Source organism: Canis aureus, chromosome 16 (assembly GCF_053574225.1).
Source record: "Canis aureus isolate CA01 chromosome 16, VMU_Caureus_v.1.0, whole genome shotgun sequence".
NCBI lineage: Eukaryota > Metazoa > Chordata > Mammalia > Carnivora > Canidae > Canis > Canis aureus.
The window spans coordinates 11,588,143-11,725,790 of NC_135626.1; the positions used below are offsets into that span (position 1 = coordinate 11,588,143).

The window sequence follows — 137,648 nt, forward strand, 5'->3', positions numbered from 1 at the left end:
CTGTAAGCAGCAGGCCGGGCTGGGCTGCGGGCCTAGGAAGACAGCTGCTGAATGCCGGATGGGACCTGTGGGGCAGGCCGCACACTGACATCTTGGTCCGGCGCTGGGTGGGGCTAGGGGAGCACCGCTGGCATCCCAGACCCCTGGGGCAGCACCCCCAATGAGGTCAGCAGGAGCTTGGGGACCCCCCCAAACATGGGGTCTCCATCCACTCCCGTTGCAGTCTCCTGTCCCAGGTGTGTGGGCATCTGCCAGACCCCCCTTGCAGCCCACCTTGGGGTCCTGGGGCGCCCACCCTCCGCCCAGAGCTCCAAGGTGGCCCCAGTGCCTCCTCAGGGCTGTGCTGAGCTCGTGGGACCCCAGGAAGTGAAGGTGGACAAGAGGCACCAGATCCAGGGCCGTCTTTTCCTTGTCCTTGACCCAGACCAGGATCAGCTCACTGAGCTTTGGGCAAAGTCTCTGGGGACTCGTGCTCAGGGCTGCAGTCCCTTTGCAGACCCACATGGGAGGACGGTGTCGATGACCGGCCACCGCCCCACCTCCAAGTGCCTTAAGCACCTGCAGGTTCCTTACTGGGCCTCTTTCCAACACACCAGCCTCGCTCCTCCTGACCCGTCTGCACAGTGCGTGTTCTGACACAGCTCGTTACGAGTGGGTCTCGAATCACTGGTCCACACGGAGGCTGTCAACCAGCCACCTCGCTGGACTCCAATACCTGCCGTCTCTCCATTTTTGCTTTTCTACGACGGCTTTCACATTTCTGCAAATAATGACTTGGGTTTTCCTTTTCCCTCCTTTTGTTGACCTTAAAAAAAGAAACACCGTTGTGGGGCAGGGGGGGAGCTATTTTAGTGGTAAAATGAGTTTATTTGGGAATAGCAGGGAATTGCAACTCAGGACGGGCAGGGTCAGGCCGCCTCGCCGAGTTGTTGGGGTCCCTCCTCCTCCTCCTGCAGGGCAGGCTCTTCCTGTTGCAACCAAGGGGAGTCCCACGTCACAGCTCGTTTCTCCTCCTCTCACGATGGAGGCTCGGGGCGGGGGGGGGTCCAGGGAAACCCTGGCCAGTCACAGCAGCCGGAGGCAACCAGGCCTCCCTCCTGACCCACATGGAGATCCTTCCTGTTCAACATGGGGTTTGCTGGGGGCCCCCGGCAGGTGGCATCAAATGACACAAGTTGTAACCGCACAATGACGACGTAGGAGCAGGTAGAGAGTGTCAGCGCCTGGTCAGCTTGCGGTGTCCTCTCTCACGCTGTCGCTGTGAGTTGCACCATGTCGGTCTCATTCCTGAGTGTGGCGTCCTAATCTTCCAAAAGTGTGACCTCAGCTCGGCTTCTGCAGGAAGTGGACACAACACCCAGGTCTCGAGCCTCCTCTGTCGGGCTCTGGTGCACAGCTGCGCTGGCTTCACCCACTGGCTCTGCTGGGTTCTGTTAGTTCGTCAACACACTGCATTTCTTCAACTTTTACTATTATTTTAGCCTCCTCGATGAAAGCTCATTTCGTTTTTTCTTCAGTCTTAATTTTTTTTTTTTTTTTTAATTTATGATAGTCACAGAGAGAGAGAGAGAGAGAGAGGCAGAGACATAGGCAGAGGGAGAAGCAGGCTCCATGCACCGGGAGCCAGACGTGGGATTCGATCCCGAGTCTCCAGGATCGCGCCCTGGGCCAAATGCAGGCGCCAAACCGCTGCGCCACCCAGGGATCCCCAGTCTTAATTTTTAACAAACGCATATAAGACTGCAAGTTTCTGATGGCTTTGTGAGCACGTAGACAGTGACACTCCAGAAGATTCAAGACATTCTTTTTTTTTTTTTTTTTTTTAAGATCTTCTTTATTTACGAGAGACACACAGAGAGAGAGAGAGGGAGGCAGAGGCACAGGCAGAGGGAGAAGCAGGCTCCCCACAGGAAGCCCAATGTGGGACTCGATCCCAGGACCCCGGGATCACGCCCTGAGCTGAAGGCAGATGCTCAACCGCTAAGCCACCCAGGGATCCCAGATTCAAGACATTCTTGGCGGGAGCACCTGCTTTCCCAAATATCACGACTTATGAGCAGACCCCAGGAAGTAAGACCTGGGTGAAGGGTGCAGAGATAGGCAGATGCCATATCCTCCGCTGCTGCAACCCCACGAATGTCCTGTCTCGCCAGGTCTGGAGCTCAGGATGGCAGCACAGACCTCACTGGTCAGATCCAGGTGCACAGGCTTCAGTCCTGTCGGGAAGTGCAAGGGCACCATCTGTTGTCTTGCCCTCTCCAGACCCTGGAGGGCAGCCACATTCCGTGGCACTCTATGCCCCCCCTTGTTGCCACATCTCCTCTGATCGCACATCGGAGGACATCCTGGGCTCCCCAGACAAGCGGGGTCACTTCCCGTCTCAAGGTCAGCTGACAGGCAAGCCCAGTCCCTTCCACAGCCTGACTCCCTTCGCCATCAACCGAGCACAGTCATGCACAGGTTCTGGGGATGAGGCCGTGGACGCCTGTGGGGCCATCCCTCTGTCTGACATGTCACAGCGGGAGGCTGGGGGCGGAGGAGGTGTCTAAAGGGCTCAGGGCCATCAGGCCTCTACAGACACACGGAACCAGCTGCTGCCTCACACTCGGCCACAGAGGCCCGTGCCAGGTACAAAGGCCCAAACACAGAAGCCCAGGGTCCAGGTGTGAGAAGTCACTTCCCAAACAGCTCCATAAACTCATGGTAGCTCCAGAAAGAACTATGATCATTGGGCCAAATAAGCCTGAATGACGTCTGTTTATCACGATGCCAATAGGACCATAGAAAGCCACAGAATGAGCCATTCATATTATCTTTTCTGTATTAACCTTCAAAACCTTTTCTGCTGTAAATAAATTAGAAAAAGACAGACAATCCAGCAGAAAAATAAGCAAAAAAACTTGGGACAGCTTACAAAAGAGGAAAACCGAAGTGACCAACATGGAGACACAGGGACAAGACATGGGGACATTGGGACACGGAGACATGGGGTCGTGGAGACACGGGGACACAGGGACACGGGGACACACTCTCCCCCACCGAGCAGGCAGATGCTCCATAGAAGCCCTGAGAGATGGGGGTGTGCTCCCAACGCCAACAGTTGCAGTAAAAAAGCCACGATTTGGCCTATGTTCAACTTGCATCATCAAAGATTCCTGTTTAGGTTATTTTAAAAATTTCTATGAATTAAGAAAAAAGCACCAAGCAATGAAACCAATCTCCTGGAACGGTGGGCGCAGGCTGGGAGGATGCCCCCAAGGAGCACGCACGTGTGACCGCACACACCCGGGACGAGGCTCCCACCCCGAAGCCGGATCACGGGCCCCCCACGAGCCCCTGAGCTGTACACAGGCTCTGGGCACCCAGAACAGGGTGAAGTCCTGCCCTCGACCTGCCCTGAGACACCAGAGCCCATGGGCACATCTCCCTCCCTGTCCCTGCACCGTCTGCCCAGAGCACCCCACCCTCCCCATGGGCCTCAAATGCATTCGCCGCGTCTCCCCCAACATTTGAGCATCTCCCAAGTCACGACTGTCTGAGGACCAGTGGGGCTTCTTTCCCGGAGACTTGAGGCCTCGGTGCATCTGGAGACCATGGACGTCCTCACCATCCCCGCCGCTCCGCCAGCACAGGACCCGGTGCCCCTTGTGTGACATCCAAGCCCGCAGACACCCGGGGCGCCGTGAGCCGTGCCCCTCGGCCCTCAGCGCCCAACTATTCACACATCTCATACTTTCCGTGAAACTCTTAGTTTCTAAATAAACAAAAATCACATTTAATTGTCTGAAAAGCAGGGATTGTTTTATTTAACGAATGCACTCCTAGTCCAGGTAAGAACAGAATTCCCAGTAGGCAGGAGCACCCAGCATCCCCTGCAGGGCGGCGTGGGCCCTGGGAGAGCTGCCCACCCTCGTGGGGAACCTGGCATCCCTGGCTTCACATTTCAGGGTGAGGCCCTCTGCCTGCCTTGACCCAAGTGACAGACGAGCAGCCTCCTCGCGGCCTCTGAACCAGCTCTGTGCTAACAGCTTTTGTTGGAGAGCGAACATGTCAGGATGGCAGCAAATGACTGCTAATAATCCCTCAGGCTGAAAAGGCAGATTCACATTTAAAGAACAGAACCTCCAGCACCAATTTCCAGATGCTCAACACAGGGCGCCCAGACATCTGCGAGGGGAGCAGGTGGGCGAGGCAGCGTCACCCTGATGGTGCAGGTGGGCGTCCACAGGCCTGCTCCGCGGCGTACAGGTGATGGGGCTGCCTTCACAACCACGTGCCACCCGTCCTGAGGAGCTGACATGCCCGGGCCCTGGCTGTTTACACCTTCAGCACCGCCCCCCACCGTCCATCCCGCCCTCCAGTCCCCTGAGGATGCTCATCACCAGAATTAAGGCCTGTTGTTCACCGGCTGCTGCCTGGGCCTGATGCCGTGCTGAGCCCTCAGTGGAGGTCAGCAGGGGTCAGCGGGGGTCAGCGGGGATCAGCAACCAGAACAGCCCACACTGTCGAGACGCCACCTGCCTGATCAGCACCTGAGGTCCCTGAGCCTGGCCTGTGTACTCCCTGGCCCTGTGCAGAGCCCATCTGGGAGCTTCTCCTGGGCATTCAGATCCCTGGTGGCCCAGCAGGGGCCTATTTGGCCGGGCAGCCCCATGCGCTCCCAAAGACTGTCCACCTCATCCTCCTGCCACCCTGATTATTCCCACCTTGAAGGCACCTGATACCCTCCCATGGGCCGGCCTCGTGTGGCCTACGTAAGGCTAGGGGTACTTAGGGCCCCGCAGAGCACATGCCCTTCCCTCCCCGGCCTGGGGGACCCCGGTCCACGTCTGATATCAGCCCCACAAGGACCAGGGCAGTGGTTCTGCTCAGCTGCTGTCCCAGGCTCCTGCGCGCCGGTCCCCACAGGGTTCGGTGTGGCCGTGTAGGCCTTGAGCCTCCCCACCCAGCAGTCTCAGGGTCGCAGGGGTCACTCACATGGCCTCCTGGACAACATCCATCTGGGGGCAGAAGGGCCAGCTCGAGCCACCTCTGCTGACTATGCCCATCCAGGGCTGGGGGCCCAACCCGGGCACCAACAGCCAGGGGAGCATGTCCTCCACGACCCCTCGCCCAGGTGCTCATTGCCCAGCCCTGGTCCCCAGCCTGGTCCCCGCTCTTGGCTCCTCGGACACCGCACTTCGCACCAGCCGAGGAACGGCCCGTGTGACCCCGAGGGAAAGACACATTGTGCCCCAACCCGCACGTGGCCTCCGTGATGCCCGCACATCCCTGTGATGTTCCTTGGGTCAGTGTGTGCCCAAGGAACGCACGCTCTCCTGGACAAGGAACAGACTGCCTGGTAAACTCAGGTGTTTTTCACTGCCCCAGGTCTGATCTGAATAAACACACACAATTATGAAAACAGCAGTCCCTCTCGACCTGGCCAGTGGTCTCTGACTGTGCTTCACCTTCATGTCACCCCAGCAGGGTGGCAGCAGGTACACAGCCAGGCCACTGGGCAGCCGGACGCCTACTCAAATGGACAAGATAACGATGGACAAACACAGCACATGAGGAAAATATTCTAGGGAGGATTTGCTGACAAATGTCGGGAACCATTCAATTAAAACTTGGACCAAATGCTTTGCAAAAACTTATGCGTCGTATACTTGAAATTCGTTTAGTTTTTTGTAGGGATGTTTCAGTTAAAAAAAAAAAAAACAAGGATTATAGGTAATGAAACCAACAAGAACTCACCATCTAGAATAAAAGGGCAGAAAGTAAATTCTGTCTCCTACAAAACTGAAGACGAGAGTTCCATCAGATTGACTAAATATATCCACACACAAACGAGCAAACCCCCCCTCCCCGCGCTGGACCCGCGATCCCTGATGCCTCCTGGCCGCCCTCACATGCAGTCCCCTAGCCCCGCTCGGCCCTGGGCTCCACCTGCCACCTAACCCGTCACACGAGGCAGCACCGCAAGCACCCATGGGTGTCCTCTTCCTAACAGTGAAGTCAGTGAGGGAGGTTTCTTCCTAGAATAAGAGACGGACGACATGGATGATGCCTCGTGCCTGGTACTGTGTGGGCTTTTCCCTCCCTGGATCTGCGGTGACAGCAATGTCACACCCTGAGAACATCATCACCCCTGCCATTGCTGCAGGACATGTGCAGGCCGCCAGCAGCATGTTCCGGCAACCCCGACACCAGACGGCCGTGCCAAGGTCAGAACCTTGCCTCACCCGGACTGGTGACGTGCTCCCGGCCAGGCCAACGCACCCGGAGCTCCCGCTGCGAAGGCCTGGCAGCTTCCCGTCCAAACAGCCAGGCTGCAGATGCCACGTCCACTGGCCTCTGCTTTCACGGAAAACAGATTTAATGTTGCTGCTGTTCTGCAGCAGGAACAACTCAATTTTTTCATTGCCAAGAAATCTTTTTCCCTCAAACCTTTCACAAGCCGCATGCCTGCGTGTAGAGTCTGCGCTGTGGTTTTCACTACGTTTCTGTGCTCGGTTACTCATTCCCACTGTCAGCGGCTTTGGCCAGACACTGCCCTTGCTATTTAGGAGAGAATTCAGAAACCATAACTTGTTCTTTGTAAAGAAGTGAGGACCACGCGAGGTAGAGGACATCACTCCCCTCTGCTCAGACACACGAGCACATGGATTTTCCCAGGAGGGAGAGAAGCAGAGAGCAGGACAGGAAGACTGAGACACCCCAAGATCTCAGGCCACGTCCATGGCTCAGGCCTTCGTGCGCGACGGTGAAGACAGAGTCTCCAGCACAGGTCCACTGGGGACACTGGACCCACCGGGCACCATCAAGGAGACTGCAGCCGGGTGCCCTGAGCTGCTGGGCACGTCCGGCTTCTCAGACGGTGCTGATGGGCTCGAGCAGAAGCGCAGCCGTGTCCCTTCCACGCATGACACACTGACAGACGTTCAAAGTCAAGGCCATTCTGCAAGTCAGTGCCAATCATCAAAGGCGACCCAAGTTAATCTCAACCCAAGCTCATTCCAAAAGGAAAGCTTATTTCTAGTCAATACTTTCCCTGCCAGGTGACAACCAGAGTCACAGGAGCAGGGGTACAACCAAGAAGTGACTCTAGAATTCTTCTCCTCCTCACCTCTGCCCTATTGAAGGGCAGGCTCGGGGCCTGAAGACCTGACCAGAGGCGGCTCCAGAGCAGCGCACGGAGGACATGGAGTTGAAGGACCCACGGGCAGGCCAGCCACCTGCGCCCACACACGTCAGTATCTATGGCACTCGTGCATGTGCGTGTACAGATGCAAGATAAATGTGAACACATGACTCACTTGTTCAAGTGTTACTCGTCTTAGAACACCAACCCTTCAGGCTCCTGGAGCTCCATGTTGACACCCAGGACTCACATGTCAACTTCAAGCAGTTGGTTGATGCTTTCTGTGCAAAGTCGAACCCAGTGGCTACTGGGCAAGCACAGCTTAATGCTGTCAGAATTCCGAGGCAATAAAAAGATGTGCCACTTTCTCATCATAGGAAATTTGCAGCATGGTGCCAATACTGTAGGGGCTTTGGAAGCCCTATCACCTGCTCCCACAGGACTCAAAGACGTTTGCCACGTCAAACCAGAGAGGACTAAAACCTCAATCACAAGATGCATCCTATGTGTGTAACTCTTCATGGTAAAAAAGTTTGCTCTGCCCATCAGTGCACAAAGAACCCAAAATGCTTCTGTCAGCCATTGAAACATCATGCACTGGCCTGGAGACAGGGTATCAGGAATGTCAGATGCAGGCACCTGGGGGGCAAGGTCGGTGAAGCATCTCCAGCTCAGGTTGTGATCCCAGGGTCCTGGGGTTGAGCCCCGCATCGGGCTCCCGCTTCCCTCTCCCTCTGCACCCTCCCACCCCTGGCTTGTGCTCACTCACTCTTTCAGGTAAGTAAAATCTTAAAAAAAAGTCAGCTGCTAAGTTTAGTGCCTGTCGATGTAACAGTGACAAGAGCGCATGTGTACAATGTTTGAGATACTCTGTATGCTGACTGATCACATCAAGAAAATCCGGAATTTACCCAGAATGTAATTTCCCAGCACTACACCAGAAGCACCCGAATCTTCCTTAAAAACAATCCCACTCCACTTCCTTCAATGGGACTCGGCTCTAAGTCGGCAGAGATGCCGTCACATGTTCCAACTTCACAGAGGGAGCAGTTAGGGAGCCTCCTGACTCCACAAGGTAGAAGGACGTGATTTTCTGGGAGAGGAGGGTTTGCTGACTAGGGGAACTCCTCTGAAGCAAAGAGCTCAGACACTGACCAACAGAAGGAGCCACAACCACCTCACACGTGTATGATTCATAAAAAGCCAATTGGTTCGTTACTTTATTACATTTTAGTGATTTCTTAAAATAAATATAATTAAAGAATATCAAACATACACTGAGAAATAAAGCACACAGGTGAACAGCATGGGAACAAGAACGTTAACTCAGGACCCTTCAGCACTGAGCTTGGGAATCACCTGGCCCCCACTATGTATTTACAAGACAGGGCTGCCACTGTTGCGGGACTGACAGACCGATGTGCCACCGGGGGACGGAGGGTGGAGACGGGGAGGAAGTGGGAAGATGGCCCACAGTTCCTTCCTGTGTTTCAGAGCCTGTTCCCTCCTTCCCAAGGTACAGAACTCACTTACCTTTCATCCTAATGTTAGGAAGCAGCCACATCTGCCTTTTTCTAACAATCTTAGTGTTTTCTGCGGTTCGAGATAAATTCAAGTAATACTCCCAAGGAACATGTGCAAAACTAATGTAAGTGACTCCAGGATCTTCGGCAGTTGAGCTGAAATCAAGGCTCAGAGCGGCTGGTCAGGCACACAGCGTTGGCAGGACTGCGGCCGTGAGAGGACCAGGAGGGGCAGGGCACGCCCACCTCCCGGGAGCATCTGGTCGGGAGAGGCGTTAATGACTATCTGGACCAACATGGACAGAACCCGAAGCTGTTCCACTCACTTGGAGTTCCAAAATAACTGCAAATAACCACTTAAATTGTTTTTAAATATGCAACAAAAGGATCGACCTAACTGGAGAACCGCACACTCCTCCTCTTAGGGCATGCTGCTCTTCAGAAGCAAGAATCGAGACAGATGAATCATGACATGATAAAGCCACTAAAACCACCATCAGCTTAAGTGCATCACCTCTTAAGAGAAACATCCTCAGAGTGAAAAATATTCTACTTTACCAAAATCTGCCTTTATTAAAGTGAATAAATCATTAGAGGACTATCCAAAACTCCATGAGCGATGGCTGTAATTTGCTCAGTCTGCCTACTTCCACTCGGGCAGACACTGGCTGACAGTACCACTTGCCACCCTCATGATCACGTGCCAGCAAGAAATCATCTCCACGTCTGTAATCGTCATCTTAGCAGAAGACAGACTTTGCAGATTTTCAGTGCTTTTAGTGAACTGGTATTTTCAGTAAACGTTTTCTGAGCAGCAAAGAACAAGAATTTGTTTTCAGAAATCTTAGAACTGGATATAAACATTGGCAGTAGACACAATCAATAAATATCATACAATTTCTCAAATGAACAAGATTTCCCCAATTTGAATTCTTTTCCTAAAGACATTCAACCACCCTGACCCGAGACCAAGCGTCGGCCCCACTGCCTCACAGGATTACAGTCGGCCAGCACAAGGGGCGTCGGGTCACGTGCAAGTGGGGAGGGGGCAGGAGGTAAGAAAGCGAAGGAGATCACTTTCCATTCACAATGAAGAGAACTTCAAGTATAGGGTCTACGGCCTGGAGACCCCACCATACGTACACCCCTTGTCTGACCCTCCATGGCTGGCAGCGGCAACGGCATCCATGAGCCACTCAACACAGTGCCTCCTCCTCCTCCTCCCAGCATCCTGTGTGTATGCCTGGAGCCAAGGGAGGCACCTCTGCTGTTCACCAGAAGCCTCTCCGGAAAAGGTCTGTGACTACGCACACTTCGTACCCCAATGGATGAAAATAATAAATACGAATCCTGTCCACACATCCTTCAGACTCGCCCGCCGGCACCGGTGTCATTTACGAGTCTGGGTCTTCTTTGGCACCGCGGGCCGCTTGGGCTGCCACAAGTGGTTGTGAATTGTGAGAGCGTCCACGCTGACGGACATAGTTTTGGCTGGGATCAGGTTAAACTGTTTTCGATCTGAGCTGTATTTATACAGCTTGTCAATCATTTTCTTGGTGATGCTCTTTGGCCCCGTGCCAGTTAATTTGTAGATCTCTTCAGTGTCAGGATAATAGCAATAAAGTGCTCTGAACTGGCAGCCGGCATCACGGAACAGTATGATGTAGTGGTTGGCGTCACACTTCTCTAGCTCCTGTATCGAGGGGGTAAAGGAAAAGAGAGGAGGGCTTGAGAGTTACACCAGCAGTTGGAGCAGCTAGGGCTCCCCGCTTTCAAGAAGGCCTGCCCACACCCTGGCCCCAGTCTTCCCATTCTGACCGCCAGCAGGGTGGCACCCACCGCTGAGACCTAACTTAGGCAGTCTAGGCTCGAGAGGAAAAAGTGCTTTTAAAATTGAGTGAAAAAAATCACAGAACACCATGAGCCACCAAAGAAACACAAGTCAAAACCCACTCTGTGGCAGCACAGCACGTCCACTAGGAGGGCCACAACTAACAAGAAGATGGCAGCCAATATGAGGGGGTTGTGCAGACCCCGGAGCCCCCCAAGCAGCTGGAGGAACAGAGATCAGCTGGACAGCCACTCCAAATGCTAAGCATAGAGTGACCCTGTGGTTCAGTGGTTCCTGTCTAAGGCAGAGACTGGAGAAGCTGAGCAGCTACATAAAACCTCGTATGTGAATGTTTACAGCAGCAGGATTCATCATCATCAAAAAAGTAGAAAGCCAGACGTCCTCCACCTGGAGAACAGATCAACTGTGGCCTTTCATCATGATGGAGGAGGATTTTGCCATGAGAGAGTATGAGGTGCTGGCATGCAAGGAACATGGATGAGATGAATTGTGAGGCCATGTGGAGAAGACGGCCCCGAAAGGCCACAGGGTATGGGGTCTTCTTCATGGGATGCATCCGGGAGAGGCCCACCCAAGGACAGTAGGTTGAGGGGAGCCAGGTAGGGTATGGCTACATGGACAGGGTTTCTCTCCATGCTGGAATCAGAGCTGATGGTCGTACTACTGTGCAAACAGGAGGCTGCTGAGCCCACAGGGTGGGCCTGTGGTGCGTGGACAACACGCCAGCAAACCTGAAGTAGCACTATGGGTACTCATGACAGTAACCACTGTGCTGGCTCTGAGCGGCAGAATGTTTTCGTGCTAAAGCCTAGTTTAACTGTCTACCCCACACCGCTCCCCACCGCGGGTCTCAGAGCCCAGCGTCCTCCCACGGCCATGGCCACGCACTGCCATCACCCGCTCTGCCCCACGTGCACCGGGCTTTTCCAGAGGTTACGTGACAGGCGTTCCCAGAACCAGCTACCAGCAGAAGTGAACAAGGACCCAATCATTTGCTATAAAGTCAGGATTTTAAAATATTTGTAAAAGTGTAAAACAAAGCCACTGTTCTATTTTTGCTTCTGGAAATACACTCATTTTTCATAAATACATTATTAGTTTTATCAGTATATAATGAGCTTATTATGGACTCCAATAAATCAACACACAAATATGTATTTTAAAAGATTAAGAGGGAAAACCAGAACCCAAAGTGTATACAATATTAATTTCGACTAAATAAAAACTATGTTTAAGCACAAACAGCAAGATGTGAATGAGCAGCACCTGTAGACCCTAAGCCCTCCTGCCCGCCCCGGCTGGCAGCCCGTCATCGCCTTCCCTGCCCTCCCTTCCTATTCCTGCCCCCACTCTCATCCCCCTCACTTCTGTCCTCAGCCCTCCCCTGTCCACCCCTGCACTCACTTCACTGAGAGCAAAGTCAGGGTCCCTCCACCGACAGAGGCCCTGTGGGGGCTGCCCTGTGCCCTCGGACCTCCCTGAGCTCCTCCAGCCCAGCGGCTCACTACCACCGTGGTGCCCGCGTGCATGCCCACAGCATCCTTTCCCAAACGCAGACAGCCACTTGCTGGGGAGATGGCCCCAGCCAGCCCACTGGCCTCTGCAGCCACCCACCCCCCCAGCTCTCCCTCTGCCCTCCGGTGACTCCTCCAGGTTACTTATCACTTCCCTGCACCTGGCATAGGCCAAACGCAGCCACCACTGCAGCTGTAAAGTTTTATGGGGACAGAGCTACGCCTCTGCATCCAGTCTGTGGTGGTTTTCACTACAACAGCAGAGCTGAGCCCTACCTGGCCTCTTCCAGAATGAGTCCATGACTCCTCTCCTCTATCAGGGACTGCCTCACACTCTAGACGGTCAGCTTCAGAGCTGGACTTTCGGTTTTGCTCGCTGACTGATGCAGTGCAGCGTGATAACAGCAAGGAAGAGGCATCCCCCACCTGCATGGTGCAGAGGGCATCACCCGCCCTGACGGTGCCAGTCAGGCTAAGGACATGCAAGTTCTAATCTTTTTTTTTTTTTTTTTTTTTTTATTCATGAGAGACATAGAGAGAGAGGCAGAGACACAGGCAGAGGGAAAAGCAGGCTCCATGCAGGGAGCCTGATGTGGGACTCGATCCCGGGTCTCCAGGATCATGCCCTGGGCTAAAGGCAGGCCCTTAACCGCTGAGCTACCTGGGCATCCCGCAAGTTCTAATCTTGACTCTGTTTCCAACTGCCTTGCAGATCATCTTCTTGCTGAGACCCTAATCATCCCTCCTTTAAAGTGACCAAGGCCTGACAGCATTTTCACAGCAGATGAAAGAAAGGCAGCGAGTGCTCAGCACAACAGAACCAAACAACAAACACTTTGCCCCCTACCTTCCATCTCTCCAATGATCTGAGAGCTGAAACTGGAGCCAGGCCTGCCACCTCGCCGCCCCTGCATCCCTCAGGACACTCCTGCCAATTCCTTCTATCTCCACCCAACACCACCTGCCACAGGCCTCAGAGCACAGGAACCCGGCCCCCTCCGGTACCTACAAGGCCCCCTGCCCTCCACTAACACAGATTGTACTAGCTCTCTCCACCTGCTTCACACCAGAGGGCCCCTTCCCTAGACTCCGGCTCTGTCCCCAGGGCAACACCTGGAGTGTGGTTCGTCCCAAGCCTGCTCTTCCTCAAGCCATCCCTCCTCCTGCACCATGGAGCACTGTACAGACAGCTCCTGTGCCATCACGCTCTCCCATATGCCAACCACAGGGCTACCTGGCAGGAGTTTGAAGCCAAACCAAGCAACACCCACATGTGTGAATAATGAGGTTCCATTTTAGGAAAGGCCCCTAATTTACAAATATCCTTCATTCCACATAAAAACTTGGTGGTTAATAATATTGTATGCCAACTAGACTTCAATTAAAATAAAGAAAAAAAATTTAGTGCTGATGTTTGATACTTGCCTCTAATATTGAATTCTTGTGAGGTTCGTTCACTTTTCCTGCTAAACAGCAGTGAGAAATGGCATTGTGTATAATCGGTTTGTTTGATTTGCTACTGGGCTCCTTAAAGAGCTTGGGACCTGTGAAAACAGGCAAGATTCCCAAATTATACTCTGCGCACACGCACTTGCACACGCACACACACACATATACACACATGAAAACCCCAGTTTCCCAGAACCAAGTGGCAGCCAGGCTGGGTCAGTGAGGTCAATGTTTTTAGAAAACAGAACGTTAAGAGCCCACTTCAAATCTGTCTGAAAGAATCCATTCCGAGTTGCAAACTTTAAATTAAGTAAAGGGTCAAGATAGTTATGACTTTGTCCCCTTTCTACTTCACTTACTTTGATATATAAAGGAAAACACCCAGGAACAGTAAATGTTGAACATCTAAGGCTCCCAGTGCTAAGGACGCTCCTGGGTGCGGCCACAAGGACTGGGAGGTTACAGAGGTGCCAGGGCGCCAAGCAGGGACCAGGCAGGGATGCACCCGTGACGTCTGTTACCTGTATACTCGGCCACAGAGGCGAGAGAGGATGCTGCCGACGCTGTTTCCCAGTCTCTATCCGTGCTCCTGCTGGGGTTGCGGCTCAGCGTGGGCAAGGCTTCCAAAGATTCCACTCTGCGGAAGGAAGGGTGGGGTATGGATGGTCGTTGGAGCCCTTCGCACCCCCACCCACCCTGACCTAAGCCAGGAAGGAGTGGCCATGTGGAGGAGACTTTGGCAACCAGGCAAGTGACCCCACCAGTCTGCTCTGCCTGCGCAGCCCAACTACAGCCCTGGGGCAAAGTGCAAAGTAGGACACCTCAGGTAGGACCAAGTGACAAAGCAGAGACGCTACAGGGACATCAACCTCCATCGGGGGTCCATCCAGGGCTCCACCCCCACAGAGATGGCAGCAGTGCTGTGTCCCTGCAGCTGGGAAAGCTGGAGGACAGAGTTTGGGACATCTGTGCTGCTGACACACAGGGGACAAGACCTCGAGAAGGAAGGAGATGGCACAGAGTGGACGGAGCCCCAAACCCCAGGTCTCGACGATGCTCTGATCCTTGACAGGCTTGAGCACAGCAGAAGCTGGTGGGTGCTGCATGCGGCTGCTCACAAGGAAGCAGGGCTGACGGTGAAGCCAGCCCAGGTGACTGGTCAGTAGGACAAAACCCCAAGCAGGATCCAGAGTCCCTGAGATGTGGCCTGTGCAAGGTCCCAGGGACAGCAAGCAACCAAACACATGAAGAGGGAGGATGGTGTGGCCATGGCCATAGGACGATACACAGAGTAAAGGACAGAGAACAAACGGAGGCCACACACATGGACGAAGAACAAGGCTATCAGCAGGGGTACTCAGGCACCTGAGCAAACAGTGGTCCCAACGAAGTCCCCAGCACATCTACCCAAATTACTGTTCGGTCACAAAGGGAGGTGTTCCCGGGCAGCAGAAACTATCACCTTCAACAGGCCGAGGAAGCACAACACGCCTGATGGGCTGCTTACCAGGGGCACATGGCACAAACCACACCCCAGGGAAGGCTAGTGGGGGGTGCCCATCACAGTGCCTGGCCTGCACTTATCAAAGGCATCAGGGTGGGGGTGCCTAGGGGGCTCAGCAGTTGAACGTCTGCCTTAGCTCAGGTCATGATCTCAGGGTCCTGGGATCGAGTCCCGCATCGGGCTCCCTGCCCAGCAGAGTTGCTTCTCCCTCTGCCTCTCCCTCTCCCCACCCTCCCCAGCTTGTGCTCACTCTCTCACTGGTCTCTCTCTCAAGTAAATAAAATCTTTAAAAATAAAAATAGAAAAAAAAAAAAAAAAAAGGAGTCCCCATGAAACCATCACAGAACCAGAGCACATAATCGCTCCCCATGTTCACCCCTTACCGCTGGGAAGGCGTGCCCCCAGAGTGCACACTCTCAGGCTCGGTGGTTGCTGCAGAGGCCAGGGACAGGCTGGATCCCGACTGGGCCCGGCTCAAGTGGTCGGCTGCGGGGACAAGAGAGCTGCCTCAAGGCCGCCGCAGGCCCCACCCCTGCCACGAGCCCCCTACCCCCCACCTTGGGCCCCCTACCCCGCACACCCCACATACCCAACATGTGCCCACTTACAAGTTGAGGAGCACTTGGTCCCGGAATCGCTGCATGACTCCTCCCGATGGACGGACTTGGGCCGCGGCTTCTTCGGCTTCCCTTTCGGCTTCCCCAATCCCTGCTCCTCTAAAATCTGCTGCTGCTTCCTGCGCAGGTACTCCTGTTTGATGAGTTCCCGCCGCGCCTTCTCCTCCTCCTTCCGAATCCGGTCTTCCTCCGCTTTCCGCCTGTAGACACAGCGCTCCGTTCAGAGGGCCGGCACCTGCCTGCATCACTGCACCCCCACACAGTGCTGCGACTCTCGAACAAGCACCCAGAGCCCTGGACCACCATGTGAATCAAGGGCGGTGAGCCCAGAAGCTAGTAAACCAGAGCTTGGCCTAGCCCCGAGAGGTGGTGGGATGGGGCCGAGGGACAGGAAGGGGAACCTGACCGTCAGGGGCGGGGGGCCGGGCAGGAGCCAGGTTACCGGGCCTCGTCTCTCTTGAGCTCCACCTCCGCCTCCAGCTGCTGCTTCCGCACACGCGCCTCCTCGGCCTTGCGCTGCTGCTTCAGGAGGAAGGCCGCCCGCTTCTTAGCAAGCTCATCTTCTGCCTTCTGCTCGTCCTACAAGCCGGCAGTAGCTGTCATCCACGGGACACGGCCCCCGACACCCCTGCACACTCCCCGGCAGCAGATGTGTGCGCTCAGAGAACAGGTTAATGCACGGTCCACTCATGTTCTCACCTTTTTCCCTGAGGATGGCCCATCTCACAGATGCTAAAACACTAAGGAATAACCCAGCCACCCAGAAAACAGCCCCATCCATCACCTATTTGTTCCCTACTGAGTCTGGTTTACCTCGGTTTCCACACACCAACTGACCCCTGAAGTGATACTTATTCAATTACATTTTTAAAGCATTAAGCAAAGGGGCCTGAGTGGTCGAGCATCTGCCGGTGGCTTGGGTCATGACCCCGGGGTCCTGGGATCGAGTCCCATATCAGGCTCCCTGCCTTCTCCTTATGTCTATGTCTCTGTCTCTCTCTCTGTGTCCCTCATGAATAAATAAATAAAATCTTAAAAAAAAAAAAAAAGCATTAAGCACTAAAGCCTGCTTGCTTGTGAGAGAAGACAAACCCTATGCCCTGAGGGGAAAAGACACGCAAACCAGAAGGGAAGCTCCCACAACCCACCTCCCCATTCTACCTAAGAAAACACTATAAGAGGAGATCCCCGGGTGGCTCAGTGGTTTAGCACCTGCCTTCGGCCCAGGGCGTGATCCTGGTGTCCCAGGATTGAGTCCCGCATCAGGCTTCCTGCATGGAGCCTACTTCTCCCTCTGTCTGTGTCTCTGCCTCTCTCTGTCTCTTAAGAATAAATAAATAAAACCTTAAGAAAGAAAAGAAAAAAAAAGAAAAGAAAAGAAAAGAAAAGAAAAGAAAAGAAAAGAAAAGAAAAGAAAAGAAAAGAAAAGAAAAGAAAAGGAAAGGAAAGGAAAGGAAAGAAAAGACAAGACTACAAGAAAGGCAGAGACCAACACACAGCCGCCCCAGAGCTATCCTACCTGCCCGGCTGCTCTCACACTCGCCGTGGAGGCCAGATTCAGCCCACCATCGGCTCCCGCGGAGCCCACGAGCTAAGAATGTTTACATTTCATTAAAGGATCAGAAAACCATCAAAAGAAAAAGAACACTCCGGCACATGAAAATTATGTGGGATTCCCATTCGGGGCCTATCCAGCACTACAGCCTCATAGGCACACAGCCACGTGTGCTCCAACAGGCACTGCCCATAGGTACTTCCAGTGGAGTCAGGTCCTGGTGACAGAGCACGCAGGGCTCGCCAAGTGACACTTTCCTCCCAGGCCCCACTCTGACCGTAAGCTTCTAAGGCACCCGCATGACCAAGGACAAGAGAGGACACCTGACACCACCTAACACAGACACCAGCAGCAGTTTACCTTGAAGAAGAAGCCGACCCCTGGCTTCTGATCACCTTCGCTGGTGAGATCCACTGAGCTCTGGGGGCCCTCTGTCTCTCCGTCCTCATCAGGGGCCTTTAGGTCTGAGAGGTCCACTTCAATGAGACTGGCCTTGCCCCTCGGGGGCTCATCTGCAGGGATATTCTCCTTCCCTGAGACAGCAGGGGAGCTGAGACCTGCCTCTTTCACGCTGCTGTCCAGAACTTCTTTGAGGCTCATTTGTTCAGACAGGATGTTTGCGTCTTTGGAAGAAGGCGAGACAAATGTCCGCTGGTTGCTTTCATCATGGAGCCTGTAGCTGTCAAAGAAGCACTTCTCATGAGGGTCGTTTCCAGGCTCGGCCACGCTGTCCCAGCCTGGGTCAGAGGGGATCCGAGGGGGGAAGGACCGCAAGTGAGGGAGGGTCTCTATACTGGGTGTCGGGGTCTTGCTTCGGGAGGAAGCCTGCTGTCTGTCTCTGGGTACTTTCAGCTCAGCCGGTCTCCCTGAGCGGGAATTTCGGCCCTGACCCTGACCAAGACGAGGTGGTTTGCGGTGACCTGTCGTCCCAGGGGGAGAGAGCGGCTCCACGAAGTGGATCGCCGTCCTGACCTTCTGGTCCTGGGTGTTCGGCTTTGTGCCCGGGGCGGGGGCTGCAGGGGGCTTCATGAGCAGCTGTTCCTGCTGCTGCGAGATCCTCAGGATGGCCTGCTGCAGCGTGCTGATGGTCTCGTTGAGCTTCTCGATGGACAGGTCACACTCACTCACATCCACCGCCTCACCAGCATCTTCCAGCAGGGCGGCGGAGAGCACTTTGGTCTTTTCCAGCTCGTGCAGGGTGGCAGGGGCTTTCACTTTATGCTGAAGGAGAACCAGGCTCTCTGTGTCCACGTCCGGAGACGGCAGGACGCCTTCCCTCCCCTCCTCCTTCAGGAGGAACTCTTCCGTCCTGGAAACTCCACCATCAAAGTCCTCTCCATTGTGCTGGGCATAGTCCCCCGTCAAGTGGTCGGGCTTCCGGGGCTGGGGGGCGCCGTCGGCCTTCCCCTTCTTGACCACGTGCAGGAAGGCGGCCTTCCCTAGCTTCAGTCGCTGCCGGGCAGACAAAGCCTCCATCTTCTTCTTCTGCGCCTCAATGGCCCTCCGCTTCTCCTCCAGCTGCATGTGGAGCTGCACCAGCTCGGAGGCCAGGAGGCTGGCATGCTCCCTGCTCTGTCTGTTCGGGCTCTGCTCCCTCCTCTGCTTCCACGTCGTCAGAGGGGCCGGGCAGCTCTCCGAGGCGTCAGGCGTGGTCTTCTGGGAGCTGCTGGTGCTGGACTTGGTCTCACAGCTGTTGAGCCTCTGGAGCTTCCGCTCCGCAAAGCTCGTCATTCGCACGCTGCCGCTGGCCATGGAGACGCTGCTGACCTGAGACACGGTGCTCAGACATGGGCTGGAGCGGCCACTAGCATCGTCCTTGTCTTCGTGCTCCTTCACCTTCATGTCCTCTTGCAGCTTTGCCGACTCCTCCTCACCGATATACCTGCCCATGAGCACGGGGTGGTCCTCGCCAATGAGATCCTGCTCAGCTTCGTCCAAGTCGGCCACATCAGAGTCAGAGTCCTGCCTCAGGACGGGCCACGGCTCTAGGTCGTGGGCGCCAGGGCTCCGGGCACAGCCAACACAGAACCTGCCCTCGCCATCTTCATCGGCTCTGGCTACGTGAAGAAAGAAGCCGTCAGTAGACTGTCCCTGAGGTAACAGATCGAAACCACCAGTGGCCAGAAGCCCACCGCGGCCGTCCCCTGCCGCCTGCGGTCCTGTCTCAGTGGGCACAGGATCCATGCCCACAGGCAGCTCTGGACAGGGGATCGGAGTGAAAGTCCTACTCAAGTCACGGCTGCCGTGACTGCTGGGCGCCCTTTTGCGCACCAGGGGCTGGTGGCCCTCACTGGGCCTCTTGGACGTGAAACTCCGTGGCCGCCCCTCTCCACACTCTTCCTCCTTGGCGATGGCCTGCTTCTCCTTGGCTGGCCTGAGCACAGCCGGCATCAATGGCTCCAGGAAGAAACTGTCAGGCTTACTTTCCAGCATGTCTGCAAGTCTGTGGGGAGACCTGGCACTTGTCGGCAGGCCCCGCTCACCGCCATGGGGGGCCACATCCGTTCTAATGATGGCCACAAGCTCTTCGTCCTCATCCTCGATATCAACATTGTTCAGCAGGCTTTGCCCATCAGCCTTCAGCGTTGTGGGCTGTGGCTGGTTCTGCGGAGTCAGGTTAATGACATTAGAGGCCAAACTATCCTTGCTGATGGAGCGGGCCAAGCTGACGCTGTCACCAGAGCCAGGGTCCATGTCACAGCTGGCAGCATGATGCAGGGCGAAGGGTGCTGGCTGAGACACAGGCCTGCAACGTGGGAAAAGCAGCCCATTGGACATGCCACTGTCTATATAAAGGGTGACTCAAACATACTGGGTGATGATGCTAGTTACGGAAAGAGAGTACAAATCTCAAGTCTAGGAGATTTAAGCAAACCCTTTCCCAAGGCGAGGGACAACCAGAGACCAGCTTAAGTGTGGCAATTCTCAACATTTAGGTCCCGGGACCCCTTTACACCCTTAAAAGTCTGGGCCTCAGAGAGCTTTTATTATATATTTATCAATATTAATATTTATCACACTAGAAATTAAAACTGAGACTTTTTTTAAAAAACGACTAAAGATTACAATAAACTAGTCTGAAAATTTTCATATTTTTGGGACACCTGGGTGGCTCAGCAGTTGAGCGTCTGCCTTTGGCTCGGTGTGATCCCAGGGTCCTGGGATCGAGTGCCACATCGGGCTTCCTGTGGGGAACCTGCTTCTCCCTCTGCCTGTTTCTGCCTCTCTTTGTGTGTCTCTCATGAATAAATAAAATCTTAAAAAAAAAAAAACATATTTTGTAAAATAAAAAAGTCTACAGCATGATACACTTTTATTTTTTATTTATTTTTTTAAAAGATTTTATTTATTTGTGACAGACACAGAGAGAGAGAAAGAAGCAGGGACACAGGCACAGGGAGAAGCAGGCTTCATGCAGAGAGCCCAATGTGGGACTCGATCCCGGGACTCCAGGCTCAGGCCCTGGGCTGAAGGCGGCGCTAAACCGCTGAGCCACCCGGGCTGCCCATGACACACTTTTATAATTGTCTCTCCTGTTGGCCCAGACGCCCACGTGTGACCCTGATTCAGCCCTGTCACAAGAGTGAGACCAGCAGCGAGCACCCCAGCACCACCAGGAACCGGTGGTGACCCGCGGACCCCTGGGTGGGTCTCCGCGAGCCCAGGGGCCTTGGACCCCACGTGCAAAATTGCTGTCAGCCTAACGAATGCACAGAAACTTATCTGAAACACAGAGGTCACCTGTTCTTTTTTTCTGGCCATGCTACTGCTGCCCCCCGTGGCTGCCCGTCAATTCGGGTTAAAGAATTGGACCGGTGTCGTTGATCTGCATGTAGAGGAAAGAAGGTGTTCGATATTAAGTGGCTGATTTCATAGCATCTGCAGTTCTTTCAACGTAATAACCATTTCTAAGGAAATGCACCCTAACCCAGTACCCCAGAACTGCCTGAGAAAAGCAGGTAAATCTCACACCAAAGGAAATTTCCAGTTTCAATAAGTAACACATAATTCAGGGATTAGTCCAAATCATGATATAACATAATCAGAACTTACGTAAACATCAATAGAGAAGTTCTTGCTTAGGCACAATGTAGCAACTTTATGTATACTTCATACAACTTACTAGATTTTAATGATATTCTCACTGTAAAGACTGTAATTTCTAAGGAATATCAGTATAAATTAAAATGTTTTCTACCATAATCTTTCTCACTAAAATGACTACATCACGGTAGGAAGGTTCAACTTGAGAACGCTTATTCCAATTAAGTTACAGGAGGAAGGACAGAGGAGGGTGGAGGGAAGCAGTGCTCTTACCAGGAGGGCCCTCCCCCTGCACGGCCTTCTGCTGTCTCTGTCTCAGGGGCAGTAAAGGGTGGGACGGGCTAAAGGCAGAGGCCCCTTTCCCCCTAAATGGAAAGAACAGGAGAGCATCACTGGCTGATCGGTCTGCAAGATCCACAGCAAATGTACAATAAACAGCAGCACGAATTCATAGCAATCAACCAGGAAACCAGAGTTTCTCTGGGAAAAATTAATTCTTAAACAAGCCAAAGGAGAACCAAGAACTTCAAACCTGGGATAAATATCCCCAAAAGTGGCACTCGGGGTCACGGTGACTTGTGATCACCACCTGCCTGCCTGGGGGGCCCTCCACTGCCAACCCCCCAGCACCTTCTCCATCACCCCTTCAGAAGGACACTGTGATTCAAACTACAAAGTGACAGGAAAAGGGCAGCGGGATGCTGACTCACAGGTGCTCAGGCTCTTCGGGGCGCAGGCGCTGCCTGGGGCCGCCCTCGGCTGGCGGCTGAGTGGGTGGCTGCGGGTCGGCCGGGCTTGCCACTGCAGGGCTGCCCAGGAAGCTGCGCTTGGTGGCGTTGGAGATTGGAATGGGAGGCCGACTGCTCTTGTGGTGTGACACTGTTTTAGCTGCACAAATGGCAATTTATAGTAATGTTCACATTATTACAGTTACTCAAAACAGAAGCACCTAAAAAAAAAAAAAAAAACCTGCAGCTTTTATAAGAACTAAAAATAATGTGGGACTCCTGGGTGGCTCAGTGGTGGAGCATCTGCCTTCGGCCCAAGGCATGATCCCAGGGTCCTGGGATCAAGTCCCACACTGGGCTCCCTGCAGGGAGCCTGCTTCTCCCTCTGCCTGTGTCTCTGCCTTTTTCTCTGTGCCTCTCATGAATAAATTAATAGAATCTTAAAAAAAAAAAAAAGAACTAAAAATAATGCAACTTTTACTTGAAACCAAACTTCTCAAAAAAACTGGTTTCAAATTCAACAAATGTATCTTGCAGTAATGAATACTTCAAATATTATACCAAAATTAAAAGCTACACCGCAGATTAGAGCAAGAAGTGGTGAAGCTGACTGGTGTCTCTGACCACCCCTCCACTGACCACTGCGGCTGTCCCGGGCTCAAGACAGTACCAGTCCACCTGTCCCGGGAGAAGAAACCAAGGATGGGCGGCTAGGGTACTGAGGGCAGTCCCCCTCCCCACAGGAGGTGCTCCCACATGCCCCACCTCTGGGCCTGAGGCAGGGTCTGTGCCTGGAACCAACCACCCAGACAAGAGTTGTCACCAGAGGTGAGCACCCACAACCCCGAGGTAAGACCACCCAGCACTGACCCCAGAATCTGACCCCTCAGGGACAGACACCATTTACTCAGGAGCCTCTGTGCTGGGGACAAGGGACACTGGAGATGTCCCAGACAGCTGGACGCAGGTGAGAGTCCACACCGACACCCTGAGGCCCAAAGCATCACTGCTGCCCTTCCAGGATAGGGAAGCAGAGGCTGACCAAAGTCCAGCTGCCAAAGGATTGCCTGCTTACATCCGGGGATGAACATACATGATAGCCAAAGCAACAGCCACACGGTGCTAGGAATGCTGCGGGGAGCCCGAGAAGCTGCGCCCCACTCCAGCCCCAGCAGTAAAACACAACTCCTCCTAATCCCATCGGGGGACAGTGACCACCAGCACCCCCTCAAAGACCCAAAGGACACAGAGCCATAGACTCTATCTCCAATTCCCAAGGCTGCCTTGGAAGCAACCAGCTGGGTCCTGGCCAAAGTCAGCCAGGAAGGAAGGCCCAAGTGTAGCTGCACTGGCAGAAACATGTACAGCATCCTCTGGCCTCAGGCTCTGAGCACAGGTGGCCCCCTAGACTGCCAGCAGGCAAGCAACACCTCAGAACCAAGACCGGGGGGCCCAGGGGTCAAGGGCACCCAGGTCATCCCATCCAAAGTAAAACACAAACTGTACCACCCAGGGCCTGCATCCAGCAGGAGGGTTCTAGAGGTGACACAGGGCGATCTGAATCCTGCTCCTGCCTAGTGACACAGATGCCGTAAAGGGGGCACAGAGCGCTCCTCCACAGGCCCAGGCACCGCACTCCAGGTACCAGAAGGAGAGCCACACGGTCTACAGGTTCCAGTGGCTTCAAACACCACACCCTGGGGCACCTGGGGGGGGGGGGGCTCTGTCGGTTGAGCATATGACTCTTGGTTCAGGCTCAGGTCACGATCTCAGGGTCCCAGGATTGAGTCCTGCATCAGGCTTTGCACTCAGCAGGGAGTCTGGGATTCTCTCTCTCCCTCTGCCCCTCCCCTCAACATGTGTGCCGTGTGCACACGCTCTCTCCCCCCCAAAAAAATAAATCTTAAAAAAAAAAAAAAAAGGCAAAATAAGCCCTGGCATGCACTGGGCATGGCAGAGACCATGTGCCGTGACCACAGGACACCTAGTGTCTATATCCAAAATGATTTGTCCCGAGCTGAGCACTGTCACAACACTCCCAGTAATGAGGGCGAACTGGCCATCAAACACGCACCCCAACTGTCGGCACCTCAGGCTGCCTGTGACCTCCACCACAGCCCCAGCAGCCCTGCAGCCCCGCAGCCCCTGCCTAGAGCCAGCCACGTGCTGGCCAGCTGATAAAACAAATGCCCAAGCTGGGTGAATAGGTGGGTCAATTCAGAATGTGGAAAGGTGCTGCTGGTCACTGCCAGCCAGCCAGCCTGTCATCAGATCCCAGCACACTGACACATGCATGAAGGGCCAGAGGTGGGGGGACCCATACGCAGGAGGCAAGAGGCAGGCATGCGGCCAGCACAGAGCCCCTCAGAGGGCACCAGTCCTCGAAAAGGCCAAATGACCACTTGGTAGCATGTCTACTCTACCAAGTTCAACTGTGGGAAGACCAGTGACTCACGTTGACAGACATACACACACATATATTGCTTGGAATCTGCCTCTCCTTTCTGCAGGGCTCAGCTGCACCTACAGCCAAAAGCTCATGGCATGACCTGGCTGCCCAGCACCCACACGGCCAGCATCAGACCAGGACACGCCTTACAGAGAAAGGGGCCGGGGGGGAGGGACCGTCGTGAGCCCCGCTGTGCAGACCACATCCCAGAGTGAGCCTCACACGCGCTCCCTCTCCCTGCACTGCTACCTCCAAGCCTCCTTCCCACTTGGTCTAACAACCCACCTCCCATCCTTCAGAGGCCAGCCCTTCCAGGTGAGAGCACACGTCACAACACCCTACGATCAACACCCTGCAGTTTCCCATCTGCAACTCCTGCGCTGGCTCTGCTCCAAAGGTGATTCTCAACCCTCGCTGCCGGGGGAACTCCCGTGGGGGTGGGGGCAGGGGTGGGGGATGCTGAGATGCCTGGGAGAGCACGGCAAGGTCCAAGGCACAGGGAAGGGTCACGGGCAGTGCGTGACTGCACAGGACATGGTGGGGAGGCAGGCAGGTGAGGTAGCCCTACTGGCAGAGGCAGAACGGGCTACCGGGCTCTCAAGGAAGACATGGTGCTAAGGGTCCTGAGCTGGGTGGCAGTGGCAAGGGGGGTACCACACCTGCCTTCTCCCCCCAAAACCCCCACACTGTTCCACTATCCCACAGCCAAGCTGCTGGGGTGTCTGCTCATCACTGCTGTTTTCACTAAGTAGGCTGAGCATGTTTCCACAAGTTTATCAGGCACTTGGAGTACGACTCTGCTGAGCTACTAGTCTTTTGCTCATTCTTCTATTCTTTTTTCTTACTGATATGCATGAGCTTTTTACATACTCTGGGTGCCAGGGATATGCTCTGGGTGCCAGGTATAGGTTCTGGGTGCCAGTTATACTGGGTACCAGGTATACACTCTGGATACCAGGGATACACTCTGGGTGCCAGGTATAAGTTCTGGGTGCCAGGGATACGCTCTTGGTGCCAGTTATACTGGGTACCAGGTATACACTCTGGACACCAGATCTATGCTCTGGGTGCTAGGAATATGCTCTGGGTACCAGGTATAAGTTCTGAGTAACAGTTATACTGGGTACCAGGGATATGCTCTGGGTGCCAGTTATACTGGGTACCAGGGGTATGCTCTGGGTGCCAGTTATACTGGGTACCAAGGATATGCCTGGGTACCAGGTATAAGTTCTGAGTACCAGTTATACCAAGTACCAGGGATATGCTCTAGGTACCAGGTACCTATGTAAATTTTGTAAGCATCTTCTCCCCCTTGTGACCAGTTGTTTTTTTTTTTTAACTCTTTATCTTCTTTCAATAAAAGGAAAACCTTAATTTTAATGTGGCTGTATTTCTCATTATTTCCTTTGCCACTTTTTTAGATTCTTTATAAGGACTCACAAAGACATAAAGATACTCTCTCATCCTATCTTCTTAAATCTTTATAGATTCTCAAATGCTGGCAGATTTATTTTACCCATGGTAAGATTATTTCTTTCTCGTGGACAAGAGTGGAGCTTCCCAACTAAGGAGGCTAATCAGAACCATCCAGAAGCTCTTCTCCAAATAAGCTGGGATTCTGATTTTACAGGATAAGCACAGGCCCAAAGCCACACTCCTGTGAAAAGCTCTTGGAGTAACTGCTATGGGCCACAGTGCAAAAGCAGCAGACAGGCAGTGAAGACAGCAACATAGCTCTCCGCATTCCCAGGAGAAAGCACTTCAACACCATGTCATATGGAAAGGCAGAGACCCACGAAGGGGACCTTCTCTATCTGGCATCTCTCGGACAAAACAGCTACCAATTCCCAGAAGGTTTGTCACTCACCATCTTTCGGTTCCTGAACATCCCTGGGCTGAACAAAATCCGGTTTGACGTTCTCAAACCACCAGAAGAGCTCAGCAATAAAAACCATAACGTTCGGCTAAAGGAAAACATACAAAAACAAGGATCCGTAAGTAGCTTATTCACTAATGGTTTTAAAAAATGTGTCTTTAATAATTCACGGCTACCTTCAACACTAAGGGAGCATACAGCATGTCTTCTAAGGTGAGATAGAAGCATTTGTTCAGATACTCATTTGAGAACTCTCTTAGAAGCCGGATGTTGTACAGGCTGTCAGCCATCGACGTTACCTCCTTCAAGCATATATCTGACGGATAAAGAGAAAAGTACGATTTATCACAAAGATGGTCTCCACCCTAAGTGTGCATACGTGTATGTATGTTTAGTTCTGCCCTGAACACATTTTAAATGGAGGGAATGGTAGTATTTAAAAGGGTAGCACTACAGACTTAAAGATCACAGAGAATACAAGTGACACTAAATACAGAAAGGGAACACTCAAGAAAAAGATCTGAGCATCTCCAGGATCTGAATTTAACTGTTAACATCTAAAAAGCCTAAGAGAAACTCTCCATGATCTAAGACTGGGGCTCTGGAATAGACGGCCCCCACCTTGCAGTTTATCAAAGGGCCTTGCTGCACGCTAGTTAATGTTCTACCAAGCTTCTTTCACCAACTGGAAATCCTCTGCCTGAAGTGATCTCCACTGGGGGGGTGAGGGGGGCGGAGCACAGAACAGGAAACACCAGGCTCTCCAAGGAATAATAGCAAATACTACTGATCACAAAAAAAATCAGGAGACAACACCCAGCAGAAGTCTCCCTCCGTTCAAAAGGTTGGGACTGCAGCTCCTGGCATCTGGGGTGGGACAGTCTATCATGTACATGGCTCTGCAGGGGGCCAGACCCTCCAATGAGTAATTCCTGCTTGGGTGTCAAGTACTGGGAGAGTGGGTGCTGGGGGACAGGGCGGAGAACAAACACCAGGACACAGCTCAGGACTAATGCAGAAGGAGCTGCGCTGAGCGCTTATGGTGGTTCTGCCACAAATACACCTAAATAAGAAAACAAGCTCAGAAGTATAACTACTAAAATAATAATTTCAATAATTATTTCTAGAAGCACGACCGTGGTGTGCCACAGTCTCTGATGGACAGGGCCTGACACCACACCCTGCACGGTCAACTCTCCAGAGAAACCTTGAGAAGCTGGGTAACTGAGCATGTTGATACTGCTCAGAAATGCTTCCTTACCTTAAATTCTGCTTATGAAATATTAGGGTCAGATACCCCAGTACCCTCCACACAGATGGAAAAAGTGCCTACCATACCTTATCTGATTCAGATATTTCCTCTCAATAATAAAATACTACCGACTATATTGAAGCCCACCCCTACCCCCCCTCCTGCTGCATGACCCCCTCCCACATGGGTGTCAACATTGCCACAAATGCTGTGTGTCCATCAACACGACACTGCTGACCTGGCTTTCTTGAGTTTTACATATAGGAGAACACACTCCGCCCATCATTTCATAGCCTGTTTTTCCCCCAAACTCAGTTTTAAGTTTCCAAGACATCTATGTTGACAGGAGCAGATTTCATCGTTCATGTGAATGGCTATACAGCATCCTACGATTTTCACTATTACGCTGGGAGAACCAAATTTGTGTGCACTCTCAGCACTTGCAACACTCCAAGAAGGGGCTGGCAGGACCAGGACCTTCGCTCTGCACACCTGGCCACCTGCCCACTGCCGCCTGCCAGCACCACCTGGGCAGGTGTGAAATCCTCCCTTCCAAAATGGCGCATCGCTGGCCACTAGTATGGGGTCATTCTTGACTTCCTCTTCTACCAGAAGCCTGTTCTTTCTCCCAAGGTTGTCCATCTTCTTCTTAATTTGTACAAATTCTTTACTCATTGTGGTTACCAGAGGATTTATATGATGATCCTTTAACGTATGTCTGTTCCAAATATTTTTTAAGGATATTATTTATTGCTTCATTTTGTTCATACTGTTCCTTTGTCGGCACATTGAACTGTATTATGATTAAATGTAATCTTTTCTATTGCTCGTGCTTTTTTGTAATTTCAATAATCCATCTCAACACCAATGTCCTAAAAATATTTTCCTGTATTATCCTCTCAAAATTCCAAAGTTTTGCTTTTCAGGTGTAGGTCTCTCACCCAAGGCAGGGGCGCCCACCTCAGGTGGACTGAGGCCACACAGCCTCCCCCACGGACGGCCATTCCTCCATGGCACTCTGCGCCTCACCAGCACCAGGCCCCTGGAATGCCACCAGTCTGGCTCCTCCAGGCCATGTGATTCTCCCAGGCCCAAGCCACCCAGTGTGGCCAATGTAAAGTTCAACAAAACTTGGTCTTTACAGGGACAAGTACCCACATTCTTATGCTTCAAAATCAACTTGCCTGAAACTTGCAATAACCCACAACAGAATAATGAACCCATGGATTATAATCCACTGGATACAACAAGAACCTGTGAGGCCTTCCTGATATAAATCAACACACGAGCAGTGGCGGGAAGACTACACCCCCTGCAGCACAGACTAACAGATACATGTGAGAGGACCACCAGCAGAGCAAAGCCTGATGAGAAACAGGCTTTCAATCTGAGCCCCTTCCCCAAACTACTAATGAAAGCAAAAACTAGTGGTCTTAGACTGGAGAAGCCCGGCAACACCACCTGACCCAAGGGCTCACTGACACTGGGCCCACCCTGGGAAGACACACCCCTTCTGGGGCATTCTTGCTGAGAACGCAGGCCCTGACACTAACCGGGAGGACATAACAGACCCAAACAAGGGACACTCAACAAGCTAAAGAAGCTGCTGTACTCCTGGAAAGGTAAAGACCAAGAAAGACAAGAAAGACTGGCAACCGGCTGCAGATGACAGGGCGCTGCAAAGAGGCTGGACACCTGCTCGGGCAGCGGGTTGGGCTTGAGGCTGCACGGGGAGCAGCGGCGGTGGGGAGAGCACCGGGACGCCTGACAGAATCTGAGGGGACCATGCCATAGTGCGTCAGCTTTCCCGGTACTGCCTCCAAGTCTTTCTCCAAAGGTTCAGATGAAAACCTAACAGCAAGAACATCTGGTAAAGTACAGCAAGCATTCCTTGCACCTCCTCCTGTAAACGTAAACCTATCCAAACAAAATGTTACAAAACACTAACCGTGCCCCTTTGGCCTCCACTTTTCCACGAGAATTTTTACGGTACTTTGTCCATTTCTGTAAAAATACATTTACTGGACTGGTAACAAACAATCCAAGGAAATCACAATCTGTACACCGATTCTCGGCATCTAAGAATATAGTTTAAATCTTCTTCCAAGGACCATAAACAGACCCTCCTTGTTCAGGACTCAGGGCCGGTGGCTTCCAGAGGCAGGACTGTGAGGGCAGGACCCCGAGGGCAGACTAGGTAGATGGAGCCTGTCTGCAGCAGGCTGTCCGGGCTGAGAACCTGCCAGCTCACATCCCATCTATCACAGGTGGCCAGCGGCTTCTAACAGACCGTTTCCTGCACATTCTGAACTTGTCCACGGTAAGTTCTCCCGCCCTCCTGTCCCCTCACTTTTCCACCTCTTCTCACCTGTTGTCCACTTTGCTTTTGAGATCTACTCTCGGGAAGAGCTCTCCAAAGCTGCCTCCGGCACTTGAACAAACTCTTAAATATCAGTAGCCACATCTTATCTCCAAGAGTCCATGTGTGCCCAGTTATGCTGCACACCTGTATCTGACCCTGTCTTCCCGACAGTCTCTTCCAGCACCCTGTCCCCGGCCACAGGTTCAGGGCCCTCCCTCACCTCCCGTGTTTTCTCCTGCCCTCCTGCACGGCCTCTGCTGACTTGGTCTCGCTTTCAGGCTGGTGCCCTTCTCAAATGTCTGGGGATTGGCAGCCACCCAGAGTCGAGGGTAAGAGGGCCGAAAGTAGGCTTTGTGGTGAGGCGGCAGGCAGGCCCTCTTGGGGGGCCGTCAAAGGGCAGCGGCTGTGAGACTTCTGCACAAGGCTGGTGTCTGCAGAGGCGAATCCTTCCCCGTTGTCTTTTCAGCACTGCATATGCATTTATTCATTCAATGATATAAAAACTGTCAATATGCCATGAATGATATAAAACACATGTTCACTTAAAAAATTGGTAATACAAAGAAATGCTGGTAAAAATCAAATGTCTTCAAGAGCTTTATTTTATCCCACTTGATATGATGAAAGTAAGGAAGATGAGAGGGAAATTACAATTTTTTAAAGTATAAGTGACATACAATATCTTATCGGTTTCAGATCTAGAGCAGTGACTCAACAATCACAGACATAAAACGCTCATGCGGGGAGTATAGTCACCAACTGACATGGCACTAGGCTGTTGCAGCATTACTGACTGCACGCCCTGTGCCCTACTGCTCACCCCGTGACTTACTTTCTAACTGGAGGTTTGCCCTCCTCACCCTTCACCTATGGCGCCCACCCCCCCTCAGCAACCACCACTTTGTTTCTCTGTATTTACCACTATTTCTGTTTTGTTTGGTTTTTCACATTCCCCACACAAGGGAAATTATATTTCTCTGTCTTATTTCACTTAGTTTGATACCCTCTAGGTCCACCCGTGTGGTCATGAATGGCAGGATTTCCTTTTTTTCTATGGCTGCATAACATTCCATGGTGTACAGGTACCGTATCCTCTTTATTCATCAATGAGTCCTTCCCCATTTTGAATGTAAGCCGACTGACACCACGGAGCTAATGAAGACAAGTGGCTTCCCGGGGCAAGCAAATGGAGAGGAGAACCAGCTCCACCTTCCAGTATGAAGAAGTCTACACAAGGCCTTGATTTCAGCATGCCACCTCAGGCCTGCCTGTACGTGAGACATCTGAGCCTAGAGCTGTGTGCTCAGCTACCCCCAGAGCATACACTCGTCTCCCAAGGTCTGTGGGGAGATCACCACTGCCTCATGGAGGCGACAGGACTAGTCCGTCATTGCAAGAACCTCCACCAAGTCACCGCTGTATCCCACGTCCTTCGCACGTCCATTCAGCTGCCCTTCCTGGATGTACAGGAGGGCTGGCCTGCTTCCCTGGCCTGAGCTCCTCTGCTGCTCCGTAATTAGGTGCTCGATGCTCCAGATGTGTCCTGCTTTTCTCCAAGATGGAATCTGCAATTCAGCTCCTTTGTGTCGGGGATTTCTGACCACCGAAGGGGAGAGAAAGCTACTACTCCTCATTCTCCTTCCTTCCACTTTCTCTGGGCTTCTTTCCTAATGCACTAGATCAACCTAGTTCATTCATTTTTGAGATTCCTCATTTTCCAGAATGTGCCCTGAGGCCATGCGTTTGCCTTTCCCGGTGGCCTGCAACTGCACACAAGCTCGGGTGTGTGTTGTTCACTCGTTATGCAACAAGCGTCTACTGAACATGGACCCATCCCAGGCACGAGTGACATGGGTGGGACGTGTCACTGAACAAAACAGATAAACACCCTGCCCTGTGGAGCGCACACAAGAGAACCCCACTATGACTATGGCTTTGGTCCACAAATATTTCAAAGTATCTTCTTTGGTTTTTAAGCATTAAAGATTTGGAGAAAGATTTCTCATTTTACTGCATTGTGGGAAAGGTATCCATTCTCTGCAATCTGTTGAGGTTTCTTTCGGGGGTTTAATCAAGTCCATTTTTTACAGACAGCCCCCACCCCCTGGGTTGCTTATTTTAAAAGAGCGTCTGCTGTGGCAGTGTGTGTACTGGACCAATCCTGTTCATCTTGTCTGAATCTTCCATGGTCTTCCTCCACTCATATCCGTGGCTCCATTAGTCAGTGTCTGTAACTGAACTCAGGACTGTGACATTTTTAAAACCTACACTAATGTGCTGTTGTTGGACGCCACAAGGCTCAATCAACACCGCCACATCCTCCCAGGCTCCCACCTCCTCCTTCATGAGAACTCCTTTTTTTTTTTTTTTTTAATTTTTATTTATTTATTATAGTCACAGAGAGAGAGAGAGGCAGAGACATACGCAGAGGGAGAAGTAGGCCCCATGCACCGGGAGCCCGACGTGGGATTCAATCCCGGGTCTCCAGGATCGCACCCTGGGCCAAAGGCAGGCGCCAAACCACCGCGCCACCCAGGGATCCCAGAACTCCCTCTTGCTAGACATTCATGGACAGGTCAGAGGAGCAGGCCAGACACAAGGGAAGCTAGGAGCTGTCTGCGCTGGTGAGCCAGAAGGCAGACCTGAGAAAGACCCAGAACACAGAAGGCGACACAGGGAAGTGCCAGTACACACTGAACCACCCCACTCCCCCATCTCTTAGGGTTCCACCCTTTATGTCCTTCGTCATCTTGAGCATCCTGTGTTCTTGTTCCAACACTCCTTTTCACCCACCCCTGGGTGCCAAACCTGCATGTTGTAACTGCTGGTTCTGCACAGGCTGTTTCTCCACATGGCCCTGCTCTCCCATGAGCTCATCTTCAGCAGGGGGTAGTTACTTTCTGTGGGTACGTGGTGGCCCTGGCTCCTGGAGGTGCCCCATAAGCACAATTCCACTCTCCCTCGTGCCCCACCTAAGACTTCCACTAGTGATGGGCTTAGTTCAGGAAGAACCTTCCCGTTGCCACACAGGCAGCATACGTATCAACCCCTTCGTGCCCCTGATGCACGCTGGCAGCTGTTTCCTCAAGAAAGACCTTCACGCCAGGCCTAGGGCCACAGTCCTCAGACAAGCCTCCTGTATCTTTCCATGGCCAGTACGTGGGCCTTTCCTAGTCCCTTTCCTGGTCTGGTCACAATGCTCACAAACACACATGGGCACGGGCCCGAGGCCAGATGAGCATGAGAGGCCTGACAGGGGTCAACTCAGGATTTTCACTCCACGACAGAGACCCTCTCTGGAACTAGAGACTCTCCCTTTCTTTCAAGTTCAACTATCGTTTTAGCTACAAAAACTATATAATCCAGCACTATTGTAGTTGAGGCAGGACCAACTTCTGCTCCATTCCCTGGATATTTCACAGGTAGGGTAGTTGGCTGCACAAGCTCTTGGCCTGTATCTCCCTCCCTCTGAGAGAGGATGCTTAGCAAACATAAATCAGAATTCCTGTGCCCAAGGCCCCGGCAGGCATCTGCTGTCATGGGGTTCCCTGCTCTGCCATCAGGCTGTGAGTGCCTAAGAGACGCACTGGCACTGTAATGTCACCAGCCTAACACAGGAGTCGTTCATGATCAGATTCTGCACTTTCCCAACCCCAGACAAGATTCTAGCTGGTTTTTGTTCAAGTAGGACATGGAGCCCAACACAGGGCTTGAGTTCACAACCCTAAGATCAAGACCTCGGCTGAAATGGAGAGTCAGATGCTTTACCACCTAAGCCACCCAGGCACCCTGCTGCTAGAGGTTTTAAACCAATTGTAGCAAGACAGACAAAATTCCAACCCTTCCAAAATGTAAGAAAAGTCACATACTTAACACTTTACCCAAATACTTTCAAAGTCCAATTTCTCCATGAGATAAAAGAATGCAAGTTAAGTATAAGCACATCATCCTCGTACTTTTTTTAATCTGTATGAGAATATCCCAGATGGTATCAAGACTGAGTGTGCTACTCCCCATCTTTTACATGTTTGGACCAGTGTGCGTGTGATGCTCCTGGAGGACCCAGGTCCACTCCAGGGGAAGCTCTGCACTCACCGTCCAACTTCATGTGCTCTGGGCAGTAGTAGTGGACCACAGCCAAGAGAGCAGCCCCGTCGCTGCCGTCCCTCATCAGGTCCTCCAACAATGGGAAGTAGGGTGGCTGCCTTGTGGACAGGTGCTCTCGGCGATAGCGCACCTGCAGTTGATAAAAGGAAAACAGTCTGCACATGATGTACCTTCACAACGACTGATGTTATTCTGAGAACTCATGTAATGCCTACTGGATGACGGTCAGAACAACGGCAATCACATGGGAAAAGCTCGAGAGTCTGGATGACATCCTTTGCCTTGAACACACATGCCAAGATCCAGGGAACCAAGCACCATGGCTAACCTGGGAGACAGCAACTGACTGCTGATGGCGCCAGGCCATCCGGGGCTAAGGGGCACACAAGAGCAGAGGCAGAATGCACGGCTATGCTATCAAAAGCCGCACACTCTGAACGAATGAGAAACAAGTTAAATGGTGAACAAGCTTAGGCTCAGAAGACCCGCCTTACTACTCCTTTTCTGAGTATTATCAGCATTAACCTCAGCCATCAAGAAAAGTACAAAACATCATTAATATACGGTTTGAGAAATTCTCCAAACCAGGTTAGACAAAATGTCATGTATACATCAACTGGACCCTCTGAGAACTACGGCACAGCATGAGGAGACTGAATGCATGCAAGGTGCTCTGGGAGACAGGGGGCTTTGCAAGGTTTCCATACTTCTGCCTTCGGAGGAGAGGGTGTGCACTGTGTTCTGAGCCACCCCCAGCCTCCCAGCGTGGCCCCCACAACTCAATGTCTGGTTACGTGTGTACAGACACACAAGCCGCCAAGGAAGGGGAGTCCACGCAGTCACCTGTCCCAAACGTCCTGCTGCGCGCTCGCTCAGGTTCTTCTGCGTTAACATTCACAATACAGCTGCATCTTCTTGAAGGGAAGAAAGTACACAATACCAACAAGAGAAAGAAAACCAGCAGTCCATACTAACGACTGTGGATTTCTGAGACTTAGGCAGAGGGGTTCAACCCAAAGAAAAACCATCTCTCTCGGCAATCGAGAATTTAAAGTTGTCTGAATAAATGTACAGGGGAGAATAATCAATACTAATATTTGGCGTAAGACACACCTAACATATTTTTTCAAAACAGGAATACGGTTTATTTCATGTCTGTGAAGTCTGTGTTGACGGAGACTTTAACTTGTTTCTCAGGGCCCGTAACACAGGCTACAACAGGCAGCCCGCCCGCACTGCCCATAGGGCTGGTCTGGGGCTGCAGCATGCAGGGCACAAGGGCATGCGCCAGGCCAGGCCTCCACAGACACATACACACACGAGACAGCACACATGGTGAGTGACCACAGCATGCAGTAAAGCAAATGGCTTCTCCAGTGAAGATGGATGGCGTGTGTTTAAAATAAGGGAAAACAACTGAACTGCAGGATCCAGAGAGCTTGTGTGATTACTACCTCCAAGCCAGCTCACTGAAACCTCCAGGCCGCAGCCACCAGGGCAATGCGTCTCAGCCTGCCGGCCTGACCACACCCTCCCATGCCCATCCTCACCAGCCCGTCTGCTGGACGCTGTGGGCACAGCCATGGCTACCATCATCCACAAGGGAACCTGCAGGCTCACTGCTCTTGGTCACCTTTTTCAGTTTCTGTAAGATCTTAGCTGAGACCTAGCTTCTCACAGGACAGTTCAATTTCTGACAATATCCTCACTAAATAACGTAACTTAGTATTTACCTCTCTGGCCTTCAGGATTCAGAAGTGAAGAGGTGTGTAAATACTAACAAGGCTGTCCTCTTCCTTGTTACTCAGTATCTCCAAGAGAAGCAAGGTCATCCCCAAAGTTGGCCACAAAGCAGAACAGACCACATGGATCCCGCTGACCAGCTTACAGCCATGGTATTTCCCTTGTGATAAAATTCAGGGGACCACCTGGTCCGAATAGTTAAACTAAAAGAATGGGCAATTAAGGTCTCCATAAAGACCTGTGTTCCAAAACTTCATTCTAAAATGCACCACCTGGAGTGCCAAATAGTTTTCCACAGGAATTGTGTAACAAACAGGCTCTGCTTCTAAAACACACAACAAAGTAGAGCACAGCTAAAACTGTAGATCCAAATCACGACTCTAACTTTCTCTGGGAAAATTCCTATTTAATGTTATGCTGGATTCCAGAAATCCTGTATCCCTGCTGATCCAATTCAGACCCTTGCCTGGCTGCCCTTTTGCCCTCCTCAGGCTGGCGGGCAGGCAGCAGGGTTGCTCCACACACCCCAGCAGACATCTCTGAAGAAGGAGGTCCCTCTCTGCCACACGAGCAGCCTTCCACGAGGCACGCTACCTGCATTCATCAGATGACCCATGTTACACTAAGAGATGTCACGTTAAATACCACCATTAGGGAAGATAAGTAACTTGGAAATTAGAGGATTCCTTCTGGTATCTGCTAGAATAGGGATGGATCCTCTTTTATGTCCATTGCATAAAAAAGTAAGTGTCCATAAGAAGAAACACAAAACTCTATCTGTAAAATTACCTAAGAAATTGGGCAAAACCAGAGTGAGTGTGGTCTACAAAAAGCCTATTGAGCCCAGAATCAGGTTATCACTCATACTGTAGAAAAGCAACAATACCAAAGAGGACATTAAACAAAAGAAACAGGTTCAGGTGTGAGTAGCTGTTTAATGGAAGCAAGTGATTGCAACAGGATGGCTGTCTGGATGCAGCTGGCGCGCACGGAGTTCACTTACGGGCACTAACTTCCAGTACCACTTGGAGGGGGACTGCTCAGGAAGCAGGGGAGGAAGCAGGAGAGAGTGTCACAGCAGGCAGGCCACGGATGGACCGCATCACACACACCATCACACATTCACAAGAGAGCTGGGATGTCCTCTGAGAGGTAAGTCCTGTCCGGGGCCCGTGACCTGAACACCCTCTATCATCACATGATGGAAGTGGAAGGGCACAGGCACCTCCACAACACTAGCCTCTGCAAGAGCAAAGGAAGCCCTGGAAACTCGGCATGGGCCAGGCATCACGAAGGATAGGTGCCAACTGCAACTCAGAGAGGCTCTCAGTGCGTCATCTGTGCCCATCTGAGCAACACAGGGGCTCACAAAAGTGTGGCCCAGGGTGTGGTGCCCCCAGCATCCCCAGAATCCAGGAGCAAGAGGAGGCGGCAAGGGGACGCTGAGACCAGAGATGCAATCAGGCCACATTACATGTTTACGATGGATTCAGTCACACACCTGCTTATTAGCAAAAAAAATACTATCATAGGGAAAGGATGGGACAGAAATGACCAGAATGTCTAAGGCACCATCTGTGTCATTTCATGAGACACGTAACATTATCTGCCTGAATTCCATGCAGGGTTTTAGAGACACACCACCAGCTACACTGGGCCTCAGAGGCAATATAAGGGATCTTCAAGGGCACCTTTGACAGCAGGCAATCTTCTCAACTGGTGAAATCTAGAAGCTAATTCCCAGGTAACCCTGTCCACTCCCCATTCTTGAGCTTCTAATACCTCCCAACGTCTCCGTCACCCTCCAAAGTTAAATACAAGACCACCCCCTGGCCAGGGAGAAACGAGGAGCACACTGCCATGCCCACCTCCAAGGCACTTGCAGAGCCAGTCTGCCAGGAGACCTCGGAGTCTCACTCCTCTCTGGGGCAGTGCAAATAGAGAATAAGCCAGGAGTCAACACCGACACAATTCTTTCAAACTGGGAGCAATGTTAACTAGAGGCATTCCAGAACAGTTAAATTCACCCTTTACCTTTTGATGAGCTGGACTTTCCAATAACTGCTGTTTTAACTTAACTTCTTTCTCTGTTATCTCTCTCATTTTAAGATTTACCTGAAATAGAAGAAAAAAGCATTAAAAGGGCAATGGCAAAAAACAAAAAATAAAATAAATAAAAGGGCAATGGCTTCCATATCTTCACATCTATTTCTTCACTCTGCCACCCGGAGACCCCCCCACCTCGCTTGTTTGTGTCCCCTTAGACACAGGGATCATTTAAGACAATTATACATATGCAGTAATATATGTATTCCACAGGATCTGGGCTCAATGTGGGGACCAAAGCTGGCCTGCCACTCCAGGAAACATTCCGTGCCTCTACACATCTTGTGACACTTGCCACCTCATGACAGAGCCACATCGCGAAAGCCTGGGACGCACAAATAGTACAAGCTGTCACCATCAGCAAATGCCACTGCTGAGACCATGTGGCTGGGACACCCTGCTGCTGAGCCTCGCAGGTAGCTCACATGTCCCCTACCCATTCACACGTGACACCAAATAAACATTAATAGTAAAATTTAATTGTACACCCCTTAAACAACGAATACAGCTTATTAGAAATTAAAGTATTCTCTCCTGAATGATTAACCCAAAGATAAAATCAAAATTGCAATTATAAAATAATACCATGGAGGGGCACCTGAGTGGCTCAGTCGGTTGAGCTTCCAACTCTCAGTTTTGGCTCAGGTCATGATCTTGGGGTCCGAGATTAAGCCCCAAGTCGGGCTCTTCACTCAGCATGGAATCTGCTTAAGGATTCTCTCTCCTTCTCCCTCTGTCCTTCCCCTACCCTGTCCCCCACGAAAATAAATACATCTTTAAAAAATAAATAAAATCATGGAGAAAAATACTCATCAATGCTTCAAGGGATGTGGTCAAAGCTACAATCAAATGAAAAAACAGAGAACTAATGTTTTATTAAACTAGAATACAGATAGGGCGCCTGGGTGGCTCAGTCAGTTAAGTGTCTGCCTTCAGCTCAGGTCATGATCCCAGGGTTCTGGGATAGAGCATCAGGTTTCTCCCTCTACCCCTCCCCACCACTAGTGTTTTCTTGCTCTCAAATAAATAAATCTTAACACAAATAAACAAGAATACAGATAAATGAACTCAAGCAAATCAATCAAGAAAGTAGAAAATCTGTCTTAAAAAGAAGAAAAATCAATATACATAAATTTTAAAGTAAGTGAATCAAAAGAGATGGACAGATGGATAAATAATAGAGCAAGTATCACAAAATGTAAAATTTAAGTGTAGGTACATGGGTGTTCTCTGTATATTTCTTCACATTTACAATTTTTCATAATAAAAAATACTTTGGAAAATGTGCTTCTGTCATTTGCTAGACAGCTTTCTACTGTGGAAAGGATTTTCCGATTAGACTGATGGTGACGTTAACGAATGTAATTTCTGATACCGTTCACGAGATCTGACAACGTTGAGAAGATCTCTACAGCCCTCCATGCACCATGCTCCAAATGACCGGTGTGTGAGTTCACAAAGTTGTGGTGAGTGGCAGGGCCAGGAAGAACACAGGAACCATAAGTGGACTTTTAATATGACCAGAGACAGAGGCACTCAGGTGGCTCAGTGGTTAAGCATCTGCCTTCGACTCAGAGTGTGATTCCAGGGTCCTGGGATCAAGTCCCACATAGGAAGCCTGCTTCTCCCTCTGCCTAGGTCTCTGCCTCTCCTGTGTCTCTCATGAAAAAATAAAATCAATTAAAAAAATAAATAAATAATAATAATAATATAACCAGAGACAAAAGTCACTGATCTAGTATCTGGAACAAATAAAGGAATTCTTATAACAATAAAATGACAAAGAATCTGATTTCAAAATGGACAAAGGATATAAAGAGAATTCTCTCCAGAGAAGACCTACAAATGTCCTACACGCACATGGAAATGAGAAGAAGCTCCCATCATTAGGGAGATTCAGACCTAAGCCACGAGACACCACTTCACATCCTCTAGAACGGTGCACATCAAATAATCAGAAACTGAGTGCCAGCAAGGACGTGGGACACTGGAAGCCTCAGACACTGCTGAAGAAATGTAAAATGGTGCACTCCTTCAAGAAGGTAAACACTGAGTTTCCGCCCAGGAATTCCATCCCTAAATACCCAAGAAACTTGGACACACATCCAAACAAAATCTCATACACAAACGACCACAGCAGCACTATCTATGACAGCCAGAAAGTGGACACAACCCCAACGTCCCATCTGCTGATGAGTACACAGAGACAGCATGGCTCATCTGCACAACGGAGGGACCATTCAGTCGTACAAAGGAATGAAGTACCGGTGCATGCTACGACCTGGGTGGCAGGAGAACACATGACACCGAAAGAAGCCAGACACAGAAGGCTGCAGTATATGGTCCTGCTGGTGTGTAATTCCCTCAGCTGGCAACTCCACAGAGACAGGAAGCAGGTCTGTGGTTGTCAGGGGCTGGGGTGGGGACAAGGAGTGAGTGGTGATGGGTAGTTTCCTTCTAGACATGATCAAAACGTTTGAAATTGGTGATGACAGCTGTACAACCTTGTGAATATATTAAAAATTACAAGGGGTGCCTGAGTGGCTCAGTCCATTAAGTGTCTGCCTTCGACTCAGGTCGTGATCCCAGGGTCCTGGGATTGAGCCCCACAATGGGCTCCCAACTCCATGGGGAGCCTGCTTCTTCCTACCTCTGCCTCCTCTCTCTCTCATGAATAAATAAAATCTTAAAAAAAAAATGGAACTGTAGACTTTAAAATAGCATATTTTATAATGTCAATTTTATCTAAAAAATTTTTAAGAATTGGTAATAGTTTCAAATCTCATATTGTGATTAATCTTTGAAAACTACTACTTGGGGGCAACCCCGGGTGGGTCAGCGGTTTAGCGCCGCCTTCAGCCCAAGGCGTGATCCTGGAGACCCAGGATCGAGTCCCACATCGGGCTCCCTCCATGGAGCCTGCTTCTCCCTCTGCCTGTGTCTCTGCCTCTCTCTCTCTGTGTGTCTCTCAGAGACAATAAATAAAATCTTAAATAAAATAAAATCTTTAAATAAATAAATAATAATAATAAATTAATAAAATCTTAATAAATAAATAAATAAATAAAATAATAAATAAATAAAATCTTAAAAAAAAAAAAAAGAAAAGAAAAGAAAACTACTACTTGGGCATCCCAGGTGGTTCAGTGGTTTAGCGTCACCTTCAGCCCCGGGCCCGATACTGGAGACCTGGGATCAAGTTCCACGTCGGGCTCTATCCCATGTCAGGGTCCCTGCATGGAGCCTGCTTCTGCCTCTGCCTGTGTCTTTGCGCCTCTCTCTCTCTCTGTCTCTCATGAATAAATAAATAAAATCTTAAAAAAAAGAAAACTACTGCTTTTTGGGTTTCGGTGTACAAACAAAAGAGAAGTGCATATGGACTTGCAGGGAAGACAGTGAAATAGGAGGACCCTAAGCTTCCCTTGTCCCACAGATACACCCAGACATCATCCACATCTGTGCAAATAATCCAGAAGATGGCACAAAGACTGGCAGCCCAGAGTCTGCACAGCTCATCATAAAGAAGAGGCCACATCGAGAGTAGAAGAGAGGATGGCATCCTGCGACACTATCATCTCAAACACATCCATCCGCACTCTCCTCTCTTCAAGCTATGTATCCACACAAAGATGCATCTTCATACACTTCAACAGAAACACACTGTAGCAAACTCCATGCAAAAGCAGATAAGAAAATCCAACTTATTTTCCAGGAGGACAGATACTAAAGAAATGTACAAAACTGTAAAATATTTTTTTCTTCTGGAAATAGTTATTCTTCATAAAAATACATTATTTATAATAATTACTAACATGAAATGAGTTTACTGTTACTATTAAGCAAATTATTAAATTTTTGTTTTTAATGTCTAAATGGTAAAATATTGATTAAATTTTTTTTAATTCTTTAAAATACATTTTTAAGTAATTTTTAAGAGTGTAAAGTGGGGGACACCTGGGTGGCTCAGTGGTTGAGTGTCTGCCTTTGGCTCAGGTCGTGATCCGGGAGTCCTGGGATCGAGTCCCGCATCGGGGTCCCTGCATGGAGCCTGCCTCTCCTTCTGCCTGGGCCTCTGCCTCTCTTTCTGTGTCTCTCATGAATAAAATCTTGACAGAAAGAGTGTAAAGGGGACCTGAGACCAAAAGTTTGAGAGCTCTTTATCTACACAAAGGAATGAGCAATAAAAATGGAAAGTCTGGGGATCCCTGGGTGGCGCAGCGGTTTGGCGCCTGCCTTTGGCCCAGGGCGTGATCCTGGAGACCCGGGATCGAATCCCACATCAGGCTCCCGAATCCAGAATCCAGAATCTAACTGTTGAAAGCAAAACTAGTATATGTGAGATAAAAGTAAAGTAAATGACAACAGCATCATGGAGGCCAGGAAGGGAAATGACATCATTTGTGAAATGGTTATCACTGTATCTAAAGTAAACTATAAAGAACTAAAGACACATATTGTAAACTCTTAACCAGCTCCCAAAAACTACTGTATAAAACAGAGTACTAAGAAATACCCAGTCCAGGGCAGCCCAGGTGGCTCAGCAGTTTAGTACCACCTTCAGCCCAGGGCGCGATCCTGGAGGCCCGGGATTGAATTCCTCATCAGGCTCCCTGCAGGGAACCTGCTTTTCCCTCTACTTGTGTCTCTGCCTGTGTGTGTGTGTGTGTGTGTGTGTGTGTGTGTGTGTGTCTCATGAAATAAATAAAATCTTAAAAAAAAAAAAAGTCAGAAATAACCAGCCCAAAAGAAGCCATAAAAGAAGAAAGAAAAGGAAAAAAATGAGATAAATAGAAAGCAGATAAGATATCAAACCTGGATTTCTCAATAATCACATTAGATGTAATTGGTCTAAACATTTCAAAAATAAGGCAGACTCTCATTTTATTCTTTTTTAAGATAAAAAAGATTTTATCTTTTTATACATAAAAAGATAAATGTGTGTATGTCTGTAGTAATGTTTCCTGTTTCTGGCTCTGGGTTATTCCTGTTACTTTTTTTCTTTCCTTGGTTTGGTTTAGATTGTCAATCTTCTAAAAACCTGCTTTAGATTTTTACTGATTTCTTTCTTCTATTTTGGGTTTAACTTCTCTTACTTTTAATTAAAAGTAAGGCTCAAGAAAGAGGAACCTGGTAGAACCTACAACTCTTGATCTCAGGATTGTGTGTTCAAGCCCCAAGTTGGGTGGAGAGATTACTGAAAAAAGAAGGAAAAGGAAAAGGAAAAGGAAAAGGAAAGACAGATGAGAGTAAAAAAATAAAACTATGAGGAAGGGAAAGGATACATCACATGGGCACCAGTGTTTAGAAAGCTGGAGTAGCCACACTAGAGGAAACAAGGTGGACCTAGGGACAAGACCATTGCCTGTGAGAGAGATAGACATTTCGTGATGACCAAAGGATTGATCCACCAAGATGATACAGAAAGCCTCCAAGATGCAAACATACCAGCAGACTACAAACACCAACACAGCAGAGTAAAACCAATAACAGACAGTGCAGACCTCAAGTCCTGTCACAGTGGCCATGGGCCAGGGCCATGAACAGCACCCACAGCCAGTTTGTGCCCACACGCAGAGCACCATGTTCAAGAGCCCACGAAACATTCTACAAAACCACACGGTGGGCCATAAAACAAATCTCAATAGATTTGGGACCAAAATCACAGACTATACTATCTGAGCACAACAAATTTGAAAGCAAAGTACTCAAATCTAGAATCACCTTCCCCAGATGGGTGGAAACCAAACCACACTTTTCTCGGTAACCCACAGAGAAAGTGGGACCCTGCAGGTGAAACTGAAAATGGGTGATGAGGACCAACACCACAGCACACGAACAGGGCAGGCACCTGCTCAGAAAGGAGCTACCAGCCTGAAATGAACAAAGGTTTGAAAGAACTCACCTTCTACCTTAAACTAGAAAGGAAAGCAAACTGAATTCAAAATAAATAGAAAAATTAATTTAAAGTAAGAGAAGTTAAACCCAAAATAGAAGAAATCAGTAAAAATCTAAAGCAGGTTTTTAGAAGATTGACAAACCAAACCAAACTAAGGAAAGAAAAAAAGTAACAGAAATTACCCAGAGCCAGAAACAGGAGACATCACTACAGACATACACACATTTAAAGGATAATAATTTAGTTCAACCATTTAAATAAAATTGAGGAATTCCTTGAAAGTCACAAGTTACCAAAACTGGTGCATAGATACAAAACCTAAAATTGGGCAAAACATTTGAACATGCACCTAACCAAAGAATATATAACAAATGTCTTCAGTTGTTAGGGAAATGCAAATGAAAACCACGCAAGATAGCTTTACACATCCACTCCAACAGCTCCCACTGAAAGACTGACTATGCCAAGCACTGCCAATGGTCTGGAGCAAATGGGACTCCCTTAGCAGTAGGAGCTTCAAATGGCATCATCACTTTGCAAAATACTTTGGCAGTTTCTTCTAATGTTCACTATGTCCTTATCGCTGACCTGGCAATTCTACTCCTAAGTATGCTACTCGAAGAATGAAAACACATCTGCCTGTGAGACCTGTACACAAATGTTTCTTGCAGCTTTATTCACAAGAGACAACTGTGGAAACAACCATAGCGTCCACCATCAGGGGAACAGGGAAACTGCTCTGTTCATACAATGGAATACTCCAGAGGATGAAAAGAAAACCACTGACAGGTGCAATTTCAGAATTATTGGGGCGCCTGGGTGGCTCAGTGGTTAAGCATCTGCCTTCGGCTCAGGTCGTGATCCAGGGTCCTGGGATCGAGTCCCACATTGGACTCCCCACAGGGAGCCTGCTTCTCCCTCTGCCAGTGTCTCTGCCTCTCTGTGTCTCTCATGAATAAATAAAATCTTAAAATATTTTGGAATCATTTTGTTCCACTTTTCGTTTTCATTTTGTTTCATTTTCACTTCTTTTGTGAAAGAAACCCAGACACAAAATGAGTAACATACACATGATCCATTTCTATCAAAACCTAAAAGAGATAAAACTAATTCCCAGTAAAGAAAGCACATCAGTAGTAACCCAGGCTTAAGGATTAACTGCAAAGGGACACAAAGGAACTTTTTGAGGGTGATGGAAATGTTACCTTGATTGTGAATGTTAAACAGATAGCCACTTGTCAAAACTCAAAGAAATGGGCCTATTTATCGCATGCAAATCATACAGCAGTGAAACTGGGTTTTGTTTGTCAAAGACTAAGGCAACTGGCTGGGCATCAAGAAAAATTTTAAAAGCCACGGCAAGATATGGTCATGGTAAACCTCCAGAACTGTGGGGATAGAGGACAGCTCAGCCACACACACAGAGCAGGGAATCTGGAGAAGAGCACGGTGGGGAGTCCCAATCCTAGGGAAGGCAGAGTGCCTGAGCACCCACGGGGAGAGAAAGAGGCTTGTTCAGAAGCTAGGAAACGCTGGGAAAGCTGCAGCCTCTAAGCATGGTTCCATGTCCAGACGTGCTCCCAGCAGAGGCACAGGCTGAGAAGGAGCCAAGTGCACTGGCCCAGCATGGACACCAAAGGGTCTCCAAATGGTTGTGAGGCAAGTGCCAGAGGACAGGTATGCAAGAGCCTACATAGCCACCACCTAGCCACCCCAGGCGGGGCAGGACAGTCCCTGGAAGTGATGCGAAACAGAAAAAAACTCAGGTTGCCTGACACGCCTGTGACTCTAGGCTGAAGGGGGTGACAGTACCCAGACACAGAGTCAAACATGAAAAGGAAGCAAACCCACAGAAATACCTTCCCAAGTGGAAATAGGCCAGCTCGGCAGTGAGAAAAGCTTCAAGGTGTACTCAAGTGTACTCCCACAGCAGGAACCTTGGGAACACTATCTATAACCACAGCAAAGAAGATTCAAAGATTGATGCTGGAGAGAAAACTCACCATATGTGAAATCTCAAAAGCCCGAACCTTATTAAACACGTAGCAGTTTTCAGTGGCAAGAAAACCCACCTGGCAAAATAAAGGTGGAAAGGCTTTCAGGCCCAGCTCTAAGCTGTCTGGCATCAGAGGACCCACATTACAGAGGCCCAGAGCCACAGTCCATGTAGGAAAGGCTTTGTGGAACTCACATCTCATCATAGGTCAAGGAAACACTCTCAAGTGCACAGAGCATGGGGGCGCATCTAGCCCTGCATCAGAGGAGCCCTACATGCAGCAAGTGCCAGAAACCTTCTGAGTGAGTGCACCCCTTATCTGACACCTGCAAATCCACACTGGAGAGAAACCACGTGAAAGTAGTATGTGTGGGGGGAGCCCTCGGCCAGAGCCCACCACTCAGTCATCATCAGAGAACACACTAGGGAAAATCTATCAATGTAAGAAATTTACATTCATATGGAAATGCTAAGGAAATAGCAAAACATGGAAAACACTGAATAAAAATGTAACTCTTGGGCAAGGACAAAAAATGATCATGAAAAATAATCAAGTATTAACTCCAGGAAAACCAGAGTGTGGCACAAGAAAAGGGTCATGAGCTGTGAAAATGTCATTCTTAGTTGTGGTAATGTCACATCTGAGTACAGATCCAATCATCGCAGGCCATGTGACCACAGCTGGCCCACAAGGACCCAAGGGGAGGGTCACATGTGCTAATAGTAAATCCAGAGGCAATGCCTACCACAGGCGGATACAGCATCAGTAAGAGTGCATTTCTTTAAAATACAGAGATTAATACCAGAAAACACATGTGAGTAGATAAAAGTGATGCTGTTGAACCACGTGAAGATCATGTTCTGTGTATCAGCCAAGTCCACAAGCAAACACAGGCAGCAAGAAGCTGGAAAGTTATATATAAAAATATGGCATATGGAGAACACCCTTAATATACAAGAAACTTGATGAAGCAGAGGAGAAAAGGAATATACCCTGCTTCCAAAGAAATATGGCCAAAGATAACAAACGCAATTTACCAAAAAGGACAAATAGCCAAGCATATACTCTATTTTTTAAACATTGATTTTACCAGTGAATGAAAAAATAAAAGAAAAAGCACTATTTTTCACCTTTAAAAATGGCAAGATTTTTTTTTTTAAGATTTTATTTATTGATTGATGACAGAGAGACAGAGACACAGGCAGAGGGAGAAGCAGGGTCCATGCAGGGTGCCCGACATGGGACTCGATCCCAGGTCTCCAGGATCAGGCCTTGGGCTGAAGGCGGCACTAAACCACTGAGCCACTCGGGCTGCCCCAAAAATGGCAAGGTTTTTTTTTTTTTTTGTAATATCCAATCTATGGGAAATCATGGAATAAGACACCTCCACGGACTCACAGTATGAAAAAAAACAGTACAATCATTATGGTCAGAAATTTGGCAAAAACCAGTCTAAAGCCTTTAAAATTGACCCTCAGCTACATGGCAATCACTGCCCCAGTCATGCATGGGAGGAATATGCTCGTGGCCACCTATGGAGCCAGCACACCCGGGCCTCAGCTACCCTTCCCCATAGCGCCAAAGCCAAGTCTCAACTTACAGCTGGCACCTGGAAACACCTAATTGTGTTATGGGCGGGATACCCTATGGAGGCTGTGTGGAACAGATGCTAGCCACACCTTGTGGCAACCACAGCATGATGTACAGACTCGTCCAATCACTATGTTGTACATCTGACACTAACACAGCACTGTATGTCAATGACAAAACACCAACGACACTTGAACTCTTGACCATAGGAGGTTCATTTTGGGACTTACAGAAATATCGCCCAAGAAGCACCTGGGTGGCTCAGTGGTTAAGCATCTGACTCTTGATTTTGCCTCAGGTCATGATCTCAGGATTGTGAGATCCAGCCTCAAGTCGGATTTCATGCTCAGCACAGAGCCTGCTTAAGAGTCTCTCCCTCTCCCTCTGTCCCTCCCCACCACTCTCCTTCTCTAAAAAAAAAATAAATAAAAATAAGATTCAGTTTTCTATGGACACATGTATCAGTCCTGACATCATTTTTTAACCAAGGTCTTGTGGATGCTTCCCACATGCACAGGATTACACAAAGCCAGAGGACAAGTCAGACTTGTGCCCACCGCCAAGAGGTGACCTTCTGGCCAATGGTCAGCTTCCAAGTCCACACTAGGACCCAGAGGTTCCAGTGAACACTGAATAAGCCCTGTACCTCACTGAGCAGAGATTTAAGGTCGTCTGCCCATTTATTTGATTCCCCATTTATTTGTCTTCCCACATCTGGGTAGAAAACCAAGTGAACAATAGGGCATCTTGGTTAGAAGTCACAACACGGCTTTGACATAAGGCCTCCCTCCTCACAACAATGAAGGAGGCCCTTTTAAGGGGGCCACACACCACGGCCTGGCTTTGTCATGCTCCTTGACCAATTCCACAGTCACCAATTTTTATCCTGCCTCTTATTAAACCCTTACATAATAGAGAATACATGCATAAACTATATAATGAAACCATTTAAAATTTGTGGCATACTCAAACAACTTCACAGGGAAGTTCTATTTCCTCCTCTTCTTCTATTTCCTCTGCTTTATTAGCCAAGGGTCCCTCAGTGCACACCTTTCTGTAAATAAGGATGCTTAACAACCAAAAAGTCTGGGTAAGGTAATGCTACAAATGATCATATGCCACTAAAAATACTCTTTCTATACGTTGTATAAAAGATTACACTGTAAGCTTCTAAACATAAAAGGAGAAAACAGCACTTAGAAAAATACCACTTTTTTTTTTTTTTTAAGATTTATTTATTCATGGGGGGGGGGGGGGGGGGCAGAGACACAGGCAGAGGGAGAAGCAGGCTCCATGCAGGGAACCCAGTGTGGGACTCGATCCTGTGTCTCCCGGATCATACCCTGGGCTGAAGGCGGCACTAAACCGCTAAGCCACTTGGGCTGCCCAGAAAAATACTTTTTTTTTTTTAAAGTATTTATCTTTTTTTTTAATTTTTATTTATTTATGATAGTCACAGAGAGAGAGAGAGAGAGAGAGAGAGAGAAGCAGAGACACAGGCAGAGGGAGAAGCAGGCTCCATGCACCGGGAGCCCGACGTGGGATTCGATCCCGGGTCTCCAGGATAGTGCCCTGGGCCAAAGGCAGGCGCCAAACCGCTGCACCACCCAGGGATCCCAAAATACCACTTTTAATCATCGAAATACCTTATAGAATCAAGCACTCCTTGAATGCACATAAGTGCTGAGATAAAAATAAACAGAATGTAATAATTCAAACCATAAACATGCACTACTCATCATACCCCGCTCACACCCTTCCTTTTCACGTTCAGGAGCACACCTGTGTGTTCTGTTTGCACTGTAGTAGACACACTGCTGGACACAGCACATTGATTTATTGCTTCTGTGGCCCCTGCTAGGGCCTGGTTCTCAGCGTGACACCCGAGGAGGGTGCTTCCCCTCCTCTGGCGGGGAGAGCACCTGGCCCCCAAGGAGCACCCAGCCCATTCACACTGCTCTAGGAGACAACCCGTGTCCCTTGTTCCATTCTGGCCATGGCTCCCAGCACTCACCTTGTTGACCCAGAACACCATGGCATCCTCGAGGTCGTATGGAAGCTCTTTCGAGGCACTGAATGTTGAGAAGCGCTTGACGCTGGCCACTACCTTCTCGATGCTGATCATCTCCACGGTGTAGGCCATCATGAGGGCATCCACCATCGCCATGTGGGCACTCTGGGAGCAGAGGCAACAGTGAGGGTGGCCCAAACCCACCTCTCCTATGAGGTTCAACACAGAGACCCTGCTCACAAACTCTGACCCAATTCTGTTGTTTCGAGGTCATTATCTGCATGTTACCCATCCCCAGGGTCCAGCCAGCTCAGCACCCTGTAGCGTGGAGGGCTCTGAGCCTTTCTCATCTCCACAGCAACCCAAAGAGCCCCAAGGGTGGCATCTCTACTTATGCCTAAGGGAAAAGGCACAAGGGGAAGAGATGTGCCCGAGGCTGCATGACCACGAACAGGTCCCTGGGTACCAGTCAGGAGCTCTGCATGCTAAAATTACACCACACCTTTGCACCATTTCTTCCCAGAACTCAAAAGAATGCAAAACGCCAATGAATGGCCAAACCCACAACATGGGAGGCACCAAAAATCGCTGACCCAGAGGAGTCTGGAAAAGTCACATCGGCGGTGCAGCTTCCAAAGAAAAAATGGGGAAGGAGAGAAAGAGGTACATTTACTTCTTTATCTGGACACAAAAACATGACACACATGAAACAAACTGACAGGCTAGGCTCAACAACTGTTTACCAAAACATCTGCAAAAAATGTGCCTCCAAATGTTTTCATTAACATGCTTCAATGTAACCCTGGCGTCCAGAGCACTCCTAGGGAGGAAGAGAGCTGAGAGGAAGTGACTCCTTCCCCTTTCTCCAAAATCACAGCACTAAAAGAGATGCACAGCTCAGGATGTCACTGCACAGGCGCAAACCTTGGCCATCCTGTGGGACACTCAGGCTTGTGCCATCTGCGCAAGTTTTGAGGCTGACTTCACCACAGGCGTGCAGCTGAGCTGCAGAGGGACAGCTGGCAGCATGACAGGCTGGAGCGCCGAGCAGGTGCCGTGGCACCAGAAGCAGTCACCGCTGGGGAGAGGCAGCCCCTGCCCCTACGAGCACACAGGATGCTCACCATCTTTATGGGCGCGTGGCTGAGGTCGGGATCCGTCACAGGGGTGTCATCGCTCTCCATCACGTAAATCCCTTTCCGGGACAGGGCTTGGATGACAGACTGGTGTCCCTGTAAGGCGGCCACCTGGTCCCCCTTCAGGATGAGGCTGCAAACACGGCAGTAAAGCTCGCTGGACAGCAGGAGCTTGATGACAGGCGGTTTGATGTGCTCTTGCTCATACTGGTCAATGTAAAAGGGGTCCCTGAGGTCCTCGGGGATGTTATCTAAGCCAAGGAAGAGATTACCACATGAGCATGACACGTTATGTTCAAAATGCTAACAAAGGACAGAGTTGCCATTCATCACGATGGGTGACTAACAACATAAAAAGATCCCACTACAAACGGCACCATCCCACACACCTTCTCCACCTGCAAACAGGCGGCTAACCCCACCTGGGCGGTGTGGGTAGTGCACACCCCTTAGCAACCACACCACCACACCCAGGAGGAGCAACTCTCCTGACATAGAGTAGTGAGAAGCAGGTGTGGGAGCCCTGGGGGGCAGTTGGGGCTTGGCGGCATGGCACCTGCTCACGCTCGGGGGCTGCATGCAGCACACAGGACCACCCGGCACCTGGTCCCTATGGGACGGTATGCAGCACACCCCATGTCAGTCCTGGGGAGGGTATCAGGTGCATCTGTTTTCTGACATCCAACGGGAGAGGAGAGCGAGGCCAATCACCATGGTTTTTACAGAGGGGAAGGCTGGGCTGCGGGCATCATGACAAACTCCAAACAGCAGTACCAGGCCTTCACCTGACTTTGGAGCAGGCACATCGGTGCCACATGAGCTGTGTCAATTAAACATCACCACGATTCCATCAAATGGAGACTTCTGTCCCTGCGTTACACATGGGGAAATGGAGGCAGAGAGAGTACACCATGTGCCCAAGGTCACAAGCAGCAGAGACCAACTGTGAACCCACCTGACTCAGTATCTAGACCACTTCCCACACAAAAACACCAGCCACCCATGTACAGCTGGGGACACTCACTTTCCAAATGTCTGGAATGGCCTCCCCAATGGCGTCCCTCACGCTTGCTCTGCAAGATGTCAACAACAGTCCCCCCAAAAGTGGGGGACACTCTGTACTCAAGGAGACTGGGAAACATGAAGTTACAGAGTCAGGATGACCTCTCCAGGGAAGCCCACATACCTCTGACTCTCCAGCCCTGGACCTCCACCATGGTTGAGTTCTGGAACCATCCCAACCTGCAGAAGGCTTCACACAAGCCTAGTCTCTCCAGGAAGGCTGGTGAAGGAAACCCCCATGCCAGCACGCCCTCTCCCTGCACCATCCTGGAAGAAGGGGCGACCTTACCAGTGACCTCCAACCATACCCTCTACCCTGTTCCCTGCCCCTTGCCCTCTTCCTTGTCATGGGCACTATACTCAGAGCCCTGAATCACTTCATTGTGGGTCTGGGGCTGCTCCATGTCTCCGCCCATTATTTCTGACAGTAACTAACATTTCTGCTGCCCTTTTGTTTTCAAGCACCGTGGTTCAGTTCTGGTTCACAGAGCCTTAGAGCCCCCACAGCAGCCCTGTAGGCACACAGGGCCAGGGCCAGGTCTGCAAGGCTGGAGGGACATATGCTCGCCTCAGGGACAAACCAGCAACCTGCTCAGGGAGGAACAGATCCTGTCAGAGACCATCCTATTCTGTTATCATCCCAAGTTCTGAAACAGATCATACCTGTAATAAAAGAAGGGAGTCCCAGTGCAAAACATGGTGGGAAGAGATTTCTGCTTTCTTGGTAGGTGATGGTGACATGTGAGTGGGAGGCTAAGGGAGGGACAGGAGCCGTCCCAGGAGGACACACGTGGAGGACTCAACGCTGGTCCCAAGCAGGATGGAAGTCGGGGGGAGGACACCGAGCCAGGGAGCCCACGATCTGAGTAGGTTGTCAGGAAAGGTGCATGGCTGACCCGGGCAGGAGGGCAGTGGGCCAGCTGACACTGCTCAGGACAACCCCCAGACTCCTCCATCTCTCTGCCTCCATGGGAGGGGCATGTGAAGGCTGCTGGCCATGGAGCCTAATCTGCCTGTGAGTGAACTCTACCTCCCCCCACCCCGGGCTCCATCTCAAGGTCAGCTGCTCCAACCAAAAGCTTCACGGTCATCCAGTTCTCTTCCTGCCAAACCCCTGGCAACTCCAACTGACTTTCCCTTTGAAATATACCCAGAGAATGACAACCATCACCATGGCACAGTCCCCCTAGCCCCAGCCCCTCACCTCTCACTTAGGTAACTGATGAGCTCCCCTCCAGGAGTGTAGAGGCCTACGGACTCAGCACAGAAAGGCCCCCCAGAGTCACAGCTCTGAGAGGAGACAGGACACAGCCCAGTGGAGGGCTGGCCCTAGGAAGGACGGGAGTCCAGGGGTACAAGTGTAGAAACACTCTAGCTCAACACAGACGCCTGGCAAAGCTGGAGAGAGCACCAACCACGGCTCCACAGAGCCTTCCCTTTCACAGCCCCCTGGGTAGAAAGGTCTTCCGTGTGTGGCCCACTTAGTGGGAGCTTCAAAAATAATATAAATTGATTCGAACAAACCACTTTTCAATTACATATGAATATGAACATAGGAATCACATAACCAAGTCACATAAACTGCAGATCCAGGATCCCGTGAGCTACAGGGAAATGACACATCGGTTCCAGGTAAACGCCTGGACTTTGACAAAGGCCTCCTGCTGCCAGTATCCCTGCCCATCCCCCCCACCAGGGCACCAGCCTCCTACCTGCACCCCTCCAGCGCCTGCCCCACCCTCACTGGGGAGCAGGGCCAGCTAACAACCTGCTTCCGTGGGGTCAACTCCTGCTGGGGCCTCTCACCCAAGTTCTGAAATCTACAATCAGTTTTATTCAGGTCAACAACTATTTACAAGAAGACAATTTTGTAAACACGTTGAATGTTACCAGTAACTTACTCTTCCTTTCGTCTACAAACCAAAAGAACAATTTGTCAGAATTATTCACTTGTTTAGTTATTTACTGAGCACCTCCTATGGGCCTAAACCACACAGAAACGAAGGGAGTCAAATGAGGTAGAGCCACTGCTCAGGGGAAACCCTCAAGACAACCAAGAAGTGAATGACCTGCAGACAACACGCTAGGCACCACCCAGATGGGGACAGGGTGCTGGGGTGCTGATGAGCCACCGAGCCAGCACCGCGGGGCAGGGAGGACAGAGAGGCTTCCTGGGGAAGGAAGCAGCCAGGCTCTCAGTGGCCAATGGAGCAGGAAGGGAGAGGATAGGGACACACAAGGGAACGACCCTGACGAGAGGAATCTGGAAAACTGCAGCTGGGAACTGCAGCTGCAGCCCGGGGCACAGGCCACGTCTTCGCTAGCCCAACGGGCAATCAACTAAGTACTGACCACCTGCCTGCCCCAGGAGGGACCTGGGGCATCAGTGGGGTCCCTCGGGGCCTGAGGCCAGCCTGTAGGAGCGCATGTGACAGCCCTGGGGGGGAGGGGGTCAGGGAAGTATGAAGACAGGATCACTATCAATAGAGCCCCACTGCAGTCAGTGGGCCTAGTGATGTCAGAGCCCAGCCATGAACAGGCAGCCCTGGAAAGGGGTGCAGGCATCAGGGTCTAGGTGTGACCAAGACAGACAGATTTCCCACTGTGCCGATGAGACTCAGACTGGTACCGTCTACTGTCAGGAACCAGAAGCACAGGGGACAGTCAGGGCAGAGGGATGCTCTCTCCTGGGTATGACGTCTCTGATGTGCCTGCGGGACCCTAGCAGAGATCTCAAAGAAGGCAGCAAAAGACAGAGATCAAAGTGCAGGAGAAAGGGGCTGGCAGCGGATGGAGCCCGGAACCTACTGCATTAAATAACGCAGCCACAGGTAGACGCTCTCACCCAGGGGAGCACACAGGGAAGAAAAGCTGGTCGGACAGCTTGGGGTAGGCTGGCCAGGAGCCAAACACTGACACAGGGAGGTGGTCAGGGAAGGGGCTGCAACAGAATGTGGGCTCGGAGAGAACATTCCAGGCAGGCATGATCTGTGAGATGACACACAGGAAAGATGGAAAGGTGTTCACAGATTCACAACCAGGAGGCAGCGCTGGCCTTGGGAAGAGCGGCATGAGGACAGGCGAGGGACAGAGGGGCTGAGAGGCCAGCACGGCCTCCGCCCTGAGCGAGGCCGTGGGGCCCACAGATGGCAGCATGTGAAGGCCTCAGACCGTGGAGGAACACCAGGAGCCTGGAATGTGGGAGCAAGGGGTGAGGGGGAAGCCCCACATCTGGGGCTGAGACAGATGGACAGAAGGACAGACGGATGTATGGAAGGAAGGATGGAAGGACAGACGGGCGGGAGGATGGATGGACAGAAGGACAAACGGAAGAAAAGACAGACGGAAGGACGACCGGAGGGCGGGTAGGGCGAGCAGCAGGTGTAAGCGCAGTGGCCGCATGCTGTAGGGACTCCCACCTGACACCAGGAAGGCAGGAGGCAGGGTGTCTGCTGAGCAGGAGGGCCCTAAGCAAGAGGGCAAGGCTTGGCCACCCAGCAGAGCTGTGGCCAGGGCCCCAACACGGCCTGAGTGGCAACCACAGTGCGATCTGGGGGACAGCGGTGCCGGTGACATGGGCCCATGGGGACAGCACATACACGGCAGCTGGCGGGTAATGTGGGGACCTCACGGGGGCATGTGACAGGCGGTGTGAGGGACAGGGTCGGGGGGTACTAACTGCAGGAGAGAGTGGGAATGGGCAGCAGGTGCGTGGGGGGCAGAGTGCACGGTCTAGAAGACAGGCAAAGGGGTGCAACTGGGAGCAGACCCCAAGGGTGGCCTGCCTCACACTGGCCTGCTGCACTTCCTACTGGGCTGTCCCCAGGGTGGGGCAGGTTCAGCCAAGGCAGGGACGTAAGTCACGGTGCTGAGGGCAGAGCTAGAGTCTGTGAGTCTCACCCAAGCACTAGCTGTCCCTCTCATCCACAGGCCGTCAACAGGTCAGAGAGATGCATCAAGGAAGCACCTGGGCCGTCGCTGCCCGCTGCACCAGGCTCCATCCCGCGGACCGACACCATGTCCCCGCACCCACAGCTGGCCAAGGCAGCCCTTGCCAATGCCCCGCTATGGCCCCCACTGAAGCCCGAGACCCCAAAAGGCTCTAGCTTGGTCTATGGAGAGCAAAGCCCATGCAGCTGCCAGTGACCGGCAGGACAGCACCTCATCACCCAAGCCTTTTAGCAACCCCGCAGTGCCCAGCCCCAGTGTAGACCAGTTCCCACCACATGTGGGTGCCCAGACATCAGCATGTGTGCTGCTGAGAATCACCACTAGAGGCTCCAAAGGTGGCTTTGACAGTCTCCATCGAGAAGACACCTACCCACTTCTCACTGTGGACACGTGGAAACAAGCCCTCACAAATCATCACACGGGCAATAAAAAGAGCCAGAGGCCTTCGAATTCTGCCCACACCCAAAGCCTGAGCTGGAAACACCAAACAGAAAAGAAAGAAAACCAGCTCACTTGGGCAGAGCCCACAAACGCCGACCCCCACACCCGGAAGGCCCCAGTACCCAAGCCGTACCTCACAGTAGCAGGAACAGGGCACCCTGCGGGCTCTTTTCACCCCCCCCCCCCGTTTTGCTGAGGCAGGTTCAGCTATAGGAAACACACAGACTTGTCTTCTAGCCAGACCCCTTCTAGGAGAGCCCCTTGGGGGCCCCTCCCTCCCCAGAAAGCAGGAGGGGTGCTGGACACAGAATCCTAAAATCTGTGTGGACTGTCCTGGACAACCCACGTGGCCCCTGTGTGCCACCAAGGAGCTTGATCGGCATAGCAATGACTCGAGAACGACACTGGGGCCCAGGTTTCAAGGTGGTATCCTGTGGACAGGCCAGATGGCCCAGAGGCTTTGAAGACTAAACCAGCTCCAAGCTAAGGCCCACACACAGCAGGCCATTGGGACTCAGTCTCTGCCTAACTGGGATGAATACCTATTTAAGAAAAAAACAAAAACGGGGCACCTGTGGGTCTCAATAGGTCAAGTGTCTGCCTTCGGCTTGGGTTGTGATCCCAAGGTCCTGGGATGGAGCCCCACATGGGGCTTCCTGCTCAGTGGGGAACCTGCTTCTCCTTCTCCCCCCACTCATGCTCTATCTCTCAGACAGAATCTTTTTAAAAAATAAACAAAAATAAAAATTTTAAACAAACCCAATTCTCTAGATTTTAACAGGAACCAGAGTCTCACTGTAAGAGTCAGAATGTTCAAGATACAATCCAGATTTACTCCGCAAAGAAAACAGAGTAGGGTACCTAGGTCACTCAGTGGTTGTACATCTGCCTTTGGCTCAGGGTGTGATCTCAGGGTCCTAGGATCAAGCCCCATGTCAGGCTCCCTGCTCAGTGGGGAGTCTGCCTCTGCCTCTCCCTCTGTTCATGCCCTCATGCTTGCTCTCTCCCAAATAAATAAATGAAATTTTTAAAGTAAAAAAAAAAAAAGAATTAATTAAAACTTTGAGAAACTCCAGGAATAAAGAGGTCCCAGAATGGAAGGAAACCAAAGACCAGAGCAGAGGCGGCCAGGTGCTGGTGAAGACAAGAGTGGGTAGGAAACCTCCCAGCCTCCTCCACCGCGAAGTGGAGAGGCAGCAGCGCTGGCCCAGCACACAGCACCACTGGGTACCCCTGGGACGCCGTGGAGCCCTAGCTAAGGCGGGAAACCGACCCATCACCCTCACCTGGTCCCTCCTCCCCCCCCCTCCACTCCCAGGCCCAGAGTACAACCACTTCCCAAGGTTGGCCCCTAGGGAGGGAAGGTGATCAATGGGAGGAGTGGAGCACAGACCCTAAAGCCAGAGTCCTGGCAAGACCCGCCTCACTCAGGCCTCAGAGACTCCCCAGAGAAGCAACAGCCCGTGCAGCTGACACCCCAGGGACCGCGGTGCATGCGCCACCAGCAGGACCAGTGTGAAGGAGGTGCAAACAGAGTACCCCGTCCCTGGCAAGGGAAGACTCGTGACCCAACGTGGCCGAACACAAGAGTAAGTCCCTTTACACCCCTGCATGGGCAGGAGCACTCCACTACCGGACGTAACACAGTCCACAGAGAATGAACACCTTCAAGGGCGGGGCCGGCTGACAAGAGAGCAAGGCTGGAACACGTTCCAGGAGAATCTGCAATCCAGAGCCCAAGCTCCTGCTGGGACACACTCCCCAGATGGTGTGTTTCATCCTGTGTCCCAGGAGGACCTGTCCATCTAGGGCAGGTGCAAAGAGGCTGAGCTGGGGCACCTGGGGGGGCGGGGGGCTCAGTCAAAGAAGCATCTGACTTCAGCTCACGTCATGACCTCAGGGTCCTGGGTTCACACCCCATATCCGGGTCCCTGCTCAGTGGAAGCCTGCTTCTCTCCCTGCCCTCCCCTCGCTCGCATGCTCAAGCTGTCTCTCTCTCTCTCTCTCTCAAATAAAATCTTAAAAAAAGAAAGAGGGTAAGCTGCATTTCTGGCACCTCCCAAATTCTTAGGGCAAAATTTGGTCTTCAGACAATGGGAGCAAGGAATCCTGGTGACCTTGCAGACGCTCTCAGCTGGGAACCCCAAAGGCTGCACCATGAGAACAAGCTTGAACCGGAAGCACATCAGCCCTTGAGAGCACCCTGAGCCACACACTGGAGTGAGGAGGTCGGGGGCTGGGGCCAGTGTCTGCAAATGCACGATTCTCCAGAGGAAGGCACCATCTCAGGCTGCTGCTGATCCTTACCGTCTTCCAGATACTTCATCCATTCAGCACAGATGAAAATAAGCAGATGAGCAAAATGACAGGCCATCCTGAACAAAGCCAGCAGAAACAGCAAGTGACAGAAGCCGGCTGACAGGCCTGCGGCACTGCCAGGCGAAGGAGCACCAGGACAGCCTCACCCCACTGACCACGACCAAAACTCTGCACGAAACCAAAAACCAACCACGCAGGGATTCTCAATGTGAGCAGCACAGGCAACTGTGGAAGCAGAGGCAAAGCCTGCAGAAGCAACATTTATGGGGTCCCAGTTCTGTGCCAACTTCCCCTCCTGCCTTTGACCTAAGGGCAGCCCGACGAAGCACCATACAGCAGGCGGACAAATTCTGACAGAAACCGGGCCCTTCCAGCCAGAGGACCAGGGAAGGGACCCTGCCCATGAAGCAGGAGTGGGGAGATCCCAGGATCTCTTTCCCTTCCCTTCCAGCCTGGGACAGTTAGAGAACAGCAGGGACAGGGACAGTGTAGCAGGCAGGGCTATAAGGGGAGGGGCCTCAGAGGTCTGAGAGGTGAGGGCACCTACTGTTTCTGTCCTCTCCTCCTGCACCAGGCACGCAGAGCTGCACGGTGAGAACCTGGGAGGCGGTCACTCCACGTGAAGCCCTGTCCTTCCAGTCAGAAGAGAAGAGGGGCTCTGCAGAGCCACAAAATGTAGGGGGAAAGGAGAGCTGGGAAGGGGCCTCCTAACTCCCTGTATGAACCCACACGACTCTGAGCTACGTGTGTGAGGACAGACCCCAAGAGCCAAACTGACCTTGAAACTACTGCACACAAATGGCAAAACAGTGCCCTGGCCTGAACCTAATGGGGCGTTTACTACCACCCGGCCACAAAACATAGCAACAGTACCGGAAGACTTTAGCAGGACCCAGAAAGCAGCCCACGATGTGATATTCAAAATGTCCAAGACACAATCCAGAATCATTCAACATATAAAAAAATAGCAAAGAGGTGTCTGGGTGGCTCAGTCGATTGAGCTTCCGACTCTTGGTTTCAGCTCAAGTCGTGATCTCAGGGTCATGGGATTAGACCCCGTGTTGGACTCCCTGCTCAGTGGGGAGTCTGCTTGAGATTCTCTCTCCCTCCCCCTCTGCTCTCCCTCCATGCACTCTCACTCACGCTCTAGCTCTCTAAATAATCTTTAAAAAAAAAAAAAGTAGGGGAGGCACCCAGGTGGCTCAGCAGTTGAACATCTGCCTTCAGCCCAGGGCGTGATCCTGGAGTCACAGGATCGAGTTCCACATCGGGCTCCCTGCATGGATCCTGCTTCTCCCTCTGCCAGTGTCTCTGCCTCTCTCTCTCTCTCTCTCTGTCTCTCATGAATAAATAAATAAGATCTTTAAAAATAAAAAGAAAAAAAGGAAAATGTGACCAATTCTCTGGGGGAAAAAAATCAATCAACCGATGCCAACCCTGAGATGACCTAGATGTCAAAATTATCAGACTTAAAGCAAAGATTATAACCAGGTTCCATGAGGTCAAGGTAAGCACTCCTGAAACAAATAAAAAAGTAGTAGTTCTCACCAGAGAAATTAAAAAAAAAAAAAGAAAAAAAAGAACCAAAATTTGAGGACTGAAAAAAATGATGTATCAACAAAACACTCACTGAACAAGAAGGAGAATAAAGAGGACGGGGAAGCAGGTCAGTGAAGCTGATACATGTGCATGAAACCATCAACCCGAAGGCACAGACTGAAGAGAAGGAAGAGCCTCAGGGAGCAGTGGGCCATTAGAAGTCTAACAGCTGTTCCTGCAGAACAGACTGGTGCCCAAAAGCATCTGAATAAGTCATGGCCAAAATTCCCCCATATTTGGTGAAAGACACCTATTTTCAGGCTCAAGAAGCACCGCAAAACCAGACAAAACCGACTGGAAGAAAACCGTGCCCAGACGCTCCCTAGTCAAACTACAAAGAAACACAGATAAAGCAACAGGCCCTCGGGACCCGTGGTGACGCGATCAGCCACAGGCCTCCCCTGACCACCCTTCACACGATGAAAGGAAAAAAAGACAAAAGCACTTTGACAGAAACAAAATTTGGAAATTACAAAAAAGGAAAAGAAAAATGAATTTGGCAGGTTAGAAAAATGACCAAGCATAAGTTCTGGAACAGAAAAATCCAGTAACTAAGCTTCATTTCATACACTGGCCTGTACAGCAGAGGACACACAGCAGAGAAGATCAGTGACAGACCCTGCAAGTGTCACGAAGTGTGACTAAAGTCCATACAGGAAGCAGAGAAGGATGGGAACCCTGGGTGGCGCAGCGGTTTAGCGCCTGCCTTTGGCCCAGGGCACGATCCTGGAGACCCGGGATCAAATCCCATGTCGGCCTCCCGGTGCATGGAGCCTGCTTCTCCCTCTGCCTGTGTCTCTGCCTCTCTCTCTCTCTCTGTGTGACTATCATAAATAGACAAAAATTTAAAAAAAAGGAAGCAGAGAAAACATGGGACAGGAACAGCATCTCACCAGACGAGATTTTCCCATACTTGTAGACTTCACAAAACCCAGCAGGATAAAAAAGGAGATGTACACACCAAAGAACATCTCAGTAATACCAATTAAACTGAAAAACAACACAAAAGCTTAGAGCAGCCATGAGGGAGGGCCCTGTAGCCAAGGACAAGGTGGCCCGGACACAGCCTTCCCCACTCCTCCTGCTAAGCAAACCCATGAACCTCGGAAGTAAGTCACAAGACAACCAAGGCTGCCCAAGGAAGGCAAACCGTCCTGGGACCCTCGGACTGGAGGAGCAGATGGCAACGGGGCCCCTCACAACCTCCCACCTGACAGAAGGTGACCAAACCTGGTGTCTCCTGACCCTTGGCCAGGGGCTCCTTCCCACCCAACGCTGACCCAGAGTCCTACCCACCACAGCAGGCCAGCGGGGGGGACCAAGGGGGATGGAGAGGAAGCCCCACTAATTAGCTCAACAATGCCCCCTGCCAGAAGTACTCTCCTTCCCCGGACCCTGAGACACACACAACCCCCCCCCGGCCCGACCATGTGCACGGGGGACCCCATCAATACAAGTGCCAAGTCTGGGAAATGCTCTGTCCTCCAGAGACGCCAGCAAGCTCTTCTGCCTCCTGAAAGCAGCACCAACAGGGACAGGGGATAGGGAGCCCCCCAGCCACACTAGGTACACATCGCAGCACTGCACTCTGAGGCAGCCCGGGCCTGCGTGCTGCACCTGCCCAGGGGGCTGCTGTAACCAGGACCCAGAGGCTCTTAACACAGCAGGTGGAGGGGCCAGAAAACAATCAAAACTCACTTGTCACACCCAGAACCAGAAAGTCAGGACTTGAAAGAGAAAAGCACACTGACTGATCCCAACACTGAAACAAGTGGAACCTTGGCATGACCTGACCAGGACTGTAAGCTAACCTATCATAAAAGTGATTCTACAAGCAATTACAAATACTCCTGAAACGAGAAAATTTCAGCAAAGAAAAAGAAGTTATAAAAGAACCAACCAAATACAAAACTGGAAAACAGCAACAAACTACACGGGCTGGTTAGCCCCACGTGTGATGTGGGGAGGACAGAGGGCATCAGTCAGGAGCTTGTGGCCAGAGACACAGAAGTCCCCAATCTCAACACCACACAGAGGGCACACTGATGAAAAATGAGTGGAACCTCGGGGACCTGCAGGAAGAGAACACGAGAGCCAACGCTTGTATCACCGGAATCCCCAGGAAAGAGGGAACACTGAGTGGGGCTCACGCAGTACTGGAAGAAATGATGGCTGACAACCTCTCAAATATAGCAAAAACTAGAGACATAAACCCAAAGAAATCCACACCCAGACACACCAAAACTAACTTCTGAAAATCAAAGACAAAGAAAATATCCTTGAACCAACTGGAGAGAAACCCCGCACTCCAAACAGGAGCCATGAGCTTGAGGGACGGCGGGCCTCTCCCAGGGCCAATGCGGACAGGACACAGGACAGAAGTGGCACACCTTCTTCAGGTGCTGGCAGAGAAGAGCTGTCAGCCAGATCCCACACCTGACGAAACTATGCTCCAGGGATGAAGGAAAAATAAACACATTATTGCAAAACTTGATTATTTTTTAGGAGATTTATTTACTTACTTACTTATTTATTTATTTTAGAGAGAACAAGCCAGAGGGAGGGGCAAAGGGAGGGGAGAGGGAAAGAATCTCAAAGCAGACTCCACCCTGAGCAGGGAGCCTGACACGGGGCTGAGTTAAATGACCAAGCCAAAATCAAGAGTCAGACACCCAACCAATAAGCCACCCAGGCACCCCTAGACAGAAGAAAACTTTTAAAAAATATATTAATTTCTAGCAAACCTTAAATGAATGCCTAATTGAAGTTTTCCAGACATAAAATTATAAAAGAGGGAATCTTGGAGCATCAAGGAGAAAGAATAACAGAAAGACACAGATAATTTGAGTAAATACAACAGACTATCCTCCTCATGAGTTTTCTAAATTATATCTGGTGATCAAAACGCCAACACCCTCAGATAACTCATGACAATAATATTTAAAGGTGGGGAGAGCAAACGGACCAAGGTGGAAAAAAGGCTTTTGACACCTGACTTGAAAGGGAGAAAACAATACCAGTCAGCTGGCGTTAAGTCATATATAAATACTCTTAACACCCAGAGCAATTATTAAGAAAACTGTAGACACACACCCAAAAACAATACAAATAAATCAAGATGGAATCTTAAAAAGCTGTCAAGTAATCCACAGGAAGGCAGAAAATGAAATAGGAACAAGAAACATAAAACACAAGATGTCAGACTTAAGCCTTAACTATCGACAATTACTTTAAATGTAAAAACCCTCAGTACACCAAGTAAAAGACAAAGATTGGCAGAATGGATTTAAAAAAAAAAAAGTAAAGGCAGTACAAGTACATTCTGTTTACAAGAAACTCACCTCAAACTCACTGATTTAAGTAAGCTGAAAACAAAGGGATAAAAGACGTTACACCAGGAAACATTGTTATCCAACAAACAAAAGCAGTAATAGCTGTACCAGTATCTGATAAAACAGAAAGAAAAATACTAAAGACAAGAGATACACATTACATAACAGTAAAAGGGTCAACCCACCAGGAAGACCCTACAATTCTAAATGTGAATGCACCAAACCCACAGAGCCTCAGAACAGGAGAAAAAATGGACAGAGGCAAAAAGAGAGACAAGTACAGTTAAGGGCCGCAACACCCCTATCAGCAACTGACAGAACCGCTACACAAAAACCGACAAGGAACGAGATCTGCTCACACAACCAAGAGCACTTAGTGGTACATGTGAACACATCACCCCACAGCAGTAGGAAACACACTTCCTCTAGTGCTCATGGAACATTCATCAAAAATAACCTTACCCTGGGCAATAAAACAAACTTTAACAAATTTGAAAGAATAGTATTAGCTTACCACAACAGAATCATACTAGACATAATTACAAAAAGACAAAACAGGAAAATCTCAACACATGGAAATTACATTTATAAATAATTCATGGGTCAACGAGAAGCATCAAAGGAAAAAAAGTTCAGAAAACTGAATGAAAATGAAAATACAACATACCAAACATACATGGGATGCAGCTAAGGCAGTAGCAAGTGGAAAACTGATAGCACCAAGCTCTTACACTAGAAAAGGAAAAAAAAAGCTTAATCATCTAAGTTCCTACCCCAGGAAACTAGAAAAAGAGCAAACTAACCCCAAATCTAGCAGAAAGAACGGAGGCAGGGGTGGCTATCAAGGCAACAGAAGAAAAAGAAAAAAAATAAATAAATAAAGGCAACAGAAGTCTTGGTGGGAATGGAATGTTCCAAGTCTATGTTATACAATGTCACTACCTTGGTTGTGATACTAAATTATGGTTTTTCTTTAAAGGTTTTATTTATTTATTCATGAGAGAGACAGAGAGAGGCAGAGACACAGGCAGAGGGAGAAGCAGGCTCCATGCAGGGAACCTGATGTAGGACTCGATCCCAGGACCCCGGGATCATGCCCTGAGCCAAAGGCAGATGCTCAACTGCTGAGCCACCCCAGGGGCCCCTAAATTACGGTTCTGCAAGAAGTTACCACAGGGGAGGCTGGGGAAAGGGTGCCCAAGACCTCTCTAATTTCTTGCAAATGCATGTGAATATATAAGTATCTCAAAATAAAAGTTTAATTTTTTAAAACATTGCCCCAAAACCTAAAAACACTTAACAACATATTCAAAATAGCCAATAAGAAAAAAAAAAAATAGCCAATAAGCATGTAAAAAAACATTCCACCTCATTAGTCCTCAGGGAAATGCATAACCAAACCACGGGGAGATAGCATGACCTGTACACCTGAGTGGCTAAAATTAAAAAGCCTGACAAAGCCACGTGCTGGCAAGGACACAGACCAACTGGAACCCTGACGCTTTGCTGGTGGCTACAGAAGACACACACGCCAACCTTGGAAACCAGCGGGAGAGTTAAACACACACTTGTGACCCATCAACTGTGTGGCCAGGTGTCCCCCAAGACGACTGAAACAGATGCCCGTGAGCACTCAGAGGGGCCTTATTCTTGGTAGACAAAAGTCCAAGCGGCCACCCACGAGTGATCGAGCAAGCACACTGTGGGCAGCCAGACAACAGAGGGCCACTGCTCCCCCCACTCAGCCAAAAGGTCCGCACACGTGGGGTGAGTCTCCATGACACCGAGTGCATGAAGCACTCCCGAGCCACACAGGGAGTAGCTCATGTCTGACTGGAAGTATACAAGGCTCTAGAAAAAAACAAATCTAATCCCCACCACCAGAGCACAGCAGTGAGGTTCTGGGCTGGGACGGGCTACAGGGGCTGACACTGACCCCAAGAGATGGTCAGTGGAAAGGGCTGAACTTGACCATGCTTAAACCTCAAACTACTCTTGGAATGTGTGCACTTTATTGTACCTAAGTATGCAAAGTATCCCTCAACAAAGCTGATTTCCTCAAAGGTCCAAACTAAAATTCTTCACTGTACACCTGCCAAACAACGGGCCTTAACCTACCCTCCGGAGGCTTCTCTGAGAGGTGCAGGTTTCACACGTCCCTTCCCTCCTTAGAAACCTTCCACAGCTCCCCAGTTCACACATGTCAAAAACCCCACTTTACCAACGTGCCATTCCAAGCACTCCGAGATGAGGCCCAGGCAGTTCTCCCACGGCTTTGGCCTTCCCAATCTGCGGCAGTGGGAGGCACCCAGCGCACCACCACCCCCGCTGCAGGGCCAGGCTCACCTCCCCGCTCCTTGCCCTGGCTTCTGTCCATTTCCTGATCTCTGCCAGCTTCTTACCACCTAGGCCACAAAGTCAGCCTCTCTGAATTGAATGGAACATTCTGGATTCCCTCAGGGGAGCCTCACCCTCCCCTTACCAGCTGTGCCTCAGCACCAGTTCCTTTCCTAGGCACCCGTCTCCTCAGTCTTGCATCACAGGTGTCTGTGTGTCAGGGACCCCTGAGTTCACAGCACATGCCCACTGAAATGACAGCAGTAAGTGAGCCTGAAGTGAGCAGAGGATAGTCACGGAGGGGTGCAGAAGAGAACAGGCCAGCACGCACAATAAAAGGCCAGGCCCGAGGGAGGAGTCAGAAAGAGAAACTCAGAGGTGAGCTTCTACCTTAAAAGCAGAAAAGCTCCAAAGAACAAGGACTGAATATTCCTGTCAAGGGAGCCTTGGGCAGGGCCCCCCCACCCCCCCACATCAGTCAAGCCCATCTTGGGGGGCCTTGCTTCCCTAACATCTGTCGCTCATCTACTCTCATCCCCTCTGCAGACAAGCTATGCAAGGCCTTGGACGTCAAGCAAAACAGCAGCAGCTCTGCTATGGATTCAGTGTGTATCCTCTCAACTAATGAACTGAAACCTAGCAGGAGGGACGCCTGGGAGGCTCAGTGGTGAGCGTCTGCCTTCCAGCTCAGGGCATGATCCCCAGGTTCCACGATCGAGTCCTGCATCAGGATCCCCCCCAGGGAGCCTGCTTCTCTGCCTCTCTCTCTCTCTCTGTGTGTGTGTCTATCATGAATAAATCATTAAAATCTTTAAAAGAAAGAAAAGAAACCTAGCACAAAGATAAAAGTGTTAGGAGATGATTAGACCAGGAGGCTGGAGTCCTCATGGAGAGATTAGTGCCCTCATAAGGAGGCTCAGAGAGCTCCCCTGCCCCTCATGCCCCATGAGGACATGACAAGAAGACAGCCATCTCCAAGCCAAGAAGCGGCCTCACTGGACACCAGACTCTGCTGGCACCAGGATCCTGGACTCGCACCTCCAGAGCAGAGGGAGACAGATGTCACCCAGGCTATGGCACGTTGTCATCGCAGCCTGAATGCCCTCAGACACAGCCCACATATTCCACCGACTACAGCACCCACCCACTCCAACCTGCTAGAAGAATCTTGCCAGGCTCTATCTCTCGTCACACCACTCCCTCTACACGAAACCTTCCCAGGCACACATCACAAAAGAAATCCCTAGCCAGCTTGGAACACCATAGACCATCTGGCCCAGACTGTTTCCTAAACTAATCACTACTATTCCAGTCCACAAACCCTGTCATGAGGTTACTCGACTCCATGGCGAGCACTTCTTTCCCTGCACATGACCCAGCCCTCCCTCTACTCCCGGAGGGGCCACCCACACCTTACCCATCCTTCAGGGCCTCTGGCCCCACAAAGCCTCCCCACCGCCCCTTGTGGCCCGTTCACCCACCCGGCAGCTCCCCAGTCGGCCTCCAGACAGCCGTGGTACTGACGCCATGCCACATGAGTTCGTTCCCCTTCACACACTCAAGAGTTTGTGTGGACTTCGAGCAAGTGAGGAGAGCACACATCACATAAGTTACGCCCTATCCTTGTGTAGTGCAGACTACGACAATGTACGTGACAGCTACGTGGTCATCCCTGGCTGGATGCATGTAACGCTGGCTCCATCCAGCGTGTGGAGCCACATCCTGGCCACATTCACGCTGGCTCCATCCTGGCCACATTCAGATCAAATGAAAAATAAAAGCAATCTGAGATTTTTGATAGCCCAACCAGGAAGTGAAAAAGAACACCGTACACATATGGTACCATAACTATACACAAAAAAAAATCAATAACAGGAGAAGCCTGTGAGCTAAGAAGAGGATAAATGTAATATAAAGAAAAAAATATTAAGGAATTTTTCGAAGAATACGTGCACAACTTTAACCTCCAGCAGTGTAAAAGTAGCCATGTTGAGGCTCGCTCAAATTTAAAGGATCAGGACAGTCTGAACTTAGAGATAGATGTCTGTTCTCTGGTTAACACTGAGCTTGTGGCATTGAGACCGGAAAGAGAATGTGTGCAAACCCGTACAACTTTAGAAATACAAACTCATTCATGTTACGGCCGCGAGGACAGAATATAGATCAGATCTCTACTTCAACTATTTCAAGATTTCCAACTCTGGCACACATTTGACAAGCAGCTGAGCACTGCAAACAGGGCACCAATCAGGACAACTATGACCCCTGACCTCACAGACACCAGGCAGCTCTCAGTACACCCAAGCTGAAGGGAGGTCATGCCAAAGGCCAAGTAGTGACCCCTTCAGTATCTCGTAAACCCAGCAGGTGCACCCAGGCTGCCCTGTCACTTCCAGCTCAGAAGCACCCAAATCTCTTGCCAAGAACAAAAGACTACTAAAAAAATACAGTCTGAGCTCATGAACCAGTAATCTGAGTGAATCACCAGGTAAAAAAACGACCATCTGCTTGCAAATGAGGACCTCCCCACTAAGACTCACACAGCCCTAGTGTGGGGTTCCGAGCACACAGTTCATTTTATTTTTTTATTTGACAGAAAGTGTGCACAAGCAGGGGGAGTGGCAGGAAGAGGGAGAGGGAGAAGCAGACTCCCAGCTGAGCAGGGAGCCCTACACAGGACTCGATCCCAAGACTCTGAGATCATGACCTGAGCCAAAGGCAGATGCTCCTATGGTTCATTTTAAAGAAAGATCAAAAAAAAATTTTTTTTAACAAATAAAATAAAATAATAAAATAAAAAAGAAAGAAAGATCACTGTGACAAAGCAAGGTGGTGACCCCTAGAGTGGACAACAAAGAGATGTGGATGCTAAAATCCATTAAGCAAACAGAATCCAGGCAATCCCCACAGTCCATATGACAAGACCACGGCAGCAGCTCCACCGCAGAGACCATCACCGTCTCACAGGCCAGCACGTCACCATGCAGATATCCCATCCCACAACATGCTTTCTAAATGTGTGGTTTGATCACTCCTACTAGAGAGTGAGAGGGCAAGAGTGTCAACCCCTTGCCAACAGTGGGCTCTAGCCAACCCCGTGGACTCTTACCAGCCCAGTAAGCTGCCCTGGTGGCCCCTCCAGCCCTGCCCGCTTTGGGCAGCTCAGCCCCCCGCCACACAGTGTGAGTTGCAGTCAGTGTCAGCCTGGTTTCCAGGACTCCTCAGACAGTAAAATAACTACCATTTGGCTACATAGCAACAAGTCTGCAAACAGCCAGTGCCTTTGAGTACTTTCCCAGGTGGTTGTTTCAACATTGTCCTTGGAAGATAACAAAAATTAATACCCTCCCATTATCCCCTGAAACCAAGGCCTAGAAACCTTTAAGTTTCTAAGGTCATGGGCCAAAATCAAAGCAGGAATGCAGCAGTCCCTGTACAGCATCTCCTCTGCAAAACAAATGGCACTTCAGGTCACTCCTTTAAACTTTTTTACAAATTTGTTACAACTTTCACCCAAAATGACATCACAAGGTATTACAGCTAAGCAGGTTCTACTTTTTTATTTATTTATTTTTTTAAGTAAGTTAAGCTCTAGGCCCAAGGTGGGTCTTGCACTCACGACCCAGAATCAAGAGTCGCATGCTGTACTGACCAAGCCAGCCAGGCACCTCGGGTTCTACTCTTTCTTTCAGACGCTTTATTTTTTAAAGATTTTATTTATTTATTCATGAGAAACACAGAGAGAGGCAGAGACACAGGCAGAGGGAGAAGCAGGCTCCGTGCAGGGAGCCCAAATCGGGACTCGACCCCGGATCCCAGGATCACGCCCTAAGCCAAAGCCAAAGGCAGACGCTCAACCACTGAGCAGGCGTCCCTAGCAGACACTTTTAAATGAACAACCTTCAGCAGAAAATAATTAAACCACTGTCAGGAAAACAACAGTCACCCCAAAGAAGGATGGGGGAAAACCAAGTACAAGGCAGCCCCCAGCTCTTGGCTGTAGCAAGCAGAGCCAAAAGCTGGAGGAGCCTTAATGTATTACCACACGCCACCACCAGGCCTGGCCAAGGGGAGCTCTCCCAAGCCTCCCCATCTACTATAAGTGGCAGACAGTGACCCGGGGAATACCGCGGGGGACACACGGGGAGTCCCAAGAGGCAAAAACAAAACATGAAGGCAGCCTCAGAGCATCTGCCAGCTTTCAATTCCTACACAGAAGGAAAAAAAAAAAAAAAAAAAAACGTTGTTTCATTTAGCTACTTAAATGACAATTGTACAGGTAAAACACTGAAGCCACTTTCAGGATCATACCCCCACACACGGATTCACCATTAAAGTTGCAGATTGAAAGAACCACATCTAATTAACTGGAAACCAACCTGGAAAGACACAGGGAGATGTGGAACCAAAGAAGAAACAAAGAACAGGCCCCTGGATCAGGAGAGGAACATGGGGGTGAGAATCTAAACTATCCACCAAATTCCCCTCCCCACCTTTCTGCTCTCCTGAAAACCAAGACCGTGTACCCAACATCGCGAGTGGGCCATCCAGGCTGTGACCCCACACCAATGACCTACATGCAATCACATCAGCTGAGCCAAGGTGAGTCTTTTAGGATGTGAATCAGGATCTCCCAAATTCGTAAATTTAAAGAGACCCCTTCAGAATCAATGTACAGAATGGAAGACTTCTCGTTTAGCAAAACTGAATGGAAACCAGATCTCCTAAACTCCGTGTTTGACGAGGGCACTGCTGCAGTGGGAGAGTAACCAAATGACTGATGAGCAACGTGCAATCCAGTCTTACTTAGACCCTCAGACAGTGTCTACTCTCCTTCAGCTCCCACTCACATTCTATTCTATAAATACCCACCCTTAATAATTTCAACACTGGAAGGCCTGTTTTAATATGAATTTCTGAATTAATTATCTGATGACTCGGCAAGTATTACACAGAGATCTGGTACTGGAAATAAAATTAGACCAACGCAGAGATGCACAATTCCAAATAACTGACAAAACCCACACTGAACGCCACAGCTAAATGCAACCAGATAAACACGCATTTGTTTTGCTAAAGAAATTGGAAAGCAAGCAACAAGAGGGTTTTTATTAAAAAGTATTTGTGGGGATCCCTGGGTGGCGCAGCGGTTTGGCGCCTGCCTTTGGCCCAGGGCGCGATCCTGGAGACCCAGGATCGAATCCCACGTCGGGCTCCCGGTGCGTGGAGCCTGCTTCTCTCTCTGCCCCTCTCTCTTTCTCTCTCTCTGTGACTATCATAAATAAATTTAAAAAATTTAAAAAAAAAAAGTATTTGTGCTTATACAGCATTCATTACCAGAACCTTAGTCATTTCCATACATGAAATCTTAAAATACACAGGAGTGAAACCTTGCACATATGCCCCAGAAGCCATGCCCAAGAATAATACACTGTGCTTCCGAGCTAAGAACTGGAGCTCTGCCAGCGCCCATGCGTGGTGAACGGGCCTCTGGTGAAATACTACACAGCGGTGGAAAAGCAGGAGGTCTGGATGCAGCTAGAAACTAAGATATCGTGTAAGCAAGCAGTGTCTGAAGAAGACATCGCTAGGAAAGGTGCAAGAACACATAAGACTCCATGACTCGGGTGAGGCACACGTAGGTGGTGAACTGCCAAGAAAAGCCAGCTAACAGGAGACAGGCGGCCCAGGTGAGACAAAGGCGCGGAGGTCCTGGCTCAGGGGCTTTCCCTTAGGCGGACTGCTAGACCCTGAACGGCCGCTCCAATGATTCATCTTTGCATCTTCCCCTAAAGTTTTCTGCACAGTTATCAACTCCCTGCTTTATCCCAGGCACGGAAATTCAGAGGTGGGGCAATGCTCCCCCGTGGTCCCCCCACCATACTCCACAGAAACCCAAGGCATTTCTGCTCAGCTAGAGACAACTTGCAAAGCTGAGCACTGGAAAGGCAAGGACAACACACTCCTTGCATGCTCCACAGCCAGCTTCAAACACAGCGGCACACAGAAGGCTGCGACTGCAGGCGGTGTGTCCTTGTGACCGTGGCCAGGCCACCCGGTCCACCCTGCTCTTCCCCGAAGGGCGCGCTCTCCACTTCGGAGTCGCTCTACCAACAGGGACATTCTCACCCGAGTAAAGGCCATTTTAAAACCGGCTTCAAATGAGGTAGAAGACACAGGATGAGCTCTTGGGTAGGAACCCAAAACAAAAGCACCAGACACTCATCAAGCCACTAACGAGAATCACTCGGTCTGTAAGATTCTGGCAGCTGGAAATAGGAGCGCCTTAATCCACTAAGCATATTAGGGCCTAACAAACTGGATTCAGTAACAAGGTTACCTAGTTCTTCGAAACGGAAATGAACTGAAGCTAAGGATGCTCATTAGGCACGATCCGTGTAAAACCCAGTTTCTCGTTGGGGAATTCCGCGCGTGAGGTTCTGCGCGCGACCAGAGCCCGGCGCGACCAGGCTCTGCCCCCGCACCCGAGCAGCAGCACCCGAGCAGCAGCACCCGAGCAGCAGCACCCGGCCGGCCCCGCCCCCCACCCCGGGCGGCGACCCAGCGGCCGCACCGACGCGCGCCCTGCCGCACCTGCCGGCGGACCCCCGCCCGCGCCCGGGCCGCTCCCGAGGCTCCCCGCGCACAAAGGCGGCCCCGGGGGGCCCGGACCCCCGCCCCGCCCCGCCCCGACCCACCTATGCCGTAGGCCTTGGCGCAGATCCACTGCAGGTTGGCCGCGATCTTGGCGCGGGCCGAGTCGTAGCGGTCCAGGGGCACGATGTCCACGGCGCCGTCGGGCGCGGCCTCCATCCTCCTCCAGCCCTCCCCGGCCGCGCAGCCGCCCGCGTCCACCATCTGCACACAAAAAGGCCGCTGCAGCGCGGGCGGCGCCCGGCCTCCGCCAACAAAGGCGCCGCGCCCCTCGCCGCGCCGGGCCCGCGAGCCCCGCCGCCCCCCGGAGGCCGCCCCCGCCCCCGCCCCCGCCCCGGCCTCACCTCACAGCCGCCGCCGCCGCCGCCACCGCCGCGGGTGCTGCTGCCGCATGCTGCGGGGCCGCGCCGGGAGGCCGGGGCGCCGGGAGGCCCGGAGGCCCGGAGGCCGGGGAGGCGGCGAGGCGAGGGGCGCGGGCCGGGGCGGGGGGCGCGTGCGCGGGCCGGGGCGGGGGCGGGGGCGAGGGCGGCGGGGGCGGCGGGGGCGGCGGTGTCGGCGGCGGCCTCCGAGGAGGCGGCCAACCGGCGGGAGCGCGCGCGACGCCGAGGCCCTGCGCACGCGCGGTGGGTGCCGCGCGCCGCCCCGCCCCCCGGCCCGCGCTCGCCCCGCCCCTCGCCGCACGCGCAGTGGGAGCAGCCCGCGGCCCCGCCCCCGGCCCGCGCTCGCCCCGCCCCTCGCCGCACGCGCACTGAGCCAGCTCGAGGCCCCGCCCGTCTCCGCGGGCGCCCGGAGCGGGGTCGCGCGGCGCTGGTGGGCGCGGGCGGGCAGTCCCCGGTGGGTCCCGCAGCAGCCCTTTGTCTAGGCCGCGTTTCCTCCGCCCCAGAGGCCCCAGCCGCCGCCCGACGGGCCGACTGCCGTCTCGGGAGGGCGACACCCCTGCACCCCAGCAGCGCGGCCCCGGAGGCCCCCCCCGCGGAGAGCGCCGCTGTGGCCAGGGCCTCCCCGCCCACCATCGCGGGGCCGGGACCCCGGGGACGCCGGGAACCCCGAGCCCGCCGGAGGCGAGGGATGAGCGCGTCCTCCCGAGTGGGGGTCCCGGCGGGGAAGGCCGCCGCCCTGAGCCACAGCGAGGACCCCTCAGTCTGCACAAGCACCCGCCGAGAGCCGGGCCCGGGGCCCCCGGCAGGGCCCGCAGGGGCAGCCCAGGGCACAGGCGCCGGGGCATCGAGGCCTGTGTGGGGAGTGAGGGCGGGCAGGGGCGTCAGGGGAGGGCCACCTGGGGCAGGGGCAGCCCCGGGCGTGGGGCCTGCGTGGGGCCTGCGGAGAGCGAGAGCAGGCTGGGGCGTCCGGGAAGGCCACAGCGGGCACAGCAGCCCAGACATGGCAGTGCCGGCCGTAGTCCCAGGGAGGCCACCGAGTCCAGAGCCCGGGAGGGAGAGACACCGTTAGGAAAGGGTTTGCGGGGTTGGGGCGGTGGCAGGTCAGCACAGGAAGCTCTGACCTCTTCTCTGAAACGGGGAGCCATAGGGGGACTTGGAGCACGGTGAGGGGAGGGGGTGAGTAATCCTGCCAAGGTCAAGGAACAGGTGATGGTGGGCAGGACAGGGAGACCATGCCTTGGCAGGGGGTGTGGACTGGAGGGTAAGGAACAGGGGTCAAGAGTAACTCCAAGGGTTTCAGTATTGATTCTGTATCCTGCTACCTTGATGGTCACATTAGTAGTTCCAACCATGTTTCAGTTGATCCCTAAGGATTTCCCATATATAAGATGGTGACAACTGTGAACACAAAGACTCGTCCCTCTTTTCAATCTGGATATCAGTTTACTTCTTCCTCGTAGTTGAAGTCCCTGGCCACAGCCTCCAGTACTCCCTTGAGTAGATGTCCTTGTCTTGTTCCCATTCAGGAGAAAAGCATCCAGCCTCTCATTACCCAGTACTAGGTTAAATGTGGGTTTTCCGTGCTTCTCAGGTTGAGGAAGTGCCCCTCTACTATTTTGCTGAGTGTTTCATCAGGAAAGCGGGCTAAAAATAAAAAATAAAAAAAAAGGAAAGTGGGCTAGGTTTTCTCCAATGCCTATGATTATCAAGATGATTGTGTAAGCTCTTTTTATTAGTTCAATTAACATGGTATCAACTGATGTTCAGATATTGAACCAGCCTTTCATTCCTGAGATAAATGCCATCTGGTCATAGTATATAATTTTTTTTCTCAAATGTGGCAAATTGTTTAGAGGGGGGGTTTGGGTTTTGTTTTGTTTCGTTAGCATTACTGAAATGTAGTTGACCTCTAACAGTGCAAGCTGAAGGTGTACAACGTGATGATTTGGTACCTGTATAGTATATAGTACATGTAATACTTATATGTAGGTATATTTTGGGAAATGATAAGCATGTTCAGGGAAGTTAACATCCATTACCTCACCTGGTTACTTTGGTATGTGCATGTGTGTTGGCAACCTTTAACATTCACTCCCAGCAACCTTTGAGGATACAATACACTATTGAGGAGCCAGCATGCTGTACATTACATCCCCAGAACTTACTCACCTTAAAACTGTAACTTTGTACCTTTAACAAAAACCTTCCCATTTCCCCCACCTCCCATCCCCTGCCGACCATGGATCCACTCTCTCTTTCTGAGTTTGGTTTTTGGATTCTACATCTATGTAAGATCACACACTGTTTGTCTTTCTCTGTGTGCTTTATTTCGCATAGTGTAACACTCTGGAGATTCACTCATGTGGTCCCAAATGACAGGATTTCCTTTTTTATGGCTGTATTCATACATTTCATTCAATATGTGAGATAGATATGTATGTATAAATAGATCATTACCTTGCCTTCACCCTCTCACCCTCATCCAATGATGCACTCAGGGCACTCAGGTTGTTTGCATGTCTTAGCTGTTGTGCATAATGCTGTAATGAGCATGGTGGATGCCGGTGTCTCTCTGACATAGTGATTTTATGTCCTTCCATTATATACCCAGAAGTGAAAGTGCTGGGTCATGTGATAGTTCTGTTTTTAATTTTTTGAGGAACCTCCATACTGCCTTCCAGAGTGGGAGGGTTCCCATTTCTCCACGTTCTTGCCAACACGGGTTTCTGGCATTTTTGGTTGTAGCCATTCTGGCAGGTGTAGGGTGGTATCTCATCGTGGTTTTGGTTTGCAATTCCCTGATGATGAGGGATGTCAAGCACCTGTCCATGTACGTGTTGGCCACTGCTATGTCCTCTTTGGAAAAATGTCTGTTGAGATCCTTTGCCAATTTTTAAAATGGATTATTTGTTTGGGGAGTGCTTCCCTTCTTCAATTTTGTTTGGAAGAGTTTGAGAAAGATCTATGTTGATTCTTAAAATGTTTGGTAGAATTCACCCCTAAAACCATCTGGTCCTGAGCTTTTCTTTGTGAGGAGATGTTTGATGACTTATTCGATCTCCTTAGCCAATATTGACATATTCAGATTTCCCCTTCATGATTCAGGTTTGGTAGGCTGTACGTTTCCAGGAATACATCCATTTCTTCTAAGTTATCCAGGTTGACATATAATTATCCATACTCATCTCATGATCCTTTGTATTTCTGCAGTGTCTCTTCTAAATGTCTCCTCTTTCACCATACCTTTGATGATTTAAGTCCTTTTTTTCTTGGTTAGTCTGTCAATTGTGTTTATCATTTTAAAACACCAGATCCTAGCTTCCATGATTTTTTTTCCTATTGTTTTTCTAGACCCTATTTCATTTCTTTCTGCTGTAGTCACCTTCATTATTTTCTTCCTTCTGCTAATGTTGGGCTTATTCTGTTCTTCTATTTCCCTGAGGCATGAAGTTAGGGTGTTTATTGGAGATCTCTCTTTTTCTTAATGTAGGCATTCGTCTCTATAAAATTCCCTTTTAGAACAGCTCTTGCTCCATCCCATAAATTTTGGTACATTGTGTTTTGTCTCAAGATACCCTGATTTGGGGATCACTGGGTGGCTCAGCGGCTTAGCACCTGCCTTTGGCCTGGGGTGTGATCTTGGAGTCCGGGGATCAAGTCCCACATTGGGCTCCTGCATGGAGCCTACTTCTCCCTCTGCCTGTGTCTCCACCTCTCTCTCTCTCTCTCTCTCTCTCTCATAAATACATAAAATCTTAAAAGAAAAAAAAAGATACCCTGATTTCTTGATTTTTTTTTATTTCTTCTTTGACCAATCAGTTGTTCAGATGTGGTTTTTCATTTCAACATATTTGTAAATTTTCTGGTTGTCCTCCCTTTTTTTTTAAAGACTTATTTCTTTATTTCAGGGGGATGGCGGGCAGAGGGAGAGAGAATCTCAAGCAGATTCCACTGAGGATCCCTGGATGGCTCAGCGGTTTAGCGCTGCCTGGAGTCCCAGGATCAAGTCCCACATCAGCCTCCCTGCATGAGAGCCTGCTTCTCCCTCTGCCTGTGTCTCTGCCTCTCTCTCTCTCTGTCTCTCATGAATAAATGGATAAAATCTTAAAAAAATAAAATAAAATCCTAAAAAAAAAAAAAGATTTTACACTGAGCACAGAGCCTGACATGGGACTTGATCTCATGACGCCTAAATCACAGTCTGGGCCACCCCAGGTGCCCCGTCCTCCTGTTACTGATTTCTAGTTTTGTATCATGGTGACCAGAAAAGACATGCGATAGGATTTCAATCTCTTCAGTTTGTTAAGACTTGCTTTGTGACCCAGCATACGATCTGTCCTGGAGAGTGCACTGTGTACACTGGAGAACTGCGTTCTGCTGCTGCAGCAGCTGGATGGAGTGTTCTGTCTATGTCTGTCAGGTCCATTTGGTACACTGCGTTGTCCAGATGCAGTTTCCTCACCGACTCTCTCTCTGGGCACTCTATCCAATGCCGAAGGTGGGGTATTAAAGTTCCCTCCGATGATTTTATGTCTATTCTTCCCTTCACTTCTGTTAAAATTTTTTCCAAACATTCAGGTGCTCCCGTGTTGGGTGCTATGTGTTTACAACCATTGTATCTTCGTGGTTAATTGACCCCTTTATCACCACATACTGACCTTCTTTGTCTCTTATGACCAGTTTTGACCAACAGTTCCTCTTATCTGATAGAAGCACAGCCACTCCTGCTGTCATCGGGTGTCTGTGCAGGGCATGTCTCTGCATCCGTTTGCTTTCAGCCCACGTGTATCCTTAGAACTGAAGTGAATCACTTATAGGCAGTATACTGTTGGGTCTTGTTTTACGATCCATTCAGCTGGGGTATGTCCCTCAATTGGAAAACTTAACCCATTGACATTTATAGTATCTGCTGATAGGTAAGGACTCAGAATTGCCACTTTGTTCATTGTTCTGTATTATTTTGTTCTTTTATTCCCCTCTTGCTGTTTGTTTTGTGGCTCATTTTTTTGCAGGGTTTACTTTAACTCCTTTCTTTCTCCTTTATGTAGATGTAAGAGTCTGTTTTTCTTTTTTAAAGATTTTATTTACCTATTCACAAGACACAAAGAGAGAGGCAGAGACAGGAGAAGCAGGCTCCATGCAAGGAACCCGATGCGGGACTTGACCCCAGGACCCCAGGATCATGCCCTGGGCCGAAGGCAGACGCTCAACTGCTGAGTCACCCAGGCATCCCTGTTTTTCTTTTAAGTAGCTCTACATCCATTGTGGGGCTTGAACTCACAATCCTGAGAGTCAGCGTCACGTGCTGCACCAACTGAGCCAGCCAGAGCCCCTACAACAGTCTATGTTAAGGTGACAACAGCTTACCTTCAGTCAACTGCAAAAGCTCCACATTGTCACTTCTTCCCATTTTATGCTGCTGACATCACACTTTACCTCTTTCCGTATCATGTGTCCGTCTACAAATTATTGTAGCTGTTGTTTTAACAGTGCTGCTTCAACTTCTAAGCGTCACACTGGAGGTGGTGGTGATTTACATGCCCATTATGGTGTTCAGGTATTCTGAATTTGACTATATATCTACCTTTACCAGTGAGGTTTACACTTGTATTTGTCTTTATATTGTCACTTAGCATCCTTTCTTTTTTAAGATTTTATTTATTTGTTCATGAGAGACACACAGAGAGAGGCAGAGACACAAGGAGAGGGAGAAGCAGGCTCCCTGCAGGGAGCCCGATGCAGGACTCGATCCCAGGACCCCGGGATCACACCCTGAACTGAAGGCAGACGCCCAACCATTGAGCCACTCAGGCATCCCTCTATGTTCAGTTTTGACTTCATAAAATCCAGCATATTTCAGTTTTCCTATAACATCAACAGGGAATACGTGTCACTGTCCAATTTGAGGTGTGCTGGGTCCCCAATGGCCATCAACTGAGCCCACGAGCAGGACAGTCGGGCAGGCAGTCCCTTAGTGGTGGGGCCCACGGAGCTTGTCAGCACATTTCCTTCTAGGATCCCAAAAGGAAGATTGTATTATAAAAGAAAAAAAAAGTATTTTTGCCAGGACAAAACAGGCCAACGTCCTGTCTTTTAAAAAAAAAAAAAATTGGGGATCCCTGGGTGGCTCAGCGGTTTAGCGCCTGACTTTGGCCCAGGGCGTGATCCTGGAGACCTGGGATCGAGTCCCACATCAGGCTCCCTGCATGGAGCCTGCTTCTCCCTCTACCTGTGTCTCTGCCTCTTTCTCCCTCTATGTCTATCATGAATAAATAAATAAAATCTTTAAAAAAAAAAAATTGAGAATAGGTGAAACTGAAACAGAACCCCGGGAGGGCGCATTAGGGGACATGGGGCAGGGGCGGATGGATGCTGGCAGAGAGAAATATCCTGGGAGCCTGATGACAGCGGCACAGCCCAGCTCACTGACTCTGGGCTCATCACAGACAGGGCACCAGTGTCCAGTCTGCAACCGAACCATCCCCCCTGTGCCAACTCCAGAGCCTTGACCATCGCTTTGATGGGATTGCTGAGCAAGGCGGCCACTCAGTGAGGACCTGTCACCCAGCCCTCCAGGGAGGGGAGACCACCTAGCCCACTCAGGGCTCCTGCCTGCCTGTGGGGCACACAAGGAAACCCCAGCCCATCACCTGCTGCCTCCCCATTTGCTCCTAGACGCACCCCAAGGTCAGGTCAGACTGGTTTACCCAACAGCTGACAGGCCATGTTGTGTCCCCTGGACTCCTCGCCGGTGACGCAGTGCAGTGGGCTGAACAAGCCCCCCCCAGGGGACCACGACCTGCGCCCTAGAACCTGTGGATGTGCCACATGACCCGGAAGAGGGACCGGGCAGACAGCACTGGGTTAGGGACCTGGAGATGGGGGACTGTCCTGGATTTCCCGGATGGGCCTGGTCCCAGGTGGGTTCCTCTGCAGGCTGGTGCATGTCCCCGCTCCCCCCGCCCTGAAGTCCCCAGTCAGGACCTAACCCTGCCTGAGGTGAAGGTGAAGGTGTGGGGATGTGGGAGGTGGCGGGGTGGAGCCAGGGAGCGGGACCCCAGAGGCTGCGGCATCCCTCCCGCCCCGTGAGGACACAGCAAGGTCGCATCTGAGAACCGGGAGTGGCCTCACTGGACATCAACTCTGCGGGCACCGGGACCCTGGACCTCCAGCCTCTGGAGCCACGGCTGAGGGCCTGTCGGAGGTCCAGGGGTCCGTTACCACCGCCGGAGCCCACTGGGGCCCGTTGTCATAAAAGGGACACAGAAGGGTCAGAGTCAGAGGGAGAAGCCATGAGGACGGGGAAGCAAGGAAGCCACCGTTCCTGCAGCCCCCAGGAGGGACCAGCCCGCCACACCGCGACTAGCCCATGTGGAGGCCCCTGCTGCACCACTCAGCCCAGAAAGAGGACTACGTGTTGGTGGCATTTTGTCCCAGCAGCCTCCGGACACCCATCCAGCAGGGAACCCACTTCCCACTTCCCCCAAAACACTCAGGACGGTGCAGCTGCCCAGCCCCAGAAGGGACACACATCCGGGCACACTGTCCGCCCCAGGGACCCCTGCCCGGCCCAGAGGGCCGCTGCTCAGGTTGCAACCCTGGCCCCGAGGTCACTGACCAGGGCTCTTCCCATCAGACACAGACACGGGTGACAGATGATGTGCACGTGTGTGATGTGCTCTCATGGGGGCCCAGGCTAGCCGTCATTCCCAGCTGTGATGTGATAAGGGCAAATACTGGGCCTTTGTCCCTGGTCCCTGGCACACAGCTCCAAGAACCCTCAAGTTTAGGGGTGATAGGAGTGGGGAGTGCCTAGAGAGCAGGGGGCTGGGGCTGGGCCCCAGCACAGGTCGGGGGAGGACACAGAGCCCAGCACCACAGCCCATGGCACTGTCCATCACGCCAACAGGCAGGGCCACCTGGAAAGTCCCTGACTGACAGCGTCCAGGGAGCTGCTGGGCTGCTGAGCTCATCCGCATGACAGGAGGGTGGCACGCCCCACGTGCTCGGGCCCCTCCCAGTCCTCATCCTGTCGCTTCCTCTCATACCCGCTAAGCGGGAGATCAGGTAAATGAAGTGTTTTTTCAGAGTTTTGTTCTAGCAAAGTGAGCTGGGGGTGCTGTGGGACCCTCCTCATTTGTTGCCAAGTTGGACAGAGCACAGGGACCCTGGAGACCTGGCTCTTGTAGCTGGTGTCTGAAGGGGCCAGTCCTGTGGGGAACTCTGAACCTAACTGAACCGAATCATGGGACACCCCGCCACCGTCTGAGAGCTGGAGGCCACATTGTTGGGGAAACAATCCGCATATTTGGTGTCAGAAGTGTTTGAGTGAAAACAGAAGGACAGGAGTGGGTGGCTGGCTCGGTCAGTGGCAAGTGCAATTCTGAGTCTCAGGGGACGTGAGCTCAAGCCCCACCATGGGGTAGAGGTTACTTAAGAATAATAAAAATCTGGGCAAGCCCGGGTGGCTCAGCGGTTTGGCGCCACCTTCGGCCCAGGGCCTGATCCTGGAGTCCCAGGATAGAGTCCGTCAGGCCCCCTGCGTGGAGCCTGCTTCTCCCTCTGCCTGTGTCTCTGCCTCTCTCTTAATCTCTCTCTCTCTCTGTGTGTCTCTCATGAATAAAGTCTTTAAAAAAAAAAAAAAGAAGAAAAATCTTTAAAGAACCCAGATAGACTGTACACAGGCAAGCTCTAACCCCACGCTGGGAGGGGGAATCCAGAACGTCCACCCTCGCTAGCTCATGACACAAGCATGACCTTTCCCAAATCAAGGACCCAGCATCATGGCTGACCGTTCCTAAGTCAGACCTGCCACCCACCAACCACAGCACCCTGACCTCCAGCCTGATGCCCCCTCCCACCTGGCTGGGGCAGTTCGGTCTCCCAGCCTTCCCTTCATCACCGCTCCCCCGAAGGTAAGACACTAATTCAATTTGAACTTAATTGAATTCATTAAAATTGAATTTCCCCCTTGGGAAAGAAACCCAAGGGATTTGTGGGCAGGCCACGTTGTGAGAAGTCTCTGCCTCCCTCCCCTGGGGTCGATGGCATCCCAGGACAGGGAGGGTGTCAAGGGGGTGCGAGGGCGAGAAGGGGCTGCCTGTGCTGGGCAGGCGTCTGCCGACCTGTGCTCTGCGGCTGCACGGCTGGCTGGGAGCTTGCCACGGCTTGTCCCTCCGGGTGGGACACACGGTCAGTCCTCACTGCTCCTCCATTGTGCTGTGTGTTTCCTCTGAGGATGCAGCACACAGGAGGGACCCCATGACCCAGGAGTCCTGGGGGGATGGCTTGCAGGTCAGCGACCTTGAATTTGGCTTATATTGATCACGGCTTCCCCCCAGCCCTGCCCATCCTGGCTGGCCGTGCAGCTGGCACCCAGCACACCGGGTGCAAGCACTCCCCTGTCCTTCCTGGGAGCAAGGGCCCCGCCTGACATCACTCGATGAGAAAGTACGTTTTAAGGCCACAAACTTCATCTGCGCCATTTCAGAAACGCAAATTACACACGTCCTGGGGCTTTGTAAAGGAATCCCTTGCCCCTCTTGCCATGGGGGCCTGGTCCCACACATGGCTCTTAGTTCTTTCTTGCCAGAAACAAAATTCATAACGAGAATTGCCTCTGGGGTCACCCAAGGCCAGGGAAACCAAAGGCTGCAAGAGGTCACGTGTTTGTCACGGGACAGCACCTGGCGAGTGGAGTTGCCCACACAGCCACTCTCCAATCCCCCAGACCTGTGCTCTGCGGCTGCACGGCCGGCTGGGAGCTTGCCACAGTTTGTGGCAAGACAGCTTCGTGCAAGGGCACCCAGTTCGTGCTCCAGGCTGGCGGAGCGTAGGGCAGACAGGACAGGAGGTTCCTGGGGCCGCTGGGATGACAGCACAAACTGGTCCACGTCTGTTCTCTCCACTTCTGGGACTCAAGTCCGAGGCCGGTGACCCCTGAACCCAAAGGGAGAATCTCTTCTAGCCTCTCCCAGTGGCTGGTGGCCAGCGGCCACCCTCAGCTTGCTGAAGCACAGCCCAAAGCTCTGCACCCCTCTGTGTAGCCTCCTCACCGCCCCTATGGATTGAGGCCACCCAGTGACCTCAGCTAACCCCATCACCTCTGTGAAAGCCCTGTCTCCTAACGCAGGTGCGTCTGAGGTGCTAGGGGTGAGGGCTCAACACAGCTTCTCTAAAGGACACACTGCACCCCTAACGGTGCCTGAGGTGGGAGGAGTCTCAGAGCAGGTAACATGGGCACATCCCTGACACCTCTGTCCCTCACCCTTGACCTCAGGCTTCTGAGTGTTTCCCCAGGCTTGTGTCCCCACATCCAAGCTCCTGTGCCCTGGCTTTTCACCCATCACGCATCTGGAACCCACTGCATGCCAGAGGTGTGACATCACACACACTATGCCCTGGAGCAGATGGCCATTCCTTCCCACCCACAGGAAATGATGGTCTGCTCCTCGTCCCCCATCAGGGGGCCATCTGCTCTTTCCCTGAGCCCACGCAGGCTCCTACACATTTCCCAGAGTACCTCTTGGACCGCCAGGCACTCCCAGCAGCCGACCACCCCATGCTGCTCCTCCAAGGTGCTGGCCACTACTCCTCCAAGGTGCTGGCCACATGGTGGATGGCTGTGGGCCAGGGAGCCCCACACCAGTCCTGTTTCCAGCCACGTGGTGGGAGGGTCAGGGCTGGCCCTTTCTGGAACACATGACCTGGGGCATGCCCTTTCCTGATGACCCCCAAATGTTCACAAGTGACTTGGGCAGAGTTGCTCACCAGGCAGGCTCCCTTCTGCGTGACCTCCAAAATCCTGGAGCCAAATGCTGCTGAGGAGTATGCACGCCAGGGAACCTAGCCCGGCTGGTCGAGCACACACCGTCCACTTCCATGGGCCCACACTGGACTTAATGTAGCTGCTCAGTTCCCAGAGAGAGTGTGCGGTGAGGGCCACTCCGGGGACAATCCAGTAGCATGGGGACCCCAGACCCTTCATTATCTGCTCTCGCTCAGGAAGGATGGCAGATCACAATGGGGCCAACAGGGAGCGGGCCCACGTGCTGACCTGCAGCACCCACGCCCCTGGTCTGAGCAAAGCAAGGAGACTGGGTTCCCACACAAGCTTCGAAGGCGACTCCTCTCAGGCTGGTTTCCACCCAAAGCTTTGAGGAGACATTGCTCAGGGAGTGCACATATTGGTACACATCAGGTGCCAGCACCTTCCACAGCCCCCCACCAGGGAGTCACAAGGAGCACCTCCAGCACTCGAGACTGCAAGGGGGGTGGGGTACCCAGGAGGGGTGCAGGGAGGCACAGGTGTGCCCGGCGGATGGAGAGAAACCCACTGCACTCATGCACTTCTTGCATTGGGCCCCTTGGCTTGGCTGCCCTGCGCCTGGGACATCCAAAAATGTGCAGTGCCTTATCCACTCTGTGCCCGCGCAGCTTTCCTCGGCCTGCCAGGCATCACATGGCTAAGGCCCCCTTGGCATCACCTGCCCCTGGAGACCAGCTCTGCCTGGAACCCACTGCTGTTCACATTCTTAGTTCTTGTGGAATCATCTGGAACGTGGTGACCAAGACTGTGGAGAGAAGGCTGTGCTTTGCAGAACCCAGAACATTATCAAGACCCGGCGCCCCTCTGGAGAGCCCCAGGGTTTAGGTCACGATCCCCATTGGCTCTGGTCTGCTGTCCTGAGTGCGCAGCCAGTGAGGGCAGAGTGACAACTCATAGGTGTGGGAACCAACGGCCGTGCCTGAGAGTCTAGATGGACGTTTTATTCAAATTACAGCTTTATTTTTCAAATTCCTTTTCAAACCAGGCAAGTGATTAGAAGATATTTTCTCCAAATTCCAGTGCAGACAGTAAAGCAGGTATTATAAGATATTCATCATAGAGGGAGAAAGAGTCCACCCAGCAGCAAGCAGACTCTCACCAGCACCATAGCACGGCCGACCAGGGACAGGATGGGGACGTTAACAGGTCGGCCACCACTCCCCTTGGACAGAAACCTCCGCCACCAGCCATTCCCTGGACCACAGGCCTCCCCTCAGCCACTTCCCACCCACCAAGCCGTGCCTAAGACCATGTGAGGCTCCCGTGAAGATGGAAAGGCCACTCCACTGAGCCAGCCCTGGGTCTGCACAAAACACCTCAATACCCCGCAGACGTGCTAGTGACATGCCATGATGTCCTGTGGGTGAATGGGGCAGGCCCTGGACGCCAGCTTCAGCGCAGGTCCTAATCAATCCCAAGGGGTACAGCCGTCCACACATACCCCCAAAGGACCACCGCCCGGGGGGTCCACAGCACAGGGCCCCTAGCAGGGAGGGAAACCTCATGGGAGCCAGAGCCCCCAGCCACCCAGGAGATGGCACCAAATGCCCAGCTGCCACCCGACCTGAAACCACCTACAATAAGCAACACAGGAATTGTGCCTGGAGGGGGGCTGGTCATCCAGCTATGAAGGGTACAAGATTTCTTTAGCCAGAACTCAGGCCAGGGCTGTTCTGGTGGTCGGAGGACACACTCTAAGCCAAGTACTGATGCACTTTCCACACTAAAGAATCTCCCTGACAGTGGATGGAAAAGGTGCACCTGCTGAGCCTGACGCCCCAGTGAAGCTGCCACAGGTCAGTTCCTGACCAGGAACCTGGCTTCTCTGGGGAGTCTGAGAAACACAGTGTTTCATGCTGGGCTGCAAGCATCAGGGGCACAGAGAGCTGGGCCCCCAGCCAGCCCCTAGCTGTTACTGGAGCAGTTCCACAAGGCAGAGCAGCAAAGAAAAACAAGGACACAAAGCCTAAGAACCATTTGCAGGTGGCTATTCTAAAGACACGACACTACGGACACCTGAGTGGCTCAGCAGTTGAGCATCTGCCTTCAGCTCAAGGCGTAACCCTGGGGTCCTGGGATTGAGTCCCACATTGGGCTCCCTGCAGGAAGCCTGCTTCTCCCTCTGCCTGTGTCTCTACCTCACTCTGTGTCTCTCATGAACAAGTAATATAAAATCTTATATATATTTAAAAAAAAAAAAAAAAGGACACAACACTAACCCTAGTAAGAGTGCAAAGCAGATCTCTGGTGCTCTGGACCATTTACAGCTTCAGGAACCATTGAGATGGTCTTAACATGAGGCTCAGAAGACGTGAGATTCATGACCTCTAACAATTACTTTTATTATTTCCATCCAGAAGTTTTAAGTCTGAATCTAAAGAACAATGAAAAAAACCCAGATCAATGGAAAGAAACATTTCCTTAACACACTGTGCTGAGCTAACAGGGGAAGGAGCTGAGCCAAGGCTCCCTGCAGTAAGGTGGCCCCCAACTTGCACTTGCCCATGAGGCGACAGCTGAGCATACCCAGTGCCACCCACTGGGTGCTGTTCAGGGGTTTTTCAAGCATGTCTACCTCTGGCACAGGTAGGTGGGGCTACTTCAGGAGGGAAGTTCAGGAAAGCCTCTAAGAACTTCTTCAAGCAACAAATAACAAGCAGAGTTGGAAAAAAAAAAAAGGAAAGCTGTAACCCATTTTCTCATTTTTGCAACACAAGTAACGTTTTTCTTTTTTTTAAAGATTTACTTATTATTTTAAAGCAAGAGCCCAAGAGAACCTAAGTGGGAGGAGGCAGGGGGAGAGAGAATTCAGGCAGACTTCCCACTGAGCGTGGAGCCGATGATGTGGGATGGCAGGGCTCCATCCTGGGACCCCGAGATCATGACCCATGAGATCATGACCTGAGACAAAATCAGGAGCCAGAGCTCAACCGACTGGGCCACTCTGGCGCCCCACAAGTAATGTTTAAAGAGGAAATGATGGTAGAGGCCACCCCGCTGGCACCCCGGTTCCACTAGGGAGGCCTGGGGGCGCTCTCCTGACCCACCACTCCCAAGCCCCCTCAGCTCGGAACGTGGTCTCTGCCCACAGACTGGGTGTGCACAACAGCCAATGTGCCCAGGGAGAGTGGCAAGTATCAAGAACGCAAATGGGTTCTTCTCTGGCACTAAAATAATACTAAGACAGACAATAGGAAAAAGGGGATTTATTTATTAAAGAAAAACCATCTGTGAGTTCCTCTACTTAAGTTAGTACGGACCTTAACACTTTGGGTTGAAACATGCCTTCTTCCAAGTAACAAGCAGCGCCTACGGGTTGGGTCAAGGAGCGTTTCCAGAGCCCAGAGGGACACTGTGGAGGGAGGTGACCCCTCCTGGAGCGGCCACCACGTCTGTAAACACTGTCAGAGGTTGGATGCGGCCGTGCACACTGCCATCACACAAGTTTTTAAGCAGAAGATCAAAGCGTGAGAAGAGCCCCTGTGCCCTGACAACCCAGGGCAGCATGGAGGGCGAGGTCTAGCAAGCGAGGCCCCTCCAGCCCCACCCTGCCCCCCACTCAGCCCACAGCACCCAGGGGTCTCCATGTTCTTCTGCGACAGGCTGGGGGACAGGAAGAGGACTCCTTGTCTGGATCCGTCCCCAACTCCTGGGACAGGTGCTAGGGCAGCACAGCGGAGCAGCCACCCCACCTATGTGCGGTTCAGGGTCTGGAAGATCCTGGAGATCTGTAGCATGACCGGCCCCGTCTCTGGGTCATTCATCCACTGGGTGCTGTTCAGGGGGTTTTCAAGCATGTCTTCAAATGCTGTGAGGAAAACAGAGCAAGGTCGGCTAACAGACAGCTCCCCACACACAGGAAGCCGGCAGCGATGGCTCCTTCCTAAGAGGGCGAGCCTCACGTCACCAGGGACCACGGAGAAATCCCTCAACGACCCCCCAGCAGCACTGATCTGCTGGCACAGCAGCGCACCCGCAGTCAGAAGACCGTGTCCCCCACCCTGAGCACGTGGTGGTGGCCTGTGTGCTCGCTGGCACACCAATTCTGGAAAGCGATTTGGCAACGGCTATCAGCAATCTTAAAAATAGTCACAGCCTATGAGTCAGTAATTCCGCTTCCAATCCCACCCTGGCAAAATCACCAGACGCAGAAAAGACAGAAAGACATTGCTGCAAATTTAACAATATCTGCCTGGGAAAACCAGAATGTTCAGTTTTAAGGAAATAACTTTAAAAAACATAACAAGGGGCGCCTCGGTGGTGCAGCAGTTGAGCATCTGCCTTTGGCTCAAGGCATGCCCCCCGAGTCCCAATATCGAGTCCCACATCAGGCTCCCTGCATGGAGCCTGCTTCTCCCTCTGCCTGTGTCTCTGCCCCTCTCTCTGTGTCTCTCATGAATAAATAAATAAAATCTTAAAAAAAAAAATTATAAATAAATAAATAAATAACATAACATAACATAACATAACATAACATAACATAACATAACATAACATAACTGAGGGGCACCTGGCCGGCTCAGTCGTTGGAGCAGGCGAAACGCGATCCTGGGGTCATAAGTCTGACCCCCACACCTGGCATAGAGACGACTTAAAAGTAAAATCTTAATAAATAATAAAACAAAAGATAAAAATGTAACTGAGCAGTTCACAACATGAAAACAAATTGTCTACACAGTTTTTTTTTTTTTTTAATTTTTATTTATTTATGATAGTCACAGAGAGAGAGAGAAAGGCAGAGACATAGGCAGAGGGAGAAGCAGGCTCCATGCACTGGGAGCCCGACGTGGGATTCGATCCCGGGTCTTCAGGATCGCGCCCTGGGCCAAAGGCAGGCGCCAAACCGCTGCGCCACCCAGGGATCCCTGTCTACACAGTTGTACAAAACCGCTTCCTCTGGAAACACTGGTATCTCCTAGCAAAACGTTCTACAACTCAAGCCCCAGCCTGGTGAGTTCCCCGGACACAGGGCTGGGGCAGCTGGGAAGTCCGTCCTCCAGCAACCCCTGCCCAGCAGCAAGCACGGAGCCCGCCCAGAGCCACCACAGCCCAGATGCCCTGTGTGTTCGGGCCTCAGCAGCTCTGTGGGGTCACCTGGGATGGTGGCTTAGCAAGAAAGAGGGACTCCTCATATAGGACTGACAGCTCTCCCAGCCCTTAAAACAATCACTGGGTATATCCTGATCAAAACCCTCCAAAAACCAGGTATAAATAGCAGTCAGAGACCCCAGAAGAACTAGGGAGAACGGCAGGTCTGGGTAGCGTGGGGGCTCAGTGAGGACAAGGCACATGTCCATCTCCTCCTGGCATAAAGGGAGCGGCTCTAGGAGGAAAGGGCCAAACAGAACCTGAAGTGGCTGCCCGTGAAATGCCACATGGGAGGGTGTCTATCTGGGGGAGGACAATCTTCTGCAGGACTTAAACTTGTGAATTTCAGAAAGAACCGAAGGGCAAATAGTTTGCACATGTGACGAAGGACAGGTGTTGACACACGAGGAGCCATAGGATTGAGTTCGCGTCCGAAGCAGGCAGCAGACGTGCAAGGCTGCATGGGGACAAGATGCCAGCAGCCAGCACAAGCAGTGCAGGTGATAGGGGGAGGGAGGGGAGGCCAGTGCTCAGAGCAGGTGGGGGGCATGTCCTCAGGGAGGCCAGCTGTGCCCGAAGCAGGAAGCACACAGAGGGCAGTCACAGTGCTCGGCCCAAGGCCACCAGAGGAAAAGTGACCCGGGTGCCTTGAGTCGGGGGGAGAGCGTGTGCTTCACGACCCATGGCCTCCATACAGGGTAAAAGACCTGCACCCACTAAACTCTCCTGTTTGGAACAGCAAGGCCGAGGGGCACCGGGGGCACAGTCTGTGGCTCTGGTCAGGACCTCGGGGTCATGGGATGGAACCTGGCTCAGCGGGGAGTCTGCCTGGGACTCTCCCTCTCCCTCTGCCCCTCCTCACACACACACACACTCAGCGTCTCTCTAAGATGAATAAACCTCAAAAACAAACAGCCAGGCCAGGAGAACACATCCCAGGTGATGTCCCAGCAGAAAGTGGAATACAGTGGGAAGTGCACAGGCCACACCATCCAAAGGAAACTGGCAACGGGATGGGGCCGTTGGAGATGGGCTGGCTTCTGCACTCCCTCCGCGGCCCAGGTCACCTATGCCGACCATTCTGTTTCATCTGAGGGATAAAGCTCACCTTCAACACCCCCATCAGAAAGGTGTGTGCACAAAGCTGAGCCCCACATGGTGGGGGGCAGGCAGAGTGCCCCAGCCCAAGATCCGTGGCCCCCAGCGCCTCCGTGGGCCAGAGCCCCACCAGGCGCTGCCTGGTTGGCACGTGCCCTGCCTGCCTCATTTCAGAAATGTGAGGAAAAGTCTCCACGTGTGCAAATGTGACACCACTAGGCCATCCAGAAAATGGGGAAAGTCATTCAGTAAAAATGCATGTCTTCGTGATGGCACTCCCTCCACCTAACCAAGCATGTCTTGCAGAAAAGACAAGAAAGCCAACAGCAGAGAGTGGCCTTGGGCAAACACTAATGGAAAACCCTTCAGAAGAGGCTGTGGACCTACCCAAGGCAGAATGTTTCTTGCCCCTGTCGGGCCCCCAGGCAACAGAAGAGTGGGGTGCCGAGTGAGGGGCCCACGCACCCCGCAAAGAGAAGGTAGATACACACACACACACACACACACACACACACACGCGCGCGCGCGCGCCACCAAAGCCTGGAACCTGCGGACCAAGAGAAAGGCTGGCTCCCTATCCTGCACTACACACACTCCTGGGTAGGCTATCGACATCGATGAGGAAAGCAAAAGGGACGACACTTCTAGAAACAAAGGAGGATGTGTTCCTCGCCTTGGGCTTCGAGGGTATTCTCAGGTGGATTCACATCACCAATGAAACACGTCACACTTTCAGCTACATTAAGACATATCACAGTGAGTCAGCAAAACACCAGAAATGGGAAAATGATATTCAGAACACAAATAAACTGACAAAGGATCAGCATCCGGCACACGTGATAACTAACAAAAGTAATCCAAAGAAAAAGAGACCAAAAGAGGCCTTTCAGAGCTGAGGTCCTGGTGTAGCTGAAGCTTCCGGAAGGGGCAGGGCTGAGCTTGCAAACACTTGTGCCGACCTGGGAGGCAGGCGCCCTCAACAGGCACCCTAGGGAGCCACGGGGGCTACGCAGGTGGCTGCAGGCCTAGTGCATCCCTGCAGCCCCACCTGCACATGCCTGCCCCACAGGCACAGCCCGGGGACAGCAGAGCACCAAAGTGGCATGCCCCGACACGGGTACCGCCACACATGCAGCGGACACACATCATGGGAAGCACGAGGTAACAGGGCTCAGGGGACAGATATGAGGGGCAGCAGCTCCCAGGAGCCCAAACAACGACAAGGCTCGCTCCCTAGGCTGTGGGGACAGCAGCACAGCAGGGCAGGCGCCCGGAAGACCAGCAGGGCCGGGAACGCTCCAGGCTTTAATACCACCTTTGGAAGGTGAAGGTAGCTACCATCAGTCTTACTGTTACAAAAGTTACAAAAATCATTCACACTTCTGTAGACATGTTGTTTCAAGACCATGTGGGGCCAAAGAAATCCCTCCCAACAGGAAGAGCAAGCAAACACCTGCCGCCCACACCATGCTGGCCTGCTGCGGGCCACCCACACCCTCCCAGACCTGGACCAGCCACTCTGGTTCCAGAGCTCGTCCGGAGCCGGAGGCCGCCACAGTGCGGGCAGAGCCAGTCACCCCACGGTGACTCAGGCAGGAGTCACGGATGGTGGCGGTAACCCCACTGGGCGGAGGAGCCATCACTCAGTGACGGCCATGGGGCCTGCCCCTGGGGAACCCCATGTACCTAGTAATGTTTTCGGGTTGGTCAGGCCCAGCTGCACCACCGGGTTATCCAGGATGGCTTGAAAGAGAGGGCTATCAGGGTCGATGCCTTTGTCCAGCTCCTCGGGGGAGGGTTTCCGGTCTCCCAGCAGCCACTCACACTGCAAACGCAAGAGCCACACACTGAGTCACAGCCCCAGTCTCCAGGGCTGCTCCTGGGGTGGGGCCCAGACTAGGGATGTGGACATCAGGGAGGAGTGACACCCATCTAGCAGACCCCGGCTACACGGTTCAGGCAAGCGGCTGACTTCTCGCTGCTCACTGAACGCGGGTGAGGTAGAACCCATCCAGAGTATCAGAAGGAGAGTGAAGAAATGCTTGGAAGCCCCAGGCTGCATCCCCAGGAAGCCCGCAGCCAGTGGAGGCCCAGCTGTGGCGCCGTGTCCCCGTGGTGCAGCACCCCGCAGCCCACCACCACACCCTCCTGGGCAGCTGTCCATCCGCAGGGCATGTGTCCATGGAATGGGATCTGTCTTCGGGGTAGTTCAACCAAGTCCGTAAACACATCACACACTAGCCCACCGAACATGGACTTTCTTAGAAAGACAAAGGACTTATAAAACATTTGATACCATTGGACCATCTGTCCTTGTTTCACTTGAAAAGCAAACCAATGGGCCATGTGAGAAAAGAGCCAAACACACAGACTATCCTGGTGCAGGTCATGCTGGCGAGGGAGGAGAGCCTCACGGGCGCACGGACTGTGGCCTGGTACTCACGGCGGCATTCTGCTGGTTGTTGTTCACTCTGAGGGCGTCTATCACTTCCTTCTCATCGAAGCCCATCTCCATCAGGGAAATGACAGCCTGAAGGAGAAGCCACAGAGCACTCAGGGCTGTGCTGGCTGAGAACGCCCTGCACACCCTGGAGCAGCACAGCTTTGGAGCCAGGCGCATCCTGCACACCGCAACATCCCAGTAGGGGGCTGAGAGGTCAGCACAGGACATCCTGTCACCCAGTTCTGCTCCCCTACAGCTGCACCAAATTGCTTTGAGTCTCCTGAGCAGCAGAGGGACATAGCCAGGGCCTGGCCGCATCCATGCAGCCAGACCCACGCTCAGATGCTCGCTTACCAATGTGCCACGGGCAGGTCACACCAACATCAGAACCTTTGAGGTTGGTTCCCATGTTTGGACAACACGGTCTCCACAACCACATGTGAGCTCGTTGTGGACGGTCTCGTGACCCAGAAGGAAAGGTATGAACACCTGAGCATAATGAACATGTAATGATTCTTGGAGGGAGGAATGACCCAATGTTCAATGTTTTGGGGGTGGGGGAAACGTACATCTTCAGGACAAAAATCATATAAGGTGATACATCCTTCACCTTACCTTACTCTTTATTTTTTTAATCTTTTTATTATTCACTTGAGAAAGAATGAGTACAAGTGGGGAAGGGGCAAGGGGAGGGGGAGAAGCTGACTCTTTGCTGAGCAGGGAGCCCCATGCAGGACTCGATCCCAAGATCCTGAGCTGAAGGGAAATGCTTAATTGCCTGAGCCACCCAGACAGGCACCCCTACTCTTGACTTATATAATCTTTAAAAGGGTTCCTCTTGAAAAAAAAAAAAAAAAAAAGATTTCATCAAGTTAACTCTTTAAAGATCAAATCATGCTCTTGAGCAAGGTGCCTGTTTTCTTCCTGCCTGCCTGCTGAACTGCTCTACTTCTTTGAGGCGCCTAGGGGTCAGTGCTGGCAGTGACCCGCAGAGCCCCCGGGCCCACACCCCTGCGGCCCTGCTCAGCCTGAACTGGACGTCCCAAGGAGCACTCGGCAGGAAGGAAGTCAGCGGCAGGTGGCAGTGAGGACAGACGCTTCACTGGACCCAAATGGGGTTCGGTGAGCTCACAAGGCAGCATTTCTACTACGACCCATGTCACGTGCTTTCCTGAACCGGCTCGTAACCCCAGGGCTGGGGGCTCCACCCATGAATGTCGGGAGGACCCACCACACCAGAGCCTGACCTCTAAGTCACAGAAAAAGTCCAGAACCTCCCACTAAATCCAAGGATAGGGTGGTCTTTCCATGAACATCAGTAAAAACTAGCCTCTCGTGTCACTCACTTCTACCTCAGCCTGGGGAAGCGATGCCCCAGGACTTCTGCACAGTGACCGCAAGGATGCACCCGCACTATCCTGCCAGGAGTCTGCGCACTCACTGCCCTGCCCACTGCACTTCGCTGCCTGCCCACAGCAGGCACTGGCATGCGGGTGCAGGTGTTGGGGGTGGGGATAACAGCAAAGTCTGTTGTCTCAAGTGCAAGCCCTGCTCTCCGATCCAGGCTTCCCGGGAGCCACACTAACACTCCAGTCCTTATGGACTCTTCTCTCCAACGGTGTAGGACCAAAGGGTGGGAGAGTGTGCCACACTGGCCCAGCCTCAACAGCCTTTCATAACAATCGTCACAGAACCTGTACCACAAAGAGGCCACGGTGTAAGGCCCGGCCTGAGTGCATGTCTGCGAAGAGAGCACATGGACACCACCGAGGTGGTGACAGGGCTGATGACGACATGGGAGCACCCTCAGTTGGGAAGCCCAGGACCCAGCAGGTACCGCTAAGCAGGACACTTCCAGATGGCACTGCTGAGCTCACCAGAGAGCAAGGAACAGCAACCTGGCCTGACAAATGGTGTGCCCTGGGAGGGAGCAGCTGCCACCAGCAGGGCCTACGGGCTGGGGTCTAGCGGCCACACCCAGACAGGATGTGGGCCTTGGGTCCCTATGAGATGAGGACCTGGAGCTCAGAAGCAGGACCCTGCCAAGGGTGTACACCCCCAGAGGGAAGAGGAGCTAGAGGAGCACTGGCCCCTGTGCAGGGAAGCGCCAACCCCAAAGCCATGGCTTATACTACGCGTGTGGCCTAGGAGTCCTGCCTGTGTGATTAATGGGAAACCTGGCCCCAGAGGGACATGCCACTCAGCCCATGGAAACGGCCTCAGAATCACCCACAGCAGGCATCCCACAGCCCAGCCACATGGGATTCCCACAGAAACACAAGTCTACAGTGAGCCACTCTGACAGCACTGTGCCCCAAGCAGAATCACAAGACTGGGTGGACTCAGGTCTAACGCCTAGAGCTCACTGATCTATAACCTGAAAGAAAACCGCAGGCTCAGAACAGAGAAAACATCGAAGAGGAAACCAGGAGCCTAGGAGAAGAACAGAACAGTGGAGAACACGCAGCCACGGAAGCATCAGGAGTGAAGTAATGGAAAAGGGGCAACCAGATATGGTACAGCAATGTCAGCCACCCAAACACAGCCAGAGCTGGCCAACCCCAGGTCCCCGGATGCTGCAGACACCACGGTCACCAGATGGCCAGAGCCTGACCAGCCTCCCCACGCACAGGCAATCCTGTGCACCCTATCTCCCGATCTCTAGGGGTGTCCCCACCCATGCCCACGGCTCGCCAACAGTGGCAATGTGGCCGGCATCCTACTAGGAGTTTTCAGGAGATGACAAATATGTCAGCCAATTATTCGGAGGAAAAACAGCCACCTGGATCTGTGAGGACAACTTAAAACTGAATGTGGGCCAGTCTGTAAGCCCCTCACCCAGCTTTACTCTCTCCAGGGCCAGGGCTGGTTCTAGCTCCTTCCACTTGGTGTAGCGCCACAGAGAAACCACAACCCCACCCGGCTGCCCCAGGGCTGCAGAACACATACCCGAGCATCAGGTCGAAACTCCCTTTTCCTCCGGATCTTCTTGAAGATCTCCGTTAGCTCATCTCTGGGCTCCTCATCTTCCGTGCTAGTCCCTGCAGCCTCGGGGGCAGCCTCGGGAGCGGCCTCAGGAGCGGCCTCAGCCCGCGCCCCTCCCGGTGAGGCCTGGCCCGGAAGAGGCGAGTCAATGGTCGGGTCTTCCGCGTGCTCTATTAACCACTCCATGGCCTGAGGTACCGACATGCTGAAAGGCAACGGGAGACTCCTTCCAGCACCCCCAGCCGGTTAGAGGGCCTCCCTGACAGCCCCAGGGACAGCCTCTCTGGTGCCCCTCATCGTGAGAATCTCAGTACAGAAGGGTCTGAAGCTCCAGGCCCTGCCCCAAACCGCCCCAAGACCCTGGTCAGAGCATGGGGAACCCGCCTGTGAGGTATATGTTAAGGGCCTAGCTCCATGGCAAAGAGCAGCACAGCGCATGGACCGTCTTCTGGGTCAGAAGTCACTTATGTTGGGTATAAGTGCAGATGCAGAAGCAAGTGGCTTCGGCCAGGCAAGCACGAGAGGCTGCTGAGGGGGACATTGCACACACCTTCAGCCACCACGTCCCTGCCAGGCACAGGCTTCAACATGGTGCTTGCACATGACAGCCCAGGGAGGACCCACAGGACAGCCTGCCCCCAGCACATTTCGAGCAAAGGCCAGTCCGTCTCCACTGTCTTAAGACACTTCGAGATGTCCCAGCTACTTCTGGGACGTATGTTTAAAGTCTCTATTAAAAATGGTTCAATCTAAAAGTAGGAGACCAAGGACGTCATCCTGGGGGGGCTGCCAAGCATCAGCACCAAGGGGAGGAAGTGGCCCAGACGTACTGATTCAGCCGGAGGGCCTTGGCGGCCCTGCTCTCCGGGAAGCCCATCTCCGTGAGTTGCCGCAGGGCGGCCTCGTCCACTCTCCCATCCTCCTCCTCGTCCAGCATCGCTGAGGGCAAGAGACAGGGCCACCTGTGAGGGCCAGGCCAGCGTGAGGGCTACCCCCCCACCATGGAGCCCAAGGACCCCACCTGTGTGCCAAACTCCCTAAACTTCAGCAAATCTACACAGAACCTTCACCCGGCATGCTGAACAGGAGTCCACATCCACAGAAAGGACTGACGCTGGGCCCGTGGGCCACTGATACAGCCTCTGAGGCCAGGCAAGCAGTGGAGTCTGGACACAGGACCCAGTCAACCTGGAGCCTGCTCGTACCATTTGCCTTCTTGAACAATTCAACGGCATCTGGGTTCAGCGCTAACAACTTCTGAGCCACCTCAATGAGAGACACCAGGATTCTCCGGAGTTCTGTCTGGAACTGCAGGGAAAGAAAAAAGGCTCTTCCTTCTCCAAGTGCCCAAGAGACCTACCTAGGTGTATAATCACACTCCTGGGCCCTACAGCTCCATATCTGTGAGTCCAAACTATGCCACTATTGGTTCCAGAATGTGGAGACCAACAGAGAAAGAAGGAAGTGAGACCACAGAGCGGCAGGAGAGCTCTGCGCCTGGCGGGGAGGAAAGGCCTCGCTGGCACAAATGGGCTGTGCACATGCCTTCTTAGCTGGCAACACCGAGAAACATCTGGAGACATTGCTCAGGCCTTAGCCCAGCACAGAAAGTGCCAGCCTGCTACATAAGCAAAAGAGATCAACCTGATTGGATGGGCTTCCCAGACCCGGGCCTCCAAATCTCACCTGGCCAGAGGCTGGCTGGCACAGCAGCGTCGGCTGCAGCTAACTGGCCCCTAACAAGGAAGAAGGCTGCTGGGAATGCAATCAGAAACCCCTATGGACTGGTCCCCCGGTCCCATGGGCAAGACTGGTTAGCCGCTCCTCTTCCCCGCACACAGGATTCTGATACGATGTGAGACACTGCATGGGGCAAAGCCACATGTGAACCAGGGATGAGTTTCAGAGCTGGACGCCCTGGTCAATAAGGAACTCTTTGCTGCTAAGAGCAGTGCTCGGGGTGGCCCTCTCAGATTAGGTAGCCACGCTGTCCCAGTCCTGCACAATGTGGATGTACCCCAAGTTCTGGGCCAGTCCACAGGATACTGGACACACTCTGCTTTTTTAACTTAGAACTTTCCAATCCAAAATCCAAAAATCCAAAATCTGGACCCAAAGTCCAGATTCTATCTATAAGATTTTGCCAAAATTAGAGCAAAATTCTGATATTCTCCCAGTAGGATCTGTCTTTTCAGTTCTGCCTTCCGATGTCTTTTTAAATTTTTTGTTTTGAGATAATTCTAGGTTTATAGAGAAGTTACAAAAATGTACACAGAGCTCCTGTCAGCCCTTTCCTCCCACTTCCCCAAGTACCATCAAGAGCCTGTGTGGCCCCAAGCAGGTGTAATGAGCATGCAGTGCGGCCACAACAAGCACTCACGTCTCTGATGTTGGTCTGGACCTCAGCCCGGTCCATGTTGTAGGATGGCAAGTTGGCAGTTGCTCGGAAGATAGCATCTCTATCTGGGGCTTTCTGGTCTTGTTTTTTCTACACAGAAAAGTAATTAGAAAGTCAGAAATGGGGGCACCTGAGGGGCTCTGTTGGTGGAGAGTCTGCCTTTAGCTCAGGTCGTGATCTCTGGGTCCTGGGATCAAGTCCTGCATCGGGCTCCCTGCTCAGCAGAGAGCCTGGCACTTCCTCTCCCTCTGCCGCTCCCCCTGCTGTGTGCTCTCTCCCTCTGTCTAATAAATAAAATCTTAAAAAAAAAATAAAGTCAGAAACGAATATGGAAAGAATCACTCTCCGTGGGCAGCAGAGGGTCCCTGCAGGTTCTGTGCACACCTCTGGGGACAGAAGACATGTTCACTGGAGACACAATTCATGCCTGTCATAACCAGAGGGTGGCAGGGCAGCAGAGAAGACAGACACGGTCCCTGTGGCTACAGAGAGACTGTCCCACATGAGCTGGGCTGTACAGGGGAGCAGGAATGCACACTCACCCCAGCTGCTCCCGGAAACCCTGCCACAACAGCACATCCATGTTAGACGGTCAAGAGGATGGGAGATGGAGACCATTCTTCCAAGATAGAAAACAGAAAGGGGAGGGGGGGTGGTTAGCAAAGACCACAGAGCAGAAGCCCAACCAGGAACAAGGCCAGGCCAACTCCAGGCTGACACCAGAGCCCGAAGAAAGCGTGCCAGGTTGGCAGTGAGCAGCTGGAGCCAAAAACAGCACTCCATCATCACCCTGTGCAGCCAGCAGCCACCCAGGGGGAGCAGATTTGGGGAGATGGGAGCCTGGGCTCTGCTGCAGGAAAAGGAGGCACCAGGTTAATCCTTGACAAGACCCAGCACCACCACCCCCCTTCCCCCCCCCCCCGCCCCCGGCCCGGCCACTGCCGGCTTCAAGGACACTGGGCAGGAGACACACCACTGTGAGGAGGGGGGGAGCAGAGGCTGGGTCTGCCCCACAGGGAAGCCCAGCGGCAGGCATGTCCCACTGAGCAGCTAGTGAGCCCCCCATGCCTCCTATTAAAAAAGCTGCCAAAGAGAGCCAGGTATGTGGGAAAGCCTGCAACACGAGAGACAGAGACTAAAATGAGAACGGGAAAAATAAAGAAGCGTGAAAGAGAGAAGGAAAAGGATTTCCAAAAAAAAAAAAAAAAGAAAAGAAAGAAAAAAAAAAAAGATTTCACAGCAGAAAACCTTCAGAGGACCACAGCAGGATGCTACCATCATTGGAGGACAAGTCCCCACTGGGAAATGTAAAATATCTCAGCCAGATAACAGTCCAGAGCATAGTTAGAGGATAATGTCCGGGAAACCTCCCTGAAGGCAGGTCCGGCATCCAACAGGAACTCCAGAAAGAGGGAAGAGAACACGTAGAGAGAACATTCTCCAAAAACAATCCAGAAAAACCTCCAGAATAAAAACACACCTCTCCAGACTCCACGTGCCAGGCACAGCAGAGGGGAAAGACCTACATCCATGGAAATCATGAAATCCCCAAGATGCTGGAAGACCCTGGAGGGAGGGAGGAAGGGGGGCAGAGCACACACAAAAGATGAGTCAGGGCTGACCAGCACCAGCCACATGGACACCTCACTCCCATGTGCACACACACAGCTGGTGCTCACCGACAGCCACTCAGTGCTGCAGTGCACGGCCTCAAGATTCCCTTCCCTTTCTAGATGCTAGAAGCCAGGCTGCACCAGACCAAGGGAACAAGTCAACAGCAAGGTACTAGATTCTGCAGGCAGAATTCAAAGATGGCCCTAAGTCCTGCCATCACACTTGCACAATCCCAGAACCCATGAGCAGGACAGCTGCACCCTGGGGGTAAGGTCATGCTGTGGCACAGCCAACTTTAAGGAAATGACCCTCCTTGGTAGGCTTGACCTAAGCAAGCAAGCAAGCCATGAGAAAGGACAGGGCTTTTTCTGACTAGAGATTCAACACATGAGAAATTCTGTTGTTGGCTCTGCAGATGCAGGGGACCATGTGCTGAAAGTGCCTCGGCTGACAGAGCAAGGCAACGGGACCTGGGACCCTTGGCAGTAGCAACTGCCAACCGCCTGAAGGAATGCAACACGGACCCCTCCCCAGAGCCTCCATGGAGGAACACAGTTTAGCCGCACCTGGATTTGAACCCCAGAGCCTAAGCGTAGGGCCCAACTGAGCCCATCCCAATGGCTGACCTATAGACCTAGGAGCTGCGTGCGGTCTGAGGCTGATGCATCTGTGGTAACGTGACAGGTGGCAACAGGAAGTGCACAGATACAAGAGACTCAGAAGCTCTAACACAGGAGTGAGGTGGGAAGGCCCAGGCTGCAAGACAGGCCTGGAGGCAACTGAGGCAGAGAGATGTGGCCATAAGGAGCTGGGGGGAGGTCTCCAGGATGGCAGGGACTGGCAGACGGCCTCATACACGTGACCGTGCTCTCAGAAGGATTTATTAATCCTGGCAAATAACTTGAAAAAATTAGTGATAAGCCTGTAGAAAACCAAAGGACAAGGCATTCATCGACTCCAGGGGAAACGAAGTTGTATGAGAAAGGACAGATACCCTCAGTACCCCTCACTCAGTACTCCTCACTCCTGATAGAAAACAGGGCATGCATGCTACCATGGGGGGAAACCCTAGATAGTCAACCAGTGTTCAGATCTAACTCTCCGAACATCAAGGAGCCAGGGAATCTAAAACTGATATTCTAAGAAATAGCCAATTCTGGGTGTGGTTTGGAAATCAGGAAGAGAATTCCTGAAGGAATGGTCGAAAGAGCTACCAGAGGTCGCCTTTAGGGTGCTTGACACAGGAGGGAGGAAGATGCTTTTATTGAGATATGTTATTTGACTTCATAAATGTCTGTTATTTTCACTTAAAATTAATATTAATTTACAAAAATAGACATTAACATCTTACAATGTTTCATTCTGCAAATACATGCACATAAAAGGTGACCTGCCAAGTGAGGTCCACATGGGCTGTGAGGCACCTGGAGCTGCTGGGGCAGTGGGAATGTCATCATCTACACTGGTTACCCGTGGCCAACACCGTAACCTGGGAGCTGCAGTCTGCATGGGCAGTTCTCTGGGTGGGGCAGGGGCAGGCCCAGATCTGTCTCCTAGAGATGGGGTGAGCCTGCTGACCAGGCGTGGCCACAGATAAGAGGGGCAAGCGAAGCTGAAGGCCTCCTCCTGCACGCCTGCCCCAGAGGAGGCCCTCAGATAGTTCACCCTGCCAGAAGCCAGGGGCCCACAAGAAGTCTGGCTTGCTTTCTCCAGGCTGAGCACTCTCCCCAGCATTTCAAAGCATGAATAAGAAACTCTACCCCCTGAGAGAAGCAAAGGAAAACTGTGAAATTAGTGTGGCTGCTCCTTTAAAACAGCACTGCTTTGCCCCTGGGAGCAGGTATGCACGCACCTGCACTCCCAGGAGGGGCCTTCAGTGCCACCCACCACCCCCTCCCTGTCCTGTGGGTGCAGGCCTCGCCCGATGAGAGGAGGGACGGAACAGGGGCAGGTGTGACAGCCTGAGGAGCACAGCATGGGGGATCCCCCATGTGCTGGCCACATGACCAGCAACCAGGAGGGGCTCGGCCACCATGGGAAGCCCCCGTGGTAGGGACTGTGGGCCCTGCTGGATCTAGGAACAACTCGTACCCAGAACGTGTCTTTCTCACAGGCTAGAGTGTGGGAGACTAACAAAGACTCTCAGCTCCAAACTCTGAAACTTACCTTCTCTTCTGCTGAGACGTCAGCCATCTTAGGAAGCGGAGTTGGTGCACGCTTCTTTATCAACAATAAGACATCTAGAAAAAAAACACATTTATCAGGCTGCTTATTGTTTTCATCCAGAAGACAGCAGAATGGGCAGGAGAGGGGGCATCTGGGTGGCTCAGTGGTTGAGCATCTGCCTTCGGCTCAGGTCATGATCCCAGAGTCCTGGGATCAAGTCCCACATTGGGCTACCCAAAGGGAGCCTGCTTCTCTCCTTCTGCCTGTGTCTCTGCCTCTCTCTGTGTGTCTCACATGAATAAATAAAATCTTTAAGAAAAAAAAAAAAAAGAATGGCTGCAAGAAGACCCAAGGACAGAGGAGCAGAGCACTCCTCCCACCCCAATGCCTACACCAGGGCTCACATAAGCCCTGCTTCCCTGCTTTCCTGCCCGCACGTCCCTACTCATGTATAGGTTCCGGGGCGCGGCAAGAACCTGCCTTGGGTCATAGAGGTGACCCATAGAGGTGTGGCCCAGTAGGCTCACACAGCACAGCCCTGATAACTGTGCCAAGAACTGGTGGAAATCTTGCAAAATGTCCTCATTTCAATGGCCTCAGTTTCCTGAGGTTGGAGAGTTGGTCTCAACCCTCAGAGCTGAATACCCGGTGTGTGGCAAGGACATGTGTGCAAGGTTGACCAGCTCCCACCTGACTATGGGCTGACCTCCATGCTCGATGGAAGCCTGTAGACAATATTTTCAAAAGAGATTTAAGAGAATCCCAGAATTAAAATCATCCTTTGAATGACACAGAGAAAACCAAAGGTTTCTCCCCCAAATACCTCCAGGCACAAACTCTAAGCAACTAAATGGATGTGCACAGAATAAGAGTATCTTCCTAGGACATCTGAAACAATTGCCATAATTGTACTTTTCAACCCAAAATAAAGCCTGCAGCAGCTCTGGAGGCCTTGGTTTTGCTCTGAAACAGAATTAAAAATAAAGTTCACATCTGGTTTCTCAGATGGATGCTGCTTGTCCAATTTCGGTTTGTGCTGTTTTTCACAAACAGCCCATAATGCGTACTTTGTTTTAACGAAAGAAGAATAAAACCATTTTAGCTGACCCAGTTTCCCCGCTTGGCCCCAGCTTGGAGCACACACTTGGACGCCAAGGGCACCTCTGCCTCTCAGTCCCCTGCTCCCAGCGGCACCATGGCTACCACCACTGCCCTGTGAGGCCCCTACCTTGGTCTTGGATGTTCTCTTCCAAGATTGTTTTGGCATCATTCAGCACCCTCTCTGAAGCAGCATGTATCAATTTGTGATGGGTCACACTTTTGGGGTCTTCTAAGCTCCCATGGGCACACTGGTAGGGAAAAAAAAAATCATATATTTCACGATAGAAAATAAATCATCACACTAATGATATTAGGACCTGGCACCCCAAGCCACATTAGGCATTTACTGGTTACCAGCTAAAAAATTAAAGCACAGATGAGGGGCATCTGGTTGGCTCAGTCAGTTAAGCACCTGCCTTGGCTCAGGTCGTGATCACAAGGTCCTGAGATTGAGCCCCTGCTCACCGGGAAGCCTGCTTCTCCCTCTGCTCCTCCTCCCTGCTCATGCCCTCTCTCTCTCTCTCTCTCTCTCTCTCTCTCAAATAAATATTTAAAAAATAAATAAAACACAAATGGAGTCAGAGAATTCCTATGAATGGAGAAAGCCAAACAAAATACCACAACACCTGATCCCCTAGGGCAGCGATCTGTCCACCAACCCACTAAGTACTCCTGAAATAGGTTCACAGCTTGACATAAAATACCCTGCTGGTAATTAGTGGCAACCTGAATCGCCTCCTTAGTCTAGAGAGATCTAGAGACTCATTATAAAATGAAAACAGCAGGTCCACTGTTCCCTGAACACCGAAAGATCTTAAGTATGATCTGTCCACTTTTTCTCTCTTGCCAATACACAAAGGGGCTGAGAGAAGCTAGTCCACAGAGAGCCAGAAACAGGGGCCTGAGCACTTCAACACCTGCACAAGCCCATGAGCAGAACAACTGGCCTTCAATCAGCCCTTGGCTCCCCAAGCGACTGCCACACAGACCCGGATGCCAGCTGCAGGTGCTGCTGGCAGGGCCCCTCCTGGGAGTCCAAGGGGGCTGACTAGCATGTGGTTACAGCTCACTGGCCAGGGCCCAGAAACCCCAGAATGTGGCTCCGGGGTGGGGGATGCTGATGTCCAGGCTGGAGGGGTTTGCAGCAACACCTGGACCGTGAAGGTTGCCACATATCCCCATAACCTAGCAGGGCTGCAGGGGGCAAAGGTGGAATCCAGGCCACAGGAAGGTGCACTCCCTACCTTTTATGACAGCAGACACCGCCTCCCCCCGCCCCCCCGCAAATCATCAATCGTCTTAAATTCAACACTGGCTCTGCTCCCAGAATTACTCAGTGTGCTTCTTCTAATTCTGAAATTTGCAGGCTAGTTGATTTGACAAGTTCAGAATACAGTCTATGAAACACAATTTTCCAAAACAATCCTCATATGGTTCCTGAAAAAAAAAAAAAACTGTACTCTGAAGCATGTCAACACCGTGCCAGGAGCACAACGCAAGCATGAGTCATCCATACTGTGCACAATTACTTCATTCTGTGTCTTTGTTCTCAGCAGAAGCACTCTGAGCATGCTAAAATACGGCAGCGAAACAGCCCCAACAAAGCCCATCACCAGGGCAGGGAGGCTCTGACCCCTCCTGAACCTGCTTCCTCCCCAGAAGAGCCAGGAGGTGGTTCCGCTCACACTTGATATCATGTGTCGTCCAAAGACACACTGTCATATGATCTAAGAAATGTGAACGGCCATATTAACAGGTGCCACGTTACACAGCAGCAATTTCATGAAAGATCCCAATTTATATAAAAACCCAAAAAGAGGGGATCCCTGGGTGGCTCTGTGGTTAAGTGCCGCCTTCGTCCCAGGGCGTGATCCTGGAGTCCGGGGATCAAGTCCCACATCTGGCTCCCTGCATGGAGCCTGCTTTTCCCTCTGCCTGTGTCTCTGCCTCTCTCTGTGTGTCTCTCATGAATAAATAAAATCTTTAAAAATAAATAATACCCAAAAAGAGAAAATAAACAGAGACAATCCATGTCTCTAAGAGTTATAAAGATAATACCACTCATTAATAAAGCAACAAACTCCCCAGAGGACCGTGGAAATGGGGTGGAGGGGGTACGGAAGAAATCCACACTGTCCCCTTCGCGGAAGAAGGGAAAATTCCTGCCAGCTCGAGCATGCACCAGGGCAAAGCAAGGAGGAGGAACAGAAGCCCGGGCACGCAGTGAGCCTCACTGCCGGCAGTAGCGGGACATACAGGGGATGGTTTCCAGGGTGACATTCAAGTATACACCTTGAGAATTCTCTTTCCTAACTAATGCATTCTGGCTGCCTACAGAAGCACAGGCACAGACGTGGGAATACTTGCTGACAACTCAGCTCTCGGGTCCTGTGATTTATGCCGCTCCTCCACACCTGGAAAGACTGCAGAGTGGAATAAAATCTCAATTTAAAGGAGGAGAGTGCCAGAAAAATCCCAAACGACACACCTCAATCCCGACTGGAATAATAAATATCAGGTACATAATAATTAGCATCTTATTCAAATTGGCTGCCTAATGAACCCCAAGAGCTCCTGAAATTCATTAGCAAGCATCTGCGGATCAGTCAAACAGTTCTCATTTCCTGCTCCCCTTCATAAAATAATATTATGATAGCTATGTAAATGAGTGAGTTAAGCTAAATGCCATCCCAATTTACCCCCTGACTTCTCCCTCCCTGACTCAGCAGGTGTCAGGCCATGTCCACGCAGTCCCAGACTGACACTCCATCTCCATGTATTCCATTAATCCACACGTTTGTTTGGGGCCTGCAGGGAGCCTGGCTCTAGACATGCAAACACAGGCCCCGAGGGCCCTCGAGGAGCTTCTGTCCTTGATGGGCCAGACAGGAAGGGGACACAGGACTCCAGTTTTGTTTTGTTTTGTTTAAATGTACATCACTAGACCAGCACCGGTGTGTATCTCTAACAGCCTGGATGCACGGGGAGCCCCCCTAACAGCCTGGACACTAGGGGAGGCCCCCCAACACCCTGGATGCTCAGAGAGGCCCCCAACAGCCTGGACGCTCAGGGAGGCCCCCAACAGCCTGGACGCTCAAGGAGGCCCCCAACAGCCTGGACGCTCAAGGAGGCCCGCAACAGCCTGGACGCTCAGGGAGGCCCCCAACAGCCTGGACGCTCAGGGAGGCCCCCTCACAGCCTGGACGCTCGGGGAGGCCCCCAACAGCCTGGACGCTCAGGGAGGCCCCCTCACAGCCTGGACGCTCAGGGAGGCCCCCAACATCCTGGATACTCAGGGAGGCCCCCAACATCCAGGACACTCGGGAGGCCCCCAACAGCCTGGACGCTCAGGGAGGTCCCCCTCACAGCCTGGACCCTCGGGGAGGCCCCCAACAGCCTGGACGCTCAGGGAGGCCCCCTCACAGCCTAGATGCTCAGGGAGGCCCCCAACATCCAGGACACTCGGGAGGCCCCCAACAGCCTGGACGCTCAGGGAGGCCTCCTCACAGCCTGGACGCTCAGGGAGGCCCCCAACAGCCTGGACGCTCAGGGAGGCCCCCTCACAGCCTAGATGCTCAGGGAGGCCCCCAACATCCAGGACACTCGGGAGGCCCCCAACAGCCTGGACGCTCAGAGAGGTCCCCCCAACAGCCTGGACGCTCAGGGAGTCCGCTGCCGGCTGGCTGGGTGCTGTCCTGGGGGTTTTGGACCTGAGGAAAGCACTGACACAAGACAGGACTGCATGCCTGCCTGAGGGTGTGAGCCCAGAGCCCCCTCCTCCTTGACGTGAGTCCAAGACAGCGGCGGCTGCCTGATGTCCAGCACGTTCCAGAAGGGGGCTTGCACTGGCCACCAGAACGCTCTTTGGCCTGCAGTGGACGGTTACACAACGACTCCTCAGAACCATACTCAACGGCCCCAACGATCTCCGTGGGTAGTTACTACCGTAACCTGGAGTTCACCCTTGGAGCAGACGCTTCCTTTAACAAAACACCTGTCAGCCGTATAAATATCAAACTCAGCATGTGGAACCCGCACTAAAAGGCTGACAAGAACACTGCATCGCGCCAGGTGCAGTTCCCTTCGGGAGCCAGAGTCCCAAGGGCCACTTCCCCGCCCCGGCTGAAAAGTTTCCGGAGATGAAGCCAAGGAACTAGCTCCAAAAGTGAGCAACCCACGGAGCTACCCGAACGAGGCGCCTTCCCCACGAATAAACCCTGAAAGGCCGCGGCCTCCCAGGCAGCGGGCAGGCCCCGGCCAGTGCGCCCCGCTCGGTGGCCGCCCCCGAGAGGCCGAGCGAGCGGCCCGCCCCGGCCCCGGCCCCGGCCCCGGCCCCGGCCCCGACAGCAGGCCAGCGGGCAGCCCCGGACGGCCGGCCTGAGCGGACAGGCCCCTCTCTGCGCCCCGGGCGCCCATCCCCCGCCCTCCAGGGCCTCGCCCCCAGGGCCGGCCGGCGCAGCTGCTGGAGGGCCACGAGGCTGGCCCGCGCGGCGCCTTCGCGGCCCCTGCCTCAGTTTCCCGGCCTGCCCCACCCCTCAGGCTGCTGCAGGAGCTCACGACCCGGGAGCGCGTGTGGAGGGGGCGGGGGGCGGAGGGGCCGGCCTGGGGCCGCCGCGCGGCCTTACGTGCTTGAGGCAGCGCTCCTTGAGCTTCTCCACCGACGTGTCCTCGGTCGCCTCCTCCAGCCACTCGGCGCCGTCGGACGCGCAGATGTGCAGCCGCAGCACCTTGCCCGCGAAGATCTTCTCCTCCTGCACGAACATCGCGCCGCCGCCGCCGGGCCTGCGCCCGCCGCCCGGGCCGTGAAGGTCACCGGGGCGGGGCCAGGCCGCCCGCGCGCTCCCCCGCTGGCCGCCGCCGCCCCGCCCCGGCTCCCCTAGGCCAGCCGCCCGACACTTGCCGCGGGCCGAGCGGTAGCCTGGCTCCCGCCGCCGGGCTGCCGGGGGCGCGCTGCCTTCGCCGCGCCGGAAGTGCGTCACAGCGCGAACGGAGCATGCCGGGAGATGTGGTTCTCCGGCGGCCTCGGCGCACCCGCCGCCGCGCCGGAATGCGTCACAGGGAGAGCCCGGGGGCACGGCGGGAGCTGTAGTTCTCTTGCTGCGCCTCCATCCCGCCCCTGCTCGGTCCGCTGGCACGCGGGCCCTTGGGTTTGGAGGTCCGTTCGGAGACGGGCTCCAAGTGTGAGATACGCGGCAGATCTCCAAGAGTTCGAGGCGATGACAAATGCTCGATGTTGTCTTTATATTGATTATATCTTGAAATAACTGCCTGGGTGTACGGGGATCGGTAAGGAGTATTGAAATTGAGCTCCCTGCTGCTGCTTACTGCTCACAGAACTGCCTACGGGAAACGTTTCAATCGCACACGTGGCAGCTACCGCGCCTCTTTGGGACAGCATGCTCTGGAGCAATGTCTCCGGGTTGTCCGCTAGCCCCGGGGCAGCAGCACCGGGGGACTTGTGAGCCAGGCGGGTTCCCCCCACCCACCTTGCCCGAACCTCCCGCGCCAGAGGCTCCAGCGGTCACTCGGGGCACTGCGGCACCTGGGCCTGGGCGGGGGTGGGCGGGGGGAGCGGGGAGCTCTGCACGTGCTTCCTGTGAGGTTGACAGGTCTGGAAGCGCCCCTGGGGCCAGACCTGACCAGGTGCTTGATCTGCAGCCGCTCACTCCTTTCATCCTCCATCCAAAAATCCTTTACCAGCAGAGACACCCCGGCCCAGCTCAAGGGGCTGGAAGTCCGTCCCCTTTGGGTGTTTACTGTCCCCATGCTGCTTTGTGCACGTGCCCCACTGCCCCCCAGGATCATTCTGACAGTGTCTGAATCTCGACTGTCCAGTCCAGTGTTTAGTAATCGCCCCATGAGTCAGACCCTCCACTACCCGCCAGGCACACAGGAGTAATTAAGGCCAGAGACAGGAATTCGGTCGGTCGGCCCCAGGGAGAGGCATCCTAGCACTGGGGTGGAAGAGCTGCCAGCTACGCAGACATGGTCTTACAGGACAGAAGAACACCTGGGCAAGCAGAGCCAGAAAGGACGGGGCAACAGGGGAGCTTATGGGACCCGGTGATCTAGGAGCGTTGAGGACGAGGAGAGGAGTGAGGGTGTGGAAAGGAAGACACAGTATCTCAGCTCAGCTGGGACAAGGCGGTGGCCAGGGGAGGGAAGGAAGCTGGGGGCGCCCGGTGGGGTCAGGACACAGCAAGTGGACCTCATCAGAGGCTGTGAGAACTGCAGCATGGATGGTAGGGACTCTGGTGGGGGCAGGGAGGAGCCAGACTGGCTGTGGGAGGAAGCCAGGAAGCTCCTGTGTCCTTCCAAAAGTGATGCAAAGTGAGGATAGTAGGGGCGACGAGGACTGAGGACAGTGAGGACGGTGGGAACTGCAGGGATGGTGGGGACAGTGGGGATGACAAGGACAGCGTGGATGGTGGGAGCAATGGGGACGATGGCTCATAGTCCTGAGAAGGTAGCCCAGCTTGGAAATGCACCTAATGGCGGGCAGCTGCAGCTGTAGGTGACAGCAGAATCCAGGATGCCATGAGGGTCCCCAGTGTGGGCGACAAGGTGCACAGCAGGACCACTGCCTGAGGGAGGGACAGAAGGTGCCCTGGATGTGTAGGGAGTCCCAGGGGACTGGGCCTGAAGGCGGCTAAAGGCACAGGGCTGAAGTCCAGGGGCAGGGCCGGCTGGAGACCAGGAGGGGCAGCCTTCAGCGCATCGGAGCTTGACTCAGTGGTGCTCACCCTGCCCCCCTTCACGTAGAGGAGGAGCGGCAGCAGGGCTGAGACTCCGGAGCTGCCGGGCCACTGTCTGGAGGGGGCTCCTGGGTACTGGGGTCCAGCCCGTCCGTGGGCATCCCAGGCCGCTGTAGCTCCAGAGCCACCCTCTGACGTGTGGGATGAGGGCCCCGGGTCCTTCTGTTAAACTGCCTGACTCGAAAAGCGGGTTGTCGTACCTTGATCAGCTGAATGGGCCAAGCCAGGCCTTGACCGTGGAGTCGCCTTGCCTACCTGCTGACTCCTGGTCCCGCTGCCTGTGGGAGCCCAGCCCCAGCCCCAGGACTCAGGGTCTCCTCTTCCTCCAGGAAGACCATCCTGGCTGTGCCTCGTGGGGGCCTGCCCTCAGCTCTCTGTGCACCGCCCACCTTCTGCTGGCTGACCCATCTCAGGAGCCCCCCGCCCACCGCTAGACCACTGTCCAGGGAGAGTGACCTAAAGAAGCAGCCAGTAAACAATAATCCCTCTCCCAGAAATGCAGGGTAGGGCACCAGACTCCCCACCCCGAGGTCGAGGACCTGGGACAGGGGCTTCCCCCCACACAAGGCACAGTGAGGGGCCATGCTGTCCCGAGAGGCCTCCATGCTTCCTTCCTCTTCGGGCCTCCATGTCCCCTTCTAGGTGAGGATTGGGACATGTGTGGACACGCAGAGGGAGGACTCACCTCCCAGCTTTGAGGAGCAGCCCACAGCTGCCCCCCTACTCTGCAAGGTCACTGATGAGGGTCCTCCAGGGGCTGTGCAGGCGTAAAGACCCAGCATCTCACCCCGCCCCAGAGCTCCCCACCGGCCTGGCTGCTGCCTGCAGATCAGCTTCTCTCCTTGCCTCCCCTGAGCCCTAAACCACATGATGCCCCTGACCTATCACAGCCAAGGACTCCGCCTGGTGCACCTGCCTCGCCTCCAGTACCTCCTGTGCGCTGGGAGCCTCTTCCCATGATGGAGGAGCAGAAGGAGTGAGGTGGCCACTGCTCTGGGAGGTGCTCTCAGAAGAAGGGCCTCTTGGCCGGAACTGCAGGCCAGGGCCCAACAGGGAGTCAGCGCAAGCCAAAGGTGTCCCTGGATGCGCCAGGGCCAGCCTTGGCTCCCATCCCAGCACTGGCACTGGGAGTTTCCAGGGAGAGCCCAGTTGCCCCGTGTGGTGCCAAAGGGACAACCTCCCTCCCCAGGGTCTCCCCACACACATGGCTCCCGCCCGGACCCGGCTCCTGGACCCCGAGCAGGCTGGGCCACAGAGGCTGGACACGGTCTCCCGGCAAAGAGGGCTCCGCGTCTGGCTGCGAGGGTCCACCCTGGCCCTCCTGCTCCCCCACCCAACCCTGCGGTGCCGGGAGAGACGGGACCCAGAGCCTCCGACAGCCGCTGCCCCGCGGTGCCTGCCGGTGGCCACTAGAGGGCGGGGGCGAGCCGCACGCAGTCCTGCCACTCCGGTGTGACCTGTGGGCAGGGGCCAGCTGGAGTCCTCTCAGGGACGCTGCTGGGAGCCTCGTGGGCGGTGCGGGACTCTGAAGGCACCTCAGCGCGGCCAGCACTGCGAGGGTGATGGGAACAGGCCATAAAGGAGAAGTGAGAGCTCTCCTCCAGACAGCAAGAGGGAGGAGGAGGAGGCCATTGAGGGGGAAACTGAGGCAGCCAACAAACTGTCACCCCTGGGGTGCCTTGGGGAACCCAGTTTCGAAAGCACAGGTCAGGGCCAACACCTGCAGGGGGAGACTCCAGGCCCAGAGAGAGAGAGAGGAGGGGCGGGCATCTGGTCTCTCAACCTGTTCATGCAAAAGCCTGCATGCAGCGCCCGGAGGGCTCATGGTTCTCAGGGTGCAGCCCATGCTGGCTCCCGACCTCCCTCAGCTGCCCTCCAGCACCTACCCAAGGTCACCTGGTGTGGGAGTGTCCTGGGGCCATGTAACAAAGCAGGGCGCTCCAAACAGCAGGAACAGACTCCCGTCCAGCCCTGGAGGCCACACAGGTGGGCAGGCCTGGTCCCCTTTGTGGGCAAGGGTCTGTCCCGGACCAGCTGAGGGGGCGTCCCGGCTTGGAGTTGCTGGCCTGTCTCCCCTGAGCCTACTCCCGGTGTCCCGAATCTCCCTCTCCCTGTGCCTGTCTCCTCTTGTCCTAGAGGATGTGTGCCCAGTATGCAGGGACCCCCCTGAGTCCACCTCATCTCCAGATCCATACCCAATCATGTCTGCAAAGACCCTGTGGCCAAACAAAGCCACTCTGAGGTGCTGGGCAGGCGTGAGTGTGGGGGGTACCCCCCTGACCACCCCCTACAGAGAGGTCATGGGCACCCACGAGCAGGGCTGTGTGCGAGCTGGCCGCACCCACCCCTGAGGAACCGAGGCCTCCAGAGCCTGGCAGATAGGAGTGGTCTCAAGGTTAATTAATTATTACATTAAAAATTCGCCCGTTAAGGGGCCCCGCAAACAGGAAAAGTATTAATCACTCGTTTCCTCAGAGTGACAAGTGCATTTCCCTAAATTCCTGTGCTGCTGACTTAACCGAATGCTAATCTCTCGGCTGCTGCCATTCCCGTGAAGTCACAGCTCATGAATATTCCAGTGTCACAATTTGCTTTTTAAAAGGACAGACTTATTATTTCATTTTTAAGCTTGCTGTCACGCATAGCAATTTGCCAGGCCCTGAAGTAATGAAATGGCAGTGACTTTCTGGTCATCCAGAGGGTCCCCGGGAGCCAGTCCCTGCCTGGTAGGGGACCCGGTGGGGGTGCCGGCCTCCCCTCCCCTCCACTCAGTGCAGACACACAGTCAGCCGGCAGGAGCATTGCCCGCTGGACAAGTAGCCAGTGTGCTGCACCCCTGCACTTCCCCCGGGCACTTCACGGGTTGCAAGCAGGTGCATCCCTTGGCTCCTGTGACCACTCTACCCGTGCCACCACGGTATGGCCCACCACGAGCCAGCCGGGAGGTGGGAAGCTTCGCCGAGACCAGGAGCTTGACAGAAACCAGTTCAAATCCCAACACTGAGTGGTCTCAGGTCACCGAGGGCCTCAGAGGCTCACCTGCGAAATGGAGTCTCAAGCCAGGATGTGACCCAGGCTCACCCAAAGCCAGCACCGGTGTCCTTATGCTCCTCTCTGCCACCTCGGGTCTGGAGAGACAGGGTACCAGCCCCCCGGGGCCCTGAGGTTCAGATCTTCCATTTCCAGGGGGCAGGAATGATGGCACCCCAGAGCAGGTGCAGCAGCGATGCCACCCAGCAGCACCCTTGGGAGCCTCTTCCCAGTGTGATTTCTACCCCTGGAGGCAATCATAGGCCATTCCAAGTGCCCGGTAAACCGTGGCAGTTCACTACATACATGTTTAAGTGGAAGATCAGATGCCATAAGCTCCCTTCCACGAGCATTTCTACGGGAAAGAACTCCTTTTCCTCCTCAGAGATGGGCTGATGGGAGGTGGGGAGCTCCTTGGACCCCATCCCTGGCCCTGACCCTGTGCCCTCTCAGGCGCTGGCCTTCCTGCCCCCAGCCTGGCACCACCCAGACCCGAAAAGCCCCTACCATGGTCATCCCGCAGACTGGGGGACACTCCTCAGCCTGGCCTCGGGCCAGTCACCCAGGAGGGCCAGCCTCACCCCCCGGGCCGGGCCCCCCAGCCACTGGGCTCGCTCACGCTCTGCACCCACAAAGCCCCCGCCCCCCCAGTGGCCCCCGAGCCTCCACTCAAGTCTCCCCTCTGCTGCCAAGCCCACCCTGGCTGCCCCCACCAGGCGTGAGTCCAGGATCCTCTGCGTTGCCCCCCTTGGGGGGCCTGGATCAGAGCTCAGGCCTTCCTATTTGCTGGTCTTCACCTCTGCCTCTGCCTCTGCCTCCTCGGGGGTGGGCCTCATTGTCTCCTGGACCCCAGCCCCAACGCGATGCTCCTGGGACAGCAGGCAGTCGGCCAGGTTCTTGTTCGTTCTGCAAACAAGTGAGTGAGGGGTGAGCGAATGAACGAGTCACTCTGGGCCTTGTGGGGGAAGGCCCGCGACACAAGGTTAGTCTGGAAACAGCACGCGCTGGCAAGGTGTGGCCCCCCCAGAGCTCCTCTAGGAACGTTACCTCCCTTTGCAGAGTAGAGCTACGGAAGGTGTGTAAAGCCTGGGGTCTGGACCTTCAGGAGCCCATGTGCCCTCTGCTGACACCCAAGGAGCCACCTCGCAGGCCCCAGGGATGGGATCCCCATGAGATGTGGAAATCCCAGGAGCCAGTGGCTTTTCTCACCTCCCCGAGGATGCAGCAGGCAAGTGCCGAGGTGCTCCCTGATGGCTCTGATCAGTGGGCAGGGCAGTGCACACTGACACACCCCCGCCCCCCATGAAAACCACCGATCAGGACCTGAGCAGCTTTACTGTAACCGGACGTCTTTAACTGTCCCTGGGATCTTGTCACAGAGAATCTGAGTGGCCAGGGCCTCCAGAGGCTTAGTTTCCAGAAGGCTGTGTGCTCTTTGCTGAAATGGCATTTGTGGAGCATGCGGTGATTTTTCACAGGGACACTGTGGGCCCGGGGTGGGAGGGGGACTGGGGGGGGCGCAAGTTGGCTCAGCACCAATGCTGTTTACAGTCCCGCTGGGGGCACCACAACCAATAGCACACCCCTTGCCCCACAGACAAACCTCTCCCAGGGGCTGGGGCCACGCCCCCCCCTCCCCGGGGACAATGCTGGTATCAGCAGCTCTCAGGCCAGCCACACATAAGAGATGCAGGCAGGCCTCCCCTGCCCCCTGTGCTGGCCTCACCTGCTCACCTCCTGCCTTCAGATGGGCACCCAGGAAACCCCGAGGCTGTGGGTGGAATCAGGCGGCCCCTAAGTGGACAGGAGGCTTCCTGTGGTCATGCGGAGTCAGGACAGGGCAGGAGGGGACCCAGGCCCTCGAGAGCCTTTCCCAGCTGGGGTGGCCCTCAGGTGCACAGCCTCAGGCAAAGCCCGCCCTCTTTGCTGGAGAAGCCCCACAGAGCCCGAGGTACAAAGTCCTGGGGAAATGTCACCAAACACCTGCCTGCTTTCTCCAGAGCGAGGAGCAGGCCCACGTCAGATGGACCCCACATCTCCTGAGCCCAGACCCCTGGTCCAGTGGGTCCCTCCAGGCCAAAAAGGTGTGGCCGCCTCTCTCTCTGAGATGCTGAGACACTGCCCTGGAGCTGGCTACCCCGCTGGCTGGCCACATCCCGGCTGTCTGCCCGTGGACTCCCTCACCCTGACACACACAGCCCGTCCTCCCACACTGCTCACATCCTCATCTGCTCATGTTTTGTTTTGTTTTTTAAGGTTTTATTTATTTATTCATGAGAGACAGAGAGAGAAGCAGAGACACAGGCAGAGGGAGAAGCAGGCTCCCTGCGGGGAGCCCGATATGGGACTCGATCCCAGGACCCCAGGGTCAAGCCCTGAGCCAAAGACAGATGCTCAACCCCTGAGCCACCCAGGTGTCCCTCATGTTTTATTTTAACAATTGTGGTAAAATATATATAACATAACATTTATCATCTTAACCGTTTTTAAGTGCACATTCAGGGGTATTAAGTGCGTTCACACTGTTGTGAGCTGTCCCTTTGTCCACCCCCAGAATGTGTTGTTCATTTTCCCAGGCTGAGCCTATGTCCTCGTTAAACATTGACCTGTCCCCGCCCCACTCCAGCCCTCCCTTGCCACTCTCCCACCCCCAGTATCTATGGCTCTGGGGCCTTCTGGGAGTTTCTACTCATACAGAATCTGTCCTCCTGTGCTGGCTCATCTCCCTCAGCTCCATGTCCTCAGGCCCATGTCGTAGCAGGTGCCAGGATTTCCTTTCTTTGAAGGCTGAGTGATGGTCCGTGGTGTGGACGGAACACATTTTGCTTATCCATCCATCATCACTTGGATGCTTGGATTGTGTCTACCTTTTGGCTGCTATGAACGGGAGTATACAAGAGTCTTCTCAAAACCTGCTCTCAGTTCTTCTGGGGACATACTGGGAGTGGGGGTGCTGGGTCAGATGGCAGACCTGCCTTCAGTTTTTGGAGGACTCTCCATCCTGTGTTCCAGGGTGGCCACTCCAAGCCCGCATGGCCTCCCAGTCTCCGCATCCTCACTGACACTGTTGTCTGGCATTTGACGGCACCCACACTAGTGCGGCCATCCTCACACTCTTGTCCTCCTGCTTTCTATTTTTGGGGGTTTTTTTTTTGTTTGTTTTTTGCTTTGCTTCATCTTATGGGGAGTGTTTCAGGGGCAGGCGTGATGTCTGAGAGCACAATTCCAAAACCAAACAGACCCCGGACCCAAATGCTGGCCTTGTAGTTCACCGGCCAGGCGGCCCTAGCCTGCTGTCAGGAGAAAGGACTGCAGATCCGCAAGGGGTGCATGAAGTGCGAACAAGGACACATGGCAGCTCTCCTCATCGTCTGCAGGAGCGCGGGCTGGGCTGCATGGTAAGGGAGGACTTTCACGCAGGGGACAGCTCACTCTGTGACCCTGCCACCTGGAATCCATGGAGAAGGCTCCACCCTGGCCGCCCCTGTCCAGGGACCCCACCTCTGGGGGTGCAGGGCACAGTGGCTGCGGCCCCAGAAACACCTCCTTTCCCTGCTCGGCTGCGGGCCTCCACAGCGATGATCTAACGCTTCCCAGTTCTGAGATAATGACCTCTGAACATGCACAGAGGAGCTTATGTCTGGGCGCCCCCAAGGCAGGAAGCATCCGGCACCAATTCTGGGAACGCCAGCCATTTAAGTGACTGCCTTGCTGAATATTTCATGATTTACATTAATGGCTTTCTGGTGTTTTTCATAACAAAACTGTCCACATTATGATGGGTTAAAATGTGGTTTTTCCGGCCACTCTCCCTCTGCACACCCTCTCAGAGCGCTGACTACCATCCCTCCATCTCCCTGAGAGCCCCCAGGCCCCCCAAGCCCACATGTCCTCATAGAGCCCCCTACCCCAGGACCGGTGGTCCACGCAGCCGGGGCCCAGACACCAAGACACACCCCACAAGCTGGCCTGGGGTCAGGGGCTGGAGGGACCCACACAGGCCCCCGCCACATGTTCCCTGAGAATGCCTGGCATCCCCAGGAATGTAGCTAATTTAAGTGCACACTTCACCAGATGTCCTTAGTTTTCACCTAAGCCTCTTACCTGCCCAGGGTCCCACCGTGGACCCTCCCCACAGGCAGCTGTCCTGGGGGGTGCTCTGGGCCAGGATGGTTGCTCAGATGACCCTTGTTTTCAATGACTTCGATGGCCCTGGGGAGCACAGGAAAGGGATTTCATGGAATGGCCCTCAGCTGGGATGTGCTCTGATGTGTTCCTCATGACGGGACTGGGGTGGGGGTTTGGGGAGACCCCAGAGCTGGGACCCTTCTCATGCCACATGTCAGGTGCACGCCGTCAGCATGGCCTATCACGGTGACCTTGGTGACCTTGGCCACCGGCTGAGGCATGGGGGGCAGGGCTTGTCACCGTCACCGACATCTAGGGGGTACCGTGTGCCCCAAGGAGTGTCTGCTGGGATATCTGTCTCTTCCCTCCCACTCTGATACCCGAGTAGATCCTGGAGATTTATTTCACACTTTGGTTTGAGTCCAACACAACTCCATGTTTTTCTCACATTGTCCCAGTTGGGGCCCCTTGGGGCTCTTTCAGGGTGGCATCTGTGTCCCTCTGATAGACTCTCCTGTGTGTGTCTGTTTATGCCCCCCCCCAAGAAATTTCTTTAAATTTTTTTTCTTTAAATTTTTTAATTGTGGCAAAGAACACAAAACAAAATTTACCATCTTAGTGTTTCTAAGGACAGAGTTCAGGGGCGTCACGCACACGCTGCGCCCCCATTCGTCCCCAGGACTGTCCACCTTCCCAGACTGAGCCTCTGACCCCATCTAACATGGACCTCTCCCGTCAGCCCAGAGGAGGTGAGCACAGCATTGCGGGGACAGGGCGGGGTGAGGGGGCTCGCCCCGGGGTAGGGTAGGAGTCGAGGCAGAGGCACAGGAGAGCCGGGGTGCCTGCCGGGCCAGAGCTCAGGGGCTCTGAGGGCCTCCGCAGTGGCCTCCCGCCCCATGCTCCAAGCGCTCAGCCCACAGGATCCGCGGTGCCCTGGTGTGGCTGCAGTATCTCAAAGCTCCCGTTATAACATCCCAGAAACCAGAAGCATAGAGAACCCCCCAGAGGTGCCAGGCAAATATACCATCAGCATGATGTGAACAAAACAAAATTAATTTCTTCCAAGCAATGCTCGGCCTCTTCTGGCAAGGTCCAACCTCAGGGGCTTGCTGGCTCCTCTCCCTTGTATTTGTTACCCCTAGTCGTTGCCCCCAACCCTAAGGGGCTGAGACCTCAGATTCCTGGGCCTGGCTCTGTAGGCATTGTGTGCAGATTAGGAGAAACGGAGGTCCCGGAGGTCCCACGGGTTCCAGCCTGAAGACTCCCAGACTCCCGGTGAGGGTGGCAGGGAAGAGCCCTGGGGGGGACGGGGGGGGGGGGGGGCAGGGGAAAGGGACAAGGCAGGGGAGGGCAGGGCAGGGGGGCAGCCTCCAGGGAGGAGGTGCGGTGGGGGAGGTGATAGCTGATAGGTGGTCACATGGGTCACACAGCCCCCCAACACAGTGCATTGTCATTGGGCTCGTGGGTGAGGTGATATGCAGGGCTCCCTGCAGATCCTGGGAGTCTGTGGGCTGCCTGTGGCCTTCCCACTCTCGGGGATCCTGGGGCTCAGCCCAACCCCCATGCCTGGCCTGAGTAGGGAGGGGGAGGCTGGCTGCCTTCCGCTGCTCCTATGGGGATTGAGGGAGCTCCCAGGGACCTCGCAGATCCCAACCCCCACTGGGTTGTGTGCAACCACGGGAAGCATTGATGCCAGGGACGCCCAGTTGTGGATGAGTCAGGAACCGGCAGGCTCAGCACATGGGCCTCTCGTCAGCCGGCTGGAGACCTGGCACACAGCCCAGGTGGCAACCGTCTGTCCGGGGTGGGGGGGGGCACGTAGAACCCCTAGCAACACAGCATCGCCCACCCTCATTGTCTCCCTGCACTGAGAGCCAGGAGGCCTGGCCCACCCAAGCCCTGCTCAGCCCCAGGACACTCCATAGCATTCTACCTTCATGGGTAAGGACAGGGCATCCCACCCTGGCCACTCGGCCAGCAGGTAGCAGAGGCAGGACATGCACCCAGGCCCCTCAGCCCTTCTGCACCCTGGGCCCCAGTCAAAAGGGCAACGGAGACAGGCTGGGGGAGGGGCAGTGGACTCTCCAGAGGGCACAGAGGGCCAGAGTGCAGGTGACCCAGCCCCCCTCTCTGCTGCAGTGGGCACCCACTTGGCTGTGCTCTGCCCCTGGCATTTATGGGATTGCCACTCCCGCCCAGGGGTAACAAGTCCCACTAAGATGATGGAAACATGGAGGTACGGAGTAAGGGGTGGCAGCTTGCACAGTGGCTCCCCTGCCCCCCTCCCAGCCCCCACCCCATTCCTCCAATGAGACTGGAACTTTGGGGGAGATCACAGGATTTGGAGGGGTCTCCACTTCAGTCACCCAATTCTGCCGTGGAAGGGGGCCTCCGTGGGATGGTCACGGGGCTCAGGGCAGGGGCTCAGGGCAGCCACCCACCCCCTCCTCCAGCCCTCCCCAGACCCTTTCCCAAACCCCCTCCCCTGCCCCCCCTTCCCCAGCATTCCCCAGGCCCCTCCCACACCCCCTCCCCCTTCTGGGCCAGCCAGTCCTGGCAGCCAAGGTGGTGCTGCAGCCGCACATAGCTGCATTCAGATCAGGGCCCCGGGTGGTGGGAACACAGCGTCCCTTGGTGCCCCGCCAGCCAGCTGCCCTCCCTCCTCCACGCAGGCACTCTCCGCAGAGGCAGCGAGGTTCCCAGACACAACACATCCCCAGATGCAGACTGTCCGAGGCCTAGGCCCCGAGGATGCCTTGACCGCCTGTAAGCAAGGGACGTGGGTCTTACCTGTTCCGGATGGAGCGCTAGGAGCCCCACAGGGCTTACACCTGCCCTGCCTGACCCGCCCAGGCTGGACTGGGCAGTGGTTCCAGTCACCCCTCCTTCCTCTGGGTCGGGTAAGCCCTGGGCTCAGGTCGCTTGTTCCGCCCCTTCTCCACCTCAACCATTGTCTTGGAGACACCTGTAGCTCTGCAGGGCTAGGCCGGCTCCAAGTGCAGGGTCCCCAGGGAGCCGTCGGCATGGCATTCTCCCTGGGTAGTCGTGCCAGCCCTGCAGCCTGGCACTTGGACTTCCATCTGCTTCCCCCACACACCATCCACTGCCCTGCTCTATCCCCTGTCCATGCATTGCCCCCTCCAAGCTTGTCCCCTCCCTGCCCTGGCTCCTGTTGGACACATGGCCTTCTCCAGAGCTCTCCCTTCATGAAGCCTTCCCAGACTGCTCCTCCAGCACCATCTGGTCAATGTGGACCTGGGGTGTCCTTCCGGGGATTAAGGGACAGGGCTTCTTCACCAAGGCTCACCCTCTCTCACTAGGACCCCCAGAAGCCCTGCCAGGCCAGGAGGTGGGTATAGAGGACACAGGTTGGGCCTTGTCTGAGGCTTCCAGACCTGCCTGGTAGAGTCATGACTGGACCTGAACCTTGGTTGACCCATCCAGGCTGGATTGGGTGGGTCCCCCAACATGGAGTCAGTGGAGGATTCAGGGGTCAGAGATCAGAGAGCCCCCAACCAAAGCTTGACGAGAGCCCAAGATGAAGGGCCCCAGGGCCTTGGCATGCGCAAATCAGGTCGGTAGACACGGATGGGGTGGGGTGGCCTGGACTGGGAACGGGGGTCAGTGATGGCTGTGTCTTGACCCCACAGAGCATCAGTAACCGTGTTCTTAGTGGTTGCAGCAAAACCACATACACTGCGCCCTGCACTGACCACCAGCTGGCTACCTGCCATATCCCCAGGGCCATCGGAAGCCCCTCCAGTCTGGGAGATCCTTGGAGAACCCTGGACCCCAGCCCCAGCCCCCCACCTCTCACAGACACACCCAGAGCTGAGACAGGCCCAGATCCACACCCTACCCAAGAGCAGACACCCTCTGGGACCACCCAGAGGTGTCCCCTCGATTGTGCTGTCATCGATCCTGGGCGGCCAGAGGCAGCAATGACCAACCTTTGTTGGAGCCATGGAATCCGAGGGGGGTGGAGGGAAGACATGGAGGCACAGCTGGGGCTGAGGGTCCCTCCTTTCTCTCCTGGTACAGGAGGACCACCTCCTCCGGCCTCCCAGGAACGTGAGCACCCAGCTGTCACCCACGCTGGGTGACCTATGTCTCCCCACCATGGCGAGGGGGCAGGCAGACTCACCCCAGGCCACCCAGGAAGTGGGGGCCAGAGCTGGCACCCACCCTCTCTTCCCTACCCCTCAGGTCCGGCCCCCGGGGCTCCATGACCCCAAACAGCTGGTCACTGCCCGGCGCAGCCCCTCCTGGGGCCCCTGGAGCAGCAGACAGGTGTTGTGTGTCTCAGCCCCCGTGACTGACACCAGGGCGGTAATTCCTAATTAAATAGAACAGAAAACTGGGGACTGCGGTGTGATCGCCCACACTGCTGGATCTTGAGGAGCAAATATCCCATTGGTCCCAATGGTGCCACATGCACACGGGCCGTAAAGCAGGGACAGAGGGGGGCCTGGCGGTCCTCAAGGTCCTGGAAACCTTCTTCTCCGGGAGCCGCTTGCTCGTAAAGGGGCTGTTTCGTGGAGAGTGAGCAGAGGGGAATGGCTGCCCTGGGCTTGATGTATCTGTGTGAACGCTTTGTAGTACTTGAGATTAATACAAATATTTAATAAAGAATCAGGATGGTTTATCTGTAATGCAAAGAGAATCACATTGCCTATATTTTTATTACTGAAAAATTGGAAGCAGGAAGAAATAATGATGTAAGCCACTGTATAAATGACAAAAATACCCATTCTGGTTATGTGCACCGCTCTACCCTATAAACATAATCTATTCGCAGGCCTCTTTCGGCGGATTCCAGAGTCTGCTCTGCGTTGTGGAGTTTAATATCACTCTGTTCTGAACAGCACAGGGAAGTGATTAAATAAGAAATAAATTTGGCTGTCACTGCATTTAAAATCAAATCAAGGATCATTTGTTACCCCAAATGAACCAGTTCTCCTTCCCTGCCCATAAGTAGGCCGCTGTTTGCCGAACCATTTAGAAATGTATATATAGTAAACTCGGCACATAATGGCTTGTACTATAATATGATCTTTATGGGGCTGCTGTGCAGAGCTGCCGACAGAACCATAAACAGCACATGGCTTTTTTAATTTAAAGTTATAGGTATGAGACTTCGCAGACCTGTCTCAAATCCATCTGAGTCTTGTTGGTGGAGGCCCACGGTGTGACCGGGGGCTGCGGCCCGGGCAACCCTTCTGCTCCCACCACCTGCCCCTGGAAGGAGGAGGGGCCAAAGCAGGACCCGGAGTACAGGTCCTAACCCTACAGTCTCCCATCCCACCCCGAGGGACAGTAGGGCCCAGAGGAGGACACGGGAACTGACCCAAAGTGGCCTCGACTCTCTGGCCCAGGGAAAGCATCTGAGGGCTGGGGTACCCAGCAGTGTCTGAGAAGCAGGGTGGGCAGAGGCACCAGGAGGGGGGTCCCAGGCTGGCCAGTTCCGTGGGGCTCAGGGGACCTCTGGAGAAGGCAGGGCCCTGGGGTGACTTTCACAAGAGTTCCAACACAAACGTTGCGCAGGGTCTTATATTTAAAGGGGTTGAGTTCCAGGAAGTGCATGGGCCCCTAACCCCGACCCTGTGGGACTAGACAATCCAGGTAAAAACCCTGAGGGGTGGCACTGCCAGGCTTACCTGGGCAGGGGGGAAAGAAAGGGGGTCCCTTTCTCCAGGTCCACATAACCTGTCTCCTGCCCCTGGGCCTCGAGCCCCGGCTGGCCTCTCAGCCCCCACATCCCTCTGGGTGCCTTCAGACCTGTGCCTGTTGTCTCCTCAGAGCTGCCCCCTATCAGTGTCCACGACTGAGATGCCAGCTCCAGTGTGTCCTCAGGCTGCTTCTTCTACCACTGGGCGGGATGTTTACTCCTGCCCTGTCTCCCCAACCCCTGCGCAGGGAAAGTCAGGCACAGAACCCACAGGCGGTGCTGGGGGGTGGCAAGGTGTGGCCAGGACTGGAGACAGTCCCCTTGTGGCCTCTCCTCTGGCCCCCAGGGCTGCAGTTGAAGCAGTGTCACCTGCCCGAGCCAGTGCCCCAGCCAGTGCCTCAGCCAGTTAAGGGCAGAGACACCTGGCAGTCACTCCGGGAAGGGCGCCTGAGGCCCAGGGAGAGGCAGGAGTGCTGGCTTCAGGGTCAGCCCAGCTCAGCACCCTGACTTTTGAGTTCCCCACCCCCCAGAGAGTGGGGCCTCCGGGAGGAAGCACTTTAGCTGAGCTGGGTCCAGGGCCTAGACTCACCTCTGACCCCCCTCTCCCAGGTGAACCCTTTCCCCTAAACAACCCCATGTCCACGGAGCTGCTGGACATGCAGGCCCAGGGCTCTGTGCAACCCACGTGCTCACCCTCGCCCATCCCTCCCAGAGGACGAGGCCCTCCAGCTGGCAGGGCTCAGCATCTGCCCCTGCAGGGCTGGGCATGGGAGAGCTGCTCTACCGGCTGGTCCAGCGAGTGTCCCCAGGATGCCCACGGCCACTTGCCAAGTACACTTAGGTTAATGCTGCCACCTCGTTAGTGGCTCGCTGGACGAAAATGTGCAATATAAACGTAGACTTTAATTGCTTTACTTTCTGTGGAGTCTTTAGCTGCTCCTGAAAGGAAATATGGCCAATAACCATGATTTCAAAGTCAGTTCTTGTTAGATTATGTCTCACCAAATGCCTTTTGTTAGCTCATTATTTCAGATTTTCTCCTCCCCCCAAAAAATCTTTTATGTATACTTTGGCCCTAATTTTTAAATGCTCAAACAAATATGGATTATGCCTGGGTCTGTATGTGCAGGTGCAGGATGTGTGGACACAGCTCCGGCCCAGTGAGGGGCAGGGCGGCCAGGTTGGGCAGGCTCGGGGCCCTGAGGCCTCAGATAGCTCCCTCCTTCCTCGCACGGAAAGCATGGGGTGTGGAGGGGGCTTCTGCTCTTGCCACCCTTGGGGACTCCCTGTCAGCCCCAGAGGACCCTCTGCCTCCTCCATTTGGAGCCCTCAGGGATGGTGAGGCATGATCCTTGGGTAATCTCCACGATGAGCAGCCCCACCCTCCGGGCTAGGTGGGAGAGTATAGGACGGGGCTCTGGTGCCTAGGCAGGCCAGCCTGTTCCCTCCAGGACCTGGGCGCCTCCAGGCCTTGCTTCTTCCCCAGGAACACCAGTGAGTGCGCCCTCGCCCTGGTTGGCAGCGAAGGGCTTTTCAATTGCCCCAAGCTGGACACTCGAGATGTGGGCCTCAGGGCCTCACAACTGCTGGACCCTCAGATGCTGCTCCCCAGGGACCTGGCTCATGGACCAAGGGTCTCAGGAGGTCCAGACCCCCATGCGGAGGGACCACAGGGGCTGGGCCACTGGCCATGGTCTCGCACATCGTCCTTCCGCCCACCGTCCCTCAGCCACAGGAGACAAAGGGTGAGGGATCATCGGCCCTTCCAGATGGTGGAGAAACTGAGGCACAGGTGGGGGCTCCTCATTGAAAACCCCAGCCCCTGAGAGCCACCTCCAGCGCGCTGTGTTCACAGGGGTATGTGTGTATGCACGCATGCTCACTCTGCCTGGCGGCTCCCAAGTGCAGCGAGAAGGACCCCGCGCACCTCTGCAGCCCTGGGGTGTGTGCAGAGAAAGCCAAGGCTGAGGGGCGGTCAGCCCAGGGGTCGGGGGGCACTCGGGCAGGCAGAGGGATACACACTCCTCCGAGGCCCCGCCTTCAGCAGGTTGATCTTTATTGCCTGGAGAACGACAAATCACTCTCTGACAATAATCGGGATGAACAGACACTTAATTATGAGGCCATGAAACAGTGTGATTATTAATTGTAAATTGTGCAACCCAGTCTTATGGGTGGTCGTGGAGAGTTAGAGTGGGTGTTCCTGGGAGCCTAGGAGCAGTTGGGGGCTGGGGGGTTCCCAGGCAGCCCTAAACCACTCCCTCCAGCCAGGCCTTCAGTGTTCCCAGAGGAGGCCTGGCCAGCAGGCCCTGGGGCCTAACTGGGGTGAAACCGAGCCAGCCCCTCATGTGAACTGGGAGTCGATCCTGCAGTGGTGCCCTGCAGACCTCCTTCTCGAAAGGCCCGGCTCCATGGAGAAGGCCCTGGGCCCTAGGCCTCCCTCCAGCCAGGACAGGAGTCGGCAGCAGTGTCCCGGGAAGGAGGAGGATTCAAGCATTCATTGGCACAGGGCTGACCTCAAGAGGTGACCGGTCCCCCAAGGCTCGGCAACACCTGCTCCCTCCTACAGCTTCTTTTTGCACACCTCCTGTCTCCCCAGACTTCTGTGATCCCTCCTGGGGTGCCTGCGAGCCTCAGGGGTCCCCAGCCTCCCAGCTCTGCGGGGCCTCGGGGCTGCAGAGGCTGCCCTGGGGATGAGGCTGGGGGCACGTGGGGCCAGAGCCCTGCTGTGAGGCGGCAGGACGCGGAGCACGGCAGCGGACGGCCCTCCCCGGCCACCAGTGAGGAACCCGGTGCCAGGCCAGGCAGCCTGCGCCAGCCGACTGCCAGCCAAGCTGTCGGCTGGTGGCGCTTGGCAGGCGGCGCGGCTGAGCGGGAAGGGATGTTTGCAGACTGCCGCTGACAGTTTCCCCGCCGAAACCTCGCTGGTTAAACAGAAGAAGTGAGCAGTGCCCACAGGCAGATCCCGGCCGGGAGATGGCAGGCAGGGAGAGGTGCAGAGGGTGCAGCTCCCAGGGCTGGGGTACTCGAGGGACCTCCCCTCCCACCCATCTGTCCCTGGCAGCTGGGCCTGGGCTCTGGTGCCAGGCTGGCATCCAGACCCTCAAGGCTCTCCCTCTCCCCATGTCAGAGTACAGGGTGGTGGGAACTGGAGGAGATCTGGGGGGGAGGCCTTGGAGCCCTGTGCTGGGGTGCCTTCCCTGTGTGTCCCCCAGCCTCATCTCGAGTTGAGGGTAACCTCCTGGCCTCCAGCCTCTCCTGGCCCCACTCTCTACAGAAGAAGCCCAAGTCCTGGGGCTGCCTGCCATCTCCCGGGAAGAGGGAGGGCGTCTCTGGGGGTGCTGGTGCCCATGTGTGTACCCAGCCGCAGGGTGGCTCTGCTGCTCCCAGACAGCCCAGGACCCAGGGAGCCCATGGGGCACAGGCCTCTGTATGCAGCGGGGCCCTCGGGGTGTGTGGGAGGGGTCGGGGGCACCCCAGGCGACCCATGAGGTTCCATAGGCCGCTCGGGATGGGGGGTGGCAAGTGGGGCAGAGGAGGGAGCAGAGAGAGACGGGAAGGGGTTGAGGGGCCTGGGCTCCCTCCTGGCTTCCTTCCCGGCCTCAGTTTCCTAATCTGTAAGCTGGTCGGCAGGGCCCCTCCGTCCCCGTGGGGAAATTTGCCCTGTGGCCCAACATCCTCATTCTCCTAAGGGCTAGTCTGCAGCTTCTCAGCATAAGTGCTGGGCAACCCCGGCCTTGCCCGCGCCCTTCCCCAGGTCCCTGTAGACAGGAGGACACCTCATCCCATGGCTCAGAGGCCCCAGGACTGTGGCCCCAGCAGAAGTGCAGAGCCCTGAGGAGGGGCCTGGTCAGGGTCACAGGATGGGTGGGGGAAGTTCCGGGCACACAGCAAGTGCTCAGGACGTGGCTGCTGCTATGATCCGTTATCATAATTATTTTGTAATTTGTGGAAAAACATAATGAAATTATAGACTCAGAAAGTGCTTTGTAGAGTCAATAGCGTTGCCTTATACCTTGACCTTGGTGATGGGGCAGGGCAGAGTGGGGTCCAGAGAGCCTGGGGCCTGGCAGATCTGGTGGAGGCAAGCAGCCACCCCACCCTCCCCATCCCCTTCCCCCTCCACTGCCTGAAGATCAGACACGCAGGTGGGTCCTCCCAGCTACCCAGAGATTCCACATGTGGACTCCTGTCCTCCTCTCAGCTTGGGGGTCCCCTGTGTGTTGAGGACCTCTCTTCCCTGGGCATCTAACTGGAAATAGAGACCTCCCCTCCTTCACCTGCATTTTCATGAGAAGGCGGGGTGGGGGACAGGTCCCTCAATCCTGCTGGGCTCTCCTGGACGCCTCCTGCCACCTTGCTTTGGACTCTCCGGGTCCCCACAGACCCCTAAGAAAAGCAGGCAGGTGGCTTCTGTTGCCATCACCAGAAACCAGATTTCTCAAGTGCGCACCATCCCCCCCATTACAAATGAGGAAACAGAGGCTCAAAAGGCCAGTCCTTGTGCCGAGGTTGGCAGGGTGCCCCCGGGGTAGTGCTGACCCTGACCCAGGGACAGACTGGGACAGACGAGGTCTTGACCTCCAGCCCACTGGGAAGACACCAATCCAAAATATGAGTCTGGGTGAAGCCGTGCAGAGCGCCTTTAACAAGCGCTGCTCTGCTCGTGGCTGGGGTGCGACCACAGCCCCTCCTGGGAGGCTGCCCCGGCCAAGGGTGCCCGAGCCAGGGCTGCGGGCTCCGTGGGGCAGCCAGGGCCAAAGGGAAGGGTGGCCTTGGCAGAGGGACTGTGTGGGCAAAGGTCCCGTGGCAGAGACAGAGAGAAGGCCAAGGGGTCAAGGCACAGGGAGTGAGGGCCAGAGCGGGCCCGGGAGACAGGGGGTCAGAGGCAGGAGGAGCTGGTGTGGGGGAGGGGGGATTGCCAGGTAAAATACAGAATGACCAGTTAATTTTAAATTTCAAATAGGGGTGGCCTTGTGGCTCAGCGGTTTAGCGCCGCCGTCAGCATGGGGTGTGATCCTGGAGACCTGGGATCGAGTCCCGTGTCGGGCTCCCTGCATAGAGCCTGCTTCTCCCTCTGCCTGTGTCTCTGCCTCTCTCTCTTTCTGTCTGTCATGAGTGGATGAATAAAATCTTTAAAATAAATAAAAATTTAAATAAATAAATAAATAAATAAATAATTTTCAAATAAATGATGATTCCTTCGTTTGTGCCCCCAAATTGCATGGGACATACTAGAAAAATATTGGTGTGTGAAATTCAGATTTAATTAGATGTCACGTATTCTTACTTAGTACACCTGGGCAGCTTGGGAGCACCCACCCAGCTGCAGGGTGAGCCTGGGCCAGAATCTTGCCCCTGCCTGAGAGGCCCTGCTGGGTACACACAGACAGAGCTGACCTCCCTCCTGACCCTCCCATGCCCATGCTGCAAGGTCCTTTCCTGGAAGTGACAGAGGGGCCTGCGTCCAGCCAGTCGGCCCCCTTCCAGGAGGGAATATGTGACTGACCTTAGTTACTGGAGGCCTGGGTGCTACTGTCCTCGGTAGGCCCCATGCCCCCAGCCCCCTGCCCAGGCTCACTGGGCAGCTGCAGGGCTGCTCAGACCCCGCCTGGCCAGGCCGAGGGTGGAGGCCACTGGCTCCCCCGAAGCAGGTGATTAACATCTACTTTTAGGGCCAAAGGAGATTGATTATCAATAGTGCGGCTGCCAGTTATGGGAAGGGTACTAGGGGTATTAATCTGCTCGAGGTTGGGAAACTGGTTTCCTGCTGTCTGGAGACGGAAGGAACCTCCCCTTCTGTCTCAGGAGGGACACAGTGACCAAATTGATGGCAGCCACAGAAGCTCGTTGTACACTCAGCGGCTTCTAGCCCCTGGCTTGAGAGGAAGTGGGGGCCTGCTGCGGACAGGGTGGGGGTGGCCTGCTCCGGAATCACTCCTTTCCCCAGCTCCTCCACCCCCCTGGGCCGGCAGAGGGGGCAGCCCAAGGCGAGGAAGTGTCCCCCACCCCACCAAAGCTCCAGGGCTCCCCTCCCAGACCGGGCACCTGGCCCTCAGGCATCCACCCACATGGGCGGGCATCCCCCCAACCTCTCTCTCCTGCAGGATTCCATGACATCATCCAGGCCAGCCTGGGGGGACTGGGCTCTGGAAACTACAGGTTGGGGCAGGCAGGTGGCCAGGGCAGGCTGGGATGGAGAGGCCAGCCCCGCTTCCTGTGTGCACCCAGGCGCAACCTGGGCAATAGATGCAGTAAGTGCTTAGATCTCAATAATCAAAGAATAATCAATGGGTCTTTAATTTCCATACAATAACTGTCTTATTAAATCTAAATTTAATGTGCTTCTAGCATCCTTAATTTAAAGTGTTACTGCGCCCACCATCTGCTCCACTAACTACAAATGCAGGGAACACATGACTCAGAGCAGCACAAAAGCAAGGTGCTGGGACTCACATGCACAGCTGTGGCTCCCGTCGCACCCCCCCACCGCCCGCCCCCGAAGGCTGGCCCCAGGCGTGCACTCACTCTCCCAGGGCCTTCTCTCTCCCTCTCTCTCTCTCTCTCTCAGCACAACCCCAGAGCCAGCCGGGAAATCTGATGGGAGACAGGGCCACAGGAGATCCCCTTTCTCTTTCCAGGGCTGGGCCCCCCCACCCCGGGGCCGTGCAGCCATGCTGGCTCTGGGTGCCCCATCTTTGTCCTGGCTGTGTCCCTCAGCCCCCGCTCCGCCCCCCCCAGCAGGAAGCCAGGAAGCCTGTCCTGCTCCCCGCCCGCCCCCCCCTCCACCGCTGCCCAGGGCACTGTGGACCCTCTGCTGCCTCTGTCCCTGGACAGGTGCCAGGGTGTCTGGCCCCCTCAGGTGACCCTCATGACACCCTACCCCAGACATGAGATGCAGGGAAGCCTGTGGCTAGGGGCTGCTCATGGGACCCTTTTGCAAGGGGAACAAGATGGTGACAGGCCTGGGCGGGGAGGGGAGGGAGACTGGAGCACCTTCCTCCTGGTTGGGAGGGGCGGGGCGGGTTCACCAGTGGATGGCTGACCTTGGGGGGGTGGGAGGCATGTGGGGACAGCCTGGGGGGCATTGGGATTGGGAGACTACTGGCTCTTTGATCCCTTCCCTGGGCCTGCTAGATGGCTGCCTCTCTGGCCTTGTCCCTTGTCCCTTCCTGTCCCTTCCCCCAGTATCTGGAAGTTGCCCTGGAAGCCCCTCCTGACCCAGGTCACCCCTGGTCTGGAAGAAGTCAGGAAGCCCCTTCTGGGACCAGCGATCCCAAGCTGGCTCTGTGCCCCACTCTTGTGCCCCTGGTCAGCCTGGCTCCACCCTGCAGCTAACAGCATCCCCTGCCCCTGTCACCTGCCCTTCTTTTTTTTTTTTTTTAAAGATTTATTTATTTATTTATTTATTTATTTATTTATTTATTTATTTATTTATTTATTTATTTATGATAGACAGAGAGAGAGAGAGGCAGAGACACAGGAGGAGGGAGAAGCAGGCTCCATGCCGGGAGCCCGATGCAGGACTCGATCCCGGGACTCCAGGATCGCGCCCTGGGCCAAAGGCAGGCGCCAAACCGCTGAGCCACCCAGGGATCCCTCACCTGCCCTTCTGATAGCCAGGCCTTTGTCCCTCCGCTGCCCGCTTGAGGAAAGTCAGCCACCTCTGGCAGGGCTGGGCTATCTATCCTGGAGATCACAGACCCGGGCTCAGCCACACCACATCCCCGCTGGGGCCCTGCCCTCCCGCACCTGTCTGCTCTCAGTGCTCGGAGCCCCGCGGCTGGCCAGATCCCACCTGCAAGCCCACACTGGTGAGGGCACTCTGCCTGCCACGAGGGGCCCCTGGCACCAAACCCCTGCTTGGGACAGTGGCTGGTGGAGGGTGTTGCCTGGCCTGACTCAGCTCCACCACCCACTGGCCATAAGGAGTTACTTTTTTAAATTGTGGCAAAATACACAAAAGATAAAATTTACACATTTAACCGTTATAAAGTGGTCAATTGTACATTCCTAACAATGCGGTGCAGCCAATGCCACTACCCAAGTTTAGAACGTCATCTCCCCCCAGAACGAGGTTGTGTGCCCGTTTGGCAGCTGTTCCCCCAGTCTGGGTCCCCGCGCCACTGGTCTGCTTCCCTGTCTCGGGCATTTGGCACAAGTGAAGTCCCACGGTGCGTGTCCTCGTGCACGTGGCTGCTCTCACTCAGCATCATGTCTTCCAGGTTCATCCACGTGGCCACGTGAATCAGCATCTCCTCTCTCTGGTTCTGAGCATTCTGTTGCGACGTGGACCCTGCGTGCTCATCCCCTCACCTGTAGATGCCCCTTGGGTGGTTTCTACCTCCCAGCCATCGCGCCCAGGGCCATGGTGTGCGGGGGAGGACAGGGTTTTGCCTCAACATCCCCCTGGCAGTTCTTCGGGGTGTACAGGGCCCAGTGCCACTGCTGGGCCCCCTGGTGGCACCGCAAGGCAGGCCTGCAGCAGAGAGGTGTGAGCCGGGGGGTCCGTAGCGTCAGGTAACCCCACCTGTTGTATGGAAACTGTCCCCGCTTTCCCATGGGGATGGCTGTCAGCACCAGGCTCCAAAGGTGACAGCCACGGTTTCTGAGCACACGCTATGCGTCAGCCACGTAGTTCGTGGCATGCAGTCGGTGCTCTATAAATACCAAATGGAGAGGCACTTTCCAATTTCCATGCCACTTGGGCAAGGTAGAAACTGTTATTTCACAAAACCTCACAGAGGTTAAGTGACTTCAAAAGTCCCCCAGCCCAAGGGTGGAGCCGGGCTGCTCACTGCCCGGGGCATCTGGCCAGAGGATGAAGCAGTTCCCATGCTGCTCTGCTCCCCACCCCACACCATGTGTCTTCGCCCATGACACCTCGTGGGGACTAGCGCAGAGGTGTGGAGCATCTTGGGGAGGCCTGGAAACGTCCTGCCAGGGGCCCACACTGGCCCAGGCTTAGGCGGGGAGCCTCGGGCCACCCTCTGCTGGGTGGAGGTGACATGGGCACAGGACACCTCTGTTGCAGGAATGGGGAGGAGGCCTGACCCAGTGGTCCAGGCCAGCCTCTGCTGGAGGGATCACCAGGAGAAGGCAGTTCAGAGGGGCACCTGCCTCCACATAAGGGTGAAGGCTGAGGGTCAGACCCTTCACACTCCTGCCCTGAGCAGAGGAGAACAGGAGGGAGGCCACTGTGATCATGCCCCTGCAATGTGTGGCACGCCTGATGGACACTGTCCCTCCTCCCTCCACAGCTTCCAGGTGGGAGCTACTGCTCCTGCACAGAGAAGGAGACTGAGGTTCAGAGTGGCCCAGCCAAGGCTCATGGAACATAGGCCCAGGGTCCTTCCCCACACGGCTTGTCCCCACTTGACCCTGCTACTCTGGCTGCTGGGCCCAGCTTTCCCTGGATTCTTGTGCCAGCATCCCCCACTGGCATCCTTCCGTGGCTGAGCGTATGCAGGCTGGGGAGCCAGGTTCTTGGCTGGCCTGAGCAGAACCTGCCCGGCCAGCACCCATTGAACCTATACTCTGCACTGTGCAGCAGTGTGGACCCCATAAGCATGACTTCGGGGGTCCCAAGCTCTTGGAGGCAGCCAGATCCCATTTGATGGAGGGAAAAACCGAGGCCCAGAGGAGCTGTGTGCACGCCAAGGCCAAAGCGGGGAGAAAGGAGGGGGGCGGTGCTCCACACGGCCCATCCTGGTTGCTCCTAGGCCGCCTACCCCCCCACCCCGCCACAGCCCCTCCCATGTGGGCTCCTCTACACAGACGTGTCCTCAGAAAGTTCCACTTTGGCTTCCGCTTGGATCCCGGCCTGGGTCCTCCCCGTGATCGACCGCTTGTTAATCAAATTGATTTCCATCCCAAAGTCCTGCCGGCTGCCTGCATTCCAGGAGCGGTATTTTGAGCACAGACATATAATCAAACGGCAAAAAGCAGAGGGCACACAGGGCCTCTCTGCCAATCGAATAAAAGCTAAATGGCCTGAGCTTTCAGGCCTAATCACTGCTGGATTCCCACTCAGGGTGGGTCTCCCGCGAGTCCGTCCATCCCATCAAGGCTGGGCTCCTCCAAGCACTTTGGCACCGGGTCCTAACTTCCCTTCCAGCCGTGCCCGCCTTGCCAGTCCTGCACTGCTCGTCTGAGGTGGCCTGATGCTCCCCTCCCAACCCAAGTCCAGCGTCCCCTGCAGGAGGGGCACCACCGTGTGGTCCTGGAGACGCTCATGGGCCAGCACTGGGCAGTGCACGACCTCCTGGTATGTCCCCTGGGACTGGAGTTCCCATAGGGGCTGAAGCCAGGGCACAAGTCAGCTGTCCAGCCCAGGCTGGCTCTGGGGCTGCACGGACCTGGGCCCGGGAAGGTTCTGGAAGGAGTGCGTGCGGTCCCAAAGGCGGGTGGCTTCCCAGGGCCTGTGTGCACACACCCCTGCAGCCAGGGCCCCAGCCCAGGGAGACCCTTTCCAGCCCACACAGGGCCTCCAGGTGGTGAGTCTGGCTTTGCCCTCCACCCCTCCCCTCCACCCCTCCCCTCCACCCCTGCCTCACTCATCAAGGAGCAGGTGGGGCTTCCTTTCACACCCACCTTGTTGGCAGGGAGAGAGGCAGCCACTCTGATCAGAGCCAGCCCGGAGCTCCTTTCTCAGGAATCTGTCCTGGCCCTGGGGCCATCCCTCCCCGCTCCAAGCTCCGCACCCTAGTCCCCTCTCCACGGGGCTCCAGTCCCCTGTCCCTGTGACCCCCGTGCCCTGCAGGACCCCACAGCTTTGCCCTGCCCATCAGCCCTCAGGTCCAAGGCCTGGTGCTGGGGGCAGGGGCTCCATGGGCTTCTGGGGGGTGGGGCTGGGCCTAGGGGCGGGGCATGGTGGGGTGTGGCTGCGCCTCCTGCGGCCTCGCCTCTGCTGGCCACAGGGCTACCCTGGGTTGTGGGTGACAACCCTGGGTGATGGCCTCCCCATGAGGGAGCTGGGAACCTTATGGGCGTGGGGGAGGGGCGGGGGGGGGCTCCTGCAGTGATGACGGGGCCCCGCCCTAGCAGAGAGAGCTCTCGGGGTTCCTGTAGTTTGTACTGGATGCAGTGTCCCCCTTAAGGTTTCCCCCCAGACCACAATTACTCCCTACCGACCCTTGGCCCTTTCCAGAGCCCTGACCCCAGAAGCTGAAGCCAGAATTGGGGCAGACGCTCACAGGGGTTGCAGCTGACACAGGGCTGCTCACCTGGCCTGCAGCCCAGCCCACCCTCCGTGGGAATCCTGCTCTGGCTTCTAAAGTGTCATTCAAGGCCCACCGCTGGTGACAAGAATGGGTGCTCCACCCCCATGTGCATGGCTGTGAGCTCCCTGCTTCTTTGGGGTTGTGGGACTGCCATGCAGAGGCCTCTGCTGAGCCCTGCATCTGGAGGCTAACCCTGAGGGAACACAGATATTGCCCAGTGGGCTTGTCTGTTCACCCCCCGTGGCCGCTTGGGCCAGATGCCGGCTCCTCAGGACCACAACCGCCTCCTCTCCGGGGACCTGACTGAGAAGCTGAGGGAGCCCCCAAGACCCCTGTTCCCAGCACCAGCCTCTGCAGGTTGGAGCCCCTCGGGGCAAGGGCTGTGTTAGGCCAGGCCGCCTGCCCCTCACCTGCTCCTCACCTGCTCCTCACCTGCTCTGCTAGGCCCAGGGGTTGCCCCGGCAGGTGACTCCAGCTCTGGGCCCCCTGTACCCCTCACGGGTGTCCCCAGGTGAGCCACCTGGGTGCTCTGCCCTTCCTTAAAGAGCCCCGGGGTCACCCGTGGGGACAGGCTAGGTGCCCTGTTCTTTCCCTCCTCAGAGGAAGGGCCGCGGGTCCCCTTGTGGCAGGGGCGAGGCATGGGCAGCCCTCGCCCCGGTCCGACACGTGAGGCTGAGGGAATGTACCACCTCTCTGTGGGCCCAGGCTGAGCCCCTCCAACCTGCCATCCTGGGGACCCTTGCCCCTCGGCCCGGGTCACTGAGGTCAGTGCCGAGCAGGGATTGATTCAGATCCTGGCTCTGCCACGGGGGAGACCCCGGATACTTAGGAGCCTCAATTTCCCTGCCTGAAAAATGGGGCTGGGACCAGGTGGCCTCACAGGGTTGTGTTGGGGCTTCCATGGGATCCTGCAGGGTCAGGCTGGCCCCCAGTGAGGCCTGAGCCAGAGTGCTGACTCCTGCTCACAGACCAGGGGTGCTCCTGCCTGCCCTCCTTACCCCCTGGGGGACCTACATTGGATCCTGGCCCTGTCTGTGTTCTGTGGGTGGAGCAGTTCCCCACCAGAGGCCTGAGCACAGCCTTTCAGGCAGGTGGTGAGGCCTCGGGGGTCTCAGAGCCCAAAGGCCCCAGAGACCCTGCAGTCGGGAGGCCAAGGCCGAGGTCCAGAGAGGGGCAGACACATGCCAGGGTCACAGCTCATGGCCCTAGTCAGACCTCAAAGCTGGGACTCCTCCAGGCCAGAGTCCCTTCAGTGCAGCATCGCTGGAGGTCGAGGACGTGGGGAAGGGTTCTGTCAATGGATGAAGGAATGGGACCGGTGAGCAGCCAGGGTCCCTGTTGGCAGGGAGGCTGGGAGCCATCAATCCCGGCTGGTGCAGGCTCCATGGGCTGCTCACTCCCTCAGGGCGGGAAATGCTCTCCCAGCCTCGAGCTGCATCCAGGCCTCCACGGGCCCAGAGGAAGGAGGGGGTCAGGAGACAGCCCAGGATGGAGACCCGGGCCGCTGGGGCCTGCAGAGGTCACGTTCCCCACCACTGCCTCATGGACTGTCCCTGGGGGCTGCTGCTAGGGGTGACCTTCCCTCCTGGCAAGGGCAGACTCCTACGACTGCTTCCTTGGGGGCAAACTTCTGCCCCTGCCCTACTCCAGAAGGCTGGCCACTGCTGGAGTGGGGTGAGAGCCATAGAGTGGGATGCCCCGAGGGGTGGTGTGGCCCATCTGGGTGCCAGCATGGGCCCCCCCCTCCTGGAACCTCCATCCCGGGGAGGGCTGCCTCCTGAACCAGGTGCCCAGGGCTGCTGGGGGAGTGCTTTTCCAGAGCCTGCGTCACCACAGGAAGCCAGAGGGACACACATGGCTGGCTCCTGGCCAGGGTCACTTCTGTCCCTAACTGGCAGAGTGGGGACACACCAGCCCATCCCTCACATATGGCGTTACTGAGGCAGGAGCCGGCTGGCCCCAGGCCATGCACCGAGCTCGGGGCACAGGGGCTCTGTCCCAGGTTGGTTGGCCCTGTTTGAGGCCCTGATGGCCCGCCCTGGAGGAACAGGCTGCCTTTCCTAGAAGCCGGAGCCTCTGCATGCCCCCGCCTCCAGGCAGTGCTAACCATCTCCCAGCCCCAATGTCTGCTGGCGTTAGTCAGTTATGGGTCCCAGGGGGCTGGGAGCAGCTTCTGCTTAGCTGGACCTGCCTCCCTAGCATGGGGGGGGGGGCGGGCGGAGGTTTGTGAGGATGTCTGGATGAGACCCCTGGCGCTATCATTGTCAGGGCCACCGTGTTGCCCACTTGAGCTCCTCCACCCTCCCCACCGCCTCTCTCGGTTAGAAACCTGCAGCTGAACCCGGTCCCTACGAGTGGGCCCAGGGAGTTCTGGCCGGGGGGCTAGGATCACAGCAGCCTTCCCACCCCTGGTCCACCCGGAACAGCTTCCCTTCACTGATGGAGGCCCCATCGAGGGGGTTACAGGGGAGGGACAGACCCAGGCCGGAGATCCCGTCCAGCCTCCCCTCGTGGCTGTGCTCCCACTGAGGGCACCTGATGCATCCCCACCCCCACCTTACAGGCTCCTGGGCCCCTCCCTACCTCAGCCCCATCCCTCAGTACAGGCCACAGACTCCTTAGGAGAGCCCAAGAAGGCAATGGCATCGTGCCCCCTTGGATACAGGGGCAGCCGACCCTTTATAACCCCTACTGTCACCTCCTGCATGTCCCCCATGTGCCCAGACATGTGGAGGCCTCCAGTGGCCAAAATATCTCAGAGCCAGGTGCACTGAAGACCCCACCCCTTCTCCCACCCTACCCCCCTTCCCAACCCAGTGCCCTAATCTACTGTCCACCTGTCCACCCTCCCCTTTCTTTCTGATGGAGATCCCCCAGTGGTCCCTTGACAAGTGTCTGTGTCCACATCTAAGCAGACCCCCCTGCCCCAGCCCTCCTGGGGCCACCGGATGGCATGGATATAACAGAGCTGAGACTGACCCGCCCCAAGCCTCCTTGGCAGCAGCAGATGAGTAGGGACTCTCTTCTAGCCAGGCTTTGCCAGCATGGCAGGGGGTGCCCAGTGCAGGGCCTCAGGCTCCCCCTCCAGGCAGGGATGGTGCCCATCCAGTGGGGGTTGTGAAGAACACACCACTGAAGGCTTGTCAATGACGAGTGATCGCCCCTGGCCCTCCCTCCTCCCTGCCAGCCCCCTGCACTGGCCAGGCCCCCAGCAACCGGCCCTCTCGCCTCCCTGCCCACCTCCTGCACTTCCTCCACAGGCTTAGAACCACCCCCACCCCAGGGGCTCAGACCCTTTATGCTGAGGACAAAGGGCTCCAGGGCAGAGCCTCTGGTCCTGCTGACGCTGCACCCTCCTCCCAGGGCAGGACAAAGGGTTGAGAGGAGGGGCTGAGCGTCTGATGCCTCAGCCAGTCTCTATCCAGACTGCGAGGGAAGGGAGGCCGGCTGAAGGACAGGGGCATGGGGGGGTGGTACAGAGCACAGGCTGGCGGGTGCCTGGACCCTCATCCTGAAACACCTGGAGACCCCATGCCACAGGATCCCAGCAGAACTGGGTTCCAAGCCCAGACCCTCCTCGCACCCCCACTCCTAGGGCCTCAGCTGGCCCTGGACCAACTGGGTGGGGCATTTGGAAGCCTGTGAGGGGACTTCAGGGCCTCCCACGTGTGTGTGCCATGGCCCAAGGGTGGGCTTATCTCCACCAGCCCAGGGAGGTGACGAGGGAATCCACCGCATCCAGCAGCTTGGAGGCCTGGGTGGGAAGGGGCTTGCACAGGCCCGAGATGACTCTGGTCAGCTGGACTGGGGGTGGCAGGAAACAGCTCTGAAAACAAGACCAGAAGTGGCACGCTGTCCCAGTGGCCAGAGCTGGGCTTGGGGGTGGGGTGGGCACATGCATACCCAGCTCCCCAGCCCCGCCCAGCCCAGACTCCCTGGGCATTCCTGGGGAGAGACTGTGATGTGTGGATCCCAAGCCACCATGCCCCTGGATGCAGGGCTCCCCACTGCAGAGGGCCCCTTAGAAACCCACACCCACCCACTTTAGACTCTGTGCCTGCTCCATGCTGGCCATGGCTCCAGGGGACTGCATTCTGGGGACATCCCCACGAAGCAGGTCTACAGACCCCGGCCCTTGGGAGAAGCAGCTCACTAAACAAGTGAGCAAATACACCCATGGCTCAGCTCAGGCATAGAGCAGCGGGGCAGACGTGAAGGAATAAAGGAATCGGGAGCCTGCCCGTGGGTGGTGAGGGTGAGGTGGGGCGGGAGGGGTGCATGTGCGAGGGGGGGTGGGGGGCCCTAATCCAGGTCTGAGGGACACACTGATGCCCTGCTCACCCAGGGTTCAGGTTTCAGGGGGAGCTGAAACAAAGGAGGCAGAGACGTGAGAACTTCCGTCCAGAGCTGGTCTGGTCAGATGGTGCCAACAATGGTGGGAGATGCCGTGGGGGCCACCCAGTCTCAGAGGTCCCAGTCAGGCAGGGGCACCTTCTGTTCTGTTCATTTGCAATTCTCCCTCTGTCCATCTAGGGGCAGACCCGGCCGGGAGGAGGTAGCTGGGGTGGAAGGAGGTAGCCTCACACCTGGTGGGTGGCTGGCAGGTGAGCCA

At 53.9% G+C, this 137,648-nt stretch overlaps 2 protein-coding genes and 1 long non-coding RNA gene across 8 annotated transcripts; all 3 read right to left on the reverse strand.

The window, feature by feature from the left end:
• Positions 1-9,196: 9,196 nt before the first annotated feature.
• Positions 9,197-72,573, reverse strand: CAMSAP1 (calmodulin regulated spectrin associated protein 1). 5 transcript variants are annotated; one of them, XM_077851349.1, is made up of 19 exons: positions 72,477-72,573; positions 72,177-72,336; positions 50,426-50,688; positions 49,305-49,466; positions 37,736-37,816; positions 36,705-36,737; positions 33,947-34,088; positions 26,414-26,553; positions 26,229-26,325; positions 21,895-22,072; positions 21,458-21,549; positions 20,882-20,966; positions 17,501-19,886; positions 16,028-16,164; positions 15,577-15,785; positions 15,352-15,454; positions 13,986-14,101; positions 13,441-13,559; positions 9,197-10,342 (listed from the first exon to the last, which is right to left on the reverse strand). In XM_077851349.1, exons 2-19 carry the CDS (start codon positions 72,334-72,336, stop codon positions 10,040-10,042), a joined length of 4,806 nt encoding a protein of 1,601 aa, XP_077707475.1. In that variant the 5' UTR covers positions 72,477-72,573; the 3' UTR covers positions 9,197-10,039. The 5 variants fall into 5 exon arrangements, with proteins under 5 accessions (XP_077707475.1, XP_077707476.1, XP_077707477.1 ...); XM_077851350.1 differs by lacking the exon at positions 36,705-36,737 and having other exon boundaries at positions 72,477-72,572; XM_077851351.1 differs by lacking the exons at positions 72,177-72,336; positions 72,477-72,573 and adding an exon at positions 71,819-71,933.
• Positions 72,574-73,935: 1,362 nt separating this feature from the next.
• Positions 73,936-75,401, reverse strand: LOC144285244 (uncharacterized). The gene is made up of 2 exons (XR_013353588.1): positions 74,970-75,401; positions 73,936-74,156 (listed from the first exon to the last, which is right to left on the reverse strand). It is a non-coding gene; the product is annotated as an uncharacterized LOC144285244 (long non-coding RNA).
• Positions 75,402-86,530: 11,129 nt separating this feature from the next.
• Positions 86,531-107,070, reverse strand: UBAC1 (UBA domain containing 1). 2 transcript variants are annotated; one of them, XM_077851356.1, is made up of 10 exons: positions 106,859-107,070; positions 102,361-102,481; positions 101,133-101,206; positions 97,335-97,442; positions 96,160-96,262; positions 95,785-95,893; positions 94,919-95,159; positions 91,970-92,056; positions 91,213-91,351; positions 86,531-87,148 (listed from the first exon to the last, which is right to left on the reverse strand). In XM_077851356.1, exons 1-10 carry the CDS (start codon positions 106,994-106,996, stop codon positions 87,033-87,035), a joined length of 1,236 nt encoding a protein of 411 aa, XP_077707482.1. In that variant the 5' UTR covers positions 106,997-107,070; the 3' UTR covers positions 86,531-87,032. The 2 variants fall into 2 exon arrangements, with proteins under 2 accessions (XP_077707482.1, XP_077707480.1); XM_077851354.1 differs by lacking the exon at positions 106,859-107,070 and adding an exon at positions 105,961-106,155.
• Between the last annotated feature and the right edge of the window lie 30,578 nt (positions 107,071-137,648).

Excerpts from the sequence above, each read along its gene's own strand:
- CAMSAP1 (XM_077851349.1), bottom strand. The coding sequence starts at position 72,336 with ATGGTGGACGCGGGCGGCTGCGCGGCCGGGGAGGGCTGGAGGAGGATG. Across the intron at positions 37,817-49,304 it reads TGGTGTTCTGGGTCAACAAG|GTAAATCTTAAAATGAGAGA; the intron begins GTGAGTGCTGGG and ends CTTCTATTTCAG. Across the intron at positions 26,326-26,413 it reads ATGCTCCCTTAGTGTTGAAG|CCGAACGTTATGGTTTTTAT; the intron begins GTAGCCGTGAAT and ends GTTTTCCTTTAG.
- UBAC1 (XM_077851354.1), bottom strand. The coding sequence starts at position 106,140 with ATGGTTCTGAGGAGTCGTTGTGTAACCGTCCACTGCAGGCCAAAGAGC. Across the intron at positions 95,894-96,159 it reads ATTGTTCAAGAAGGCAAATG|CGATGCTGGACGAGGAGGAG; the intron begins GTACGAGCAGGC and ends TCTTGCCCTCAG. Across the intron at positions 91,352-91,969 it reads ACAACCAGCAGAATGCCGCC|TGTGAGTGGCTGCTGGGAGA; the intron begins GTGAGTACCAGG and ends TTGCGTTTGCAG.